This window comes from Elephas maximus, chromosome 23 (assembly GCF_024166365.1).
Source record: "Elephas maximus indicus isolate mEleMax1 chromosome 23, mEleMax1 primary haplotype, whole genome shotgun sequence".
NCBI classification, from domain to species: Eukaryota; Metazoa; Chordata; class Mammalia; order Proboscidea; family Elephantidae; genus Elephas; species Elephas maximus.
The window spans coordinates 32,064,573-32,208,751 of NC_064841.1; the positions used below are offsets into that span (position 1 = coordinate 32,064,573).

The 144,179-nt window shown below is 38.4% G+C and overlaps 1 pseudogene; it reads right to left on the reverse strand.

Moving 5' to 3' along the window:
• Window positions 1-5,997: 5,997 nt before the first annotated feature.
• LOC126066235 (EGF-like and EMI domain-containing protein 1) lies at window positions 5,998-109,099 on the reverse strand (annotated as a pseudogene).
• Window positions 109,100-144,179: the final 35,080 nt, after the last annotated feature.

Below are 144,179 nucleotides of genomic sequence, written 5' to 3' on the forward strand. Positions count from 1 at the left end.
GCTGAGTGAAATAAGTCAGCCACAAAAGGTCAAATATTATATGATCCCACTCATAGCAATATCTAGAATACACAAATATATACCCTAACCCAAAATGCATTGCTGTGGATTCCAACTCATACTGACCATCTAGGACAGAATAGAACTGCCTCATAGGGTTTCCAAGCCTTTAGTATTTACCAGAGTAGACTGCTCCATCTTTCTCCTGAGGAGTGGCTTGTGGATTCGAACTGCCAACCTTTCAGTTAGCAGCCGATCACTTAACCACTGCATCACTAGGGCTCCTTAGGCAAATGTAAAACCACAAACCCCTTGCCGTGGAATCAATTCCGACTTATAGTGAACCCATAGGACAGAGCAGAACTGCCCCATGGGGTTTCCAAGGAGCAGCTGTACATGTAAAAATATTGAAATGGCAAATGTTTTGTTATAACATATACTTACCACAAATAAAAAAAAGAAAAAAGAGAAGGGATATGGAATAGGTAGGGGGGCAGAGAGGAGACAGATTTAGGCTCACAGGCGCGCGTGTACAGCTCTGAGGGGTATGGCGAACATTCCTACTGCGAGAAATTCTGAAAGTTACCCGTTGGTCATCCTGTTTTCCTGTACCTTTTGCAAAACGTGATTGATGGCCAAAGTGGCAAAAGAGCCTGTTTTAGAAATTTTAGGGAATAGCTTTGCCTTGTAATAGAGTCCAGGAATAAAACAGCTTTGTTCTGGCTCTTTGAAAATCTATTTCCTTGAAGTGTCAAGTATCCAAAAGAACTATTAACAACCTCTCTCAATAATTAAGGTTAATGCTGACTAGAAAAAAATTTTAAAGAATTTAGAAATACTTTTCTTTCACTCACGAAAATCCAGATTCTATAATTTAAGAAGGCAAAATAAAAACTAGAACATAATCATCATGTGTTTATATTTATTATATGGTATGACTATAAAATGTTTTATGGCTTTTCATCTCTTTCTTGTTCTAATATATTCTCTGTACTCCTGTGAGCCTCCAGGCCCTACACAGAGAGCAACTTTAGTGCCTGTGACTTACTCAGATGACAAAACCACCCGTAGCGCCCTGGCTTGCACATACGGGCCCCATACACCCTGTGGCAATGACCGTTGTTGGCACAGTTACATTTCCTCTTGCATTTCTTCCCAAAAAATCCTTTTGGGCATCCTGGAGGGTGGAAGGACAAACAAAAAAATATTAACCCACATGCAAAATTTGCTATAGGGTTGTAACATGAATTAAGAAGCTTGGGAAAATGAAATGTTGGTTCCAATCTGGTTACATTGAGGCTAGAGAGATCTTCTAAAAATGATAAATATGATTCTGTATCCTCTCATTAAAATCTTTCCATGACTTTCTATTGCTATTAGGTTCATCATAGCTGCTGTTGAGTCACCACAGACGAATAGTGGTTATGCATGAGGTGCATTGGCAGGAATCGAACCTGGGTCTCCCACATGTAAGGTGAGAATTCTACCACTGAACCATCACTGCCCTCATTGTTAGGTTTTGGAATGTTCTGGAGTCAGCCGAGTTGGTTCAGACTCATAGCAACCCTATAGGACAGGGTAGAACTGACCCAAGGCTGTAATCTCTATGGAAGCTGACTGCCACATCTTTCCCTCACAGAGCGGCTGGAGAGTTCTAACTGCTGGCCTTTTGGGTAGCAGCAAAGTGCTTAACCATTGTGCCACCAGGGCTCCTTTTTACTGTTAGGTTAAAGACCCCAAATTTAACAAGACCTACAAGCCCCCACACACTCCTTCCCACTTCAGGGTCTGGCAGCGTGTGGCTTCCTCAGTCTGGAATGCTCTTCCCTCATTCTCCCCGCCTCACTTCTACTCCTTTTGTGGGCTTCTGCTTAAGTGTCACTTCTTCAAAAGTCTTTCACACAGTTTGCATCTATTCCTCCTGGTCTTACCACCAACTACCCCGTAATATTCAATTTGTAATACCTACCAATCTTTGTAATCTTCTGTCTCGATAAGACTGAAAGTACTGCAGAGAAAGACCAGGGTCTTTTTTTCTCCTTGTTTTTGTGTTATCATATCATAATGCCTGGCACAATGCCTTGAAAACAATGCACATTTTTTGAATAAATGAATAAACATTGCTCATGGAATAAGATACTGGGATGCCAGCAGGGGCCTTGCTGCACCTCAGGGAGCCAAGTAAACTTGGTTTGCATCTCCCCAGTTGTGTAATCTGTGAGAATCTGATAAACTCCCCATGATTTCTGCAAATTCCTGGGGAGCTATATCTTCATTGACTCTTCCTTCAGCTCTTGTGCCTGTACAAACTGCCTCTTCTGTGTGTGTGTCTGTGTGTCTGTGTGTATGCTTTATCAACCCATGTGAGAAACATTTCCTCTTCACTCGCCTCTGTGAAAAATTTCACACACACCACTCACAGGTATTTTGGGAATTTTTCTTCCACCATCTCTTCTCCCCTTTTCTCTCCCCGCCCCCTCCTTTTTTTCTCTGATTTTCATCCCTCTCCCCCTGGCTTGCCCAAGGGGCTCCATTCTTTCTACCTTTTACTATGCAGAGCAAATCAATCCTTCCCAGCTCCTATATCCAAACCTGCACATATGAACTCAGCTATGAAAACTAAATAATACGTGGAATTTTAAAAAAGTTTCATTATAATTACTCAGAGAAATTCTTGACACGTCAAAGTAGACATTTCCATATACACTAATAAAGGTATTTGGCCAGAAGATCTACTCAGTGCACAAACCAGCTTTCTAGACCCATGTTGAAAGTTGTTTTTTTTTTTTTTTTAATTTCCATGCTGTATTTTAAGAGCTCGTATTCTCAAAAGTATGAGTGATGAATGACTGATTGACCACTTCCATTTACTGCAGTTTGTAGGAATTTTCAAGAAAACATCTCCACCTTTGTTGTAAGGCCTAAAATTAAGAGCCAATATTATGTTCTGCACCAGCATCTGGTGGAAACCAGAAAGGACTGGAGTGTCCTAATTGCAAGGTCCCCTCCCAAGGTCCCCTATCCAAGCAACAGTCCATATCATGGGGTCAAGGCACAGTTTCTGCTTATCCCTAAAAATTGGACTCCAGTTCCTTTCCAGCTCATGGAAGTATTCAAACAAGCCAATGGTATCCTAGGGAGTTAGGGGACAATTCAACCTCTTGATATTACAAAGCCTGCCTCCCACAGCCCCTGGTTGTTCACTGTTTCAAGCTGAGACTCCCATGTGGTTTTGCATGATGTGTGGTGTCCTCCTTCCCTGAGCTGTGAGTCTATGTGACTAATAAAGTGCTCTCGATCTAATATGCCCATTCCTAATGTCTTGGGTTTGGCTATCCCCATAACGCTAGGCTGGGGCTCCCTCCATCACTGAAATGGAGTGAATCCCAAACCAAATCAAACCCATTGCCATGGAGTTGATAGGAGGTGATTAAAATTAGAGAACATTTTTCTTTTATTTCTTCTAATTAGATTGTTCTGTCTTCATTATTAAAAAAAAATAGAGAAGAAATGCAAGGAAAATATAGGCTTCAGTGTTGAGGGACAGGATTCTCTTTAAAGTGCCATGTTAGCACTTAAGAGAGCCTCAAGGTGTTCCAAAGCCAAGGAAAAATCCATCTTTTCATTTTAAGGAGGCTTGGTGATATAGTGGTTAGCCACTCGGCTGCTAACCAAAAGGTTGGTGGTAGCTGGTAACCAAAAGGTTAGAGGTTTGAATCCACCAGCTGTTCTTCGATAGAAAGACGTGGTTATCTGCTTCCATAAGACTACAGGCTTGGAAACTCTATGGGGCAGTTCTACCCTGTCCTTATAGGGTCATTGGTTCGAACTCACCAGATGCTACACTGGAGAAGGATGTGGCAGTCTGCTTCTGTAATTATATTTACAGCCTTGGAAACCCTATGGGGCAGTTCTACTCTGTCCTATAGGGTAGCTTTGAGTTGGAATCGATTTGACAGCACTGCATTTGTTTTTCTTTTGGTTTGGTGAGTCAGAATGGACTCAATGGCAATAGTATCATTTTATCAGCTAATCCATATTCAAGTTTCTGTATGAATTTTATATTGGTGATGTTTTATTCTGACTTATCTGAGACAGGTATTTTAGTTTCATTTCTCTTGCTACCATGTTAGGGTAGCATGCCTTATGGAAGAAATACTGAAGATATTTATCTACAAAACATATGATGTAAAAAAAAAATTACTTCCCAATTATAATAAAATCACATTTATTCAACCTAAATATTATATAGTTGAATGTGTCAAATTGCAGGCAAATATAGCTGGAATTCTCAATACTGAGTTGCATTCATTTGTTCAGATGGAGATTTGTACAGTGAATAAGACGTGGCCCTGGCTCTCAATGAGCTCTCTGTCTAGTGAGGGAGATAGAACAGGAACATGGCTAACTTTTAATGCAATGTAGAGAAAGAGTGACTTAAAATCCACAGAAAAGATAAATAATTGTGGGAGACAAGGAACATCACATAAAGCGTCATACAACAGGTGGCAAACCAAACCAAATCCATTGTTGCCAAGTCGATTCTGCTTACAGCAACCCTACAGGATAGGGTAGAACTGCCCCATAGAGTTTCCAAGACTGCAAGCCTTTAAGGAAGCATACTGCCACATCTTTCTCCCACAGAGTGGCTGGTGGGTTCAAACCACTGACCTTTCAGTTAGCAACTGAGTGCTTAACCACTGTGCCATGAGGACACCTTACACAATAGGTGGCAATAGACCTTAAATGACAATTGGAGTTGAGTATGTGGAAATGGGGGAAGGAGAACGGCAATCTGATGGAGAAAACAGCTTAACAAAAGGTACATAAGCTGAAAAGTACAAGGCTTTAAGCAGTAAGTGGTTTAGTTTGCTGGGAATAATAGGCTGGATCAAGAGTTGTGATTAAGATAAAAAGTGAAAAGGATTATAAGACCTGATTTTAGATGGTTGTCAGTGACTGAATAAGAAGTGTACACTTTATGTGTCAAGAAAGGGGACGTCCTTAAAGTTTTTTTTTGAGCAGGAGAGAAAAGCGATCAGAGGACTGCTTGAGGAAGTTCTCAAAACTCTAATGAGTAAAAAAAAAAAACGAGTAACCTTGGCTAAATCAGTTCACTATTTTACGACTAAGTTCTGCATCTATATCATAACAGAAAAAATATTTGTCTTCTATCTTTCCACGTGCAGGGGTTTTAAAAGAAAATCTCTTACATCATCCTCCAAGCAAATCATAAAGATGAGGACAAACCTTTTCTTAGAAAACATTTATTAAATAAATTTTAGAAGAGGGAACAAAAATAAAGACTGCCAATATATTCCGGTTTTGCTACCTGGCAGTTTTAATTCCTTAAAGTATACTTTCAACTAAAATCTGAAGGAAGAGACTTGGAGGGAGGGTATAATTTTTTAAATCTTTGATATTTTCTCTTGGAAGACTCGTATAAAACATTTTTAAAAGTGTCATTGGCTGTGCTAACACCATTTTACAAAAGAAAGAGAAAAACACACACACACACACACACAAAGAAAAACAAACAGCCAACAGCCATGCAATTCTGTTTAATTGCCCTTTGTATCACAAATTCTTTGCTTTTTTCTTTTACATTGGGAATAGCTTGAAAGGGCCTAGTGATTTATTTAAATGAAGGGATTTTTATAGGCCTAGAATATTAGAGATCTTTATTAACTTTTACATTTCATGGATAAACAAAATACAGCACATCAAGTTTCCCAGGGAACACAAAATCTCCCCCCTCTAATCTCATGTTCAGTTTAAAACCTCAGCATTTTATAGCCATTCTTTATGTACAACAAATAAATTGGTTTCACCCATATCAATTGTTTACCTTATTGAAACATTTTAGGAAGAATATGTAAAGGAGAGCTCACTCCCTGTAATTTGGTGTACCTGCGCCATTTCTCCAGGATATCACTTACTTTCGTTGCAAAGAAGGCCACCCAGCCAGCCAGGCAGGTGCACCCCCTCCTCCCTTCCTTATTTGCCTCCATTTGTGCAGTCCTCACAGCTCAAACTGCAGTCGTGTCTGAAAGTGTCATCTAAACAGACTGGAATGTGATATCATCTTAGTTGATCCATTACGGTTTTACATAATTGAAAAAAGGAAATGAAACCCCTAATTTCCCAAAGAAAATCATGACCCGGGAGCACATTTCCTAAAGTCCCAGAAAAGGACAAGAGCAAAAAGATATATTTTTAAAGGGCTTATTTTATCTGTTTCAATTGTAAAAATAACACATAGTCCCAAAAGAATATTTAAGAAAGTAAAAAGGTGAAAAGAAATTACCATTAATTCCAGAACACAAAAGTAATCAATGGGGGACCAAGATGGCTGAATAGTCAGATGCTTTCTGTCGTCCCTCTTACAACAAAGACCCGAAAAAACAAGTGAATTTGATGTATATGAAAATCTAGAGACCCTAAGCATCAAAGACTAAGCTGAAGAATTGAACCGAGTAGCAAGTGGAAGGAGAAACAGTTCAAAAACAGTGGAAACAGGAAATTACAGATGGAAAGATCGCAAGTGTCCTGTTAGCTGAATCTGCACAGCACACACAGGTTGAGGCAAACAGCAATATCCCAAGCCAAAACCCACCCCATCTGGTGAAACCAAGCAGCGGAGAATCTGCATGCACTTCCATAACCAAACAGGAGCAACACCAGAACTGAGAAAGTTAAGTGCAAACTCCCATCCTACCGTGCACACACCATAGCTCTTCCCCCATCAGAGCTCCATAGCCAAGGGGTGCTCCTTTCTCCTCAACCATTCCCTCCCGACTCTGAAACCAGCCCAGCTGCATTCAACACTGACACATCCCCTAAGCCTGGAACTCACAGCCTGGTTCTGGAGGCACCCGCTACTTCACCCAACCACTGGTATAGGGGGTCCAAGGACTTTCAATGCCCTTCACTCCTGCTGATTACCCACACCAGTGCCTTGCTGGCCAATCCAAGGTAGTACGTTCTCATTAGGACAAAATACGTAGGGCATCCACCTGAAGCCCATTTTTACCTGCAGCAGCCCAGTTAGAGTTGCAGATTGGTGGTGTTTGACACCACCACACATCCGAAGAAGGGTACTCATTCACCCACACTGGGGGCTTAAGGGCCAGTGGTACAACCCACTCCATCGAATCATCCACAATGGGGCCTGAGAATTAGTGGCAACTACCAATCCCTCCAGCCGACAACACCAGGCACCCAAGGACTGGCTGCACTGCCTCTCCCGTCTGCCCCACTATGTGCTCTAGTGGAAAAGGGCATGTCCTCCATCCGGGCACCCGGCGGCAATATGGGGGCAGCCTTGCCCCTCATATTGCTCCCCACTGTAACCAGAGAGCTGTGCCTGCTCTGAATGCCCCAATTCAGTGCTGCCCTCCCAGGACTGTAGATGATAGTCTCTGCACCACACATTCAGTGACCAATGACCTTGGTACCCATGCTCCGATGAAGTGGTAAGCAGCAGAGCACACACACAACACCCAACCCAGCAACCTGGGAGAATATGCCCTGTACCCATGGTGAGGTAACCAGCAGGGCATATTCATCACTACACCAAAAATTGCTGCCTACATCATTAGCACCCCTACAAGAACAATAAACAGACTCCCAGGCTCACACACCTGGTAGATGCTCTGACCACCTGGAGACAGGAGGTGAGAGCTTCAGTAGGGCAAGATTAATGATCAGAGTAGCACACAGGCCCAGACTACTTGGACATATCAAAACAAAAATTCAGGATTCAGTAAACAAAAATACTGTAAGTAAATATATAAATATAATAACTTATTGATGCCTTGGAGACAAAGGTCAATATCAAATCACATAAAGAAGCAGGACACGATGTCTCCAACAGCAACGAAAATTAAAGAACCAGAAAATCTCCTGGAGGAAGATAAGGCAATGGAGTTTCCTGACAAAGAATTCAAAAGACTAATATACAGAGCTCTCCAAGAGATCAAAAAGGAGATCAGGCAAAACTCAGACCAAATCAAGGAACACACAGGTAAAGCAATAGAAGAATTCAGGACAATAACACAAGAACAAAACAAAAGAACAAACAGGTTGCTAGAAACCACACAAAACAGCAACTAGAGATCCATAAGATTAACAATAAAATTTCAGAATTAGACAACTCAACAGAAGGTCATAGGAGCAGAATTGAGACAATGGAAGCCATAAATAGTGAGATTGAAGATAAATCCCTTGACACCAATTTGTTTGAGGAAAAAGCAGAAAAAAGAATGAAGAAAAATGGAGAAAGCCTAAGAATTATGTGGGATACTATTAAGAGGAAAAGCCTACGAGTGATAGGACTATCACAAAGCGGGGGAGGGTAACAGAAAATACAGTGAGAATTGTCAAAGATTTGCTGGCAGAAAACTTCCCTAATATGATGAAAGACAAAAAGATCTTTCCAAGAAGCTCAACAAACCCCACACAGTATAGACTCCAAAAGAAAGTCACCAAGACATATCATAATCATACTTGCCAAAACCAAAGACAAAGAAAGAATCCTGAGAGTGGCCAGGGATAAATGAAAAGTCACCTACAAAGAAGAACCAATTAGAATAAACCCTGATTACTCAGCAGAAATCATGCAGGCAAGAAGGCAATGGGATGACATATATAAAGCCTTAAAGGGGGAAAAAAATTGCCAGCCAAGAATTATATATCCAGCAAAATTGTCTCTCAAATACAATGGCGAAATTAGGTCATTTTCAGATAAACAGATTAAGGAAATATGTAAAAATCAGACCAAAATTACAAGAAATATTAAAGGGAGTCCTCCAGTTAAAGAAGGAACAACATCAGACAACATTTCAAGACTAGGGCACAGATCACCCAGATACCAATGCAGATAGGGAATTCACAAAAACAAAAGAAAGGGAAAAGACTGAAAACAGTGAACCAGAGACATCGATATGTAAATAACAACAATGTCAAAACAAAAAAGAGGGAATAATGGTATACTCATAGAACCTCCATATGGAGAGGAAGACTAGTTTAAACTTAGAAAAATAAACGTAAATTTCAAGGTAACCACAAAGGAAGCTAACAAATGCACTTATCAAAATAAAAAAGATAAAAGACATAAAGACTAGGAAACACAAAATCAACAATAATGAAAGAGATGCAAAGAAAATACGTAAATAAAAATAACTCAGCACACAAAATTAAGCATAACAAAGAAACCATCAACACTACACACACACAAACACAACAAAATGACAGCAGTAAACTCATACCTATCAAAAATTACACTGAATGTAAATGACCAGTAAAGAGAAAATGGCAAAATGAATTAAAAAACATGATCCATCTACAAAAGACACACCTTTGACACAGAAACATAAATTAAAATTCAAAGGATAAAAAAATATATAAACATCAAGCAAACAACAACCAAAAAAGGATTAGGAATGGCAATATTAATTTCTGATAAAAATAGGCTTCAAAGCAAAAACCACCATAAAGGATAAGGAAGGACACCACCTAATGATTAAAAAGTCAATACACCAGGAGGACATAGCCACAATAAACATAAACACACTCAATGGTAGGGTGCCAAAATACATAAACTCTAACAGCATTGAAAAGAAAATAGTTCTGCAATAATATTAGGAGACTTCAACATACCACTTTCAGTGAAGGACAGAACATCTAGAAAGAAAACAAAGATACAGAAGATCTAAATGCCACAATCAACCAACTTTACCTCATACATGTATATAGAACACTTCACCCAACGATGGCAAAGCATAAATTTTTTTCCAATGCACATGGAAAATTCTCCAGAATAGACCACATTTTAGGCCACAAAGCAAGTCTTAACAACACCCATAACACTGAAATAATACAAACCATCTTCTCTGATCATGCCATAAAAACAGAAACCGATAACAGAAACAACAAAGAAAAAAATACATAGAAATTGAACAACACCTTGCTTAAAAACTACTGGATAAGAGAACAAGTCCAGAACGGAATAAAAAAATTCATAGAATCGAAAGGGAATAAAAACATATCTTATCAAAATCAATGGAACACAGCAAAAGCAGAGCCTAGAGATCAATTTATACCTGTAAACAGAAAAAAACAGAAACATCAAAAAAGAAGGGCTAAACCCAAAACAACCCTACAACTCGAACAAACAGAAAAAGAGCAGCAAAAGAAGCCCTCAGCACCAGAAGAAAGGAAATAATAAAGATTAGAGCAGAAATAAATGAAATAGAAAACAGAAAAATAATTGAAAGAATCAACAAGACCAAAAGTTGGTTCTTTGAAAAGATTAACAGAATCCACAAATATCGGCTAAGCTGATGAAAGAAAAACAGGATAGGAAGCAAATAACCTGAATAAGAAACGAGATAGGAGGTATCACAACAGATCCAACTGAAATAAAAAGCATCATAACAGAATACTATGAAAAATCATACTCCAGCAAATTCGAAAACCTAGAGGAAATGGACAAACTTCTAGAAACACACTACCTCCCTAAATTAACACAAACTGAGATAGAAAAGCTAAACAGACCCATAAAAAAAAAATTTAAAGAGGTAATAAAAAAAAACTCCCCCTCCCCCACAAAAAAAAAGGCAGCTCTGGCCCAATGGCTTCACTGGAGAATTCTTCCAAACTTTCAGAGAAGAGCTAACACCAATACCAATACTACTAAAGGTATTTCAGAGCATGGAAAAGTAAGAAATACTCCCAAATTCATTCTATGAAGCCAGCATATCACTGATATCAAAGCCAGGAAAAGACACCACAAAAAACAAAAAACAAAAAAAACTACAGACCAACATCTCTCATGATTATAGACATAAAAATTCTCAACAAAATTCTTGTTGTTGTTGTTGTTAGGTGCCATCGAGTCGGTTCTGACTCACGTTGACCCTATGCACAACAGAATGAAACACTGCCCGGTCCTGCACCATCCTTACAATCATGGTTATGCTTGAGCTCATTGTTGCAGCCACTGTGTCAATCCACCTCGTTGAGGGTCTTCCTCTTTTCCACTGACCCTGTACTCTGCCAAGCATGATATCCTTCTCCAGGGACTGATCCCTCCTGACAACATGTCCAAAGTATGTAGGACGCAGCCTCGCCATCCTTGCCTCTAAGGAGCATTCTGGCCGCACTTCTTCCAAGACAGATTTGTTCGTTCTTTTGGCAGTCCATGGTATATTCAATATTCTTCGCCAACACCCCAATTCAAAGGTGTCAACTCTTCTTCGGTCTTCCTTATTCATTGCCCAGCTTTCACATGCATGTGATGCGATTGAAAATACCATGGCTTGGGTCAGGCCCACCTTAGTCTTCAGGGTGACATCTTTGCTCTTCAACACTTTGAAGAGGTCCTTTGCAGCAGATTTGCCCAATACAATGCATCTTTGATTTCTTGACTGCTGTTTCCATGGCTGTTGATTGTGGAGCCAAGTAAAATGAAGTCCTTGACAACTTCAATCTTTTCTCCGTTTATCATGATGTTACTCATTGGTCCAGTATTGAGGATTTTTGTTTTCTTTACATTGAGGTGCAGTCCATACTGAAGGCTGTGGTCTTTGATCTTCATTAGTAAGTGCTTCAAGTCATCTTCACTTTCAGCAAGCAAGGTTGTATCATCCGCATAACACAGATTGTTAACGAGTCTTCCTCCAATCCTGATGTCCTGTTCTTCATATAGTCCAGCTTCTTGGATTATTTGCTCAGCATACAGATTGAATAGGTATGGTGAAAGAATACAACCCCGACGCACACCTTTCCTGGCTTTAAACCAATCAGTATCCCCTTGTTCTGTCCGAACAACTGTCTCTTGATCTATGTAAAGGTTCCTCATGAGCAAAATTAAGTGTTCTGGAATTCCCATTCTTGGCAATGTTATCCATAACTTGTTATGATCCACACAGTCATGTGCCTTTGCATAGTCAATAAAACACAGGTAAACATCCTTCTGGTATTCTCTGCTTTCAGCAAGGATCCATCTGACATCAGCAGTCACATTCCTGTTTCCATGTCCTCTTCTGAAACCGGCCTGAATTCCTGGCAATTCCCTGTCAATATACTGCTGCAGCCACTTTTGAATGATCTTCAGCAAAATTTTGCTTGCATGTGATATTCATGATATTGTTCTATAATTTCCACATTTGGTTGGATCACCTTTCTTGGGAATAGGCATAAATAAGACAGACTAGGAAGAAGGACCCAGCAGTCTACTTCTGAAAAGCATTAGCTAGTGAAAACTTTATGAATAGCAGTGGAACACTGTCTGATATAGTGCTGGAAGGAGAGCCCCCCCCAGGTCGGAAGGTACTCAAAAGATGACTGGGGAAGAGCTGCCTCCTCAAAGTAGAGTCGACCTTAATGACGTGAAGGGAGTAATGCTTTCGGGACCCTCATTCGCTGATGTGACACGATGCAAAATGAGAATAAACAGCTGCAAATGTCCATAATAATAAACAGAGAGGGCTATAAAACAAAAAATAATACAAATGAGGATTGTGCTTCTTAGTTCAATCAGAAACAGGAGGCCAAATGGGTGGCTTTTGTCCACAGACAGGATGAAAAGGCAGGAAGAGACAGGAACTAGTTGAATGCACACAAGGAAACTGGGGTGGAAAGGAGGAGTATACTGTCATATTGTGGGATTGCAATTAATGTCACAAAACAATATGTGTGTAAATTTTTGTATGAGAAATTAACTTGAGCTGTAAACTTAAAAAAAAACACATGCAAGCAAAAAAAATTATTAAAAAAATACTTCACACCTCAAAAACAAGAGGACAAATAATCCAATTAAAAAAATGAAAGGATTTAAATAGGCACTTCACAAAAAAAGACACTCAGATGGCCAACAGACACATGAAGAAATGCTCAGGTTCATTAGTCATTAGAGAAATGCAAATCAAAACTACAATGAGATACCATCTCACCCCAACAATACTGGCACTAATCCAAAAACACAAAATAACAAATATTGGACAGGTTATGGGGAGACTGGAGCTCTTATGCAGCACTGGTGGGAATGTAAAATGGTACAACCACTTTGGAAAATGATATAGTGCTTCCTTAAAAAGCTAGAAATAGAAATTCCATATCATCCACCAATTCCACTCCTAGGAATATACCCTAGAGAAATAACAGCTGTCACATGAATAGACATATGCACCCCTATGTTCACTGCAGCAGTGTTCACAGTAGCAAAAAGATGGAAACGGCCTAAATGTCCATCAACAGATGAACAGATAAACAAACACACAGTGGAATACTATGCAATGTTAAAGAACAACGATGAATCCTTGAAACATATCAAAACGCGTGAATCTGGATGGCATTACGCTAAGTGAAATAAGTCAGTCACAAAAGGGCAAATACTGTATGAGACCATGATTATAAGAACTCCAGGAAAGGTTTACACACAAAAACAAACAAAGATTCTTTGATGGTTATGAGAGTGGGGAGGGGAAATCACGAACTACATAGTAAAAAATAGACAAGTGTTAACTTTGGTGAAGGGAAAGACAACAAACAACATACAGGTAGTCAGGACAATTGGACCAAAGCAAAAGCATAGAAGTTTTCTAGACACATCCAAACATTTTGAGGGACTAAGGAGTTGGGGCTGGGAGCCGGGGATCATAGGCTTGGGAGACATCGAGGTCAACTGGCATAACATAGTTCATAAAGAAAATGTTCCACATCCCACTTTGGCGAGCAGCGCCTTGGGTCTTAAAAGCTTGTGTGTGAATGGCCATCTGAGATATACCTACTGGTCTTATCCTGTTCAGAGCAAAAGAGAATGAAGAAAATCGAAGACCCAAGGAAAATATTAGCTCAAAGGATTAAAGAATCACATGAACCAGAGACTCCACCAGCCTGAGCCTGGAGGAACAAGATGGTGCCTGGCTACCACCGCCAACTGCTCTGACAGGGATCACAACAGAGTCCTGGACAGAACAGGAGAAAAATGTAGAACAGAATTCAAATTCACCAAAAGGACCAGACTTACTAGTCTGACAGAGAGACTGGAGGAACCCCAAGACTATGGGCCCAGGACACTCAGCTAGCTAACTCAGAACTGAAAGCTTCCCTGAAGCCCACTTTTCAAACAAAGATTAGACAGGCCTATAAAATGACACATGTGAGGAACATGCTTCTTCGTTCAATCAAATGGGCCAAATGGGCAAATCTTGTCCAAAGCAAGATGAGAAGGCAGGTAGGGACAGGAAATGGATGTATAGACACAGGGAACCTGGGGTGGAAAGGGAGGCTTGCTGTCACATTGTGGGGATTGCAACCAATATCACAGAACAACATGTGTATAAATTTTTGAGTGAGAAATTAACTTGAGCTGTAAACTTTCAACTGTAGCACGATAAAATAAAAAAAAGTGTTCATGACATTCTTGTACTTTTCGTTCCAATCTTTTTTATGCATAGATTTTTCTTTCAAGTAAACCTTTTGATTGAAATTTAATATACGTGCAGAAAAGTGCACAGATCTCAACTGTATACTTCAAAGTTTTTTTCCCCACAATGTAAACATCCTCATGCAAATACCACCCAGATCAAGATGTAGACTATTACCAGCATACCAGAAGCCTTGAGCTGACTTGATGCTTCTTGCATTAGCTTTACAAATTAAATGTTATCCTGATTTCTATAACTATGATTATCTTTCTTTACTTTTGGAGTTTATACAAGTGGAATTAAAAAGTATATACTCTGTTTATATTCTACATCCTAGTTTAATGAGTAGCATCTGGGGTCTTCAAGGCTTGTGAGCAGCCATCCAGGATACAACTATTGGTCTCTACTCATCTGGAGCGAAAAAGAAAGAAGGAAACCAAAGACTCGAAGAAGAGATTAGTCTACAGGACTAACTGCCTGCACAAACTGCAGCCTCATCTATCCTGAGACCACAAGATGGTGCCCGGCCACTACTACCGACCATTCTGACCAGGGATATAATACATGGAGCCAAATAGAATGGGAGAAAATTGTAGAACAAAACTCAAATTCTTTAAAAAAAAAAAAAAAAGGGCAGACTACTGGACCTGTAAAGACTAGAGGAACCCCTGAGACTATCGCCCCAAGATACCCTTTAAACTTGAAACTCAAACCACTCCTGGAGGTCACCTATCAGCCAAAAGGACAGAGTGGCTCATAAAACAAATAGTATCAGTTGTGAGTTATAGTATCAATATGAGTTCTGTGCTTCTTTAAAAAAAAAATCAGCTATAGGAAGCCAAACAGTCAACATTTACTCTAAAGCAAAGATGAGAAGACTAGGGGTGAGGAGGGAGTAGAAGGAGGCAGGGAAGCTAGATTAATGGAAGCAGAATAACCAAATGGAAATAATGAGAATGTTGACATAATGTAGAAAATATAACCAACGTCACTGAAAAATATGCATAGAAATTGTTAAACAGGAATCTAATTTGCTGTGTAAACTTTTACCAAAACCACAATAAAATATTTTTAAAAATTATGTGCTTTTTGAGGTCCAGCTTCTTTGACTTGGTATTATGTGTGTGAGACTCCTCTACATTGTGTGCACAGTAGTTTGTTCTTTTATGGCTGTGCAGTGTCTTCCATTGTATAAACAATGTACTTATCCATTTTGTTCTCGAGGGAAATTTACCTTAATCTGAATAAGGATTGACAGGATGCGTTTTAGCTATTTTCTAAGGCTTCCTCCATTTCCATTTTTGCCCCTTTCTAGGGTGGGGCACATGTCTGTCAGTTTGTCCTACTGTGGTAGCTTGTGTGTTGCTGTGATACTGGAAGCTTTGCCACCAGTATTACAAATACCAGCAGGTTCACCCTTGATGGTCAGGTTTCAGTGGAGCTTCTGGACTAAGACTAGGAAGAAGGGCATGGCAGTCTACTTCTGAAAAAATTGGCCAGTGAAAACCTTATGGATAGTGCAGAACATTGTCTGATGAGCCTCTCAGGTTGGAAGGCATTCAAAATACAACTAGGGAAGGCCTACCCCCTCAAAGTAGAGTCAACCTTAATGACACGGATGGAGTAAAGCTTTTGGCACATTCATCTGATGATGTGGCATGACTCAAAATAAGAAACAGCAGCAAACATTCATTGATAATTGGAATGTGGAATGTATTTTACTTGGATCTGCAGTCAATGCCCACGGAAGCAGCAGTCAAGAAATCAAATGATAGATTGCATTGGGCAAATCTGCTGCGAAACTGTTAAAAAGCGAAGATGTCACTTTAAGGACTAAGGTGCACCTGACCCAAGCCATGGTGTTTTCAATCGCCTCACATGCACGTGAAAGCTGGACAATGAATAAGGAAGAACAAAGAAGAATTGACATGTTTGAACTGTGGTGTTGGGGACAAATATCGAACATACTGCCAGAAGAATGAACAAATCTGTCTTGGAACATGTATAGCCAGAATGCTCATTAGAAGCAAGGATGGCTAGATTTCATCTTATATACTTTGGACATGTTATCAGGAGGGACTAGTCCCTGGAGAAGGACATCATGCTTGGTAAAGTAGAGGGTCAGTGAAAAAGAGGAAGACCTTCAATGAGATGGACTGACACAGTGGCTGCAACAATGGACTCAAGCATAATAAGGGTTGTGAGGATGGCGCATGACTGGGCAGTGTTTCCTTCTGTTGTACTTAGGGTTGCTATGAGTCAGAACCAACTGGATGGCACCTAAAAACAAAAGCAGGGTGGGGATCTCATGGTGACCCATTTGTGCAGAGTAGAACTGTTTCATAGGGTTTTCAAGGCGGTGACCTTTCAGAAGCTGATTGCCAGGATTGTCTTCCGAGGGGCTTCTGGGTAGGTTAGAAGCACCAACCTTTGATCTAGTAGTCGATCCTTAACTGTTCGCACCATAGCTGATTCCAAGGCAACTAACAACAACAACATGGGTGGGGTCATTCAGATGTTCCAAGTGAAAGTCTCTTGTGTTTACCAAGACTTCTCTACTTTGCCGAAAAATGTGCTTAGCTCTTAGCCATCTTAGCTGTTTCTTAGATTGCCTCTCTGCCTGCACAGCCCATCCATTGGCAAACGGATCCATGGGAAAAGCAGCAGAGACTGTTGTCTCATTTCCCTGGGCTTCCCTTCTCCGCACTGTAGCCGCTCATGTTGATTGTTTTGTAACTCTTCTAACTTTGAGTAGCCAAAGTATCGAGAGTTTAATTAAGAAACATTAAAGCGTCTACATTTTCCTGCAGAAGCATTTTCTTACTATTATTATGACTGACTATAGCATGAAAATGTTTTTTGCCATTCAACTGAATGCATTCTAAAGCAATCATTAAGTTCTGATATTGTTAAAATACAACAAATAGAGAACAAAAGAGCGGTTCTCTTTTACAAAGAAGAGAAAAAAAAAGCAGCAGACTGGCTGAAAACTGTTACTTTTGAGAGAGGTTATGCTAATTTATTTTGATCAGAAGTGATCCAGTGCTTGAGCTCTGTTGCTTGTATACACAAAAAACAAAAACAAACAAACAAACAAAGAAAAATGGCTCACAATTTTGAAGATTGCCCTGGTCCACTTAAACATATCGGACAATTGACTCTCCGTATTTTGGAATCTAGAAAAGATGCCGATTTTAGCGCTATTTAAGGTAAATTTTAAGTAAATATCAAAGTGGCTTATGGTTGGGAGTTGGGCTTTAATAGTTAGAAGAAGGAAAATGTCCAAATAATTCTCCCCATTATACTAATCTAAAAATATTTGTATGGACATGTGAACATCAGAAGTTTTAACAAGATGTTAGCAAAAAAGTGGGGGAAAAAGTCACTTCTTCAGAGCTTCCCATCAAATCCACCATCTTTTGTCTTTCTTCCCTTTGCACAATAAAGGAGTGGTGGTGCAGTGGTTAAAGCACTCAGTTGCTAACCAAAAATTCAACGGTTCAAACCCACCAGCTCCTCCAGGAGAGAAAGACATGGCAGTCTGCTTCTGTAAAGATTAAAAAAAAAAAAAAAAAAAAAAAAACTACAGCCTTGGAAACTCTACGGGGCAGTTCTATTCTTTCCTGTAGGGTTGCTATGAGTGGGATTCAACGCGGTGGCAATGGGTTGGCCGTAGGTATGTGCAGAAGTGAGGGTGTAAGATGTAAGGTGGCTGATGAAGTGTAAAACGGAAATGAAGCTTAGAAATATCTTTAAATGTCCTTACAAGAACCAATGTGACTTTTCTAAGAATAAAGAAAAGAAGTGAGTGTAATGAGGTAAATTCCTTTATTATCAACTTTGCGTAAAGCAGTAAGTTCTCCTTGGATATCTTTCTACTGTTCCTCCTTATCTTCTTCATCTTCATACTTGGGAGGCAGAGAGGCCACAACATAATGAAACAGCTGAGGTGGGCTCTCGAATAGAAGGCCTGGAAACCTCACAACTTCTAATTCCTCTTCTTCCTCTAGCCCATCATTGTCTAAAGCTAAGACCACACAGGACAATACCTGGGTTCAGCATGCTGGTTGAAAGAAAGAAAAACTGAGCAAGGGTTGATGAGAGAAAGTTTGAACTAGACTGCAAAGGCAAGGGGTGACCAAAAGGTAAAATTCTTTGAGAAGGCCATTTCAAAAAGTCTATTGTAAATGACGTTGAGAAGCAGCAAGCACAGAGTTGAAACTGCAGCAGAGAGAACAAAAGGAAAAGAAAGATCTCAGTCTGTGAAGATAGAAAGGGAAGGACAGGTTGAGTTAAGGAATATATGCTCTCCTTTGCTCCTGAAAGAACAAAACGAGAATCGAAGTCATTTAGAAGAGATAAAGTAAAACCCTTCACAGTGACTTACAGATGCGAGTTTTTCTGTCACTTCCAATTCTGTAGCCTTCTTCACAAGTACAGTCATATGTTCCCACAGAATTGATACACAGTTGGTCACAGACTACACTGACATCTAGACACTCGTCCACATCTAGGAAAATTGCAAAGACATTTGCTTTTAGGCACTGAGAGATAAAATAGACACAATGAACTGATGGGCATGTGCAGGCTCCTGCTGGGACCTTTGTTAACTGTGGTAGGACAATAACAACACTGCCATATAGAAAGCATAGCTTGAGTGCTAACTCAAGTGTAGCTTGCCAATTATTTTTCTTTTGCATATTCCTAATTTCACCATGTGGGTTATAGGTTAATTTCACCGTAGTTCATCTACATGGATAAGGTCTTACTAAGCCATGAGGTTTTGATGAAGAACTTAAAATTTAAATGGTCTCAGGCTGTGCGCCATTTTGCATAATGTTCATTCCCTCTTGGTTTATTCAGTATCTATAATAGCACTCTTTCCATGCATAATTCTGTACAAGGGTTGTGGGGAATATTAGAGATGGAAGAACCCTAGGTCTTGATCTCATGTGGCTTACTTACTATTATGTTCAAGTCAGAGCCCAGACTTTGGCCAATATATTCATGATACGAAAAATTCATAGATGAAGTTGAGCTTCTGAGATTTGTCTCAGATTATGGGTACCTTTTCCATTTGGAGGCGTATACACAACTGTGTACATTCACACCGTACAATCTTCTCTTGGCTCACCCTGTTTAAGAGCAGATGGTACATGAATTTCATATTTTTGGACTTCTTTTTTTCTGGCCCTGCTAATTGGACAGAATGTAGTAAATGGTAATATGCTGTACTGTGTTTAGAATATATACATTTCTTACTTGTGTTCTTTGCTGTTATCTACATGGCAAAGCTTGAGTGCTTGGCCATCGGTATACAGAAACACACCTATCACCTTCAACAGAACTTTTTTTTTAAATTGTGCTTTAAGTGAAAGTTCAAATCACTTTCTTATACAAAAATTTATACACATATCGTTATGTGACCCTAGTTGCTCTCCCTGTAATGTGACAGCACACTCCTCCCTTCTACCCTGTGTTTCCCATGTCCCTTCGATCAGCTCCTGTCCTTTTCTGTCCTCTCGTCTCATCTCTGGACAGGAGCTGCCCATTTAGTCTCATGTATCTGTGTGAGCTAAGAAGCACACTCTTCACAAGTATTACTTAATGTCTTATAACCCAGTCTAATCTTTGTCTGAAGAGTTGGCTTTCAGAAGTGGTTTTAGTTTTGGGCTAACAGAAAGTACAGGGGCATGTCCTCTGGGTTCCTTCCAGTCTCAGTCAGCACATTAAGTCTGGTCTTTTTACTCGAATTTGAGTTCTCCACCACTTTTCTCCAGTTCCTTCAGGGAATCTCTGTTGTGTTCCATGTCACAGCCATCATTGGTGGTAGCCGGGCACCATCTAGTTCTTCTGGTCTCAGGCTGATGAAGTCTCTGGTTTCTGTGGCCCTTTCTGTCCCGTGGGATTATATTTCCCTTGTGTTTTTGGTGTTCTTCATTCTTCTTTGATCCAGGTGGGTTGGGACAAATTGATGCATCTTAGATGGCCGCTTGCTAGCTTTTAAGACCCCAGACACCACTCACCAAAGCAGGATGCAGAATATTTTCTTAATAAACTTTGTTATACCAATTGACCTAGATGTCACCTGAAACCATGGTCCCCAGACCCCTGTCCCTGCTACTCTGTCCCTTGAAGTCTTTGGTTGTATTCAGGAAACTTTTTAGCTTTTGGTTTTGTCCAGTTATGCTGACTTTCCCCGTATTGTATGTTGTCCTTCTCTTCGACTAGGATAATTCTTGTCTACTATCTAGTTAATGAATACCCCTTTCTCTCCCTCCTCATCCTTATAACTATCAAAGAATGTTTTCAACTGTGTTTAAACCTTTCCTTGTATTCTTATAATAGTGGTCTCATACAATATTCGTCCTTTCGGTATTGACTAATTTCACTCAGTATAATCCCTTCCAGATTCATCCATGTTATGAGATGTTTTGAGGATTCATCATTGTTCTTTATTGTTGCGTAGTATTTCATTGTATGAATATACCATACTTTGTTTATCCATTCATCCATTGATGGGCACCTAGGTTGTTTCCATCTTTTTGCTATTGTGAACTGTGCTGCAGTGAACACGGGTGTGCATGTATCTATTCGTGTGAGGGTTCTTACTTCTTTAAGATATATTCCAAAGAGTGGGATTGCTGGATTCCATGGTAGTTCTATTTCTAGCCTTTTAAGGAAGTCTCAAATCGATTTCCAAAGTGATTGTACAATTTTACATTCCTACCAAGAGTGTATAAGTGTTCCAGTCTGTCCACAACCTGTCCAACATTTATTATTATTATTATTTTTTTGATTAATGCTAGCCTTGTTGGGGTGAGATGGTATCTCATTGTAGTTTTGATTTGCATTTCTCTAATAGCTAATGATCATGAGCATTTCCTCATGTATCTGTTAGGCACCTGAATGTCTTCTTTGCTGAAGAGACTGTTCATATCCTTTGCTCATTTTTAAATTTTTTTTATTGTGCTTTAGAAGAAGGTTTACAGAAGAAATTAGCTTCTTATTAAATAGTACACATACTGTTCTATGACGTTGGTTAACAACCTCACCACATGTCAATACTCTCCCTTCTCGACTTTGTTCCCTATTACCAGCTTTCCTGTCCCCTCCTGCTTCTAGTCCTTGCCCCTGGACTGTTGTGCCCCTTTAGTCTCATTTTGCTTTATGGGCCTGTCTAACCTTTAGCTGAAGGGTGAACCTTGGGAGTGATTTCATTACTGAGTTAAAAAGGTGTCTGGGGACCATACTCTCGGGGTTTCTCCAGTCTCTGTGAGGCCAATAAGTCTGGTTTTTTTTTTTTTGTGTGTGTGAGTTAGAATTTTGTTCTACATTTTTTCTTCAGCTCTGTCTGGAACCCTCTATTGTGATCTCTGTCAGAATAGTGGTGGTAGCTTGGCACCATCTCATACTGGACTCAGTCTATTGGGTGCCTTGGTAGATGTGGTCCATTAGTCCTTTGGACTACTCTTGGCTTTGTGTCTTCAGTTTTCTTCATTCTCCCTTGCTCTGCAAGGGGTGAGACCAGTGGAGTATCTTAGATGGCTGCATACAGGCTTTTAAGACCCCGGGTGCTATTCACCAAAGTAGAATGTAGAATACTTTCTTTATAAACTATGTTGTGCCAATTGAGCTAGATGTTCCCCAAGACCATGGTCCCCATGGCCCTCGGCCCAGCAATTCGGTCTTTCAGGGAGTTTGGATGTGTCTTTGGAGCTTCCATGACCTTGCCTTTGGCAAGTTGTGCTGGTTTCCCCTGTACTGTGTACTCTCTTACCCTTCATCAAAGTTACCACTTATCTATTGTCTTATTTAGTGTTTTCCCATCTCTACCTCTTTCCTCCCTCATTACCATCAAAGATTGTTTCTTTTTGTGCGTAAACTTTTGTGAGTTTTTACAGCAGTGATCTCATACAATATTTGTCCTTTTATGATTGACTTATTTCACCCAGCATAATGCCCTCCTTCTTTGTCCATTTTTTAATTGGGTTATTTGTACTTTCGTTATTGAGGATTTGCAATATCTTGTAGATTTTGGAGATTAGACACTAATTGGATTTGTTGTAGCCAAAAAAATTTTCCCAGTCTGTAGGTTATTTTTTTACTCTTTTGGTGAAGTCGTTGGGTGAGCATAAGTGTTTGATATTTAGGGGCTCTCAGTTATCTAGTTTCTCTTCTGAAGTTTGTGCATTGTTAGTAATATTTTATATTCTGTTTATGCCACGTATTAGGGCTCCTAGCTTTGTCCCTATTTTTTCTTCCATGATCTTTATCGTTTCAGGTTTTGTATTTAGGTCTTTGATCGATTTTGAGTTAGTTTTTGTGCATGGTATAAGGTATGGACCTTGTTTCAGTTTTTTTTTTTTTTTTTTTGCAGGTGGATATCCAGTTATGCTAGCACTATTTGTTAAACATATTGTCATTTCCCAATTAAATGACTTTTGGCCTTTGTCAAATATCTGCTGCTCACAGGTGGATGAGTTTACATCTGGATTTTCAATTCTGTTCCACTGGTCTATGCATCCGTTGTTGTACCAATACCAGGCTGTTTTGACTACTATGGCAGTATAATAGGTTCTAAAATCAGGTAGTGAGGCCTCCCACTTTGTTCTTCTTTTTCAGTAATGCCTTGCTTATCCAGAGCCTCATTCTTTTCCATATGATTTTGGTGATTTGTTTCTGCATCTCATTAAAAAAAATGGCATTGGAACTTGGGTGGGGATTGCACTGTATCTATAGATCTCTTTGGGTAGAACAGACATTTTCACAATGTTGAATCTTCCTATCCATGAGCAAGGTATGTTTTTCCAGTTATGTAGGTCTCTTTTGGTTTCTTGCAGTAATGTCTTGTAGTTTTCTTTGTAAAGGTCTTTTACGTCTCTGGTTAGATTTATCCCCAAGTATTTTATCTTTTTTCTCCGTGTGGTAGATTAGACACATGTACTTATCTTTTGCTGATTGAGTGCCACTTTTCACTTGTTCTAAAGGCTTGAGTAGACTCTTCACCGCTCAGTCTCTTCTGATGTGGAAACGTAGTTCAAGCCCCACTGCTTGTCTCACTGCACACAGCTGATCTGGCCTGCAGGGTGCCCATTCCTGCCAGGTCAGGTCTGGCAACTCCTTGCTGCTTCTGAACCATCTTTCCCTCCCCTTGCCACTCACTCAACTTTGCCTTTACTGTTTGGGGCTTCCAGATCCTCATATATAATTGATTCACTTGTTTTCTTGGGTCTTTGTTGTAAAGGGGACCACTGGAAGCATCTGGCTACTCTGCCACTCAGCCCCACCTCCAATAGAATTCTTTAACTTAAGAAAAACTATTTTTTTCCTGAGGTGTTAAAGTTTTCTTACCTAATTTGACTGTTATTGGAATAGATATCAGTCTTTTCATATTTGCTTTGATGTAAAAAAAAAAAAAAAAAACATGGTTCACGATAGTGGTAATAATGGTCCAAAGTGAAAATTTCAAGATTATACATTTCAGGCAAATTTTTTAAAAAAGTAAAACACAGCAATGATTCACATGAATATTCTTAACACTAAAAAAGAAAAGTCAATTATTCTATGCATTCAAATTTACTTATAATAGATTAAAAAATACATAAACTAGAAATTATCTGAAAGAGAGGTGAATCACTGTTAACAAATAAGTTAGAAAATTATAACATGACTCACCTCAAAACTTGCATTAGCTATGTTAATATTAGCTATGTAAAGGATTCACAGGTAGAGAATTGAACTGTGGCTCATGAGCTGGCACTTTTTTGCTACTGTTTTCTAATTAAAAAGCTCATTGAAAATGCCTTTCAGTAACCATCTTTCTAATTCCAGTCAATTCTAATTGCCATGGGTGATCCCTAGAGCAGGGTGCTATGGCCTGCCAGAATCTCTCATTTGCCTACATATATTAAATTAGCTGAAAGGGATTATAGACCAATGAATATTATAATAATAAAGCTACTTTTAATTGAGTCATTTCTCTATCAACCACTGTAGTAGGCACTTTGTGTTTATTTTATTAACTTAGTCACTAATCCTGCTATCATATTTATTTTAATGATGAGGGTCTGAGGTTCAGAGCAGTTAAATGAGCCACCCAAGTTCACATGAGAGTAAATGGTAGAGTCACATGGATGTCCAGGTCTCTTAGTGTTGAAGCCTTTCCTTTCGCCACCTTTGCCCTCTGCCTTAGGATGTGCATCCTCCACTGATTAATCCATCGCATCAGTTACTTTTTTGTGTGTGGAAACCCTGGTGGCGTAGTGGTTAAGTGCTACAGCTACTAACCAAAGGGCCGGCAGTTTGAAGCCACCAGGCACTACTTGGAAACTCTATGGGGCAGTTCTACTCTGTCCTATGGGGTCGGTGTGAGTCGGAATCGACTCAATGGCAGTGGGTGTCAGTTACTTTGTGTTAGGCCTCAGGAATCTACCTTCACATCCACAACCATCAGGCCTGACCTGAAAGCCGCCTTTACAACCACGCTTTTTTTTTTTTTAATATAGCCTCCTAAATAGTTGATGCAGAGCTGGGCACAGCAGGCTTCTCCACTCTGACATTCATCAAGATCTGAAGGGAAAAAAGGCGTTTTTGTTTTAGAAAACACTGTGATTTCATCAACTTAAAAAAGCACCAACATGCTTCAGTTTGAAATTAAAACTATTTAATAATCGCTTTCTATTTCTCAAGCCAAGTACTACAGGCACCGAAGAAACTATAACACAATAAGAATGAGACTCACATTTGAGCTTATGTTTTTTGCATACTTTTTCTATGTCTGTTATTTATTTGAAAAGTATGTAAATAATCTCCAAATGCATTTACAAGCACAGGAAATGAGATCTTTACTATTTTTCTAGTTCAAGTAGGAATTTGATAGAATAAACAGAGAATTTGAAGAACAAAGAAACGTTTGAGAAAGAAGAGCCAAAAAACCCCGTTTAGTGAACATTTGACAGCTGCTTGGTGAAGGCAGTCTTAGATTCCATAATGTGTTTGTTCTTCCAGAACTTCATATTAAAGAGTGTCCCCAAGGAAACAGAACTTACACGACTGGTAATAGACGTGATAACTGCAGTAATGAGAGGACTGGATAATCATTTTAAATATTATTTTGTTATACCAGAATGTTTCAAAGCAGTTGTTGATTCTTTGGACGATGATTTGACTCAGATGAATAAGGTCTCGGGGCTTTTGTTACAATCTGTAACATAAATATTCTGGAATATCCTATGAGATGAACAATTTTCTACATGGTGGTCTTTAAGGCTCCTTCAGCACTATTTTTCTAGAATTATACAATGTTGATGGTTTCTTCCTAAGACATCCCTGGGGAAAATACAAATGTACCAGAAGACATCATGTTAAAACCCCCCATCAAAAGAATAATCTATTAAGCCTGAGTTTTGAGATGATCATTTCTAACATAATTGGCCAAGGAGCAAAAATAGATAATTCTTTATCCACTGCTTTCCTTAAGCTGGAAACCTATGAATTGTGTGGTCAGAATTTTTTGGGGTCTAGTCCATTGGTTTATTCAGTTCAAACTCATTTGTTGGCTGAGCTGTTCACATGGGTGGCCTATCAGTGCTGAGTTTACAAAATCCCATTATTCCAAAACTAGACAAGCAGCCATAGATGTAAGAGGCCAGTGTCTCTTAACCTAGGAAAAGATACCAATAAAAGGAAAGGCAGACAAAGGAAAAGAAAGAAAGAAAATGGAATAAATCTATCTCGATGAGGGGTTACCATAAAGTATCTAAATGAAGATCATTTAGACACAAAACATTCCTTCTCCTGCAAAATGTTACCAGCAGTGGTACTTACAAAAATTCAGATGATATTTTCCCTTTCTTATATTACAACTTCCTTTGTCCCTTGGATTAGATAGCATAAATATAGAGGACAACAGAAACTTTGGTGTTTTTATATATATATGTATATATATACACACACACACATAATTTAGTTACATTTAATCCAAAATCTTATAATTTATGGTCTTCTTTATTTCCAAAGTTTAAAAAAGTTTTCTCAGATACCACTGGAGCTTCCAAAAATATAGGTCTCAGGACTTCATGTTCTCAACTATCAAGGAACACAATTGCATCACATAACTTGAAAAGAAGTCTCTTGGTCTGATAGTCATTTTTTGATCCATTTCAGATTCTTTCTCTATTATCATTCCTCTGTGGTTATTTCTAATTTGCCCCATTGATGCCATCCTCAGTGTAGCTAGCACTCATCTGAAACCTCACCTTTCCTACATCTCTAAATGCTCTGTCACTTCAACTTTTACATTGCCTGTTCCCTAAATCTCTTAATGATTTTTCAGATCTTATTTGGTGAGATCTTTGCTTCCTATTTCTTCCATTGAATTTTTCTGCTCTTTGAAGATCATATCTTTCCTAAATATGCCAAATTTTGCAACATTGCAGAAAAATTCACTTACACATAAAAATTTAGTCCTATTCAAAAGTAGAGTGCCATTTGTAGCCAGGGAAGCCGATCAAACATCAGCGAAGCATAAAAACTAAGCCTATCTCCAAGAAAGAACTTGATCTTCTGTTTCTGTCCCCCTGATGTAGTCATTGAATAATGTTTTAAAGGGTAGAAATCACAAATATTTTGTAATAACTGTCCAAGGGTAAATTTATTGAACTTACCGCTGGTCAGAACTTACATTTTGTATAACTACCTTTCAAAATGTGTTAACACATCTGTAGGTGTTTAAATCCTAAAATGGGTTTGAGCTGTGATTTCCAAAGAATTATATTTTCTGAAGTTTCCTTTTAGAATATACTACCTCCATACCAAAGTTGAACGTGCCTGTAATGAGTTCTTACCTTTGGTCAAGAATGATTGGCCATTTGCAGATTGGATGGCTTATTTTTACACTTCTTTGTATAGTCTCATATTAAAAAAAAAAAAAAATTAAATCTGAAATGAGCTAAAAAGAAAGTTCTTTAATTTCCTTCATGCATGAATATTTTTACAAAACATCTGTGGCCTTAATCAGTTCTTGGCCAAATAAGCAAAGTATGTATGCCCTAAATTAATCAGTGCATTTACTCTAGTGAATATTTGATTTTTAGATTTTTTTCTTTTTTTTAGAAATGGATGATATTTATTGTTGGAAAATGAAATAAACTTTAGCCATGAACAATATAACCTCATGTTAGACTGCTGAGATCTCATGAATATGTAATTCTCTAAATTTTGACCCTGGTAGATGCTATATTTTTCTAGCTGTAAATAGAACTGTACTGAATTGTACTTTAGAAAGAATAAGGAAAGAGATCAAATTGTAAGTTGCAAAGAAGAGATTTCACAAAATTCCAGCTTCCCTAAGGAAGACAGACAGACAGAGCCAAAGGAAGAAGGGAAGAAGAAGGGAAGGAGGAAGGGAGGGAAGGAGGAAGGGAGGAAAGAAAGAAGCAAGGAAGGGAGGAAGAAAGAAAGGGTGAGAGGGAGGGAGGAAGGGAAAGAAAGAAAGGCCTGTAATTTTTCTACAGATTTAAAAGTTATCAAGGTAGGAAAAATATAAACATGTTTTTCATTATACAAAAAAAAGCAAGGAAAGCAATTAGCTGAAATAAGTCAACTATTACAGACTCTGAGAGCAATTCATATAAGCATTGATGTTGTTTCGACTTAAATGTCTTAAACGGTTTACCAGAATATGGCAAAATTCCTTAATGTTTACTGTGTCATCATATTGCCAAAAAAAAAAAAAAAAGCCCAAACACTCACACCATTGAAACTGACCTCGTTTCATGATACTCCAAGTTGTCTGTACCATGAAATCGTCAAAAGATTTTTTATGTACCTACATTCTAATTTTTAAGAGAGGGGACATGAAACATCATGAAAGAAAATAAGCAAATATGGTATCATAATTCCAAAATTATGGCAAACCACTGGTTTAGGGGCTTGGAAGTGCTCTCAGAAGCCAAGTAAATAGTAACATAGTTCAGTGCTCACTATCTCCTTTTATAGTAGGTATTCTTTTTTTCTCAGGAGTTCCAGATTAAATGTCCCATGATTAAACCTTATCATTGTCCCAAATGATATAGCTCCTGATAATATGCTGGAAAAGCTATACATTAAAAATGGGTTTGAGCTGTGATTTCCAAAAAAATGATACTTTTAAAAGTTTTCTTTTGGAATATACTACCTGTCATACTGAAGTTGAACATGAATCCAAATCATTAACCAGTTGAAAACCAATGCATGTAATTTAATTTCTGCTGACGGTAAAGTGGGTTGCATGGTAGCAATTGTTTGAGTCACAAATTACATGTGATGGTTAGATAGCCTTTAGAATATTTTCCTGAAACAAATCAATTAAGTCCATATATTTTGTTAAAATGTTTTCTATCTCCTTTAACTTCAATGACATCTCCTGCCAAGTTATTCTTTTATACATACCTAGTAGACATTTTTTTTAGTAGACAGATATATTCAATCTATTTTTCTTTACAGTTTGAGAGATGTGGCTCACATTACAACAATAAGCATTAAAGAGGAAGGGCTAAATGAATCCAGAGAAACCTCTGAATGGTGGTGGCATTTATCATACATTACCTATGCATGTTTTCTTATCTGAATCTAGCTGGTGTCCATGGTTACAGGAACAAAGAGGCCCACCAATTGTGTGTTCACAGTGATGGGAACAACCACCATTGTTCTTTTCACAGCTATTGACAATTTCCAATTCAATCCCTTTCCAAAACAAGCAAAAGAGGGTTATTAGCATAACAATAGAGAAATCTGTGTATATTTCAACAATGGGTACACACTCTCTCTCTGTTGGGAAGATGACAAACTTCATCGGAAGGATATAAACACTCTATACACATAAAAGTAAAAGTTTGGGGGCAATTAAGCCTTTTAAGGAAATGCCTTTAAATATAAAAATACTAGTAAGCCTATAAATAATGTTGACTAAGTGATGCAGGGAAACCCTGGTAGTGTAGTGGTTAAGTGCTACAGCTGCTAACCAAAGGATCCGCAGTTCAAATCCGCCAGGCGCTCCTTGGAAACTATGGGGCAGTTCTACTCTGTCCTATAGGGTCTCTATGAATCGGAATAGACTCAACAGCACTGGGTTTTTTTGTTTTTTTTTCAGGTGATACAGGAAGGTAATGATGAGTTCATCAGCGGCTATTAAATGCTTATTCTAAAGGACACTTGCCATTTCAGGGTATAAAAATATATGTAATAAACCACTGCTCAGAAAACAAATACATTGTTTGTCAGCTGACATTTCTGTTCTCAAACTAATGACATGTTAATCTGTGCTCTTTAGGGGCTATTAGTGCATAAAAATACTGTTAAAAATAGCCTTGGATCGATAAAGAACAGTGACGAATCTCTGAAACATTTCATAACATGGAGGAATCTGGAAGGCATTATGCTGAGCGAAATGAGTCAGTTGCAAAAGGACAAATATTGTATAAGACCACTATTATAAGATCTTGAGAAATAGAAAAAACGGAAAAGAACACATACTTTTGTGGTTACAAAGGGGGGAGGGAGGGAGGGAGGGAGGGAGGGAGGGAGGGAGAGGGCTTTTTATTGATCAATCTGTAGATGGGAACTGCTTTGGGTGAAGGGAAAGACAACACTCAAAACAAGGAAGGTCAGCCTAATTGGACAGGATTAAAAGTAAAGAGGTTTCCGAGATAAAATGAAAGCTTCAAAGGATAGCGAAGCAGGGGCTGGGGTCTGGGGAACTTGGTTTGAGAGACTTCTAAATCAATGGGCAAAACAATGCTATTATGAAAACACTCTGCATCCCACTTTGAATTGTGGCACCTGGGGTCCTAAATGCCAACAAGCAGCCATCTAAAATACATTAATTGGTCTCAACCCACCGGGAGCAAAGGCAAAGGAAGAACACCAAGGTCACACGACAACTAAGAACCCAAGAGACAGAAAGGGCCACTTGAACCAGAGACCTACAATATCCTGAGACCAGAAGAACTAGTTGGTGCCCGGCCACAATCGATGTCTGCCCTGTCAGGGAACACAACAGACAACTCCTGAGGGAGCAGGAGACCAACGGGATGCAGACCCCAAATTCTCATTAAAAGACCACACCTAATGGTATGATTGCGACTAGAGGAATCCCAGAGACAATGCTCCCCAGAACTTCTGATGGCACAGGACAGGAACCATCCCCGAAGACAAATCATCAGGCATGAAAAGGACTGGTCAGTGGGGGGGAGAGAGATACTGATGAAGAGTGAGCTAATTAAATCAGGTGGACACGGGAGAGTGTGTTGGCAACTCTTGACTGGAGGGGGGATGGGAAGATAGAGAGAGAGGGAAGAAGGTAAAATTGGCACGAAACGAGAGACTGTAAGGGCTGACTCAATAGGGAGAGAGCAAGTGGGAGAAGGGAGTAAGATGTATATAAACCTACATGTGACAGACTGGAATGGTAAATGTTCACTTGAAGCTTAATAAAAATTAAAAAAAAAAAATAGCCTTGGAAAAAAATGTGAACACAAAATTTATGAATTGGCTGATCATATGTAACTGGTGCTGTGTTGGTGTGCTAATCAGTTGTGATGTATGTGAGAGTCACTTATTACATAGGCATACTATTACTTTGAAAACCAATTTGCTAATCCTGGTAAAAAAAAAAAAATTTTTTTTTTTGGTACATACTACTAATTTGGGCATATGGATGGGCATCAGCCTGAGCATATGGATGCTATTCGTCCTGATCACACAGGCATTATAATTACACAAGTTCTAAGTGAAGAAATGAGAAATAAAGGGACATTTTTGAATCTGTGTTAAATAAAGAATTTAGATACTTCTATTTTCTCCACTGGAGTCTATGGTTCTTCAGTTGTCTTGCTTGGACACATGCCTTCTTACTGAGAGTGTCTACATTGGCTCATTTCCTTCCATACCTAACCCCTGAATCTTTTAAAAGCAGATAGATGGGAAAGAAAAGGGGTATTTGGAATTGTAAATTTTTTTTTTCGAAGATACATATCTTCACTCTGACTGCCTAGGTATCTGTTACAGTGCCAGAAATCATCCACCCTCACCCCCAGCTCTCAGCCTAATCTACTGCTGTGTCTTTGCCCTCAGCCTGCTGTGCCATCAGCATTACCCAGCTCAGAACATATGCTCAAAAGTAGATTTTGAATAAATGAATAAACAAACCAGGGGTGATGCTAATCAATGTATTATTGAAAATAGGAACTTCTTTGGGTTTAGAAACTGCTAGTTTAGCACTGAGCAAAATTAGAAAGCTAAAGGAAAGATTGAAATAATGAAGGAACTGATATTTTTCATGATATGCTCCTTCAAAAAAAAAACCAAACCCAGTGCCATCGAGTCGATTCCATCTCATAGTGACCCTATAGGACAGAGTTGAACTGCCCCATAGAGTGTCCAAGGAGCACCTGGTGGATTTGAACTGCTGACCTTTATGGTTAGCAGCCGTAGCACTTAGCGACTACACCTTACTTAGGAAGACATATTTCAAATTATGGCTGTGGTGGTGGATGTGTGTGTGTGTGTGTGTGTGTGCCTTTACAACACAGGACTAGGAATTTTTTTCTTCTTATCTTTGCTTGTCATTGTCATTCTTCTAATGAGGTATTTGAGAGTATTTATGAATCGTAGTTGGTATCTTAGAATTCATTGAGTCAACCCTAGTCATTTTCTAGAGAGAAAAGTGGGCTCGATTGAGATGGCATCGCTTCTCTACAATTACTCTTGGCACTGTTGAGATTCAAAGCCACATCACATCTCCCAGGTCAGTGTGTTTTTTCTGCTATATAATGTTAATTCCCTAGACTGCTTTCATATACTTGACATTCAGACTGTCACTCATTTTAAAATTTATGTTCGAATGATACCAGCACAATTAAATGAAATTATAATAGTACCTTTATTTTGAATGCCTATATTATGCAAGATATCTTACATACTTGTTAATCTAATTATTACAAACTAAGTTAAAAATAACATTAAGATTTTGGTTTAACAGATTAGAAAAAAATAAGGTTCAGAAAGGATAAAAGACTTGCTCGTGATAACAGAGCTAGTAAGAGGCAGCGGAAAAATTAAAAGCCATATCTGTCCAAATCCACGCACTCTCTTACGTTACAGGCCAAGATATTTCATAGGTTTGTTTCTAAAGAGGGTACCATGTTGTTTATTTTGTTTCATTTAATACATATTGTGACACAGCAGGATTCTGTTTAATTATTTATATAAGAAGTTGAAGCCACAGTTTGAATTTTCTAGTTGAGATGTTTTTCCTATATAATATGTATAAAGAGAAAATAATTTGACTAGCAATATAACCTATTTCGTTTTTCCTAAGGAAGGCTGTGTGATATAGTAAAAAGAACACAAAATTTAAAGTCAGAAGGCCTGATACATTAGGGCTGTGTGATCTCCAGTAAATTATTTCACATTTCTCTTTCTCGGTTTTTTTTCCATTGTTAGCGTAGGAATTGAGTTACATCAAGATTTGCAAACTGGTGGCATGCATATCTGTGAATTTGACTCTCAAGGTGTTTTAAATATTGAAAGATTTTTTTCATAAAATCCTGAATTTCCACCTGTTCTTCAAAATGAAAGTTCTTCTATCTTTAAGGACAAACACACAGACATAAACAACAACAAAAAGAAACCCACTGCTGGCTAGTTGATTCTGACTCACAGTGACCCCATAGGATTCCCAAGACTGTAAATTTCTATGGAAGCAGACTGCCACGTCTCTCTCCTGCAGAGCCTCTGGTGGCTCCGAATCACTGACCTTTTGGTTAGCAGTCAATTGCTTTAACCACTGCACCATCAAAACTAAAAAAACAAATCTGTTGCTGTCCGGTAGATTCCAAGTCATAGCGGCCTTATAGGACAGAGTAGAACTGCCCCATAGGGTTTCCAAGGAGCAGCTGGTAGATTCAAACCACTGACCTTTTGGTTAGCAGCTGTAGCTATTAGCCACTGTACCACCAGGGCCCCTCAAAAGTTCTCAGCAGCGACCAGGAAGGGACAACAACATCAAGCAAACATCAAACAACAAGGCGTCAAAATAAAAACCAATAACCCATGTCACAGCTATCCAAAAACCAGTCTGGTAGTTTTTTATAAATTTAAATATACACTTACTATACGACTCTGCAATCCCAACCCTAGGTATTTATTAAAGAGAAATAAAAACTTAAGTTGAAACAAAAACCTGTATGTAAAAGTTTTTAGCTCTTCTCTTCATAATTGCCCAAAACTGGGAACAACCTGAATGTTCTTTAACGAGTAAATAATAAACCAAGTGTGGTATATCCGTACAGTGGAATAAAAAATCAAAGACAAAAATAAAAATTACTGTCAAGTCAATTCTGACTCATGACTACCCCAAGTGTTTCAGATTAGAACTGCACTCTGTAGGGTTTCCAATGGCTGTGATCTTTCAGATGTCGATTGCCAGGCCTCTCTTCTGAGGTGCCACTGGGTGGATTTGAACTGCTAGCCTTTTGGCTATAGCCAAGTGCTTAACTGTTTGCACCAACCAGGGACTCCACAGTGAAATACGACTCATCAGAAAATGGAACTAGTGATAAAAGCAACAACTCAGATGAGTTTCAAAGGTATTATGCTTAATGAAAGGCTACACACTGTACAATTCCATTTCTACGACTTTCTTGAAAAAACAAAACTCCAGAACTGAACAGCTCAATAATTTCCAAAGGTAGGGGTTTTGGTGAGAACCAGAAAATAGCAAAGGGAGTTTTCAGGGGTTGGATCTCTTCTGAATTTTGGTTATAATGGTGGCTACATAAATCAACACATCGGTTTAAACTGATAGAATTATACACCAGAAAAGTCAATTTTACTGTCTATTAACTTAAAAAATAAAATTAAAAGAAAAAATAACTGTCCCTAAATTCCACAGCACTCTCAACTACTGCCACGTTGTTTGATTCTCAGCAACACTTGACACTTGACCTCTCCCTCTTCAACCTTTTCTTCTTTTGCCTTCCAGGAAATCACATTGTCTAGGTTTTCCTCAAACCTTACTGGATACATCTTTTCAGTCTTCTTTCCTGCTTCTCTGTAGTATTCTAGTTGTGAATTGTTGAAGTCCTCAGTGTCAATCATCTGCCCACTCCTCTAACTACCTTGCTGCACAGGTCATTCCACTCCTGCTCGTGGCTTAAATACTTGCATCTGCTTGCTGATGAGCTGCTAGTTCCAACTCCAACATCTCTAGAAACTTCCCAACTTTTCCATATAACTCTCTGCTTGTGATCCCTCCTGTATTGGTGTTAGAGTTTTGACCCCTGCTTTAAATTATATTTAAGGAACTGAAAACTGTAATAAATTTTCCAATACTAATAATTTTTTAGGGAAAAATTAACAAAGGTGCACATTTGAATAATTTTGTATAGGTTTTGTCCTTTTCATATTGCTATTTTCCTGTGATATTGTATCACAGCAATTCTATGATTGGTGGTAGTACTTTAATTTAAATATAAATGATGCTATTGTAACCCCATTTAAAAATGTATGGGTTTAAAACAAGTGCATACTCACACCTGTGACAGCCCATCAGAAGTAAGCCAACCAAGATGTGCGACTTTGATTCAGATAATAGCTTTTCACTGTCATCCTTAAAAAAATATCGGTGATTCCTGTAGTTTTTCATAGGTAGCAAATAATCATTATTTACCTGATAGATAAAATATACATGAAATATTTGTGGAACTTAAGTTCAAGTACACATCATAGTGCCTGGTATTCTTGGGGGAGTCTTTTTTTTTTTATAGCTAGAGTTTTTCTCATCTCCGATCCCAAAATTGTGATAGCTAACTCATAGCACACAGGGAGGTTTCAGTGGCTAATACCATCAAGTGTTTAGACAGCCTCTGAGAAGAAATTATATAAACGTAAAAGAATTCTTTCCTAGGAAGAATGTAAAACAAATATCATCTTGAAATGTACACAGTATATGAAAAACACACAATTCATTGTTAAACATTACAATGCTCTGAAAAGATCTATTCCACCACCAGGTGTTGAAACAACTCAAAGTACCAGTTTTTCACCAAGAAAGGTTTATATATCAGTTACTAATATTGAGTCTGGTAAGGACTGCAGAAAGAACTTAGCCAAATATTCACATAAATATAAAAATACACTTCCACCAAATGTATTCAACTCCAGGGCAAATTGCTTTTCCAAGTAAATTCTACAGAAAGCCTGTACTTAATAACTCATTAGCAATAACAGTCCCCTTTTTCATGGTAAGTGAGAGTGCACCAATCAGACTGCAGGTTTTATTTCATACATTTGTCAAATGTGCTCATCCACTAAACCTCTGGCCGCATTAAAGAGCCAAAATATTATTAAGAAAGAAAAGCGACTCTACATTTCTTTATGTCTGAAGGGACTCCTCAGGGCATTCAGAGAAAAGACTGACTTCAGAAGAAGTTATATCCTAATTACTAGTTAATTCTTCTCTCTTATCTAGTTTGCTCTTTAAAAGGCAAACATCACCATAGCAAAACGTCACTGTCTGTAAGCAGTAAAAATATACCAATAGATCTAAAGTCTACACTGGCAAACCAGTCATTAAAGAAATGTAGAATTTCATTGAGGGGAGGACAATGAAGAATTTAGTAACTTTTTTTTTTTTTTTTAAGAATATCTCTTTATGAGGCAACTCAGGTAAGAACACTATTTTATTTACCATCACCTTTATTCTTCTTCCTTGATTAAGACTAATAATAAATACATAATGTATATAAAAATAGGGTGAAGCTGAAACGATACTATATTTGGAGCCAAAAGACCCTGGTTCAAGCCCTGGGTTGGTCATTTTCTAACTTTATGTCATTGGATTTTAAGCTTCAGCACTGGATAGGTGGTGTTGCCATTTACTAAGATGTGAAGAACTGGGAAGAGCATCTTTGGAATTAAGACCAGAAACCATAGTTCTGTTTTGGACCCATCAAGCTTGTAATGCCTATCAGTCACACAAGTAGAGATGTTGAGTAGATAGGTTGACCTATTAACGTGTAGTTAAAGGAAGGAGTAAAAATAGAGATATATCTGACATTGAGAGAGAGGGGCCAGAGATGGAGAGGAGAAACAAGGGAGGGTGGTAACATGGAAGAGAAGATAGTGTTTCAACAAGAATGGAGGTAGTGAACTGTGTTGAAAGCTGCTGAGAATTCAAGTAGGATAAGACTAGAGATGTTGCCATTCAATCTGTTAACATGGAGGTCATGGATCACCAGTGCATGGGTAGAGATAGAAACCTGATTTTTGTGGTCTAATAAAAGAGTCCAAGGTGAGAAAGACAAGACATTGGTGATAGTGATAAAAAATATATTGGGGGAGAGTGGTGTGGGCTCATGTGAGGGTGCTTTAAAGACAGGAATACTGTACAATATCTTTAAAGACTGGAGATATTAACAAGGGATATTAACAAGGGATATGTTCATTTATATAACTGAGTCTAGGTGAGGAAGTAACCAAGGTTAGAAAACATGGTTCGTAATGTTTGAAGGAAATGGGTAGCAGGATGAGTCAGTGAAAGAGAATGCAAAGTGGGAGAGAGCTTCTTAAAGGGGCACCATGGATGGAAATGGAAGAGGGCAAAGGACCCATGCCGAAGGTACTCATTAGAGCATCCAGTAGGTGTCAGGCGTGGTGTTACAATCTAGACCTGCTTCGTGTACTGATGATTTCTTTATTCCTCCTAGCTTCCTTTCCTTGAGTTTTATGTTGGGGCTATTGTGGTCTGTAAATGTTACATGGCCAAGGTGGTGAAGGAAGGCCAACTCTTCACAAGAAGAGCAGTGGGGCTAAACAAGCCCTGAGCCAGGAGACCTGAGACTTATTCCTTGCCTTCTACATGGCAGGTCATTACACAAATAATTTTCTATTGACTTTGGACCCCCATTTTCTATCTATAAAGCAAGGTGGGTGAACTTCTAAGCCCTCTCACCCCCACCAAGGCAGAAACCATTCTTAGGAGCCTCTGTTTTGGAAGATATCCAGTGTTGTGCTATTGTTTAATTCTTGCAAAATGCCACACATTACCTGGATTACGATTGTCACCACTTACTGTAACTCTATTTTCCATCAGCTCCCAGCTCAAAGCCAGGGTGGCAGGCACAGGTGAATGATCCCACAGTGTTCACACAGCGATGGCCGCAGGGAGCAAGCTTCTCAGCACACTCATTTATATCTGCAGAAAGAGATACACGTTCTCTATATATAAGCGCTAATTAAGACTTCACGTATGCAAATTAGAAAAAAGAACCAGAGCTTTCCGCCACAGTCAGTGTAACAGTAGAGCACCACACGGCCTCCAACTTCTTTGTGTGAAAGAGGCATTTGCAAATAAATCAGCTGCTTATGGCATTAACTCTACAGTGTTGGTCTTGGGATCCCAAACACTTAGCAGCTAAGCTCATAACCACTGTGCCACCAAGACTCCTATTCATTAGAACCTTCCAATAACTATTAGCTGAAAGAAAGAGAAAACAAAACAAACAGACAAAAAATAACCCTGTCTATTTTTTTTATCCCTTAATAATACAGGTAGACATCATTGTAATTTTTCTTTAGGAACATATATCATATTCTTAAACCAAAAATTGCACATCCCTGATTTACTGTAGCCAATACATGTGGCCAGGGGCAAGGTATGTTTTGTGCCTTCATATGCGATGTACGTATGACTGTCACAGGACTGTGCCATTCAAACACTGGCTCCCTCTTTCTCCTTACACCAATAGCCATTTCTAATCAGCATGACTTCAGGGTTGTGGCCAAGCTAATCCCTGGTTACTTCCTTTAAATTGGTAGGTTTTACCACCTTTTCTCCAATTAGCACTTTCTCTTTGTACTGTCCTGTATGCCATCATATCAGGGCACATAACACAAATATTTAGTCTTTTAATGTGTTGGTAAAACCCTAAGCAGGCAACAAATTTGGGGATAGGCTTTCTTGAAAATAAAATTTTAAATAAAAATTTGAAGATACTATACATATTTTGTGTGTGTGTGTGTGTGTGTGTGTGTGTATATATATATACACACCCCCAAGCAAACCCGCTGCCTTTGAGTAGGTTCTGACTCATAGCAACCCTATAGAACAGGGTAGAACTGCCCCACAGGATTTCCAAGGAGTGGCTGATGGATTCAAACTGCTGATTTTTGGTTAACAGCCAAGCTCTTAACCACTGAGTCACCAGGGCCCTATATATATATATATATATATATATATATATATATATATGTGTGTGTGTGTGTATGTATGTATACATATATATGTGTATGCATGTGTATATAGAGAGACTATACACATACGTGTGTGTATATATATTTACTCTTTATATATAGATGTATATATATAAGTCGATATACGAAGTTTATATACAAACCAAACAAAACCAACAACACACAGTTTTCAAGCCAATTCCAACTCATGGTGACCCCATGTGTTACAGAGTAGAACTGCTCCATAGGGTTTTCTTGGCTGTAATCTTTATGGACGCAGATCACCAGGACTTTCACGGCACTGCTGGGTGGGTTTGAACCTTTAGTAGTTGAGTACAAACCCAGTGAGATATATATATATGTATATATGTATATATGTATGTATGTATGTATGTATGTATGTATGTATGTATGTATGTATGTATATATGTATATATGTATATATGTATATATGTATATATGTATATATGTATATATGTATATATGTATATATGTATATATGTATATATGTATATATGTATATATGTATATATGTATATATGTATATATGTATATATGTATATATGTATATATGTATATATGTATATATGTATATATGTATATATGTATATATGTATATATGTATATATGTATATATGTATATATGTATATATGTATATATAAACATATAAGCAGAAACAGGGGAGTAAAGCATTTCTGGTCTCTGTCAGAAAAGTATGTTAACACAATTTCATGGAAAATCTTATCTTAGTTTCGGTTTAGAGATAAAAAATAAGTGAACACTAATTTTTATGTCTAATTCTCTTGCAAATTCTCAAAATGTTTATCAGTCCCATAAGCCAGGAAACATTTTAGTATTTTTATAATTAATCTAAATAAACTGCTTCTCATTTCATGAAAATGTCATGATAAAAATGAAAGATTCTGTGATTTCTCAAAAGTTATTAAAACAAAAACTGTCCCACAGGACAGACTTCATTTATCAGTCCTGGTCATGGAATAATTTATCACTTTCATCTTTGAGTTGAAGTGTGTCTGTTTTGCTATTTCTAGGAAACAGAAATGTGTAACCTTGTATTTATAGAGTTTCTTTTTTTATTTTAACTATTCTTAACTTCTGAGAAAGCTCATTTGCACACACTTTGCTTTTCAAAGGTTATCTCCACCTTCTGTAGCCTATAATAAAAAAACTCCCTGCGTAGGTATGGGAGGTTTTGAAATATTAATTCTGGAATTCACTTCAGAATGAGAAACAGAAAACAAAGAGCATAAATTCTGAAACTATACCAGGCCATTTTTTTTTTTTTAAATTGTAACTAAGAATTTCACTGAGGTTTTATAGCATCATAAAAATACCTTTCAGAATCATCAAATAAAGAATTTAAAGCATAAATGAAAACACCTTTCCGCCTACCTGTTCTGTTTGAAACTGAATGATCACAAAATTTCAAACAATTACACAAATAAGCCATCACCTTCAGTTTCCTACCTCCACAGGCCTTTTTGTCTTCAGACAACTGGTACCCCGGGTGGCAGGCACACTTGGCCACGCTGCTCTCACTTTGACAGATGTGGGCACATCCATTCCCACCTGCGCAAGGGTCCATCTCTGAAAGCAATTAAGCAGTGATAGTTAACAATTCATTCACTTTAGAAAGATACCCAGATTGAAAAAGTGGAGAAAGAATAGTAAAGAGGAAACTAGGGCTATTAAGTATCTTGCATAAAGATGGTAAGGACTCGGAAAGTCCTTATCCCTTTCAGAAGGAGCTAATTCAACAAAAGCTCTCCCATTTTGAGATGTGGACTCCAAAATCTGAACAAATTTAATGTGGATCAAGGCCAAAGAAGAATTAATTTAATTTCACTCTTCCCAAAAGTATCTGCTGCCCTTGGCAAACAAAGTTAGAGAAAGAGTCGAATGGGAACCCCTCCATACAACTTTGCATTTTTCTCCTTCTCTCCCCACTGTTTCTATTCCTTTAAGTTGCAGGATCCAGTCCCACTGTGAGGAGAAGGCAGGCTGGAGCTACCACACCCTGGGAGAGCCCTAGCTACAGTTGTCTCAGGAATGGTAATTAAAAAAAACCAAACCCTTTGCCATTGAGTCGATTCCAACTCACGGCGACCCCATAGAACAGAGTAGAACTACCCCATAGAGTTTCCAAGGAGCGCCTGATAGATTCGAACTGCTAATCTTTTGATTAAAAGCTGTAGCTCTTAACCACTACACTACCAGTGTTTCCAGGGGTGCTAATAAAGAAGTTTAAATTCCTTTGGAGTCAAGTCAGTTGGCCTCCTCCCCTTCATGGTCCTGTCTTAATGAGTTTTATTCATAGTCTCTGGGTCTGGTGTAATTGGAAGTTATACATCTTATCAAGCATATCTCCACACAGGGCTTATTTGTTTTTTATCATGAAACAGTTAAGTTTTTGTCAAGAGCTTTTTCTGCATCTATTCAGATGATTATGTGATTTTTGTCATTTATTCTATTGATATGATATACTACATTGATTGCTTTTCATATGTTGAACCAGTCTTGTATTCTTGGGATAAATCCCATTTTGAAAATAGTATATAATCTATTTTCTATGTTGGTGGATTTGTTTTCCTAGTATTTTGTTGAAGATTTTTACAGCTATATTCATAAGAGATACTGGTCTGTTGTTTTCTTTCTAATGATATCTTTGTCTAGTTTTGGTATTAGGACCTCAAAGAATGAGCTGGGAAGTGTTTTCTGCTATTTTTGGAAGTGTCTGTGGATAATTAGGAGCCCTGGTGGCACAGTGGTTAAGCGCACGGCTGCTAACTGAAAGATTAGCTGTTCAAACCCACCAGCTACTCTGCAGGAGAATGATGTGGCAGTGTGCTTCTGTAAAGATTTATTGCCTTGGAAGCCCTATGGGGCAGTTCTACTCTGTCCTACAGGGTTGTTATGAGTTGGAATCGACTCATTGGCAGTGCATTTCGTTTGGTTTGGTGGATAATTGGTATTAATTCTTTTGTAAATGTTTATTACAATTCGCTATCAAAGCCACCTGGGCCTGGTTTTTTCCATTGTAGGAAGTTCTTAAATTAAAAATCTAATCTCTTTACTTGCTATATATCTATCCAGATTTTCTATTTCTTCTCAAGTCAGTTTCAATAGTTTGTGTCATTTTAGTAATTTTTCCATTTTATCTAAGTTATATAAGTTGTTAGTGTATAGCTGTTCATAACACTCACTTATTCTCCTTTTTATTTCTGTATGGTCAATAGTGATACCTCCTCTTTCAATACTGATTTTAGTAATTTGAGTTTTCTTTCTTTTTTCTTGGGCAGTCTAGCTAAAGATTTGTCAATGTAATTGATCTTTTTCAAAGAACCACCTTCTGGTTTTGTTGATTTTCTCTATTGTTATTTTATTCCTTACTTCATTGATTTCCATTCTAATCTTTACTATTATCTTTCTTCTGCCTAATTTAATTTAATTTTTCTCTTGTTTCTCCTGTGTTTTAAGGTAGAAAATTAGGTAACTGATTTAGGATATTTCTTCTTTGTACTTAGAGGGTGTGTAGCTATACAGTTCCCTCTAAGCACTGCTTTAGCTACATTCTAGAAGTCCTGGTGTGTTGTGTCCTCATTTTCATTAATATGAAAGTGTTTTGTAATTTCCCTCACGATTTTTTATTTGGCTAACTGGTTTTTTAGGGAGGTGGTCCTTGCTTTTTCAAATAAGAGTATATCTTGGAGATCTTTTCATTGTTAACATAGATTATTATTTATCTTTTTTATACCTTCATTATATTGCATTATATCAACATACCATTATTAATTTAAACAACTGCATTTTAGTGAAATTTGGGTTGTTTCCAATCTTTTGCTATTACAAACGATAGTGCAAGGGGTGAACTTAATTTATGTGATTTTATAGAGGTGGAAATATACATAAGGTTTGGTCACTAAGTCAAAGGTCAGAAGGCATACCTGTTTGTAATTACAGGTTTGTAATTTAGAAAGATATTGCCAAATTGTGGTCATTGTGATTATATATACAAGTCGTCCCTGACTTAATGACATGTTCAAGTTATGATGAAACACTTAATGACTACATTTTTTGTACATTTTATTGTTAGTACTATATACAGTGGTGCAACATGTAATTTGCTGATGTTATCATTCTCATGCCAACCCCCAAAGACAGATAAAGATGGGATTATAAAGATAGTAATAACAAAAGGCAATAATAATAGAAACTTTAAAAAAAAAAAAAAGAGGTATTTCACTTACTTCAGAACCAATATACAAAGGATTATTGGAACTGAAGCCTGTCATAAGTTGGAGACTACCTGTATTTACCTTACAAGCAGCAAAGTATGACAGTATTTGTTTTTTCCAGGTTGGCCAGCAGAATCTGTTATTAAATTTTTGAATTTTTGCAAGTTTGATGGATAGAAAAATAACTCAGGGTACTTTGAACTTATAAAGTTATATTTGAGTGAGGGAGAAAATCGTATAGATCTAAAAGTCATTTTCATTTCTTATGCTGTGTCTGTTGGTGGCTTTTGCCTTTTATTGGTTCCATTATCTATTTCTCAGATATTTTGTTGTATTAAAGCTTTATGAAACGTGTTACTATTTGGTCATCCTAACACTTTCCATACTTTTCTTACCTTTCTTGTGTTGCTTCTGCATGATTAAACCCTTTTAGCAATTCTTACATGAAGGGCTGCTGATTCTATGTGCCTATTAACTTCACAGAAAATAAATTTTGCTGAACCTTTTGGTTTTGTTTGTTTTCTTTGTCCTGTTTGTACATTCTCTCAGAAGAGAAAAGGAAAAATGATGATCTACACAGTCATGCTCATACCAGTAACTTAATTCTTTTAATTCATATTCTCTATCATCAGCCGTCAAGATAATGGGATAGGTAAGTTCTTATTTAATCTCTGAAAAAGTGAAAGGCCAGTCCAACCGATTACAAAGTAGATGACACTTATCTTTAATATATTTTTCTAAATGATTGTCTACCTTTAGAAGCTTCATCTGTAAATTTACCTCAAGCTTCTATTGTTTTTAATGTCTTCTTGATGCCCAAGTCCCCAGCTATGAGGGGTTACCCTTTCCGAAACCAGCCAGATATAATTCTGCTACAGCAAGCTCCAAACCAAACCCGTTGCCGTCAAGTCCATTCCAACTCATAGAGACCCTATAGGGCAGAGGAGAACTGCCCCATAGGGTTTCCAAGGAGTGGATGGTGAATTTAAATTGCTGACCTTTTGGTTAGCAGCTGTAGCTCTTAACCACTGTGCTACCAGGGACCCAGAGCAAGCTCTAGTTCTGTTAAAATCCTCTTCTGCTATTGTGGCTGATGGTAATTGTGAGCTTAACCCACATGGAAGGGGCATGGAAGAGCTAAAAGTGAAACTTCCACAATAAAACATTTGATTGGAAACTGGCAGCTTTTATTTTTAGCTAAAGGATATAGGAGGGCATTTGAAAGTGGCATGTGGGACATGTGCTACTTCCAAATATTTTCGGTCAAGATTCTGATGCTTCTTTTAGATGGAAATAAACAGCAGCACTCTTTACATAATGCCACTTACATGGGGCATATTCAAATGTGGCTTGTGACCCTGAAAGAGTAATAGTGACTGGACTTACCTCACTCCATAAACAACAGGAACACAAGATAAAAATACAAGAAACAACTATTTGCAGACTTTGGACAATAGGCAGTATAGGAATGGGATCCCTGAGTGAAAGGAAATAAAGTGAGCCAAACTATTGCCCTAGGTTTATGCTGCAAGAAATTTCTGGATTACAGCACAAGAAAGAGAAATGAAAACAGAGCTCAGTGATCTCACTAAGTTGAGGAGACAGAGATCAGAATTCATGAAAATCGTCACAGCTACAATTTGTATGAGTAAAGTGCTAAAAATGCAGGGGTCACACACAAAAATAACCCTAAATATCTGCATAAGTGTCCCCTTGAGCCACTGGCTAAATATTATTCTAGGTATGCATAGGCTGAATCTGCATGAGGTCAGACAGAAAAACAACACCTAGAGAAAGAAGAATTATAGGGAAACTGAAGTCAGACAATTGCCAAAGCACACACAGGGCCAGGAATCCATCAGTTCTCAGCAGTCAGAGTGGAGAAATGTCATTGAAGACACGAAATATTCAGTAAGGATCTCAGAGGGGCCATGCCTCGTTAGTAGGGCTAACTAACCCCAGAGTACAACCTACTCTAGATTCACCCTAAAAAGATTTTAAAAAAAGACTTGAAAGGGTAAAATTCATACAAAAGTAGTTTGCTTTCCAGAAAAACAGAATATTCTTTACAGGAGGACAGCTAAAGCTAATATTCAACAACGTAAACTTCACACTGTCTGGTATTCCAGTAATAATAATAATTAGAAAAAAGACTAAACGTGAGAAGTAGTAAGAAAATATGACCCATAATCAGGAGAAAATCATTCAATAAAAACAAACCCAGAAATAACAGAGATGATGGAATTAGCAGATAAACACATTAAAACAGTGCTTATATAAATTTTTGGTTTATATAAATAAACCCAATATGCTTAATGATAAAGAAAAGCATGAATTTAATGAAGAGAAGAATGGAAGATATAAAAAAATTACCAAAGGCAGCATTTAAAAGAGAAGAATACAATACAGGATCTGAAATGAAAAGTTCACTAAATGGGATTAATAGCAGATTAGGTGATCAGAAAATTCTTGAACTTAAGTTATTACTATAAACTATTCACAATAAAGCACAGACAGAAAATAAATGTCTAAAGAATAAGGACTAGCATCTAGAATACATGAAAAACTCTTAAAAATTAACATTAAAAAAAACCGCAAATCCAAATAGAAATGGGCAAAAAACATGAAAAGATCTTTCACCAAGGGAGATAAACAGATAGAAACTGAGCACATTAGAAAATGTTCAGCATGAATAGCATCAGGGAAATGCAAATTAAAACCACACTGAGATATCACTACACAATGATTACAATAGCAAAAAAAAAAAAAGACACCAAATGATACTATACATTCAGTTCTTATATTTTGCTACTTTACATTTTAAAAGATCAATAACAAGACACACTCTATATCTTTGAACAGATCACAATTCCTGAAGGAAGGGATTTGACTTATGCACCTAGATATTCCCATCTGTCTAGAATCTATACGCAAGGTGCTGGATAAACTATGGTTTGAAAGAAAGAGGGTGTAGTAATCATAAATCCTGGTTTCAGATATTGGTTCTGGAAGTTGCTAGAAAAATCAAGTACTACCTTGATCAACACTCAATAGATGCACTGTAGTAGACTATAGAGGCATAGCAGTCAATAGGAATATATCTATGCTCTCGTGGATTATTCATATGAGTAAACCAACGAACATAATAATCACAAATTATGGTGAGTGCTGTGAAGAAATAGAGCATGATGTGTGAGATAGTAGCTGAGAGAATTTCGACCAGAGGTCTTGAGACCCTGAGGTAAAAAAGGGTTAGCATGTTCAAAGAACAAGAAGGAAACCTCTTCAGCTGTACGTGTCAGACCTTGTGGCCCATGGTAAGGATTTTGGAATTTATTCCAAGTTCAAGAGTAAGCCATTGAAGATTTTAAATAGAGAAATGGTAGGGGCTAAAGCAAAAAGTCCCAGGTCTCCTGACTCTTGGCTGAAGAGTCCTTTTCCCTTTTTCTAGAGGTTATTAAAATACAGTGCTACGGCTGCTAACCAAGTGGTTGGTAGTTCGAATCCTCCAGGCGCTCCTTGGAAACTCTATCGGGCAGTTCTACTCTGCCCTATAGGGTCGGTATGAGTCGAAATCGACTTGACGGCAGTGGGTTTGGTTTTGGTTTGATGCATTTTATAAAGAAAATGTTTCATTTCAAAATGGTAGCCCTGAAGCTGTGTAAGATAAAAACCTTTCATTGACTTTGCATTCTTAAATCCTCAATATCTTGCACATTTATGCACAATAAAGAAATTTCAACTTCAAAAGAATTTGCTGTTTTTTTTTTTTTCAAACTTCCTACATAACTTGGAGGATGTAAATAAGAAGGTAATCTGGATGGATGAATTGGCATGAATTCCACTGTATATGTTAGTTTAATAGCAGTTTAAAATAATACATGCAATTTATCTTGAATAGTTCAAACCCTGGCTGGAAATCATTAAGGATGAGATTATTTGTCACAATTTTGGAATATGCTTAAGTGAAAAAAATTCATTTTTATTTTATGTATACCCATTACAGTCTAAAACCTTATTTAGGCTTTTGACAAATATGATAAGAAATATAAAATCTAAAAAAATTAGAGCTTGGCTATGAGTACAATAAAACAAAACCAAACCCATTGCCATCAAGTTGATTCTGACCCATAGTGACCCTATAGGACAGAGTAGAGCTGCCCTGTAGAGTTTCCAAGGAGCACCTGGTGGATTTGAACTGCCAACCTTTTGGTTAGCAGCCATAGCACTTAACCACTATGCCGCCACGGTTTCCAATGTTTATCTCAAAGGAATCTTTGACATATACTTCTACTTTCCAAAGGATATATTGCACAGAGAGCTAGGGAGATATTCTTGAGTTGTTTATAAAATTAGATATACATCTACTTTGCAAACTATATTAGTCAATTTACACCTCTGAATTTTTAAGAAAAACCTCTTTTAAAATCTGTGCAAATGTACACCGAAGCAGTGAATGTTATTTTATTATAATAAGTGACATAAATTTCAAGCTTATACCTAGAATGTTTTCCCCCTGAGAGATTCCCTATTATATTTTCTCAGGCGTTCCAGTGGCCAGTCTATTGAAATCAAAGACGCAAGGTTCAGAGATGCTATGGAAAGCATCTGACTACTTCTGCTCTCAACATGGCTGCCTTCTAACACACTCAATAGCGTTTTCACAAAATCAGTTTCTCCATGCACATCCTCATAAGCCCCGGAGTATCTCTGATGTTTATTCACTAGTCAGAGTTCCTTGATTTCACTTCTCCCTAGGTCCTCACTTTTTTATCTTTAAAGATGCTCTGAAGCCAGCGATTCTACTCAAAATGTTGAGATAGTCATGTTTAACAAAGCACCCATGTGGCTAAACAACGCACACCTTTATCTGTGAGGATAAGGTGGCATTTTACCAGGGAACATATTTAGGTTCCAAGGAATCTGGTCCTTCAGGACAATACTTGGATATATACCACAAAAAAAAAAAAAAAAAAAACCCAGTGCTGTCGAGTTGATTCTGACTCATAATGACCCTGTAGGACAGAGTAGAACTGCCCCATGGGGTTTCCAAGGAACGCCTGGCGGATTTGAACTGCTGACCCTTTGGTTAGCAGCTGTAGCACTTAACCTTTTTCCACTAAAAATAGCAACTCCTAAAATCCCAATATATGACTTAATTTCTGATATTTGAAATATACTGAACTTTGTCTCTGTCTCTGTGCAGTAATTGTATAATGTAGGGGAAGTCTGGGCCCTTGGCATTTCTTTTCTCTGGATGAAGGCTAATTCCTCTTTTAAAACTCCTCTTCTCTTAAAAGCCTTCCCCAGTTTAGGTGCTACTCATTATTGTTCCCTCAATAAAAAGACTATGCAAGTCCTTACCACTGTGCTGCTACACTCTCCATTTATACGTCTATCTCTCCCACCAGATCACGAGCTTCTTGAGGGCAGGCACCTTCGATTTTTGTATCAAAGAATTCCTCAGTTCCAACCCCAGTGTCTAGCACAAATAGGGACTTGAAAATATCTCTTGCATGAAGAAAATGAATGACAAAGCGACACGTGAGAGGATGGCAAGTCAGGTATACCGATTTTCTGCCCAGTGAAATACCAAATGACTATCCCCAAGCCTGAAAAAAAGAATTCCTCAAAGCAAAAATGAGATGAAACAATCATTTGGTGCATGTTCTTTAAAAAGTGACAGAAAACACCCCAAACCTTTAGATTTTCCTTTTAAGTTTTACTCATTACTAGTATTATTCATTTCATACACTCACGGTATCTGTTGAAGTCCCTCAGAGAGTCAAGACTTTATTTATAGCACACCATTATGGCTCCCTTTTATCTAGTCCTAGATAAAATGCAAAAAATCTATTTAGTTCATGGGGAGACCTGCAGCTGCTGTTGGAGTTTCTACATGCTTAATGAACTGCGTGTTCACTTTAAAGGCTAATCCAAACCAACTAGTGTTAGAGCCATTATGAAGCTTACAAGGGCTCTCAGACATGAAATGATGTCTAAGAATCTAACCGAGTTTCATAATTGACAGCATTTTGGTTTATGGGACAGTATTCATCAAAGTACAATTTAAGACTTGGTGTTGACTGAACGGAGAAACTAACCACATCTTCCTAGGCTGCTATAGTTTAATCTAGCTGTAAATTTGGCAGTTCCTGGGTTGCAAATTGTGGACACTATTGCTTAACATTCATGTCTGGTTCACATCCCAGCAGTGGCAGTTCAGTCTACAATCATGTTTCCTAAGTGTGGTCCAGCACAGCTGGAGAGCCAATTTCCAGCACAATTGCAGCCAGCCCTGATAAGAGGTCTACTAGTCAAATACCACATTCTCCTAGGCACTAGGAGATTATCTGCTTTGTGAAGCATTAATAGAAGCAGTGAGAAAACCAATAGACAGGAAAGAAAACTTTTTTTTTAATTGGTTATGCATAGTATAAAAAGAAGATGCTATTTCTCAGAATTGCTATAATAATCATTGTCTAGAATATTCATGTTGACATTTAATATGTTAAGCTTTCAAAATAGGATAGAAGAAAGATCAAATTGACATGGATTTGTAGCCTGACTCTGACATGACCACTAGTTCTTGTGACCTTGGGAAAACTATGTGACTTCTCAGAGCCTTAAGTTCCTTATCTGTAAAATGAGGATAATAACAGCTACTTAACTGGAATATCAAATGAAATAATGTATGTAAAACAACTACTACCGTGTCTAGAATATTGTAGGCACTCAATAATGTATTATATTAATGTAAGTACAGTAAAGAGAGAGTAATTAAAATGAGCAAAAAAATAATGATCTAATACCAGAATGAGAAATTTTAAAGTTAAAACTATTGGTAATAATGCAAGTGTAGTGACATGACAATCTGGAGTGTGGTCAGCTAAACCTGAGTAGAGCTGATGAAATACTAATAATAAACAAATCTTAATTAGGGAGTTAAAAAAATCAAGACATATATTAAAGTCAGCAAAGGTTTACTAAGTACTTACTATGTGCAAGGCACTGGGAGAAAAAGAGAAAGGAGACATGCCCAATGCCCTCAAGGAGTTTACACTATGTGGGGAGATGAACAAGTATGGGAAGAGATGTAGAAGGAGATCAAGTATTAGAAGAGGACCAGAGCAAAGAATAGGGTCTCAAAATCCAAAGGAAGAGATTTTCAGGGAGAAAGATAAGGGCAAAGTGGATCCACTGCTGAGGTGTCTAGAGTCAACGAAAAGGCATTATTATTTCAGGCACTTCACATACTGGTCTAATACATCATTCAAGTAAGATAAGGAAAAGTATTCATTGGATGGTACCAGGAAACAAGAAGATGAATGTGGAAGGGAGAATAACTCTGACCCATGTTCAGAAATCTTTAATAACAACGATTATTATTATAATTGCAGATAATTTACAGTGCTGAATATTTCCCAAGCACTGTTCTAATTACATGCATTTACTCATGTAATCTTTTTCGTAATTCAATAAGGTAGATACAGTTTTTATCTCCACTTTACAGGCAAAGAAATTAAGGTAGACAGAGATTAAAGAATAATAACCTTTCTTCAGGTTTCAAAGATAAAAAGTGAAAAATAGTGAGATTTGTGAAAAAAGAGGGATTCAAACTAGGGTTGTCTAGCTTCAAAGCCTATTTCTTAACTCTTTCACTATATTGGAGGAGGCGAGACCTGGATTCTCTCGTGATAGTTATAAAGATGGAGCTTTCTTTTTAATGGTGCAGGAGCCTGCTGGAGTACGGTTTGCAACTTAGTGTTACTAGATTTTTCCAGGAAAGTCAAATTTTCAAGTATTTTTAAAAACATTCCAGGTCTTTTATTTCAATTTTTGGCTAAAGTGCAAAAAGTTCAGATTATTTCCAAAGTAGCTGAATATCTGCCATCAGTTATTCCCGTGTATAAAAAGCGTTTTCTGACATGCTAATATGGAAAACAGACGCACTAGGAAACTCTATTAAAGCAATCAGATATAATTTCTTGGTGTATTTGCAAAGGTACAATAGGTCATCAAAGACCATTTGACCTAAATCTTCCAGTAGGTCATTTACTCAGCTTCTACATGATCTCTGTAATTATCAAGGGATTCTCAGGCCAACATTTTGTTAATTCAAACTTTGCAAAAAATAGGAAACACAGGACAGTTTCCAGGTCTGCAGTACTTCGTTGTCAAGCCCACACTGAGAGCCTATTAGGGATGCAAAGCACCTTTCTAAGTATCAATTTTTGTCTTAAAGCACTTTCTAAAATTTATATCTTAAGGATTTTTTAAAATTAGAATTCATATAAATGATCTTGCAGACCTCCAAAATATTTCGTAATTTCAAGGTAAGAATGGGGTTATTAGGTTTGTTTCCCACATGATACACTGTGATGAAGTGATTTTCTGGAAATCAAAAACAGGATTTGAGTTTACTGTTCTCTTATATTCTTCCATTTTTCAGTCTGTGTGTGTCTGACTGGGCTGCCTTTAGATTTAAGCTTACATAAAAATTCGGTGCCATAAATTGTGCAAATAACTCTTGGACTCTGCAGTTTTAATCATTGGAATTTCTCTTGAGGGAATTATCATGTGTGGAAGCAAAGAATTATCTATAAGGCTACTCATCATAATTTTGTTTTAAATAATGAAAAAGTATAAACTTAAATATCTAACAATAGGAAACTAGTATGGTGCATCAGAAAAACAACGGCATGCTATGCATTAGAGGGGCTGCTTGAAAAATCTTGGGTTCCAGAGTTAAAATCCTTGGATTCATATCCTGGTTTTGCCACTTCCATGATAAGAAATCTTGGGCCAGTTACCAATTTGTCCTCAGTTTCCTCTTTTGTAAAATAGGGATGGTAACACTACCTACCTTATATGGCTACTATGAAATTTAAGTGAAACAATGTATGTAAATTTACTGTATAGTGGTGACTGGCACTTGAGACAATTCTAGGTAAATATAAGCAATAATTATAATGCAACTATAAAAATCACATAGAAGATTAGATAAAGACATTACAAAAAGTTTTCAAAATATTTTTAAAAAGAAGGTTGTTAAATAGGCATAAAAGAAAACCATTGCCAGGGAGTCGTTTCTGACTCATAGCAACCCTATAGGACAGAGTAGAACTGCCCATAGAGTTCCCAAGGAGTGCCTGGTGGATTCGAACTGCTGACCTTTTGGTTAGCAGCCATAGCTATTAACTACCACACCACCACGGTTTCCAAAATATAGTATAATCCTATTTATGCAAATAAAATGCTCAAAAAGATATAATCAGTATGTTAACAATTGTTACTTCTGTGAGGTGGCTTTATGGGTAGTTTTTAATTTTTTTGTTTTGTTTTATTGTTGAATCTATTTTTTCCAACTTTTTTTTCAATGAACACGTATTGCTTTTATAATATAAAGTATAAAGCCATAAAAATAAAATAAATTGCATGGCATATATTGATCTATTACAAAGTTAAAAGGACTTCAGTAGAAGTTGCTGCTATCAGTATGTCAATAGTTCCTGAAGCAAGAGATGCTAATGACACCACAAAAGGCCACAGGGAGAGTGAAGAGGTGTGGAGGGGGACTCGGTGTAATCAATATAAAGTAATAGAATTTGAAGTTGATGACATTAGGGCCAAAAAGTCAATGGCTGCTGAAAACACAAAAGGTGTAATTTCGACATTAAGACCGCTATCACTGAAGTAGGGGATTTTTTTTTTTTAATAATTTTTATTGAGCTTTAAGTGAACGTTTACAAATCAAGTCAGTCTGTCACACATAAGCTTATATACACCTTACTCCATACTCCCACTTACTCTCCCCCTAATGAGTCAGCCCTTCCAGTCTCTCCTTCCGTGACAATTTTGCCAGTTTTTTTTTTTTTAAACCCTCCTACCCTCCCATCTCCCCTCCAGACAGGAGATGCCAACACAGTCTCAAGTGTCCACCTGATACAAGTAGCTCACTTTTCATCAGCATCTCTCTCCTACCTATGGTCCAGTCCCTTCCATGACTGATGAGTTATCTTCGGGAATGGTTCCTGTCCTGGGCCAAAAGAAGGTTTGGGGACCATGACCGCTGGGATTCTTCTAGTCTCAGTCAGACCATTAAGACTGGTCTTTTTATGAGAATTTGGGGTCTGCATCCCACTGTTCTCCTGCTCCCTCAGGGGTTCTCTGTTGTGTTCCCTGTCAGGGCAGTCATCGGTTGTGGCAGGTCTTAGGATGATGTAAGTCTCTGGTTCATGTGGCCCTTTCTGTCTCTTGGGCTAATAGTTATCTTGTGATCTTGGTGTTCTTCATTCTCCTTTGATCCAGGTGGGTTGAGACCAATTGATGCATCTTAGATGGCCGCTTGTTAGCATTTAAGACCCCAGATGCCAAACTTCAAAGTGGGATGCAGAATGTTTTCATAATAGAATTATTTTGCCAATTGACTTAGAAGTCCCCTTAAGCCATAGTCCCCAAACCCCACCCTTGCTCTCCTGACCTTCAAAGCATTCAGTTTATCCTGAAAACTTCTTTGCTTTTGGTCCAGTCCAGTTGAGCTGACCTTCCCTGTATTGAGTGTTGTCCTTCCCTTCACCTAAAGTAGTTCTTATCTACTAACTAATCAGTTAAAAAACCCTCTCCCACCCTCCCTCCCTCTCCCCTCTCGTAACCACAAAAAAGTATGTGTTCTTCTGAGTTTATTCTGTTTCTCAAGATCTTATAATAGTGGTCTTATACAATATTTGTCCTTTTGCATCTGACTAATTTCACTCAGCATAATGCCTTCCAGGTTCCTCCATGTTATGAAATGTTTCACAGATTCCTCACTGTTCTTTATCGATGCGTAGTATTCCATTGTGTGAATGTACCATAATTTATTTAACCATTCATCTATTGATGGACACCTTGGTTGCTTCCAGCTTTTTGCTATTGTAAACAGGGCTGCAATAAACATGGGTGTGCATATATCTGTTTGTATGAAGGCTCTTATTTCTCTAGGGTGTATTCCGAGGAGTGGGATTTCTGGGTTGTATGGTAGTTCTATTTCTAACTTTTTAAGAAAATGCCAGATAGATTTCCAAAGTGGTTGTACCATTTTACATTCCCACCAGCAGTGTATAAGAGTTCCAGTCTCTCCGCAGCCTCTCCAACATTTATTATTTTGTGTTTTTTGGATTAATGCCAGCCTTGTTGGAGTGAGATGGAAACTCATCGTAGTTTTAATTTGCATTTCTCTAATGGCTAATGATTGAGAGCATTTTCTCATGTATCTATTAGCTGCCTGAATATCTTCTTTAGTGAAGTGTGTGTTCATATCCTTTGCCCACTTCTTGAATGGGTTGTTTGTCTTTTTGTGGTTGAGTTTTAACAGAATCATATAGATTTTAGAGATCAGGCGCTGGTCGGAAATGTCATAGCTGAAAATTCTTTCCCAATCTGTAGGTGGTCTTTTTACTCTTTTGGTGAAGTCTTTAGATAAGCATAGGTGTTTGATTTTTAGGAGCTCCCAGTTATCTGGTTTTTCTTCGTCATTTTTGGTAATGTTTTGTATTCTGTTTATGCCTTGTATTAGGGCTCCTAAAGTTGTCTCTATTTTTTCTTCCATGATCTTTATTGTTTTAGTCTTTATGTTTAGGTCTTTGATCCACTTGGACTCAGTTTTTGTGCATGGTGTGAGGTATGGGTCCTGTTTCATTTTTTTGCAAATGGATATCCAGTTATGCCAGCATCATTTGTTAAAAAGACTATCTTTTCCCCAATTAACTGACACTGGGCCTTTGTAAATATCAGCTGCTCATATGTGGATGGATTTATATCTGGGTTCTCAATTCTGTTCCATTGGTCTATGTGCCTGTTGTTGTACCAGTACCAGGCTGTTTTGACTACTGTGGCTGTATAATAGATTCTGAAATCAGGTAGAGTCAGGCCTCCCACTTTCTTCTTCTTTTTCAGTAATGCTTTGCTTATCCGAGGCTTCTTTCCCTTCCATATGAAGCTGGTGATTTGTTTCTCCAACACATTAAAAAATGTCATTGGAATTTGGATCGGAAGTGCATTGTTTGTATAGATGCATTTTGGTAGAATAGACATTTTTACTATGTTAAGTTTTCTTATCCATGAGCAAGGTATGTTTTTCCACTTAAGTAGGTCCTTTTTAGTTTCTTGCACTAGTACTTTGTAGTTTTCTTTGTATAGGTCTTTTACATCTCTGGTAAGATTTATTCCTAAGTATTTTATCTTCTCGGGGGCTACCGTGAATGGTATTGATTTGGTGATTTCCTCTTCCATGTTCTTTTTGTTGATGTAGAGGAATCCAAGTGATTTTTGTATGTTTATCTTATAACCTGAGACTCTGCCAAACTCTTCTATTAGTTTCAGTAGTTTTCTGGAGGATTCCTTAGGGTTTTCTGTGTATAAGATCATGTCATCTGCAAATACAGATAATTTTACTTCCTCCTTGCCAATCCGGATGCCCTTTATTTCTTTGTCTAGCCTAATTGCTCTGGCTAGGACCTCTAGCACAATGTTGAGTAAGAGCGGTGATAAAGGGCATCCTTGTCTGGTTCCCACTCTCAAGGGAAATGCTTTCAGGCTCTCTCCATTTAAAAAAAAAAAAAAAATTTTTTTTTTTTTGATTATGTTGAGGAATTTCCCTTCAATTCCTATTTTGCTGAGAGTTTTTATCATGAGTGGGTGTTGGACTTTGTCAAATGCCTTTTCTGCATCAATTGATAAGATCATGTGGTTTTTGTCTTTTATTTATATGGTGGATTACATTAATGGTTTTTCTAATATTAAACCAGCCTTGCATACCTGGTATAAATCCCTCTTGGTCACGGTAGATTATTTTTTTGATATGTTGTTGAATTCTACTGGCTAGAATTTTGTTGAGGATTTTTGCATCTATGTTCATGAGGGATATAGGTCTGTAATTTTCTTTTTTTGTGGTGTCTTTACCTGGTTTTGGTATCAGGGATATGGTGGCTTCATAGGATGAGTTAGGCAGTATTCCGTCATTTTCCATGCTTTGAAATACCTTTAGTAGTAGTGGTGTTAACTCTTCTCTGAAAGTTTGGTAGAACTCTGCAGTGAAGTCGTCCCGGCCAGGGCTTTTTTTTGTTTTGGGAGTTTTTTGATTACCGTTTCAATCTCTTTTTTTGTTATGGGTCTATTTAGTTGTTCTATTTCTGATTGTGTTAGTTTAGGTAGGTAGTGTTTTTCTAGGAATTCCTCCATTTCTTCCAGGTTTGCAAATTTGTTAGAGTACAATTTTTCGTAATAATCTGATATGGTTCTTTTAATTTCAGTTGGGTCTGTTGTGATATGGCTCATCTCATTTCTTATTCAGGTTATTTGTTTCCTTTCCTGTATTTCTTTAGTCAGTCTGGCCGATAGTTTATCAATTTTGTTAATTTTTTCAAAGAACCAGCTTTTGGCTTTGTTAATTCTTTCAATTGTTTTTCTGTTCTCTAATTCATTTAGTTCAGCTCTAATTTTTATTATTTGCTTTCTTCTGGTGCCTGATGGATTCTTTTGTTGCTCGCTTTCTGTTTGTTCAAGTTGTAGGGACAGTTCTCTGATTTTGGCTCTTTCTTCTTTACGTATGTGTGCATTTATCGATATGAATTGACCTCTGAGCACTGCTTTTGCTGTGTCCCAGAGGTTTTGATAGGAAGTGTTTTCATTCTCGTTGCATTCTATGAATTTCTTTATTCCCTCCTTAATGTCTTCTATAACCCAGTCTTTTTTGAGCAGGGTATTGTTTAGCTTCGAAGTATTTGATTTCTTTTCTCTGATTTTTCAGTTATTGATTTCCACTTTTATGGCCTTGTGGTCTGAGAAGATGCTTTGTAATATTTTGATGTTTTTAGCACCCCGGAATATAGACAAAGTTACTTATCTTGGTTGGGATGACTGTTTTATCTGAGATTCCTGAGGGGCGCATCGTCAACTGTGTGCGCTGGCTGGGTAGAGATTGCCCCCAAGGGTCAGGCCCGCATCCCGTGCTTGCGCTGTCTCAGAAGCCGTGGTTAGTTCCTCCGCTCCCAGTCCAAAGCCCAGTGCCAAGGTTCCCCGGCAGGGACGCCGCACTCCCGACTCCAAAACCAGTCGCTGCCTCCTGGTGACTTCTCCTGTCAGCCGTGTCGCTGCGCTGCCTGCGTGCACCAGCTGGGCTTCCCCTGAGGTCAGTTCAGGGGGTTAGGGCTGCGCCCCATGATTGTGCTGTCTCAGGATGCCGTGCTCAGCTCCCCTGCGCCCAGTCCAAAGCCCGGCACCAAGGTTTCCTGACTGGGACGCTGGTTCCAGGCTCCGAAAACAGTCGCCGCTTCCCCATAGTTGTTCATTCTCAGTCTCTGTCACTCAGGTCAACTCTTTAAATCTGTGTTTGTTGGTCAGGGTTCGTAGATTGTCATGTATGTGATCGATTCACTTGCTTTTCCGAGTCTTTGTTGCAAGAGGGATCCAAGGTAGCATCTACCTAGTCAGCCATCTTGGCCCCTGGTCTTCGATAAGTGTTTTTAATGATCTGGAAATATGATGAATTCACTTTGAGTTACGTATATAAGGCTCTGGTTAAATTCGTTAACTTCTTTATGCTTTCTTTGAGGTTCTTTTTACCTTAAGTTCAATTTTAGAGGTCATTTCAGGGTCTGAGCAGGCCTGCTCCAAGGTAGGACACAATGCTGGAAGGAGCTACGAGATAATTCTAGATAACATCAGAGATAAAGTCCTGTAGATCTGGGACTGATTGCTTAGTAAGACACCTTGTTTTACATTTGTAGACCCGTTTAGGTGGTGGCTATAATTCATATCTATCTCCTCCAGTGGGCTGTTTGGTCTTACTGCTATTCTTCCAGTGTTTATCACAGTTTGTGGCCCAGAGTAGACATTCACTATAAATCCTGAATAAATGAATAAATCAATGTATGAATGAAGTTAAATAAGTCTTTAGTCTCTTTGAAACTCATTTTCTTCCGCTGGTAAATTTTGGATTTAGCACTGGATTACTGAGTTTCAAATCTTCTAAGGTCACAGTAACCCTGTTTATAAATGAAATCTTACATAAATGCCTGATATACTAAATATTAAAAATGGGGTTTCTCTCATTAAATAGTGTATGAAAAACCTGGAACATCTCCACACACATATCCTACACACACACACACACACACACACACACACACACACACACACTATCTTCCTTGAGTTGCCTTCTTCAACCTCTTGAACCTGATTAACTCCCTGACAGCATTTAATTTGGAAACTACTTAACTAGACAATCTCTAATATTCTTTCTATGTATGATTCTGGGTCTCTCCAAAAAGGTGACCCAGATGTTCTCCTTTCCACTCCTCAACCCCTCATCTAATTAACAAGACCTTGCATTCTAACTTTTGCAAAATTCAGTTCATTATCACATTTCTCTTACACCTTAGGTTGTAACACAAGCTATACAAGCATGATGCTGATAATTTGTCTGGCACTTGGTGGAGATGTCCTTGTGCTTGCTCTTCTACCTTGCCTGCCTTTTCCTGTTTAACTTGTTATGGGCCCTACCCCCTCTTCTCATCTTTAACTTAGCATTTCAGTAACCTTTGTTTCCTTATCAACTTTCTTGTCATCACAGTGGTGTTAGTATAATTCCTGAATCTCAATTGGGAAACCCTGAAATTCTCTTATGTCTTTAATCTCTCACCAAGTCCTCTAATTTCTTCCTCAGCTTCTGTAATTACTTCATATCAGCTATAACTCTTCCTGTTGACATCTTTGCTGAGATTATTGCAACAAATTTCTTAATCACCAATCAAGCTGATTTTCCTAAAACACTAACTTCATTATGTCACTTCCATACTGACAACAGATCTAGATGCTCTTATTTTTCTCCTACGTTAAGTCTAAACTCAACCTGAATTCTAAGACTTGCTAACCTTTGGTTCTTTTGCTCTCCCTATCAAACCTTTACTTTCACAAATTAAAATTTGAAAAATGTAAAATTGATGACCAAAACTGACAATCCCCCACGTTGGTGGATATAAAAGAACAAGCCCTCTTCTACCATATTTTTACACAAATAATGTGCACATTATACGTTTTCTGCCAACCTCGCAAGCCCCTCATGCATTATTTTCCTAGGTGCACTACTTGCCTTATATGTGTGGACATGTAAATTAATAGACCTTTCCATTATTTATGGACTGGTCAAATAAATTACAGCAAGCTGTACATGTAGCACTATTTGTTGTTGTTGTCAGGGGCCGTCGAGTGGGTTCCGATTCATAGTGACCCTATGCACAACAGAATAAAACACTGCCGGGTCCTGCGCCATCCTTACAATTGTTATGCTTGAGCTCTTTGTTGCAGCCACTGTGTCAATCCACATCTTTGAGAGTCTTCCTCTTTTCCGCTGACCCTGTATTCTGCCAAGCATGATGTCCTTCTCCAGGGACTGATCCCTCCTGACAACATTTCCAAAGTACGTAAGATGCAGTCTCGCCATCCTTGCTTCTAAAGAGCATTCTGGTTGCACTTCTTCTAAGACAGATTTGTTCGTTGTTTCGGCAGTCCATGGTATATTCAATAGTCTTTGCCAACACCACAATTCAAAGGCGTCAATTCTTCGGTCTTCCTTATTCATTGTCCAGTTTTCACATACATATGATGTGATTGAAAATACCATGGCTTGGGTCAAGCTCACCTTAGTCTTCAAGGTGACATCTTTGCTCTTCAACACTTTAAAGAGGTCCTCTGCAGCAGATTTACCCAATGCAATGTGTCTTTTGATTTCTTTACTGCTGTTTCCGTGGCTGTTGATTGTGGATCCAAGTAAAATGAAATCCTTGACAACTTCAATCTTTTCTTCTTTTATCATGATGTTGCTCATTGGTCCATTTATGAGGATTTTTCTTTTCTTTATGATGAGGTGCAATCCATACTGAAGGCTGTGGTCTTTGATCTTCGTTAGTAAGTGCTTCAAGTCATCTTCACTTTCAGCAAGCAAGGTTGTGTCATCTGCATAACACAGGTTGTTAATGAGTCTTCCTCCAATCCTGATACCCTGTTCTTCTTCATATAGTCCAGCTTCTCGGATTATTTGCTCAGCATACAGATTGAATAGGTATGGCGAAAGAATACAACCCTGACGCACACCTTTCCTGACTTTAAACCAATCAGTATTCCCTTGTTCTATCTGAACAACTGCCTCTTGATCTATGTAAAGGTTCCTCATGAGCACAATTAAGTGTTCTGGATTTCCCATTCTCCGCAATGTTATCCATAATTTGTCATGATCCACACAGTCAACTGCCTTTGCATGGTCAATAAAACACAGGTAAACATCCTTCTGGTATTCTCTGCTTTCAGCCAGGATCCATCTGACATCAGCAATGATATCCCTGGTTCCACATCCTCTTCTGAAACCGGCCTGAATTTCTGACAGTTCCCTGTCGATATACTGCTGCAGCCACTTTTGAATGATCTTCAGCAAAATTTTGCTTACGTGTGATATTAATGATATTGTTCTATAATTTCCACATTTGATTGGATCACCTTTCTTGCGAACAGGCATAAATATGGATCTCTTCCAGTCAGTTGGCCAGGAAGCTGTCTACCATATTTCTTGGCATAGATAAGTAAGCACCTCAAGCGTTGCATCTGTTTTTTTGAAACATCTCAGTTGATATTCCATCAATTCCTGGAGCCCTGTTTTTCGCCAATGCCTTCAGAGAAGCTTGGACTTCTTCCTTCAGTACCATTGGTCCCTGATCATATGCCACCTCTTGAAATGGTTGAACATCGACTAATTCTTTTTGGTATAATGACCTGTGTATTCCTTTCATCTTCTTTTGATGCTTCCTGCATCGTTTAATATTTTCCCCCATAGAATCCTTGACTATTGCAACTCAAGGCTTGAGTTTTTTCCTCAGTTCTTTCAGCTTGAGAAATGCCGAGTGTGTTCTTCCCGTTTGGTTTTCCATCTCCAGCTCTTTGCACATGTCTTTATAGTACTTTACTTTGTCTTCTTGAGTCACCTTTTGAAATCTTCTGTTCAGTTCTTTTACTTCATCAATTCTTCCTTTTGCTTTAGTTGCTTGACGATCGAGAGCAAGTTTCAGAGTCTCCTGTAACATCCATCTTGGCCTTTTATTTCTTTCCTGTCTTTTCAATGACCTCTTGCTTTCTTCATGTATGATGTTCTTGATGTCATTCTACAACTCGTCTGGTCTTTGGTCACTAGTGTACAATGCGCCAAATCTATTCTTCAGATGATCTCTAAATTTAGGGGAGTTGTGCTCAAGGTCATATTTTGGCTCTTGTGGACTTGCTCTTATTTTCTTCAGTTTCAGCTTGAACTTGCCTATGAGCAATTGATGGTCTCTTCCACAGTCGGCCCCTGGCCTTGTTCTGACTGATGATATTGAGCTTTTCCATCATCTCTTTCCTCAGATGTAGCCAATTTGATTTCTGTGTGTTCCATTTGGTGAGGTCCACGTGTATAGTCACCGTTTATGTTGGTGAAAGAAGGTATTTGCAACGAAGAAGTCGTTGGTCTTGCAAAATTTTATCATTCGATCTCTGGTATTGTTTCTATCACCAAGGCCATATTTTCCAACTACTGATCCTTCTTCTTTGTTTCCAACTTTCGCATTCCAATCTCCAGTAATTATCAATGCATCTTGATTACATATTCGATCAATTTCAGACTGCAGCAGCTGATAAAAATCTTCTGTTTCTTCATCTTTGGCCCTAGTGGTTTGTGCATAAATTTGAATAATAGTTGTATTAACTGGTCTTCCTTGTAGGTGTATAGATATTATCCTGTCACTGACAGTGTTGTACTTCATGATAGATCTTGAAACTTTTTTTTCTGACGATGAATGCAACACCATTCCTCTTCAAGTTGTCATTCCCAGCATAGTAGACTATATGATTGTCTGATTCAAAATGGCCAATACCAGTCCATTTCAGCTCACTAACGCCTAGGATATCGATGTTTATGCGTTCCATTTCATTTTTGATGATTTCCAATTTTCCTAGATTCATACTTTGTACGTTCCAGGTTCTGATTATTAATGAATGTTTCCAGCTGTTTCTTCTCATTTTGAGTCATGCTACATCAGTGAATGAAGGTCCCGAAAACTTTACTCCATCCATGTCATTAAGGTCGACTCTCCTTTGAGGAGGCAGCTCTTCCCCAGTCATCTTTTGAGTGCCTTCCAACCTGGGGGGCTCATCTTCCAGCACTGTATCAGACAATGTTCCACTGCTATTTATAAGGTTTTCACTGGCTAATGCTTTTCAGAAGTAGACTGCTGGGTCCTTCTTCCTAGTCTGTCTTAGTCTGGAAGCTCAGCTGAAACCTGTCCTCCATGGGTGACCATGCTGGTATCTGAATACTGGTGACATAGCTTCTAGCATCACAGCAACACACAAGCCCCCACAGTACAACAAACTGACAGGCACTATATAGACATAAAATGTTAAGAGAAAATTTTATACATATTAAGTAAAAAACCAACAGTAAATTTAAAAAGTTTTATAGAATTTCATTTTTAAAATGTACATCTGAATCTATATATTTTTAGGTATGTTGTGGTAAAAGTCTGGAAATATATACAACAAATATTTGTAGTTTTTATCTTGGAATAGAGAGGGGTTTCACATATTTGAAACCTATTATTTAAGCTTTCTGTATTTCAAAATTCATTGTCATGAATATGAAGTATTTTAGAGTAAAAAAAGTTCTATTTGGTAGAAAAACATGAAGGAAAACATATCATTACACAAAAGAACACACTTCAGAATAGCAATTAAAGGCTTCCACCAACAATGCAAAATGCAAATAAAAATTAGAGAAACTATATTACCATTTATGAACCTTTTAGGGTTGATATATTACCGTATATCAACAATATATAAGCCCTTTGCCATCAAGTCAATTTCAACCGATAACAACTCTATAGGAAAGAGAGCTGCCCAGTAGGGTTTCCAAGGCTGTAATCTTTCAGAAGCCGGCTGCCACATCTTTCTCCCACGGAACCACTAGTGGGTTCAAACCACCAACCTTTCAGTTAGCACCCAAGGGCTTAACCAATGAACTACCAGGGCTGCTTACCACAAAAACCAAAAAACTACACCTGCTACCATTGAGTCGATTCCAACTCATAGCAGCCCTATAGGACAGAGTAGAACTGCCCCATGGGGTTTCCAAGGAGTGGCTGATAGATTTAAACTGCTGACCTTTTGGTTAGCAGCTAAGGTCCTAACCACTGTGCCACCAGGGCTCCTACCACAATATATAATATACCAAAACCCAAACCAAAACAAAACCAAACCCATTGCCATTGAATCAATTCTGACTCGTGACAACCCCATGTGTTACAGGATGGAACTGCTCTGTTGTGTTTTCTTGGCAGTTATCTTTATGGAGGCAGATTGGCAGGGTCTTCTTCTGTAGTGCCACCAAGTGGGTTTGAAGTGCAACCTTTAGGTTAGTAGTCAAACACAAACCATTTGCATCACCAGGGCTGCCTATAATATGTAAAAAGGGCCTATACATCAACAAAAGGCACATACCCAGGGAAAAATGAGGAGAGCTCATAAATATGCAATATAAAACAAAATTTATTTCAATGGCCAAGAAATACATAATCAAAAATTTCACCTCATCAATACAAAAGATGAAAGGCAAAGAAGAACTGTAATCAGATACCTTTAGGCCTATCAAGCTGGTAAAGCTGAGGAGAAATAGATACTCTTATATTTCTGATAGAATTAAATATGGCTTCACATTATGGATTGAATTTGTTTCCCAAAAAGATATACTGAAGTCTTAAACCCTGCACCAGTGAATGTGATCTTGTGTGGGCGTTTGTTCTTTACAGAGGTATCAGTTAAATTAATCAAGTCATACCAGAGTAGGGTGAGTCCTAATCCTAATCCCTTCTGAGTGACCTCTTAGAAAAGGGCAGATATGGAAATAGAGTCACACATAGGAGAAAAATAGCATGTAAGGATCTGTCTTTGGCAAAGAAAAGCCAAGTGTTGACAGCAGCCATCAGAAACTAGGAGAGTCACGGAATAATTTCCCTCTCAAAGCCCCCAGAAGGAATCAACCTGGCTGAGAAGCTGATTTGGATTTGTAGCCTCCACAACTGTGAAAAAATAAATTTCTGTTCTTCAGGGCCACCCACTTTGTGGTATTTTTTAAGGGCTGCCCAAGGAAACTAAGACACTTCATGACTGCGCTTTGGCTACGTATCAAAAGCCCTATAGTATTTGACCCACTTATTACATTTTTGAGAATTTATCCAAAGGAAATAATTAAGAATGTGTATAAAAAAAGAGTAAAAAAATCCTATTATCTGATAATGAGAAACTTACTAAGGACATTTTGCTATATCTACTCAGTGGAATATTATGTGATTAGTAGAAATTACGTGGTAGAATTATCTTAACTGACATTGAAATGCATTCATAAGCTATTAAGTAAGAAAAAAATATATTAGGTTATTAGGTTACAAACTCACACAAACAATATGATTCCAGAATAGCTAAAAAGAAAGAAAGAAAACAAAATCAAAGGAAAACATATAGAACTTTTCTGAAGAACACATAATATAAATATGTGACATTAAAGGTTGAAGTTTATTTTTTCTTTTTCACCCATTAGTATTTTCTAGTTCATCTTCAACAAACACTTATCATTTTCTTAACAAAGAAAAAGGCAAAACAATGGTAGGAACATGAGATAGAGTTGGAAATATTTACTATAAGTAAGAGATGAGTAAATGAATTCACGACAGAAGTTATTTGAGAAGTGTTTATGGATAGTAAGTTTGTGTGTTTGTATGTATGTGTATAGGAGGTGTGGGGGTATAAGCTGGGTCTTGAAGGCAAAACAAACAAAAAAAACCTTGATATCTAGAGAAAAGAGAAGCACGCTTTCCGTTTATGCTTTATTCTGCACCTCCAGTAATGAACAGATGAAATTTCCATTTCATAAAAAACTAGAATTACCTTGCTAGTAAAGTGGTCACATTCAAACATATCCCCCTAAAGCAGGCATTTATGAGTGCGGATTGTAGGCCAGTTGGTGGGATTTTTACCCTCAAGTCTTTAACTCTGATACCAAATGGCTCAACATCTGTAATGTTAATTTCTCTTATTTTTATTTAACCTTGATTTTTACTGCACAGCTTTTATGCTGCCATATTGTGTGGTAGAAATCACTGCTGGTCTGTAAGACTTTTTTTAATCACGTTTTTGTTGCTTTTCTCTCCACTGCCTTGGGCAGTGACACATTGGTAGCAGAATCAAGTTCTGCGTCTACAAGCACTGAAATATTTCTCTGGCTGACACAATGATTTTTTGTGGGTGGTTTTGGGGAAAAATTTAGGTAAAACATGATTCATCCAGAGGGTTGACCATTTTCTAAAGTCAAATTGCACAATTCCATTAAAAATAAAACAAATCTGTGTGATTGAATCAATGAAATCTCAATCATCTGGCTTCATATAGCAACAAAGTGATGTTCCTAACAGCCTTTTACAGAAAAATATGTGTAACAACAGCCGCAAACAGTACTTTGAAATAAAGTAATGAAATCATGCTGAGATGGTCTGAGCTAGAAGCTAGAAAATGGCCCCACTTCCCATGACCTACTTCTAGGAATAGAAGTGCTGCTACCAAACTTCAGTTTACAGCAAAACTAGCCTTTTAACTAAGTTTATAATTAACACCTTTCTAGTGGCAGAAAAATCACCGACTTGCCCACTGCCAAACAAAGAGGAGGTGATCCATAAATGTTTGTTGAACAAACAAAGAAAATCTCTCTCAGACTTTGTCGGGGATAAGATGAATGTAAACAGAGAATCTGCTTATGTCAGCACAGGACTTAGTTAAGCAGAGTAATTGCTAATGTCAGTAAGGGTTGAAAGGCCACTTTCCTTTTAGGAATATTGGAATTTCCTACTAAGTGTACCAGGATACCAGAGAGAACCTGTGCCCCTGATTTTGTTCCAAGAGTCAGAAACCGACAGTGGTGGGAAGTTGGGGCAGACTATAATACATTACGTCTCAGTCCCCCACCCCTACATAATTCTAAAAGCAAGAAACCCTAACGTGAGAACGGTTTTCTTCCTGCCGCATCTTTCCAAAACAGCCAGTCTTCACTTGGTTGTTGATGCAAACTAAACTTTATAGGTGATGGACACTAGTCACCACAAGACTGTGACCTTGTCCTTTGGTGATATAAATTCAGACCCCCTTAGGCTGGTGCTCAGGGAGATGATCTCTACTGCTTTCCATTGGTTACACTGAATGGCTACAGCAGAATAACCCATAACCCCAAAACTTACACAGTTGCTCAGATAAAATGTGAATAATTTCAATGACAAAGGACACAGTTTGTGAACTGTGTTAGAAAAGCTAGGTTATTTTTTTCTTTCGGTATATAACTGGGGTCTTTGTCTTGCCCCATCACCTTGCAGTGTTACACTAAATCCCAATTACCCTTGTGTCATTTTGCTCAGGAAAGGAAATTCTGGATTGCATGAAAACCTGTCCTTCTTTTGCATAACTGCAAGTGGCCTGAGAAAGATCTCTCATCAAGGAACTTCTTCACTATGTAGACCAGAGAAGTTCCCACATTTGATGGTGAGCAGGCATGGGGATGGAAGAGCAGTGACACAGAAGTAGGGCCCTAAGGAGATTAGCAAGGAGGACTTTGTTGCCAGATTGGAGATATGCTGACTAGGAGAGTAGAAGGGGAGAAAAGGTTGGAAAGTCAGGAAAAAGAAAACACCCAAAAGTAGCATTTGGGAGAAGAAAGCTGTGATCATCTAGGAATGAGCCCTTCCAGAAATTCTGTGCAGAGGAACTTAACCAAAACAATCTGATTGGAAGGGGGTACGTACAGTCTTGAAGCTACATTTTCATAGCAAGCACACTTACTTTATATTGCGATTATATGTTAGAGATTAATAAGAATATCAAAATTTTAAAGAATGATTTTATTTGCATTTTACTTAAGACAGAAAAAATGTTTTGCCCATACTAAAGAATATACTTATCATTTTGGGGGTACCATTGGGAATTGCATGGAGATTATGGGAGAAAAGCTAAAGTCCCCCTTTCCTTTTTGACATTTTTACCGACATGTTGAGGTTGTCATACCAGGACTTTTCAGTGAATTTTAATTAATTAAATAAAAAGAAAAGAGAGAAAATATATATTTTTATTCTAGCTATCAAAAAACCAAACCCAGTGCTGTCGGGTTGATTGTGACTCATAGTGACCCTGTAGGACAGAGTAGAACTGCCCCATAGAGTTTCCAAGGAGTGCCTGGAAGGTTGGAACTGCTGACCCGTTGGTTAGCAACCATACCACTTAACCACTACGCCACCAGGGTTTCCAATAACTATACTTTTTTTCCCCCCCATTTAGTCTGTGGACCATTTCTTCTTGATGTACAATAACAAAATACACAGTGGACCAACTCCTTGGAATAAATCCTAGAGAAAAAAAGAGCTTTTACACAAACAGATATATGCACTCCCAAGTTTATTGCAGCACTGTTTACAATAGCAAAAAGATGGAAGCAACCAAGGTGCCCATAAACAGGTGAATGGATAAATAAATTACGGTATATTCACACGATGGGATACTACACATCGATAAAGAAGAGTGAGGAATCTGTGAAACATTTCATAACATGGAGGAATCTGGAAGGCATTATGCTGAGTGAAATTAGTCAGTTGCAAAAGGACAAATATTGTATAAGACCACTATTATAAGAACTTGAGAAATAGCTTAAACTGAGAAGAAAACATTCTTTTGTGGTTACAAGAGGGGGGAGGGAGGGGGGTGGGAGAGGGGCATTCACTGAATAGATAGTGGATAGAAACTACTTTAGGTGAAGGGAAAAACAGCACACAATACAGGGGAGGTCAGCACAGTTGGACTAAACCAAAAGCAAAGAGGTTTCCTGAATAAACTGAATGCTTCAAAGGCCAGCATAGCAGTGGCAGGGGTCTGGGGACCATGGTTTCAGGGGACATCTAAGTCAATTGGCATAATAAAATCTATTGAGAAAACATTCTGCATCCCACTTTGAAGAGTGGCGTCTGGTGTCTTAAACGCTAGCAAGCAGCCATCTAAGATGCATCAATTGGTCTCAACCCACCTGGATCAAAGGAGAATGAAGAACACCAGGGACACAACGTGATTGCAAGCCCAAGAAATAGAAAGGGCCACATGAGCCAGAGACTACATCATCCGGAGACAAGAAGAACTAGGTGGTGCCCAGCTACAACTGATGACTGCCCTGACAGGGAACACAACAGGGAACCCCTGAGGGAGCAGGAGAGCAGTGGGATGCCGACCCCAAATTCTCATAAAAAGACCAGGCTTAATGGCCTGACTGAGACTAGAAGGACCCCAGTGGTCATGGCCCCCAAACCTTCTGTTGGCCCAGGACAGGAACCATTCCTGAAGCCAACTCTTCAGACATGGATTGGACTGGACTGGACAATGGGTTGGAGAGGGATGCTGGTGAGGAGTGAGCTTCTTGGATCAGGTGGACATTTGAGACTATTTTGGCTTCTCCTGCCTGGAGGGGAGATGAGAGGGTGGAGGGGGTTAGAAGCTGGAGAAACGGACAGAAAAAGAAAGAGTGGAGGGAGAAAGCAGACTGTCTCATTCGGGGGGAGAGTAATTAGGAGTGTGTAGCAAGGAGTATATGGGTTTTTGTGTGAGAGACTGACTTGATTTTTAAACTTTCACTTAAAGCACAACAAAAATTATATAAAAAAAAATACACAGTGGATAACAAAAACCCTCACCCATCTCAGTTTGTGCATTTAAGCATTTCCCAGAAATCTTTGTTTGGAATTTCTTATAAACTCAATGGGATACTTAACATCGCCTTAAATTTTTGAATTTAGCCACAAGCTCATCCCCATGAACCATGATGTTATAGCTGGCTGCCCTCCATTGAAAGCTAGTGGATGTGAACCAAGAGCCACGTATGGTTTCAGACCCCAAAAGGCAATAGCTGTTTATGGAAAGCAATGTGTGAAGTAGATTGTAGGGAAAAAAAATAAATACTATTGTTTCAGTGGTACATTGTGCTAAAAAAGTTTTATGGCTCTCAATAGGTTGTTCCTTTGTAGCAGGTAACATGTGCTTACTCTGACTTCTTTTCACAGTGTTTGCCATCTCATTTCAGCTGGTGGTGTGGAAGGCATCAGTGCCTGTCCTGTTCATCAGTGATCTGAATATATTCCAGCTCATAGTCCCCATTGTTAACGAAGCAAGAGCTGACAGCTTGGATGCTGGAAGAAGGCAAGAAACAAAATAAAACAGATGTCAAAAAATCCTGTGCTTGTTTGGGCATAACTAACATGCTGAGGAATCAATTGCTAAAGGAAATATATTTCTATTTGTTACCTATTCCTGAGGGTCTTTGACTAATAGATTTTGATGTCATTCCCTTCCCCAAACAAAACCATCATGTATATATTATTCACAAACTCAAGACAAACCAAATAATCATTATCTACAACATACTTATTCTAACAAGATGCATTTCTTCATTAATGACGCTGCTTCTCGTTTGGAGAACAATATTCTTTCAATGAGTCAGAGTGATGAGTGGTAAATTTCTAGCTGCTGCTACAATTCATAGCACATACGTGTCCACTATAGATACGAGAGGAAACCTTGGTGGTGTAGTGGTTAAGAGCTACGGCTGCTAACCAAAAGGTCAGCAGTTCAAATCTACCAGGGGCTCCTTGGAAACCCTATGGGGTAGTTCTACTCTACTCGGTCCTACAGGGTCGCTATGAATTGGAATCAACTCTATAGCAGCAGGTCTTATAGATATGAAAAGGCACTCTAAAAAGGGCCTTTAGACTGCTTTATTGCAAATGACATTTTTAATGATAAACAAAGTTTTAATTTTATTTTATCTTCACCTAGCTTGTATTAGAGTGTCCTGAAAGAGTAGTCGTTTAACAAATTCTGCTAAATGATTACCCAAGGACAGGGCAGGTAAAAAACTATGTTGGGGATTGAGGATGAGTGAAAAGTAATCAAATCTCTAAAACCAATTTTGAATTAATTAGAGAAGATAACAGAGAACTACTCAAAGAAATAAATTATCATTCTTTGGAGGGTCAGCCTCTCAAGCACATGTTGTTTTCTCTTCCCCTGAGCATCACCTGGCTAATTCTTATGCTTCCTTTGAGTCTCAGCTCAAAAAAATATCACCTTAAAGAAACCGGAACTGATATTGTCTCAAGCCAGCTTTTATCTACATTAAATCTGTGAGCTGCATGGGGAGAAGAATTATGCTCTTTTCCCCCACTCTGACACCCCACTGCCCACCACAGTGTATGGGCTGGGCCCACTTATGACTTGACTTCACGGGTGTGCTAGATGGTTTTTGAATAAAAACCAAAACCAGATGGTTTTTGGATAAAAACCAAAACCGCTGCCATCCAGTTGATTCTGACTCATAGCGACCCTATAGAGCAGAATAGAACTGCCCCATAGGGCTTCCAAGGAGCATCTGGTGGGTTCCAACTGCCGACCTTTTGGTGAGCCGTCATAGCTCTTAACCAGTACACCACCTGGGTATGCGTGTATGCACCTTTTAATCTTTCAGGGGTTCCTGTAAAATGAATAAAAAACAAACAAATTAAAGCAATGATTATCTAGCTTTTTCATTCTATGAGTTCTAAAAATTTTCAACCATGTGTCGAGCTCTTCAAATTTAGTTTCTATAACTCCCTTGAATTTTAATCCAGACTAAATATTGAAGTCTTATGAATGGCATTACACTAGAAAAAAAAGAAAAGAGAGAGGGAAATACATGTCTACATGTTGTTGCAGTATATTTCAACTTGACAGAATTTTTTATGTGAAAATTTTAACAATCTTTAATTCTGGGTAGTGGTGGTGATGATTTTTTTACTTTTCCTTCTTTTTTTCCAGCTGATGTATTATAAATTCTCATATATATATTGCTTTTATATACAGGAGAAAATAATTTCAATATAATGACAGTACAATCTAAATTGGTAAACTGTGACAACATATTTGCAAGAAGGATGATGAAGGATTGTTAGGCTTGCTTTAAAAAGCAACATACATAATGTTTAAAAAGATTTGATCAATTTTTAAAAATTGGGCATAAAGTACCTCAGCAATAAATTCATAAGAGGAAATACAAATGGCGAATATATTTTTAGAGTCTGAAATTAATGAAAGAAGTAAAAAGATCCACATGGTTTTACTTATCAAATTAGCAAAGATTGAAAAGGACAATAAAATTTGATGCCAGAAAGGCTAAGACAGACAGTAGTAAATAGGGGTGATGGATCAATGAATTGCATTAAACTTTTGGAAAGTATTTGCCAAGCTGTGTCAAGAATTTAAGAAGTACCATTCTGTTTAACTTTCACTTTAACCCTTGAAATCTTGCTAAGAAAACAATAAAATATCTAGATGACAATTTATGTAAATTAATGTCGACATTATTTAAAAAAAAAAGCCCTTAGAAGAGAAAAAGAGAACCCAAGACATGCATGTTTATATATAGAAACATGTGAAAAAGTATTTTGCCATCATTAAAGTGAGTTTTACAAGTAGTTTTAGCTTAATATGTATTAAGACGTTTATGTGTATGTGTGTGTAAGTGTGTGGTGTGATGTATAATAAAAAGTAGCATGGCCTCAGTTATGCTGAGACATAACATAGACAAAAGACTGGAATGAAATAAACTCAAATGTTAACAATAGTTGCCTCAGAAGTGATGGGATTATGGGTACTTTATTATTTTCTTATTTATATTTTTGGTACTCTAAAATTTTTTTTTTACCCTAAGAATATAATACTTGGCGGGGGGGGGGGGGACAATAAAAAAATATAAGATCTCTAAAGAAACTTTCATTAAGTGTGTATTATTAAAGTAAGGAAGGCATTATATAGTAATTAGCTCAATAGAATATTAATCACAGTACCTGGATTTTAATCCTTGCTCTGTCAGTTTCTAGCAGTGTGACTTTGGTCTCTCTTACTTACTGATTATGTGATAATGGGGGATTTGTTTAATTCCTCTGAGCTTCAGTTTTTACATCTGTAAAAAAGATTATAATGAATATTTCACAAGATTGTTGGAGGGATTAAATAACATTAATAGGGAAAGCACCAAGCAACGCGTGCCTGACACTCTCCAGGTGTTCCATCAATGTTTGTTGAAGGTAAAACAGTTGGGTGGTTCCACTATTGGAAATCACTTTTTTTTTTTAAGTGTAGAAATAGCCGTACTTCACAGTTCTGGGTCATAATCTTCTACCCAGACAAAAGAATATCCTGTACATATCTGAGCCTCTGGGTGCTAACCAACTCAACAGAAGCAATGACAGTGGGAACGTTACTTCTGCCTTTGAATCCTTTTTCTCTTTTGTGTTTTATTTTATCCTTTATTTTCTTTTAGCCTCTTTGTTGTTGCTGTTTGTTTGCTTGATTTGGGGGATGATGGCTCAGCCAGAATTATTTCTCCAGGATTTGTTTTTTTCTTTGTATATGCATTAATTAATGTTGAACTTTACTTCATTCTGCATTTGAAGTGATAATAATTCTATGCATTGTATTCATATATGAAACTATTTTTCTTCAAAGAGGAGGAACTTTTTTTTTTTTTTTAAAGAGGGACACCTGTATTCATTTTTGGAGAATGATGGACATTTTAGACATGGTAGTTCCAAAGAACTGCAAAGCAGAAATTAATCCCACTGCCTGTGGAGTTCTGAGGATGAGCAGGGCAGCAGATCTCATTTAAAATCCTCCTTTGCCATCTATTAAGAAGTGAGCATGGCAGAGCTGGCCATGGGGGAGGCTTTTTGATTCTCAATTCCTCTGAACATTGTCAGTGTTTAATCAATAGCTAGTCCGGGCATCATTAAACATGTGCTCTCAGTTCAAGTTCTTCTGATCAGGATGGTTGAGGGAATAGCTCAGTTTTGCTGTAAAGGTTAACCTACTTAAAAGAGATACAATTTAAAACTATATTGCATTAAATGAGAATTGTTTTAATGGGCCACATGGAATATCAATTATTCTTGATCTCATAATTTTTGCTTCCAATATAGGATATATCCCAGTGAATTTGAGATCCTGCACTTATTAATTTATGCTTGCTACAAGGGGAAGGATTAGCAAATACGTCAGTTACTTGAAAGAAGAAGCCTGTTCTTCCATATCTTAAATCGTGTACTCTGATGAGTCCATACAAGGTAAAACTCCTTGTACTGTGGGCTTAATCAACTGTGTAACAAAGGCAAGACAGTCTATGTCGACACTCAGAATAGGGCTGCAGAAGCCTACCACACATTTTTTTTCTTTCTTTCTAGTTTTAATCTATTGCTCTGATATGTATGTGATATGGCATTTAGAGGTTTTTCACTCGTCTTGTGGAAATACTAGGAGACAAAAAAGTGTAGCTCTTACACCACGGGGTCTCATAAAAGTTATAATGAGAAATTAGCAAGGTTATTAACTCATTTTCTTTGGGAAATAAAATTACATTGAAATTAGACTGTTTTCAAACTTAAAGAATTATAAAAGTGTGAATAGTAGGATTCAGGGCATTTTCCCTAGAGAAAAGAGGACTAATTCATCAACTCAGTATAAAAATAATTGGAATTTTCCCCCTTGAGTCTCGAAATCTTGAACATTTTTTTTTCCAACATACAGTATAGGAAATGTTAGAGATAGAAAATCAATCAAACCATTCCACTGCAATTACTAAAAGTTTGAGTCATATACTACATTCACCCCTAAAGTAAATGAAGATGGGCATTGAGGTTACAGTACAGCAGGAGAGGCAAAGGCACTCTCCCTGCCATTGGCTTATAGTCTATGTATCTCATTTGGTGGGGACCAGCACTACAAAGGCATCTAGTAAATTTGAAACCCTTACAGCATAAAACTTCCTAATCAAAATTTAAGCAATGTCAAACAAGGGTAGGCCTTAGGACCTCTTTCTTTTTGCTTTATTACACATCATTGGGTTAGTATTCAATACAGCAACATTTTAGAGCTTGATGTGAATCCCCATGAACTTAGAATGCACATCCACATGATTATATTGACTTTACTAAAACTGATTTTAAAACTTTGCGAAAAGTTAAGCTATAAAATTTTATGTGGACTATGTAATACTATTTTTTTTATAAAATAAAATGGATATGGCAGAGTATGCACAGAAAAAAAAAAGACTGCAGCTTTCTGGCATCCGATTTCTTGGATTACTAATTTAGTCCCAAGTGCCAGGATAGCTCCCGTTTCAGTCTTAATGCAATAGTTTCAATCTCCCTGATTCTACACATGCCAATCCTTCTTCCACACAGCACTGAGATATTAGTCTCTCAAATTTTAATGGTATCTTTTCCTTCTTTATAAAAGTCTTAACGATAAAATCAAAACACCTTACCTTTGCCTAGACAAGAGATTTTTTAGAACGGCGGGATTCCATTGGTCAGCTATGCCCCAAATTCAAATCTCACAGGTGGGGACATTAGTCTGTGTGACTTTAGTCAAGTTGCTTAAACTTTCTAAGTCTCATTTTTTCACATTGGTAGAATAGTGATAATGATAGGGTTTTATGAGGTTTACATGAAACAGTGCATATAAAGCACTTAGCCTGTGCCCTGACAGATAACAAGCCCTCCATAAACACTAGCCATTGTTATCATTTAACAGCAGGCCCACGTTCACACAGATAAAAAGTGCAAAGCTGGGATTCTAACTTCGAGCTTCTTGGTACCAAGGCTTATGATCCTTCTCTATGCACTCTGTGTATGAGATGCCTTAAGGGAGATTTGGAAGGATGCTGGCTCCTTTTCAGTTCACAGTCAAATCCTCTAACATGGGCCTGTAGTGCAGAATTTTTGTATTGTCAATTGAAGTCAGAGCCATAAGTTTAGACACCAGACACTGGGGAGGCAAGGTTGACATTCTGTTGTGAAAGCTTAAGAGTCTGACTTGTATTCCTGCCCAGACAGAAGGCCAACCCCCTGCAGCTCAGACAGAACCAGTGGGGATATCTACAGAATGAGCCAAATTTTCATTTTCCAAGAGGGAACACAGAGAATCTTCTTAAGCTCCCAAATTTAGGATGAAATAAGACTCTGAATTACCATACTACATAGCCTGGAAGACAGCAGTTTAGCAAAGATTACACAGCAGGTATACTGAACTGTCTACCTGCCTTCCCTTGCCCCTTTGAAAAGTATAAAACCCACTTCAGTACGATTCCCCGCAGTGCTTATCAATTTAAGAGCTCTAATCTGAGGAGCTGTAAACCCAAACCTGTGATTCAAAAGGTACAATATTAATCTCTGTGAACCTCAGTTTCAGGGTCTTAAAATGATGATAATAATTTCTCCCTCTTAAGGTTGTTGAAAGAATTAGAGGTAATATTTTTAAAGTAATAGGAACTATTGTTACTATGGGACACAGCCAAAATTACTCGCAAGAAGCCCTGGTAGTACAGTGGTTAAGCACATTGCAATTACGTAGATTCTACCATTTGAACCTTTGGATTAATTCAAGTGTCAGGAGGCAGAGCACTTGGACGTTGCTTTACTCAGTCTCCCAATGCCACATCACCCAGAGGAATGAGCCCTGGGGAGTCCTGTCTTTCCTTCCATGCTCACACCCCGACACTAGCAAGCCTGCAGTGGCAGGGCACACAAGATCTTGATTATTGTGTCAACGGTTATATCCTCATTTTATAACTACTAAATAGATATTCTTTGAAAAGTTTTCTGTATTAAAATTCAAAATCCGTTTTCTGCCTATCCCTTTATCTTTGGCTCAAATTTTAACCCTAACTTGGGCCAACCCTCGTGTTGGCCACCTCTGCCTAATTCTCAAAATATGTATGTATCTATGACGATTGGGTATTCAGCCTGAGCTTTTGAATGGTGACCTCAACCCACTCTCAGGTTTTGTGTCTTACACCTTGCCCTTATCCTCTGATTGGAAATGACTCTCCAGACTCTCACCATTGCCTTGCCCTCAACTCTTATCATTAACTACATGTATCCTGTATTTGAAGTCCTGGTGGCACAGTGTTTAAGTGCTTGGCTTCTAACCGAAAGGTTGGCAGTTCAAATCCACCAGCCACTGCCTGGAAACCCTATGGGGCAGTTCTACTGTCCCCTATAGGCTCGTTATGAGTCTGAATTGACTCGACAGCAATGGGTTTTTTTTTTTTTTTTTGGTTTTTGGGCTATCTTTATGAAGTGGCTGCTCAGCACCAGACTCTAGGCTTTGCAGGGAAGTGGCTGCTCAGCATCAGACTCTAGGCTCTGCAGGGCTCTAGGCAGTCCTTCTACTCTTGTAGCATGGAGGTCAGTCTTTGTTCTCCTGACATGCTCTGTCTCCCTACTGCCCTAGGATTTCAAAGGGGATCAATACGCAAACAACTCAATTGAATGACAGGTTCATACCTTTGGTGCACCTGAGGTTTAAGATATAGTCCATGGTGTCACTCATTCGTTTTTACAGGGATCCAGGTGATAAATCTAGTCCTGACACTTTTTAGATTGTATGACGTTTATATTCCATCTACTTTCAAAGTTGATTTGAGGCAGTAGACAATATAAAATACATATGTAATAGAACGACGAAAGCAAAGGTTGTGTTGTTGTTGCTACGTGCCGTACGTAGTGTGGTTCCAACTCATGGCAACCCTGTGTACAACAGAACAAAACTCTGCCTGGTCCTGCACCATCATCACAAAAGCAAAGGTTAACGGGGGAAAAAAGTATACAAATAACCATCACAGCAAAACAAGAGCCATGTGATGAAGTGGGGATGAGATAGCTAAATTAAGAATATACATTAAGTAGAGTCCTTGTAGTTAAGCCTTAAACTTAGTGCTGGGTTTCCTAGGAGCCAAAGCCTTGCATTGTATTAATTCTCTTTATCTAATAAAGAGAAACAGAATATGAGAGAAAATGTTCCTACTGCTAAACGGAATATAATTTACTGCAAGAATATTTACATTTTGAACAGTGAATGAATACAGAGTCGTTTAATGAAATCAGCTCTCTATTTCAGCCACATGCTGAGTCAGGAGCAAAGAGGGCAGAGCTGAGAGTTAATGTTAAAGTTTCTAGTGGGAGCAAAATTCAGGGAACCTCTTAGCTGATGGTTTGCTTTCTCTGCAAAACAAACAATACATATTCGGTAATAGATGATGAAATAATTTAATTTCCGCAAAAATGTCTCTATGATTGTTGTCAGAAAATGCAAACTCTGAAATCATGTGGTTCTTTTCTTGTCACCAGCTAGGAAACTATACTGAGATACTAAATTTAGATTTAACTTTTCTACTCATATTTGGTGTTTGCAAGTACTTATTCTTTCTGCTTCTTTTAGATGTAGGCAGTGCTATTTTATATTTAATGTCTTTTTGCACTTTGTACCCTGTAAAAATGCATAAGCTGCCTAAAGCTTTCTACTTTTGGAACTAGGGAGATATAAATCTCTAACCCAGCGATAAGTAAGAGTGGGAGTATTTCACCATATAGTCAAAATAAAGTTGTGAATATTGCTCTAATACTCCAAAACATTATTAAAAATGTAAACAAACAAAAAGAGGTTGTTGAAAGAATCTATGAATGAATGTTTACTAAAAACCTACCAACAAAGATGTTCAATGATAACCAACTGATCATCAAAGCAAGTTAATGCCTGTAGTGTTGGACTCTCCCTAATGTTATTTAGTCCTATGGCCGATGGCCAACTGTAGGGTATGGAGCTAATATTAATAATGGGAGCTAATATTAATTGAGTGCTTTTTCTGCATCAGGCACTGCACTAAAGATTTTATCTGCACCGTCACTATTTCCTCACTACCCCCTCCATATGGAGACACTGAGTCACTGAACAGTTAAGTGACTAGCAGAAAGTCACTTAGTTTGTGTGTGGGGTAGCTATGTCATAAAGTTAACATTGTTATCCAAAAGTAGGGACAGAATTTCCTTCCATGGTATGCAGTTCTAGGGTGATCATTATTTTTTTCACAATCTTAAAAACTATGCAGTATTTTCAAAACTGAACATTTTACAGCTAAGCCCTCGTATTTCCAGTTACACCAATGCAGAAGCTCCCATTCTCAGTATCCTTGTCAAGTGAATGAGTGCTCTATTGTGGCAAAATAATGTTGGCGTAGTAACTTAATAATAGTAAATTACTGATCAAAGCTACCATTTATTGGACATCAGCTACTTGCCAGGCACTGCTTAATATCTTCACCTTTAAGTTCAACCTATGCAACGGGTATTTTGTAATCCATATGGAATGATTTAGAAAATATAAGAAGACAAAAATTATTTATAGCTTAATATTGAAGTTTCATTATTTGACACATACAGATTATGAAATGTAACTTTGAAAAATGTTTTACAAATGGAATGAGGTAAAAGTCCTACAACTTATTCTGAGGACCTGTGAATATACTTTCCACATACAGAGAAAAAAGAAAAGGAAACTACTATGTTTGAAGACTTCTGCGGTAGTGTTTCATCATTTCGTTTTGTTTTGTTTTAACCTCAGGTACAGAAGATGGAGTTGATCATATTCCTCAGTTCAAGGAAAATTCTTATTAGTCCCTGGTCCTTGGAAGGGCCTCTCTTATTTTATTTGTTCATTTTTAGCCCCAAAGCCTACTCACAATCTCCCCTACTCTCCATGGGCAACCATTCTAGTGTGTTAAATATATTCTTTTTTATAAGGTGTGTATTCTTAAGCAACGTATAATATTGATTTTTGTGAATTATTTTCCTGGTTTATTAGACACAGATATGGATATAGAGATGGTTCAGACTGTGAAGATCAGAGAGACTAAGTAGCTGGGCCAAGATCACACATCCCACACAGCCAGAATTCAAACCTCAGTCTGTCTCTATCTAAAATTGTCAGTCTTACCTTTCCAAGTCTGAAAACTGTAAAAAAAAAAAAAAAAGATTTCTAAATGCATTCCTGTATCCCAAGTAGTTGGAAACAGTTATTAAATTGGGTTTATATCCAATACCCTGGATAAAAATTTGAAAAGTTCATGATTTTTCCCAAGGCCACAGAATTGGGGATGAGGAGGGCAGACGGGAAATGTTCCTTTAAATTAAACTTTTGGGAATTAAATTTGTCACCTTTCACACAAAAGTGCTTAAGAGTACAAGGGTGATGAATTTGATAATGACTGAGAGATGCCATCAACCTGACAAACTAAACAATTTTTTTAACCTGACATAGCCCTATTTAAGACATCAGCTGTCATCTGAAATGAATTCTGTTTCTAATTTGTCTTCATAAATAATGCAACTAATTGAAAGTTAGTTACAATGAAAGTCTTTAACCTCTTTCATCTCCAATTTGAGAGCAGTCTCTGCATTCCCTAGACAGAATCTTCTACTCCTCTTATCAAATAAAGTTTAGACATCACTGATCAGAACACTGAGAGCAAAAACAAAAGAATCCATTGTATGAAGACCACTGCAACTGATGTTTTTCTCAATCTTTTTTTTCTTCTTCTTCTTAATTTAGCATTATTTTAAAATGTGGAACTTGTAAAATTCTGATATAAGGAAATTGATTCAAGTTCAAAGTTTTACCTAGAATATCTTTAATTTAATCAAGGTTATAGGTTGTACATATACCCTCTTCTTGCAACCCAACTTCTGTGTTATAATTAAAGTACCACCTCTGACTCCACCATGTCACAGCTTAATGACATAAAAAATCTCTGAATCGTAGCTTCCTGGGAATCTTTCCTTTTTTTTCCTCCTTTAGCAATAATAAAAAGAGACCCTTGGACAAAAACAGATCCTGATGATTCCATAAAACTAGAAATGAAGAATTCTTATATTTGAGACTAAAATAAATAGTTACTTATCTGAGGTTTCTCTACGTAAACATCAGTTATTCCATTTGTTTGTTTAATGCAGATGTTAATAAACCTATGTGCTCAAGGTATGAGAGGTAAGAAAACTATGCAAGCATTAGAACTTTAAATCATTTAACTATTTCACCCCTCCAAGAAGTCCAATTTCTATGCTGTGGCTGCTAACCAAATGGTTGGCAGTTCGAACCCACCAGGCACTCCTTGGAAACTCTATGGGACGGTTCTACTCTTTCCTGTAGGGTTGCTGTAAGTCAGAATTGATTCGACAGCAGTGGGTTTTGGTTTTTTTGGCATATCACGGGAAAGACATGCTTATGAATGGAGATTTGAAATGAGCATGTTTCACAAAGTTGTTATTAAAAAGAGAAATTCGGGAAAGATTCTGTGAGGTATATCAAATTATACTTAAAACTTTACATATGAGTTACGTAAAATGTAAATTACACAGTTAAATACTGAAAATTTGGGTAATTATTTTGGTGTCTAGAATCCATTATAAACAAGCTGTTATAAAACATCCACCTGTAACAGACGTTTGATCTATACTACCATTACTCACTTTTTAGTAATATCTACTAAAGCCTGCGTCTCAACAATGAGATCTCCATTTAAAAGCTATCAAAGGATAATAAGTTTTATAATAGAATATATTGGCAAAGGTCCAAAAGTAGAAATACTTTTTGAGTTTGAGTTTTTCCTCAACAAGTATACCCATCTGGGTGAAGTCCTAATCTTTTATAACATTCTGTTATAAAATAATAATGGAAACAGTATTTAATTAATAGTTACAATGTGCCAGGTAATATTCTATTTTACATGTATTGACTTATATGTAAAAATAGAAGAACAAAATGGAGAAAAAAACATCGAAGAGGTAAATAAAGGAGTACAGGATAAGAGAAGAAGATTCAAACTCAGAACTTTGGTAACCAGAAAGGAAGTCGAGGGCGGCAAGGGTTGAAGTGGAAACTGATTAGCAGTGAAGTCAAGGGGAAGATCTAGAAAAATTGGGAGCTGACAGTGTCAAAACCAAACCAAAACCAAACCCACTGCCACTGAGTCCATTCCAACTCACAGTGACCCTATAGGACTGAGGAGAACTGCCCCATAGAGTTTCCAAGGAGCACCTAGTGGATTCAAACTATCGACCTTTTGATTAGCAGCCTTAGCTCTTAACCACTACGCCACCAGGGTTTCCAACAGTGTCAAAGGTCATCAAAAACAGAAAAGACTCCTCTTAGAGTTGACAATTAGGTCATCAGTGACTTTCACATGACCTGAAGCCTAATTGCATACATATAAGATTAGTGGCTCAGTGGTTTAGCACTTGGCTGCTAACCAAAAGGTCAGTGGTTCAAAACCACCAACAGTTCCTTTGGAGAAAGATGTGGCAGTCTGCTTCTGTAAAGATTTCAGCCTTAAAAACCTGATGGGGCAGTACTATGTCCTATAAGGCTGCTATGAGTCAGAATTCGACTCGATGGCAATGGGTTTGGTGAGTTTGCTTTAAGACTATATACTATGATGTGCCATTAAGGCAACACAAATAAAATTACATGGCATTACAGAGAAAAGAGAGAATGCCTTTAGCATTAGTAACTACAGAAAGTCTAACAGGCCAGGTGGCATTTAACATGGAAGTTGGTAAATAAAGTTTTGATATATGGAGACTTGGGGATGAGAGATATTCTAAATTAAGAGTAAAACAAGGTGTGGAAGTGGAAAAGGGTATCACTTATTTGGAGAATTCATAAGTCAGATATTGCTGGAGCATAATGAAGAAATGTAAAAGAGATTTGATAAAGTTTTACTTGTAGGTTAATGGTATAAGGTAGGTTTCTTTTATCAACAGTTACTATGGAAATACATCTTTTTAACCCTCAGCTTTATTGACTAAAATACAAAGCAAGACTCATTTAGCAGTACTTTTATGTTATCTCTTAGTTAATTTTTTACGTTTATCAGAGATTCCTTGAAAGCATTAGATCAGGAGTGAGAATAGCCAGGTTTTTCTGAAAACTAAGCTTTTCTTTTTCACTCTGAAAAAGAGAGTTACTTGATCGCTTTGGCTCTCAGACTTTTTTAATCTATAAAATGGGAGATTGGTCTAGATTATTCCTCTAATTCCTTCTATGTATGATTCTATAATTTGTGAAACAGTATTTTCACAAAAGCACCAAAAAAAGTATAATTTTTTTCAATAAAAATATATGTTACTCAATTTTATTAAACTGGATCATAAAATCCTCACACTATAATTTTATGCTTGGGCTTTCTAAAGTCTGAATTCATTAAACATTTTTCAAATAAAATCAGAGCTCTATAAAATGGTTACTCCACATTATACAATGGAGATTTTAAACTTACAAGCTAATGGCTGGTTTGTAATGAATTGGTAATATTTGAAACTCTATAAAATTATAACAAAAATATTTTAAGGCCACTTTGCCCAATTTCTACATTTTACACATTAGAACACTGGGGTTCAGAGGGAATAAGTCGCTTGCTGAAGGTTATACACCAAATTGGATTTCAGTGTGCCATTCTGTCTAGTCCACATCAATAAGATTTAATTGGCAAATTAATATAAACATAAACATTTCTGCTTTTCTGGTGGTTGCTAAAATTTAGTTTCCATTTTCTTCAGCTACTGGTTTCCAAATAAAAGAAAACTTAAGATGTATAAACTGCTTGATGTCATCTGTGTTAGTGAACAACACCAATAGCACAGGCATATCAGATATGATAAGAAGCCCACTTTTGTCTGCTTCTCATCCTTCCACCAGCCAGGTGAGGGTAGCTTCACTTTCTGTGACTCTCCTTACACATGGGGACATCCCAAACTGATGTTGTCTTTCAGGAGTGGTGTCAGTACCATGAGATCCTTCTATGTATACACATTTTTTAAAAGATGTTATTATAAGAGACCAATGAAGTAACATGTTTTGGAAAGTCATAGTCTCCTTTAAAAAAAAAAAAAACCCACTGCTGTGGAGTCGATTCCAGTTCACAGTGACCCTCTAGGATAGAGTAGAGCTGCCCCACAGGGTTTTCAAGACTGTAAATCTTCACAGAAGTAGACTGTCACATCTTTCTCCCACAGAGCAGCTAGCTAGTGGGTTTGAAACACTGACCTTTTGGTTAAGAACCCAGTGCTTTAACCACTGTGCCACCATGGCTCCTCTAGTCTTCTCTAGGTAGGTGATAAAAATTATTATTGCTTGCTCCCAGAAAAATGACATGCATACCCAAAATTTAGACAAATTCAGGAACTCACAGTGAGGTCCACTGAGGTCAAGATTCCTATTTTAATGGTACCATGTTGTATCAGCAGTCGGAACAACTTTTTGGTGCACGAAGAGTCCTGGGTAAACTCATACATTCTGCCACCTGGATCATGGTAAATTCCTGTCAACAAAAATCTCCCACTAAGCATCCACAACCATTCTTAGTCCCCTTCTCAGTAAAATTCCAAAGGGAAAGTGACGGAATTCAATCTTCCTGCTTAAAAAAAATCATCTGATCTTTTCTATCATATAACCCTAAATACAGACCAATGTGAAATTAAGTTCTCTACCGTAGATTCTTTCAAAACAAGCAAAGAAGCAGCTTTTGACCCCAACCTAATCTTTTAAAAATAATTAAATATATAATTAAATAAATACAATTAAGAAAATAAAGGATAGAAAATAAATTAATTAGATAATAGATAAATGAAACAAAGTACTTAAATTCTTGCGCTCATTTTAACAAGACTGCTTTAGTTGTAAGCTGTGTCAAGTGAGATTCTTAAGACCATTCTTTGACACCAAAACTTCAGTGTATGCATATGAAGTAGACATAAAAATTTTAACTAAGGTCAAGTGTTGGGCATTTAGTCTAGTAGCTTCTGAGAGTGACATCCAAGGGGATTAAAGACTTGAAAATGGTTGTAGTCATGAAATCCACATTTCCATTAGCTTATTTCGCTCCTCATGTATCTAGAAGTCAATTGAGTTTTACATTATGTTGAAATTCTGCTAAGGAGAAAATCCGCATACGAAGTTGTAAATAAGCTATTACCACAGTGTCCATATATTTGTTAAATAGGAATCAACTTTTAAGGAATAGAAATAGAAAGGTAAATTGTTATATCCTTATCCAACTCCACTTTTGACCTGATGCCACTGAAAATAAGTAAATAAATTGGAAAGCGCAGGGGTGATTGTAGTGAGGAATAAGGGAGAAGCTTAATAATTTTACCAAGAAATAGCTAATACCTGCAACAGTTTAGGAAATTAACTAATTATACCTATAATCAGAATCAACTTGATGGCAATGGGTTTGGTTTTTTGGTTTATAGAAACAATTTAATTGGCTACAACAGGATTTATTTTGCCTTATTACAACAACCAGAAATCATAGACTTAGCAAAAATACTATTATATCTGATAGAAAAATTCATCAGCTCAACATTCACTGATAAATACCTCCTCTGCACGTATCAGTAATCTTGCCGGTTCTAAATATTTTGTGAATGTAAGAAGTTATAGTGTCAGTTTAAGATGTTACCAGCTGAAGATCTTACAGACTGGGGATGGGAATAGGAAAAAAATTCTTGTTGCTAAAGCTAGCAACTCCGAAAAAAGAAGGGGATATTTGATTAAACAAATCTGCATGTGCTGCTGCCCTGCACTTAATCACACAGATACAGATTTAGACATGCTTGCTGTAGATACAATCATTATGTCATTGAGTTCCCTGGATCCTAGCATATGACTTCTATTTGTACCTTCACTTAACTTTGAAAAGTTTTCTCTTTGCTTTCAGGAATTCTGTTTTTTCCTACCCAAAGCAGACCTCTGACCAGGACATCCTTACCTGTTTGCTGTGGCCTTCTCTCATTTCCTATAAGAGGTGTTAAGAAAAAGAAAGAGGAGCATATATTATGAAATTGACTGATTTCTATTCCAAGTTTTATAATTACAAAATAATTGCAAAATACTAATAATTTTATGTGAGTGGACTAGTTAATGAGCACTATATAAATCAAGAGGAATCACTAGGTGGCAGAAACAACTAAGCACTTGATGACTATAAGGAAGGTAGGTACTTCAAACCCACCCAGAGGTGCATCAGAAGACAGGTCTGGCAATCTACTACTGAAAGGTCACAGCCATGAAAACCTTATGGAGCAGTTCCACTCTGCACACATGGGGTTGCCACGACTCAAAATCTACTCAGCGGCAACTGCCAACAACGGGAACATATAAATCAAGCCAATAATTATTGCACTGTACAAAGTGCTCTCAGTTAATACTATAAATATTTGTAAAAGGGACCTGGAGAAATTGGATGAATCTTTATGCCATCTGAGGATCACTGCTCAATGAAAGAAACACTTTCTTTTATGTAAAGAGCCTGTTAAAATAACAATGAACATTTAAAAATCATACAGAGAGCATAGTATTTTAAGTATTTCAGGTTTATCTCTATTTTTTTCTGTTTATAAAAGTAGTACATTTTAGGAAATTTATAAAATTCAGAAATATACAAAAAATAAGATTAAAAATAACAATCCTGCCATCCAATAAAAACGGATATATGAGAACCGTTCAATGCACAATAAATGTATAGTACTCTCAGATTTAATGTTTGTAGTTTTGACTAAGCTTGAGCAACTCTAAGGTCCTTGGCATATACTCTGTTATACCTTTGCTGAGACTTGAATTTTAATCATGAACCTGGTTCTGAGTCCAGGTCTGAGTCCGGTCTGAAGTGAGTGAACATCCTAGCTAATGATTGTAACGGCCAAGCATCCTTACTTCACTGTGGTTCTGTGCTCTCCTTGTTATATATAAGCAGCAACTTGAAACTTTGTACGTCACTTCATATGGCAGAAATGATATGCTATAGAAACGTTCACACATTTGGGGATTCACGTTTTGCTTGTAACTGTTAATTTCTGTATTTTCTTCTCCATCTTGCCTTTATAGAATTTATTCTTTTAATAGAAAAATGTATGTATATATATATATTTTTCATTCTAAGCTATAGAATTGTACATGAAAACTGTCAGCTTCTATAGATATTTTTACAGTAGAAAAACCTTTCTTTCCTACCCCTACATGGGCAGGTCGATTTTCATTGAAAACGGCTTCAAGCTGGTTCTAATATTTACTCACTTATGCAGGTGCGTTCATCAGCATGGAGTCTGTATCCCGTATCACATTCACAGTGGAAGGTGCCCAAAGCGTTAATACAGCGCTGCTGGCAGCCTCCGTTCACCACCGCACATTCATCGACATCTAAAGGGGGAAGACAGATGGCCAGGATTACAATGTCATTCCAATGTCAGCTTCGGAGAAATGGCACAATATTTCTTTGATACACAGTATGTGTTATATTGTACAAAGGCACCATCTCTGTTGCCACAAATCTTTGCTTGTTTGATCCACTTTGCTCCACAGTGCAAACACGAAAATGTAGATAGAAACTTTATTGAACTTTTTTAAAGCCCAGCGAGGATGAGTGTAGGAATTGTCTTACAATTTCCTATTCGTCAGATACAGGTTAATTAGACAGATCCAAGATATAGATGTTTCCTTGGGGAAGGAAAATTGGAGGGAAGAATTACAATGAATGACACTATCTGGAGCAGCACACACTCTTAGATAACTTAGATAAACACCTATTATTGGTCTGACCCTGCTGGATAAAGCAAATAATAAAGTTAAGACCTTGAATCTCTTTCTCAGGTACACGGTAAATATCAGGGCAGAGAGAGATAAATTCAAATAAAACCATGGCTTGGTGTTCTTAAAAATACACCAATACTTTTACCCATTTCAGCTTCTTTTTCACCTGGGGTGCCATTTTCTGTAATACTGACCACGTTTATATTAGTTGTTGTTGTTAGGTGCCGTCGAGTTGGTTCCGACTCATACCGACCCTATGCACAATAGAAAGAAACACTGCCGGTCCTGCGCCATCCTTACAATCATTGTTATGCTTGAGCTCATTGTTGCAGCCACTGTGGCAATCCACCTCATTGAGGGTCTTCCTCTTTTCCTCTGACCCTGTACTTTGCCAAGCACGACTTCCTTCTCCTGGGACTGATCCCTCCTGACACATGTCCAAAGTGTGTAAGATGCAGTCTCACCATCCTTGCTTGTCAGGGAAGCAAGGATGGTGTTTATATTAGAGGCAATTTTAACTAAAAAAAAAAAAAAAGGAACTAGATCAAGACTTACAGTCACCTATATCTTAGGATCAGTCAAAGTCACATTAAATGAAGGTAATATTCATCTGCCTTTGGGAAAGAAAATTCAAATCATCTCTGAGAACGTATACTTGCTTGTACTCTATGTAATCGTTACTTATGCACCTAAAATCAAAAAAGAAGATATCCACAAACTTAGACATGGTAGGATTTTCAGGTGGCCAGCAGATGAAAAGCTTCTAAATTTTCTTCTTTGGGGATTTTTACTCTAAATCTAAGTCTTTTGGTAGGTTCCAAAGGAATAATCATCTTTATGTAGAGTGGTTAAGATTTAGCTTGGGAAAGCAGATTCTCATGGAGAGAAAGTTCCTGAATTCCCTTGTCCCCAATTCCAGATATTCCGACAAGGAATGTTGAGTGTGAATATTCTTCACTAAAATAGAAATTACTGTACTAGAACATTAGCTTTATACTTTTTTTTTTTTAATATACTAAGTGGGGTTAATTCCACAAGGAAAGAATCTTATGCAAGTAGACATCGGAATTGAGAAGGAATACTATTTCATAGAACCTTTTTATGTTAAAGTCCTATGATCTATAACGAATTTTTTATATTTTAGTAAAGAGTAGAGGATTTGATCTGAGGAAAGCAAATAGTTTTCTTTTACTTGGCATTGATTTTTGTGAAAAGGAAAAAAAATATATGTGTACATACATATGTGTGTGTGTGTGTTTCTATAAATATAAATAAAAATGTCAGTTTGTCGTACTGTGGTGGCTTGTGTGTTGCTATGATACTGGAAGCTTTGCCACCAGTATTTCAAGTACCAGCAGGGTCACCCTTGGTGGACAGGTTTCAACTGAGCTTCCAGACTAATACAGACTAGGAAGAAGGACCTGGTAGTCTACTTCTGAAGAAACTGGCCACTGAAAACCTTATGAATAACAGTGGAACATTGTCTGACATAGTGCTGGAAGATGAGCCCCTCAGGCTGGAAGGCACTCAAAATATGACTGGGGCAGAGCTGCCTCCTCAAAGTAAAGTTGACCTTAGTGACGTGGATGCAGTCAAGCTTCTGAGACTCATTTGCTGAGGTGACACAACTCAAAATGAGACGAGACAGCTACAAACATCCATTAATAATGGGAATGTGGAATGTACAAAGAATGATTGTAGGAAAATTGGAAGTCATGAAAAATGAAATGAAATGTGTAAACATCAATATTTTAGGCATTAATGAGCTAAAATGGACTGGCATTGGCCATTTTGAATCAGACAATCATATAGTCTACTATGGAAAGAATGACAAATTGAAGAGGAATGGTATCACGTTCATCAACAAAAAAGAACATTTCCAGATCTATCCTGAAGTATAACACTGTCAGGGATAGGGTAATATTCATATGCCTACAGGAAGACCAGTTAATACAACTATTATTAAAATTTATGCACCAACTCCTAAGGCCAAAGATGAAGAAATTGAAGACTTTTATCAACTTCTGCTATAGGCTTGCTATGAGTTGGAATTGACTCGATGGCAATGGGTTTGGTTTTTGGCTTGGTAGTCTGAAATTGATCAAACATTCCATCAAGATGCATTGATAATTACCAGCAATTGAAATGCAAAAGTTGGAAACAAAGAGGAAGGATTGGTGGTTGGAAAATATGGCCTTGGTGATAGAAATGATGCCAGATATTGCATGACAGAATTTTGCAAGACCAATGACTTCTTCATTGAAAATACCTTTTTTTTTTTTTTTTACCAACACAAACCACGACTATACATGTGGACCTTGCCAGATGGAGCACACAGGTATCAAATCGGCTACATTTGTGGAAGAAGGCAATGTAAAGCTCAATATCACCAGTCAGAACAAGGCCAGGGGCCGACTGTGGAACAGATCATCAATTACTCACGTGCAACTTCAAACTGAAGCTGAAGAAAATTAGAACAAGTCCACAAGAGCCAAAGTATGACCTTGACTATATCCCACCTGAATTTAGAGACCATCTCAAGAACAGATTTGACACATTGAACATTAACGATCAAAGACTAGATGAGTTGTGGAATGACACCAAGGACATCATATATGAAGAAAGCAAGAGGTCATTAAAATGACAAGAAAGAAAGAAAAGACCAAAATGGATGTCAGAAGAGACTCTGAAAGTTGACCTTGAACCTAGAGTAGATAAAGCAAAAGGAAGAAAAGATGAAGTAAAAGAGCTGAAGAGAAGATTTCAAAAGGTGGCTCAAGAAGACAAAGTAAACTATTATAATGAAATGTGCAAAGACCTGGAGTAAGAAAACCAAAAGGGAAGAACACGCTAGACATTTCTCAAGCTGAAAGAACTGAAGAAAAAATTGAAGCTTCAAGTTTCAACACTGAAGGATTCCTCAGGGAAAATATTATACAATGTAGGAAGAATTAAAAAAAACAGATGGAAGGAATACACAGAGTCACTATACTAGAAAGAAGTGGTTGATATTCAATCATTTCTGAACAAACAAATCTGTCTTGGAAGAAGTGCAGCCAGGATGCTCCTTTGAAGCAAGGATGCTGAGACTATGTCTAACATGCTTTGGACATATTAACGGGAGGGATCAATCCCTGGAGACGGACATCAAGCTTTATAAAGTAGTGGGTCAGCAAAAAAAGAGGAAGACCCTCAATGAGATAGATTGACACAGTGGCTGCAACAATTGGCTGAAGAATAGCGACAATTATGGGGATGGCACAGGACTGGGCAGTGTTTTGTTCGGTTGTGTGTACGGTTGCTATGAGTTAGAACGTATTTGACTGCGCCTAACAACAATGATAACATTATTTCACTATATTTTACACAGTTTAGTATTTTCCTTCTAAAATTAGATACCCTGGAGTAATTTCTGATATTTTAAAGAAATATTTTAGAGATAAGAACGACTCACTTTTCAAAGCAGAATTTTTTTTTATTATTAAATATTGAGGCTATGCTAACCAAATCTCTAGGTCTTTTTCTTATAAATGAATGTCCAACCAAATTTCTCCACTTGTTACTTGTACTTTATGCATGATTTTAATATTTAATGGCTGAATTTTTTTAACTTTCTGTCTTTAGCTTATTATGCCTTGGGAAGGAGACATAATTTTGGATTTTATTTCTGTCAACGCCTGAATTACCTATCCTTCCCACGTCTGTTTTTTAGACATACAAATAATGCTCTTACTCCCCGAGAGTAATGTGTTTTAGATGATAAATGACTTTGCCATCATAAAGAATTATTATAATATACCAGAGACATGTATTTAAACACATTGAAAAATATCTTGACGACACACTGATAAACATGATTAACTCTGAGATGGCATATAACCAGTCTAGATGTCTTTCTTCTGAGATGGGAAGAAAGGTATATGGATTGGGTAGAATACAGGGTATGTGGAGGTGTTGTCCGTATCTATACTGTTTTATTTTTTTATAAGGAAAAGTCATCTAGGTATTACTTTTATATAAAAAATAATAATAAAGAAACATAATATGACCAGATTCCTCCATCCCAATCACCAAGCTTCAGTAATTTCCCGGCAAAAGAAACAAAGGTAACTTGAAAAAAAAAAATCACTGGATTCATTCCAAAGATAAGGGTAAAGTCCAATTTTGAAAGTGAGCCTTCTTTCAGCATGTTTTATTGTGTTCATATTCTTAATCTGTGTCAAAATTATATTTAACATACAATAATATATTAGAAACAAACACACACACAAACAAGCAAAAGGAAACAAAACTTCCTCTGTACTTTCAGTTAGAAAGTTTTGATAAAAATGTCTCAGTGTTGAAACTTATTAGCCAATCATTTTGCCTCTGTGAATCAGTTTCCTCATTACTGAATTGTGTATGTAGAAATTGTCGTATTGGTGTATATTCTGTTGAGTATATTTTCAAGAACAAAAACAAAAAAAAATTATTTTTAAAAATGGAGATAATAACAACTGTAACATATACTTAATGGGGATATGATAAGGATTAGAAAAGACCAAAATTTATGTCTAAAGAGACTCTGAAACTTCCTCTTGGAAGTAGAATAGCTACAGTGAATGGAAGAAATAATGTGTAAAAACATGGAGTTAGAAAACCAAAAGGGAAGCACTCACTCAGCACTTTTCAAGCTGAAAGAACAAAAGAAAAATTTCAAGCCTTGAGTTGCAATATTGAAGGATCCTATGGGCAAAAAATTGAACGATGCAGGGAGCATCAAAAGAAGATGGAAAGAATACACAGAGTCACCATACCAAAAAAAAAAAAAAAAAAAAAGCCAATGTTCAAGCATTTCAGGAGGTAGCATATGTTCAAGAACTGATGGTACTGAAGGAAGAAGCCCAAGCTGCACCAAAGGCATTGGCAAAAAACAAGGCTCCTGGAATTGACGGATGGATGCAGTGCTGGAAATGCTCACTTGTCTAACGCTAAGAAATTTGGAAGACAGCTACCTGGCCAATCAACTGGAAGAGATCCATACCTGTGCCCATTCCAAAGAAAGGTGATCCAAAGGAAGGCAGAAATCATTGAATGAAGAAGGCATTGATATCGCACACAAGCAAAATTTTGCTGAAGATAATTAAAAACCAGTTGCAGCAGTACATGGACATGGAACTGCCAGAAATTCAAGCTGTATAGAGAAGAGGATGTGGAAAGACGGGAATCATTGCTGATGTCAGAAGGTCCTGGCTGAAAGCAGAGAATACCAAAAAAATGCCTACCGGGGTTTTATTAACTAAGCAAATGCATTCGACTGTGTGGATCATAACAAATTACAGATAACATTGCCAAGAATGGAAATTCCAGAACACTTAACTGTGCTCATGTAGAACCCGTACATAGACCAAGAAGAAGTCGTTTGAACAGAAAAAGGGGATACTGCATGCTTTAAAATCAGAAAAGGTGTGTGTCAGGGTTTTATCCACTTAATCAATCTGTATGCTGAGCAAATAATCTGAGAAACTGGACTATACGAAGAAGGATTTAGCATTAGGATTGGAGGAAGACTCATTAACAACCTGTCATATGCAGATGACACAACTTTGCTTGTTGAAAGTGGACTTGAAGCACTTATTGGTGAAGATCAAAGACATAGCCTTCAGTGTGGATTATACCTCAACATAGAGAAAACAAAAATCTTCACAACTGGACCAATAAGCAACATCATGATAAACTGAGAAAAGATTGAAATTTTCAAGGATTCTTATTTCACTTGGATCCACAATCAACGTCCATGGGAACAGCAGTCAAGTAATCAAACGATATATTGCATGGGCAGATCTTCTGCAAAAGACCTCTTTAATGTGTTGAAATGCAAAGATGTCACTTTTAGGACTAAGGTGCACATGAACCAAGCCATGGTGTTTTCAGTCACCTCATATGCATATGGAACCAGAACAATGAATAAGGAAGACTGAAGAAGAATTGACCCCTTTGAATTATGGTGTTGGTGAAGAATACTGAATATACATGAACTGCCAGAAGAATGAACAAATGTGTCTTGGAAGAAGTATAGCTGGGATGCCCCTTAGAAGCAAGAATAGTGAGGCTTCATCTTATGTTCTTTTTTATATTTTATCACAAGGGACCAGTCCCTGGAAAAGGACATCATGTTTGGTAAAGTAGAGGGTCAGGGAAAAATAGGAAGACTCTCAACAAGATGTTTGCAATGATGGGCTCGAACATAGCAATGGTTGTGAGGATGGTGCAGTATGGACAGTGTTTAGTTTGTTGTACATAGGGTTACCATGAGCTGGAACCAACTCGATGGCACCAAACAATAACAAATATATGGGTTAAGTGGGGGTAATACATAAAGAAGTGTTTTTGTATATTGAAATAAGTAGTGATATTACTGTTTAAAACAATATATCACATCAACAAAATACAGAGGGTAACCTCTAACTCACAATATTGTAAAAAATAAATAGGAGGTCGTTATGTAAAATTATCTGATGCACTGGCAGGCCATTATAGGCTTTCAACAAATACTTTAGAAAATCCCAAAGTCGGTGTTCTTTCTTTAATTTAACCGCCCTACGTAAATAAAAAGACAAAACCAAACCCGACTCATAGCGACCCAATAGGACAGAGTACAACTGCCCCATAGGGTTTCCAAGGAGTGCCTGGTAGATTTGAACTGCCAGCCTTTTGGTTAGCAGCCATAGCATTTAACCACTATGCCACTACAGTTTCCACATAAATAAAAGCTCTGATCTGTTTTTTTCTTTCCTATTCATGCATAAGATTCTGGTGTAGGTTACTCAACCTTGAGACCTCACGGCCATTGGGTCAAATCTGACTCATGGTAACCCATTGGGAGAGAGTAGAACTTCCCTATAGGATTTCCAAGGTTGTAATCTTTATGGGGGAGCTTGGTGGCACAGTAGCTAAAGTGCTCAGCTGCTAACAAAAAGATCGGCTGTTTGAACCCACCAGCATCTCCAAAGTAGAAAGATGTGGTAGTCAGTCACCTTGCCTAAGATGAGATGTGGAAATTTAGCAACAGGAATTTTTATTCCACTAAATAGTGGAGCTAACAATGTAAGCTTATAAAGGGAGAATACATAGTAGAACAATAAACAAGATGAGAATTCAGGGGATGGAAAAGCCATTTAGGCAAAGGTAATAAGGGAATGTTTGAGTTTACAATTGAGAGTTGTATGTGTGGAGAAGAGTCTTGGTAATCCAAAAGGGCAGTGATTTGAATGTGCCTGGTATCTGGGATTTGGCATTTATATCTGTCAGGCTGGAGAATAAGGTTGGCAAAAGGAAGCTAAGTTGAAACACAAACCTAAAATCTCCTTTTAATGAATTTAGACAGTAAAGCCTTCCTTCTCTTGATTTACAACACAGTACACTTCTGGGCAGGTTGGGACATAATAGACTGTGTTCACACAGTAGCAAAGCAAACTTATTAAAAGTTAAAAAAAAATCAATCATTTATGGAGTGGTACAAATACTAGGTAATTAGTTTGACTTCTTTTTTCTCTTTTGTTCTCTCAAAATAAACTGAATTTACTGATTGGGCATTGTGTAACCGATATTTCTCAAACCTGGCATCATGTTAGCATCACTTGCTGACCATTTAAAAATGTCCATGCCAGGGCCCCACCTTTAGAGATTGATTTAATTGGTCTGGGGTGAGGCTTTGGAATCATAACATTTTACAAGCACTCTAAGTGATTCTAATGTATACTCAGGGTTGAGAATCACCAGGGTAGTTGGTGCTTTAATTACCAAGAACCAAACCAAACCCAGTGCAGTTGAGTCGATTCCGACTCATAGAGACCCTATAGGACAGAGTAAAACTGCCCCTTAGAGTTTCCAAGGAGTGCCTGGCGGATTCAAACTACTGACCCTTTGGTTAGCCGCCCTAGCACTTAACTACTATGCCACCAGGGTTTCCTTAATTACCTGGGATCTTGTTAAAGTGTAGATGCTGATTCAGCACAGCTAGGGGCCAAGATTCCACATTTCTAACTGGCTCCAAGGTAATCCTGATGCTTTGGTCCTGTGGATCACATTCTGAGTAGCAGAAGTGAGATAGTTCTCTGTTCAACCATAAATGCCACATGGAGCATAAGTGGCAAGATTTAACTGAGCTTCCCAATTGTTTGATCAAATTAGACCAATTCAGTACAGAGGCTAAATTAATATTCTGCCCAAAATATTTTTTAAATTCATAAATAATGAACAACTTAGAATAAATTTATGAAATATTTTAAACTTTATTAAAAAAATTTTAAAAAATAAACCACCAATATTTCTGGTAATATTCACTCCAAAATAATAGTTGTTGTTGTTGTTGTTGTTGTTGTTAGCTGCCTTTGAATCACCCTCAACTCATGGCGACCCCACGCACAATAGAATGAAACGTTATCCAGTCCTGTGCCATCCTCATGATCTATTGTGGATTGGCCTATTGTGATCTATAGGGTTTTCACTGGCTGATATTTGGAAATAGATCTCCAGGCCTTTCCTCCTAGTCCATCTTAGTCTAGAAGCTCGGCTGAAGCCCGTTCAGCATTGTAGCAACACCGAAGCCTCCGCTGACAGTCGAGTGATGGATGCACTGAGGTGCATTGGTGGGGAAGGGAATCCGGGTCTCCTGCATGGAGGGTGAGAATTCTACGGCTGAACCACCACTACCCTCAAAATAATAGTTAATAAATAATTTTAAGGCAATTTTAGAATGATCTGTCATGAGAAATGGCTTGCTTCTGTAAAACATGAAAGAAACTTTACTTCTTTTCTAATGTAATATGTCTGATATAGGATGAAACTCAGTTAAACTTCCATGATATTAGGCACTCATGCTGAAGCTGTCACAAGTAATTTTCTTTTCTATCAAGATTTGGCCCAACAGAGTTAAAAACCAGAAATGTCAATATTACATTAAAGTGTTATTTTCAAGTATACTTTGTGTGAAGAAACTATTTCTCCAAAAATTCTCTCAGTTATATCTTTATGTTAGATGCTTACAAAAAGCCCTGACCTTAGAATTGGAGCCACAGGACCCTGGTGGGAATAATGATAAAGTGATTAGATTTTTTCAACATTATCGCTGTGATATGAACCAAGGAATTTATGATTTTTCACACTATAAAAGAATATCAAACAGAATCAAGTAGGTCTGCTATTTTTCCTCCTAATGTCCTTTCTTTAAATATTTCTTCTGTGTTTATCCCCAAGACTATTTCCCCAGATGATCACAAAATATAATAGCTTAAAAGAATCTACATTATTATCAAATACATTTTGTACATAAAAGCTCCCTGAGACAACAATAGTCCACTTTTGTTTCCAAACAACAAACATTATTTATATTATTTTTTCTTAGATTGTGTGACCATGTGCCTGCGAACCAGAGTAAGGCAAATTCTTCTTCTTGCTTTTTAATGTACTGTTCTCAGAAACCTCTTTGTCTGAAAATAAGTGTTCCTGGGGTGCTTTAGTTTGGAGATTGCAGTGTTAGGTTTGGAGGAGGTTTTGAAGAGTGTGGCGAAGATCCTACTAGATTTTTCCTTTGTTGATATATTTTCACTCTGTTTTGCTATAGTGGTAGTTACTCTGTGTATCTAAACTGCCAGCCTTTTGCTTGTAATTCTGATATGCCTGAGAGCCTGCGAGCTCCTAAAGGGCAAAAAAAAAGGGCAAAGATCCTGTTAAATTAAGTATTTTCTGCCATAGAGTAAAACCAAAACCAAACTCGTTGCTGTCAAGTCGATTCCAGCTCATGGCGACCCCATGTGTTACAGAGCAGAACTGCTCCATAGGGTTTACTTGGTTTTTTAATCTTTATGGAAGCAGATCTTTCTTCCAGGGCACTGCTGGGTGAGTTTGAACCACCAACCTTTAATTTAGTAGACAAGCACGAATTATTTGTGTCCCCCAGGCACCTTTGGCATAGAATAGACACTCCGTAAAGGTTCTATGAATGAATGAATGGTTTGATGATGATTCACAGCCTTCAGTCTGCATACCTACCCGTACTCATCTAAGGGGGAGGGGCCTCCGAATTGGGCTCTTTGGCTTCACTTACCCTATCTTTATCATCGGCAGTAAATTACTGACATTCGTTTTTGATGATTCAGAAGTAGATTTGAAAATCTAGGGTACAAAATATTATCTAACTTTGTTAATAAATGAATTTGAACTGTGTTTGTAGTGAATATTCACTGACTGCCTGCTTGGGATTCATCCATTTCTCTTTTTCTCATACTAAGTAACCCCCAAGTGTTACTTCAGAGAATTTTGTCCCTTTCATTTTAGAGAAGCCTTGTAGGTTATGTGGGATTGATGAACACTGCCCTTCCCCCAACTCCGGGGTGGACCCTACTTGATATAATTTCACCTCCATTTGCCACAGTGATTGTCTCAGATAATCTCTGCTTTAGAGTATGGCTTACTGCTGAATTAATAAATTAGTTCAGATGTGATCTAATCAGCATGAAGCTCACCATAAACCATAGGGGCTGGGAAATCTGAAACACAGATGCTCTCTTGTTCTGGAAATTATAATGTGAGGTTGTGAGGCTTACCTCTGCTACAGCTATTTTGCTCCCTGGAATGAAACTACACTAAAGATAAAGCCAACAAACAGGACAGAACTGAAGGACTCACTGAGAAATGGAGTTGGAGCCCTGATTGAAAAACTATGCCTCTGGACTTCTCAATTAATTGATCCAATAACTCACCTATATTGCTGAAGCATTTTGAGTTGAATGCTTCTATTGCTCATGGCACAAAGTACAGCTCAAACACAGCATCTTCTTTTCAAAAAGCATTATTGTCCTCTAATCAACAAAATGTTTTCATCTATTAAAAGGGGCAGAAGAACAGGGCCTGCTGGGGCTGACAGACTGGAATCACCCCTCAGATGGACCAAGATAAACAGGGCTGCCCAAGATCTAGGAGCAGAGTTGCTGTCCCACTGGGCCTGGAAGGCGGGGCTGAAGCCCAGAGTGGAGGGGGTTCCAACCAGAATCTAGAGAGTGTGGTCAATACCCAGAGCCTGGAGGCTGAGGCCGTCGCCCAGATGGTCTCAGAGAACAGTAGGTTACTTTCAAATCTTGAAAGCAAATGTAATTTCTTCTCCTGGGTGCTGGACTTGCTCCAATTTCTCCTATAGGTAATGGAAATGTCGACCTTGTCCAGGTGCCACCATTTTACTGTGAAAGCGTGTTCTAGATTTCACAGGTTCACAGGTGAAGAGGGATTTTCACCCAGAATGGAATACACCTAAAGTCTCAACCCATAATTGATTTAGGAAAAAAAAAAAAAAAATTTTTTTTTTTTTTAGAAGATTCAGAAAATGGGATTTTGAACATGGAATTGATTTAAGACTTTTGGAATGATGTGATGGTGTGCATGTGTTTTGCCTGTGTGAAGAACATAAATTTTGGGGGGCCAAAGGGTGGAATGTTATGGATTGAATTGTGTCCCCCCAAAATATGTGTTGTAAATCCTAACCCCTATACCTGTGGTTACAATTCCATTTGGGAATGGGTTTTCTTTGTTATGTTAATGAGGCAGGATTAGTGTACAGTGTGTTTTGAGTTAATATCTTTTGAGATATAAAAGGAGCAGATTATGGAAGCAGAGATGAGGGAAGATAGATGTCATGCCACATGAAGGTTACCCAGGGGCAGAAGCTCAAAAGAGATAAAGACTTCCAGAGCCAATTGAAAACCTTCCCCTAGAGCCGGTGCCCTGAATTTGGACTTCCAACCTTCTAACCTGTGAGAAGATAAATTTCTGTTTGTTAAAGCTACCCATTTCTGGTATTTCTGTTATAGTACACTAGATAACTAAGACAGTGGGCTTCTCAGCAAAAACAAAACAAAAAAACCCTTAGTTCAGGAAAGAGGCAACACATTGGACTCTGATGATGGGATTTTGAAGAGAATGACAGTATTCGGAAGGAACAAAGCTCAAAAGACTTATTATTTTCTGTTAAGGGTATGAGGAGAATAAGTGCTTTCATAGAAAATGCTATTAGCTTGGTCTGTGTAGAATAAGGGTTAAAGTAAAAAAAGATTATGCTAGAGATGAGGCTGAGGCCTGATGATAGAGGTTCTTTTGCACCTTACTTAGGAGTATGGTTTACTTAATAAGCAATGATACCAGCAGGGTGGAGAACAGATTAGAGGGCTGGGAAACCAAAGGCCGAGAAGCCAATTAATGACTATTGCCAAAATGGTTAAAGATGATGAGGACCTGACCGAAGCTAGTAGCAGCAAAATAGATGTGGGCAGATATAAAAGATATTAAGGAGAGAAAATCAGTATGACCTGAGTATTAACTGGATGTGATGGAGAAGTAACAGTCAATGTCAACTGCCTTAGGCAACTATACAGATCATGGTGGCATTCACCAAAAGGGCACAAGAGGAGAAAAACACTGGATATTAGAAGTCTAGCTTAGTGTTGGACATAAATGATAAATATTAGACCTAAATGGACAAGTAAGATGAGAAATTAGAGATATCTACTAGGCAGTTGGGCAAGTGGTCTAAGATCAGGAGAAGAATATTGGCTGATTTTCCAGCCACCTTCTATATAAGTATAAAACCAAAACAAGCCTGAAATTTAGGAATCATCCTTGACACTTTCATCTCTCTCCTCATGTCCAACGCAATATCAACTTTCACTGTCATATTTATCTCCCAGTACATCTTAAATCTGTCTACTTCTTATCTCCACTGATATCACTCCAATCTAAAAGGCATGGTCGCTTGCAATAACCTACTAACTATTCCCTCCACTTCCACCATTGGGTCCTTTAATCTCTTCTCCATGTTTCACCACAGTGATAATGTAAAAACAAAAATTGATCAAGTCACCCACTCACTCACTCCTGCCATTGTTTTATATCTTTCAATAACTTGTCATTACTCTTTGGATAAGGCTGAATATCAACATGGTCTGCAGGTCCCTACAAGGTCTGGTTCCTGCCTCCTTCTGCAATCCTATCTTGTGATTCTTTGCCCCTTAAATTATGCTTTAGTGACACTAACCTTATTTAAGTTCCTTGAAGATTCTGTACTCCCTTTTATCCTCCCCTTTACCTGATTGAGCACCTATGTATCTTGTAGGTATGCACCCAAGCACCACTACCATAGATAGTGTTATCTTTATCTTTCAGTCTAGGTCAGGCTTATGTGTTATACTTTTTTAGAACTACCTTCTCTTCCTTTGGAGCCCTGGGGTGGGGGGCAGTGGTTAAGAGCTACAGTTGCTAACTAAAAAGTCAGCAGTTTGAATATACCAGCCAGCTACTCCTTGGAAACCCTATTCGGCAGTTCTACTCTGTTCTATAGGGTTGCTGTGAGGAAGAATCAGCTCGATGGAAATGGGTTTGGTTTGGGTTTTCTCTTCCTTTGGAGCAATTTACTACTCCATAAGTATAGATCCATATGTGTGGTTATTTGTTTGCTGTTTACCCCATTAATGACTAAGTTCCAAGGTAGCAGGAATCCTGTGGGTGTGTGTGCTCACAACAGTAATCTTTGGCAGATAGAAGATGTTCTATAAATATCTGTTAAATAATCAAATTAATGAAGTGCAGAGTATCGAGCCATCTATATATAAATACAGTGAAACCTGTGAGAGCTGGAACTCAATGGGATTGTTTGTTGTTCCAGGTCTCACAAGTTCTCCACTTTTGACAGTGTGCAGTTACCACTTTTCTATTGCTTTCTATTTAGTGGAAAATACTTGAGTTTTCCTTCTCTTGACAGGTCTCCACTTTACAGTTTCCAGCTTTTGCAGGTTTTACTGTAATAAGTCAAGCCCAAGAGTGGGTGATATTACCAAAAGAAGGCATGTGGAGTGAGAAGAGAAAAGAACCTAATAGAGAACCCTGAGGAATACCAATATTTATAAGGCAGGCTGAGGTACAAAGACACAAAGGTGAACAAGAAGGAGCATGCAAAGAAAAGAGACCAAGAGAGTACAGCATTATGGAAACTGAGCGGGGAGGAAGTTTCAATAAAGAAAAAGTAGTTAACAAAGAGAAGTGAAGTAGGAACTTCCAAGTGCCCACTGGATTTAGCAACAAGGATCTCACTGATGACATTAATGAGGAGAGGGATGCTAATAGCAACAACAATCCCACCTAACACTTATTGAACACTTACTATATACCATAAATTATTCTAAATTCTTTATATATATTAACATATTTAATATTCAAAACAGCCCTATGGAGTAGCTACTCTTACTACCCCTATTTACAGATGCAGAAGCTGAGAATGCAAAGCTGCTTCAGTGAAGTAAAAAAAAAAAAAAAAAGCAAGGATTAATCCCAAATTTCAGTGGATTGGGTTGAAGAAGTGGGAGATGCAGACAGAGAGGCATGGAATTAAGACATGTCTTATACTGTTTAGCATTTAAGGAGATGGGGTTGTAACTGGGCAGGAAAATGTGGCAGAGGGAGAAGGTTTTTAAGGTGGATGAGACTTGCAGAAGTTTAAATACTGATGAGAAGGAGCCAATACAGAGGGTCGGTTTAAAGATGTAAGAGAGAGAGGGGGAATGCTCAATATTGTGTTCCAAGAGAAGGTATACATTGGGAAAGACGATCCACCATGAGAATCCCTGCATATTCTATCAGGGTATGCCAAGAATTTGGGGACTTTATTACAGTCTAGAAAACCCTATGGGGCAGTTCTCCTTGGTCACATGGGGTCACCATGAGTCAAAAGTGACTCAACAGCATCTAATGATAACTACCCAAACAATTTTTTAAGGTTGTGTTTGTAGAGAGCAACCTTGAGGGATGAACTCACTTTTCCCCTGAGAAAAACAGTAGACTTGCTTCCACTTACTATAAAATGGTGAATTCCCCAAGCTTAGTGTTTCCCTCCTGTAATGCAATCCACCGTATATGCAGTCATTTATAATGGGCCCTTTTAACACTGATGCGGAATTTAGGGGAGGGGGCATGGGAAATTGACACAAACAAATGAAGCTCTGGCTACTACTTTTGCCATGAGTAATAAAGTCCTTTGTCTTTGACCCAGAAATTTCATGTTTTAGGCCAGCATTAATGAAATAGTAATGGGTTAACTTGTTAGTTTGCAAGTAGAATAAAATATCAGACCTACACAGTTTTTGTATTATACAGAATAGAAATTACATTCACAGTATGACTCCAAGGAAGGTTAAAATCTTCCATTGTAACAAGAAGTAGGGAGAAAGAAATTAAAAAAGTTGGCCAATGATCCCGTTTTCTTCCAATGAAACGTGATGACTATCAGTGGTCAAATACTTCAGGGAAGGAAAGAAAGAGAAAGACAGAGAGAGAGAGAGAGAGAAAAGAGGACGAGAGAAGTAGGAGGGGGGAAGATGAAGGGAAGGTGATGGAAGGAAAAAGAGGTGGTGAGAGGAGGGAAGGAGGAATGAAGGAAGAAAATGTTCCTATCTAATTTCCTCATAAACATGCTGATAATTGCCTTCTGGTGTGTAGACTAATGATATTCAGAAGAGTGTCTGTATCTCATCTAAAGAATCTTTTAACAGGGTGTTCCTGGTTTAAAATTGTTAAGGATAAACTTTAGATTCTATGAATTTATGGGGCATAGCTTTCTGGAAAATGTCACATAAGCAAGGTATTAAAAAAAAAAAGGTATCCATATGGGATATTAAATGGACATCATATTCCAATGGGATATTAAATGAAGCATCATAATCTAAACTTCCCCATTTCATGAGATCACGTGCAAGCATATTATTAGACACATCATCAATTGCTCTGGGTTAAAGAAAGCCTGTCAGTGCAAGATAGAAGGACCTAGGGAGCTACAGAGGACATTCCCATCTTCTCCCTGCTTCACCTATGCCTGTTGACTGCTCGAAGTCTTGAAATTACTAGTAAAGCATAATACTAGGTAAATCTGATCCATGTGCACCTGATATGACATTCAGACCCCTTGTGATAGCTCAGAGGGGAGGATGTAAAAGACTTCATGCAGGTGATAGTGAAGAACAGCAAGAAGGTGAATACTCAACCCAGGGAACCGTCTACTTTTACTACATTATTTGTTCCCTAAGAACAGATGTGGTATCTGTTTTGCTTACCACTGTGCTCCTAGCACCTAATCCTGTGTCCGGTACATAGTAGGTATACAATAAATACTTGCTGAAACATTGAAAAAAAAAAAAAAGAATAAATGAGGAATGGATAGTTGAGTTGATAGAGGAAGTGGGCTCTAAAAAGGAGACCAAGAAAGAGGATTAAGAAGGCAGAGAAGCAGGGTAGTATAGAATCCTGGTTCCTGAGAAAGAAATTCCTTTAAAAAGAGAGCAAACAACAATAATCATTTCTGCTGAAAATCAAATAAATGTGGGATTGAAAAGAATCTTATAGATTTGACAATCAAAGTTTTTAGCTACGGTGCAAAATGTAGATAGCAAGTGAGCTGTTTGGAGGTCTCTATTTCTTTAATTATTTTTTCAAACTCAGAATAACCTATTCTTTCTTCCTTATTGAAAAAAAGGGCTGCCAAGGTCATGCTTTCACAGATCTATTATATTGCTGCCTCATTCATAATATGACCCAATATCATCCCTGAAGATTACAGTGTGACAAAGTCCTGGCATACTGTGATGCAATATTGTCTTCAGAGTCTCTGTCTGAGGGAGCAGCAGGGAATGAAAATAAAGCATGAATACAGAGCTTACTATAAACATCAATTGATGGCTTTGACTAACTAATTGCTAATCAATACATTGATCCTCTCCCAATTTTCAAGGAAGAGCCAAACCCTCTGTAGGCTGACAGCTAAAGATGCTATTTTCAGCGTGGGTAAGATATTAGCCCTGGACATTGTGTTAGAAAAACAAACTTTGAACCAAACTCACAGTTCACACTCTAGGAGGATGAATAGGTGATCCTGAGAGATTTTAATCTTTTGAACAGTGACTGATCCTAATTCTCCTTCTCCCTCTGGGTCTAACATGACTCTAGCATTTAGATGGTGTTTAATAAGTGTTGTGTCGGAATCGACACAATGGCAACAGGTTTGGTTTTTTTGGTTTAAGTGAATGGTGAATGGAGACACATCTAGAGAGAGAGAAGAGGAGCCATAGGAAATGGGAGGACCAACATAGGGATGGGTGATTGGAGGTATGTAATGAAAAATGGTTGTATGACTGACAACCTGCCTGATTGAGACAACGTGTTGGTCTAGAAATTCTTTAAAGACCCTTCTGAAGGCTTTTGAATACCTATCTCTGAGGATCTGAGGATCCCTGGGTATTCTAGAGGTCATTGCTTGAAAAGTGCATCTTTTCCTGGATGTTGGGACACAGGACAGAATGCACACTGGGGTTCTATGATGAATAGGCAAATTTAAAGAAATTCTCTAGGCCCAAATCTCTTTCCTATTGATTAAAGTGAATGTGTAGCTAGCATTCTCATTGCAAGGTGGCTTGTTTTAATTAGCTTTCTCCCCTTATATTTGAGACTCAGGGATAGCATAATATCTCTAATGGAAGTGAGAGAGGGAGAAAGTAAATAGTTGGGGCACTCATAGGATAGCAGAGAGGCTAGGATTAGGATTGACATGATCTAGTAGAGCTCTAGGTCACTGGGAGGATGAGGGAGAAAGATGAGGAACCAGGAGCTGGGGATTAAGACTCAGAAAGGGATTTCAGGAATCAACCTCTCTTCCTTACCGTAATTCCCATTGGCTTCCTGTTATTAGGTGCCATTGAGATGATTTTGACTCATAGCCACCCCATGTGACATTGCAGAACTGCCCCATAGGATTTTCTAGGCTGTAATCATTACAGAAGCAGATTGCCAGGTCTTTCTCATGCAGAGCTGCTGGGTGAGTTCGCCAACCATTCAGCTGGCAGCCAAGCACTTAACTGTTGCACCACCTGCATTCTTCCTGATTGACCCTGTCTCCTTTTCATCACCTTCCTCTCCACACCATAACTAAAATAGTCAAATTTGTTAATGTGAACTGGTTCTTTTTTTTTTTTTTTTAAACAGACAGAAACCTTACAATTTATTCTTTGCATGGGAGTTTGATGGAAACTGTAATAAACAGAAGTTGATAATATGACATTGAAAGGGTCTAGTAATGATTTTATCTGCACAGAACTTTTTTCCTTCTTTCTTTTTCCTGGTCACAGAACTCTTCTCTTTTGAGCTGGGATAGAGTAGGGGCTGTTTCCACTCCTGTACCACATGACCACCACCAAACCATGGAGTGGACACAGAACCCTGGCTGAGGTAACCTGAGAACTCCATCTTCCAAATTACAGTGATGACATCAAGGAAGGGCATGTGACCCAAGCCAGATGAAGCAGAATTATACCAAGGACTTTTACTCAAGCTACTGGAAAAAAAAAATACTGTCTTTTCTGTGGAACCACAAGTTATTAAGTCAGCGAAAGCTTATATTTTCTAGCAGATGTATTTTTCAAAACAGGAATAGTCCATCTGAGAATCAAGTCAATACAGTGGAAGGAAAAAGAAAGAAATGAAAAGAGAGTCCTCTGAAGACACTGTTTGGGTTGGTTACAACTCTGCCTGAAATCTGATCACTTCTGGATTTTTCAGTTACATACACTGGGTGGGTTTAGTTTGGTTTTATACTTCAGTGAACTCTAAAAAGAAGAAAAAAAAAAACTCCCCATAAAACAATAACAACAACTTAAGCTGTTATGAGATAGATTTCTCTCAATTACAACCAAAGGAATCTAGAGGCTGTCTCAAAACGAGGCCATCACCCGAGATAGCTCAAAGAACATCTTTAGAGAAATTTATTTTCTGTTCCATATTCCTGGCATGATGGGAATATCAGCCTTTTGAGGAAATTTCTAAGTCATCATTCCTGTCTACTTTAAACATTTATGTAACATAGCTGTCTACATAGCTTTATGTAACATTTTTGGGGTCACCCAGAATGCTATGATAATAAAAATATTTCTCAGAACAGGTAAAAATTTTTATTAGTGATTCTGATATTGTATTTCAGCAACTGCATTTTGAGAAACACTGATCTAAACTTTAAAATTTAAGACAATCTATGCATAAAAATTTCCCAAATAGTTAAGAAAATAAATATTTTATTTATTTATTTAATGTACCATATGTGGTCTAAGACTCAGTGACAATATGTAAATATAAAACCATACTTGAAATTGATCTTTATTTATATTATAAAAGCTTGAGTTTGATTCATATTTTTGAGAAGATAGGTAAATTAGGTGTCATTTTTAGTGTCACCAACCCTAAATGAATGTCTTTTTCTTTCTGGGAAGATTTTTTATTAATATGCAAGGAATCACTGATTTATACAATTGCAGGTTTTGAAAGGACATTAAAAGATAAACTAGTCCAAACTACACATCGCAGGAGTTCCTTCCTCAAAATTCTTAACAAATGGCTGTTCAGAATCTGATCGAACACTTCCAATTGCGGAGAGCTAACTTTTATCCTTCTTATGTTTCCCCCTCCTCCTACTCCTTCTTCTCTTTCTCCTTTCCATTGTTAGTCTGTATTTATGTAACATAATTGCATTACAAAATATTGAGGAAGGAAAAATAAGCCAATTTATATTTTTTCCATCACAGAAAAAGTTATTTTAGGAAAAAAAATTCATAAATAAAACAATGCTAATTTATTTATTTAGCAAAATTTTTACCTTGTATTAATTTCCCTTTTCATTGCTTCTTTTAAGAGTGAACATTTCCTATTTGTTTACAAGGTATATTTATTTTCTGGTAAAACATCTTTCTGTGTTTTTCACTCATTATTTAATTATATTCCCCTATTCTTTCTCTGCACTTTTCCTTGCCTACTGTTTACCAAAACAGGTAAGATATTATCTATTATAAAGTATCACACTAAAAACAGAATTGGATCTTTCTTTTCTTTTTCTTTCTTTTTTTTGCCAACAGCTTTCAACCAAAAATCCATGAAAGATCAATTTAATTTAAAGTGCACTTCTAGACGACCCAGGATTTAAGCATTTAATTAGAAATCCATTAAAATAATTGTATTCCCTTTTAATGTAGTCACTTAACCTGTAGTTAAATGTGACTTCTATTGTAAAATAGCTCATATATAATCCGATGCTATATTGCTTAAAATTATCTCAGAAACAGTAGCACTTATAAATTAAGTTTAAATGTGCTGAATTCAAAACCCTGAAGTTACTGCTCACAAAAATTGGTGTATTTATCACATTTAAAAGTCTCAACTGGAACAATACTCCTTTTTTTTCAATTCTTTCATTAATGACAGGCCAATATACTGGAACTCCCAAAAACCCAGTGCCGTGGAGAATGTAATTTAGGGATCTTTGCCTCTCTGTTGTTAAGAATTACTTAAAAAGATTGTTTTTCCACCCAGAATTTATTTCCTAGGGAACTATTTATTGATGACTTAATACAGGGTATATATTACAATGCAAATGAATAAAATTAAGCATAAATATAAAACAGACATGTGGCCTAAGACTGGACTTTATCTCTAGACCACAGCAGTGAACCCTTTAAATATCATAAGATCTGGACTATTTCCCAATCTCTTCCCAAACTAGCATTTATTTATTACCCCATGTCTTAGACTGGGTTCTCTAGAGAAGCAAACCTAGTAAAGTGTATAAATATATAGAGATTTATATCAAAGAAATGTCTCACGGAATTGTAGAGGCTGAAATGTCCCGAGTCCGTGGGTCAGGATAGAGCCTTCTCCTGATTCACATAGCTGAAGAGGATGGTAAACCCAAGATCTAGAGGTCAAAAGCAGGCCTCTTGCTCCCAGGTTGTGAGAATCGATGAATCCCAAGATTGGCAGGCAAGATCACAGGTAAGCTGCTAGCTCAAAGACCAAGAACCAGAGGTCAGAGGAACAGGGGCCAGCTGCAGGATCTAGTGCAAGCAAAAACTCCCCAGCCTTACCAGAATATTTGCTTATATTCAATGCAGACCACACACCCAAGGAAACTTCCTTTCAACTGATTGGCTACTCACAGCAGATCCCATCTTGGGGGTGATCGCATATCAAATCTCAACAGGAAGTGATGACAACATTATAAAACTGCCAAAACACTAAGAATCATGGCCCACACAAGTTGACACACAATTTTAACCATCATAGTCCACCCCTTGTCAACTCGGCACCCATACACTTCTCCTTAAACCATACACAATCTCTGAATAAAGACACTTATAAAGTCATACTTAGGTCTAACATGATACAAAAAACACACATGCAACCAAAACACACTAGTCCTGTTTACATCTTATACTTTATAAGTGAAGAAAAAAAATATTTGATGCACACATACAAAGCAGAAATACTTATAACAATTATAGTCCTTGTTTCTGCAATTGGTCATGTGTCTGTAACTGGTATTTAGCACTCCCTTCTTCCACCACCCATTCTGTATTCCCTTTGCCCTCAGCAAGCAACTCAACTGGTCATGGTTCTTTGCCTGGTGTGATAACCCAAATCTTCATTCCAAAAGGATCTGGGCCATTAGTAGTCATGTCAGAATTGGGTTGCTATAGTTTTCCATTGGCTTTAATCACAGGGTATGGTAGTACTAAGAGACGCCCTAAGTGATCTCTTGCATTCCAGACATACTCTTCTTTACCATCATTATGTAATATCAATCTGATTTCCTCTTGATAATCAGGATCAATTACACTAGCCAGTATGATAACTCCTTTTTTTTCCTGTTAATACAGAGGCATAAGGAGCCCAAAGTGGCCAGGTGGCATTCTTAGGTTCCTGTTCAATGGAATTAGTGATGTGTTTCCAGGTGGGGGCATTTCTCCCTTTGGAACTAAGACCTCTAGACCTGTGGAGCATAAAGTCAGGGGGACAGGAAGCAAAAATTTTGTGAGTGGGTCCCTAGAGGTAATATTTCCACCTCTTGATTCCTGGACTCATGAATCTTGGCTATGGGAGAAACATCACCAAATACTGGATGCTGGTTTAGAGCATATACAGCCTCCTGGAGAACACTCCCCCAAACCTGGAAGGTACTGCCACCTAGCGGACATGGTAATTGTGTCTTTAGAAGGCCATTCCATCGTTCTATCAACCCAGCTGCTTCAGGATGATGGAGAACATGGTAAGACCAGTGACTCCATGAACATGGGCCCATTGCCTCACTTCATTTGCTGTGACGTAAGTCCCTTGATCCGAGGCAATGCTGTATGGGATACCATGACAGTGGATAATCCATGGATGGTAGTTTTGGCAGAAGCATTGAGTGCAAGGAAGGCAAATCCATACCCAGAATAAATGTCTATTCCAATAAGATCAAAATGCTGCCCTTTCCATGATGGAAGCAGTCCAATGTAATCATCTTGCCATCAGGTTGCTGGCTGATCACCTTGAGGGATGGTGCCATAATGGTGACTACCATGGCTCTGCTGTTGGCAGATTGGGCACTCTGCAGTGGCTGTCGCCATGTTGGCCTTGGTGAGTGGAAGTTCATGTTGCTGAGCCTATGCATAACCTCCATTACTACCATCATGGCCACTTTGTTCATGAGCCCATTGAACAATGACAGGAGTAGCTGGGGAAAGAGGGTGACTGGTTTCCACAGAATGTGTCATCCTATCCCATCCTGCAAGGTCTATTCACATGTGTTTTCCCCATAAATCCTTGTCTCCAATTTTCCAATCATGTTCCTTCCAATTCCTGACCATTCAGCCAAACCATTGGCCATAGCCCATGAATCAGCATAGAATCACACATCTGGCCTTTTCTCCTTTCAAGCAAAGAGAACAGTCGAGCGCACTTCTTGAAGATCTGCCCATTGGGAGGCTTTTTCTTCACCACTGTTCTTCCGGGAGGTCCCAGAAAGGGGCTGTAGTGCTGCCACTATTCACTTTCAAGGGGTGTCTGCATATCGTGCAGAATATCTATAAACCAGGCCTGAGTTTTCTCTTCTTTACTGATCATAAGGAACTCCCCATGAGGCCACAGGTACAGACTTCAGAGATAGAAGGTAATGTGACAGGAGTGAAGACCATGGACATTTGAGCCACTTCCTCATGCAACTTACTTGTGCCTTCAGGCCTTGCTTGGGCCCCATCTGGTATACACCACTTCCATTCAGTGATGGAGTGCTGTTGTGCACGTCCAACTTTATAACTCTATGGGTCAGACAACACCCAGTTCATGGTGGAGAGCTCAGGCTGCATGGTGGCTTGGTGTCCCATGGTTAAGCATTCAGTCTCTACTAAGGCCCAGTAACAAGCCAAGAGCTATTTCTTAAAAGGAGAGTAGTCAGTTATCTGCAGAGGATGGCAGGGCTTTGCTCCAAAATTCTAAGGGTCTGCACTGTGATTCACCCCTAGGGCCTGTCAGAGACTCCAAACAGCATCTCTGCCAATGACACTCTAAGTACCATTGGATCAGCTGGATCATATGGTTCAAGTGGCACGGCAGCTTGCATGGCAGCCTGAACCTGTTGCAGAGCCTTCTCTTGTTCTGGGCGCCATTCAAAACTAGCAGCTCTTCCAGTCACTTGATAAATAGGACAGAGTGGCACACCCAAATGCCAAATATGCTGTCTCCAAAATCCAAAGAGGCTCACTAGACGTTCTGCCTCCTTTTTAGTTATGGGAGCAGACAGAAGCAATAACTTATCCTTCACTTTAGAAGGAATATCTCAACATGTCCCACACCACTGGACCCCCAGAAAATTCACTGAGGTGGAAGGTGCCTGAATTTTGGGGGATTAATTTCCTCTAGCATGCAAATATTTTACCAATAAGTCCAGAGTCATTGACACTTCTTCCTTACTAGGTCCAATCAGCATAACATCATCAATGTAATGGACCAGTGTTGCTTCTTGTGGAAGGGAAAGGTGATCAAATTCCCTACAGACTAAATTATGATATAGGGCTGAAGAGTTGATGTAGCTCTGAGGTAGGCAACTGAAGGTGTATTGCTGGCCTTGCCAGCTGAAGGCAAACTCCTTCCAATGGTCCTTCAAAACAGGTGTGGAGAAAAAGACATTAGCCAGATCAATAACTGCATAACGGTACCAGGAGTTTTATTAATTTGCTCAAGCAATGAAACTACATCTGGAACAGCAGCTGCAGTTGTAGTCACCACCTGGTTGTTTTCAATAATCTACTGTCATTCTCCAGGATCATCTGGTTTTTGCACAGGCCAAGGAGGCGAGTTGAATGGGTATGTGGTAGGAATCACTATTCCTGCATCCTTCAAGTCCTTGGTAGTGGCAGTAATTTCTGCAATTACTCTTGGAATGTGATATAGCTTTTGGTTTACTATTTTCTTAGGAAGGGGCAGTTCTAACAGCTTCCACTTGGTTTTTCCTAGTATGATAGCCCTTACTCCATTTGTCAGGGATCCAACATGTGGTTCTGCCAGTTGCTGAGTATATCTATTCCAATCATGCATTCTGGAATGGGCAAAATCACTATAGTTGGGTTCAGGGACCCACTGGACCTACTGTGAGACAGATATGAGCTAAAACTCCATTAATAACCTGACCTCCATATGCCCCCACTCTGACTGGTGGGACATGTGACATTTTGAGTCTCCTGGAATTAGTGTCATTTCAGAGCCACTATCTAGTTATTTCCTGATTATTTCCTTTTCCCCAATGAATAGTCACTCTCATAAAAGGCCGTAGATCCCTTTCAGGAAGGCTGGGAGAAAGACTAATAGTAAACATTTTTGGCAGTGTGTTAGAGTCCTTCCTCAGGGGACCTGGCCTCCCCTCATTCAAGGGGTTATGGGTCTTTAAACTTGCTCAAGTCTGGGAATTGATTGAGGCATCGTGACTCTCTATTCTTGTGATTTGAGTTAGGCTGCTGTTTACTTGACCTAAAATTCAACTGCTTGTACAGATCAAGTAAATATTTAGTATATTTCCTATCTGTTTGATTCTAGGCTCACCATGACTCATAAGTCCATATGAGTCAAGCTGTTCTAATTACTGCTTTGACTCTGCTGTCCATCTCTGTAACCATGCCCACCTTGTCTTTGTTGATTGAGTGCAGCCACTTGGTTCCTACTACCACAGGGCCCAATCAGTCCCATTGCAGTTAGGTGTCTTAATTCACTTAGGGCAATTCTTATTGTCAAATCTGACTTACATAAAATAGCAATCATAGCAGTCTTCAAGGATGTTGGGGCTCCCTTTGCAAATTTGTTCCTCACAGTTGTGGTAAAAGTTGTGTCCTCTGGGCATTCCATGTGTAAGTCTGTGGGTCTAACCTGATAAATCCACTCTGGCATGCCAATTTCTCTAAGCCTTTGGATACCTTTGTCTACAGTATACGAAGGCAGGTCTGGTACTTCAACATGATTTAATGCAGGCCACTGTGTAAAGCATGCTTCAGCGACCCAACCAAATAAACTGTTAGATCCTTCCCTAACTTCTTGAGCTGAAACATTGAATGAAGGATCTGTGCTTAGTGGGCCCATATCAATAAACTTAGATTTATCCATCTTTATGTTCCTTGCACCATTATCCCACATCCTTTAATAGTCATTTCCACACATATTCCCCAGGTTTCTGTTTGTACGTGTTAGAAAAGTCAAGCAGTTCTTTCGGAGTGTAGGGTACCTCCTCCTGGGTCACACTTTGGACTTCACCCTTTGGGAATTGCTGGGACTTAAGCTAGTTGGAAGTCTAGAAGCCAAAATAGGTAATGGGGAACTGTTTTGAGAGCATTCAGCATTGTCTTGTAAAGCATCTGCTTCAGCCAATGCCCCAGGCAATGACTCAGGCAAGGGCTCTTTAGACACAACTGGGGTAATCTCATTAAATGGGAGTGGAGAGGCTAATGGTTTTACTGGGGAGGGCAGTTTAGCAGACAAACATGGAGTAATCTCTTCAGATGGGGCTGAGAAGCCTCGTTCTGTTGGCAGGAGTGATTCAATGGAATTTAGGGGCTCAGTGTCTCCAGCTTCCTGATTATCTGCCCATATTTCCCTTCCCAAGTTTCAGAATCTCATTTCTTCCTGATCGATGCCTTCACTTTAACTTCAGACACCTCTAGATTTTGGCAATTGAGCTGGTATTGTAATTCAGCCACTGTTACGTTAAGGCTCTGGGTGTGGTTTTTGGAATATCAGCTCTGTTACTACAAGAAATAAGACTTTCTTTCAAAGCACAAGTGAAAACTTTGAGGTTGTTTATGTGGCACTTGAGCTTTGGCTCTGAAGCCCTGAGCACATCTCTTTCTTTCACCAGTTTGCCTAGCAAAAGTAGGACCTACCAACCAGCTTTCTTATACTTCTCATTCTGAAAAAACTGTAGAAAGGTATCACACATGTGTTCACCCAAAGCCTTGCCTTCCACCAATATTTGATGTATTGGTGGCAATATTTTCTGGTTATTTGTTCAGCCACTTCATGCCATGGATTAGCAATGTCATCTTTACTACTGGAAGCAGAGTCATCAACATCTTTAAGACTAACTAGACTTGAGAACCAATTTAGAAAACTCATCCTTACAATTTTGTTTCTCTAGAACCACTCTTGGTACCCAATGTCTTAGGCTGGGTTCTCTAGAGAAGCAAAACCAGTAAAGTGTATATGTGTATGTATATATATATGTATGTATATATATATATATATATATATATATATAGTGAGAGAGATTTATATCAAGGGAACAGCTCACATGGTTATAAAGGCTGGAACATCCCAAGTCCATGGGTCAGGATAGAGGTTTCTCCTGATTCACATAGCCAAAGAGGCTGGTGAACCCAAGATTGGGAGGTCAGAGAGCAGGACTCTTGCTCACAGGCTGTGAAGATCAAAGAATCCCAAGATCAGCAGGCAAGACTACAGGTAAGCAGCTAGCTCAACTCCTGAGAGCCAGAGGTCAGATGAACAGAAGCCAGCTGCAGAACCCAATGTGAGCAAAACGTCCCTGAGCCTTACCAGACTGTCTCCTTATATTTGATACAGGCCACAAGCCCAAGGAAATTTCCTTCCAGCTGATTGGCTACTCAGAGCAGATCCCATCATAGGGGTGATCACATATCAGAACTCAACAGGGAAGTGATCACAACATTATACGACTATGGTTTAAAACACTGAGAATCATGGCCCAGCCAAGCTGACCCACAATCTTAACCATTACACCCCACTCCTCTTGACCTTTCGCTCTGCTTTCTTTGTGGCTCCAGACCATCATTTCACAATTCAAGTTGCTTCAGACTTCCTTTATCTCTATTCACCTAGCCATGCAGTCCTTACTAGCTCTTGGAATCAGTTCTCCCTGATTTCATCCCATGTTTACTCTGTCTTATCTGAATGATGCCCACCATTCACCAGTACCAAGGTATCCAGTAGACCAGTGGGTACTAAGCACAGGTGGGAAATTCAATATTTTAGTAAAGTTTTAACAACACTTTTTTCAGCTTTTTGAACAAGGGGTTACACATTTTCAGTTTTGTACCGGACCCTACAAACTGGATAGCTAGCCCCGTACACACCACTTTTCAAGAAGAGCTCCCCTTTGATCTTATTGTGAACTTTGACACTGGCTAGAACTTCCTTAACTTCTATTCTTTCTGCCATAAAATGCCTTTTATTTTCACTTTTCTTCCCCTTCCTCCTATGGGTTCTAAAATCAATTCTATACCATGCCATCAACCTGATTTCATCTGCATCCTTCAGGCTTTGTAACACATTATCCCTCTCATCTTCAATTTTTCCACTCTCCCTTGTTACTTTGCTTGTGTCTTCAATTCTCCAGGAAAAATAACCCCCTCCAATTTTGCTATCCCTCCAACTCTAAAAGCCAATGGTCTGACTATTACTGTCTCTGCATCTCTGCCATCCCTTTGTAGTTCTTTAGCCTTCATATCCATTATGCTGCTAAAATTGCTTGGTCAAAGGTTACCTGAGAGTTCCTAAAGGCCAAATAAATAACATTTCATGGTCCTAACACTTTATGACCTTTCTGTAGATGTCGATACTATTGACAGCCTCCAGTCTCTCAGTTTCTCTCCTACCTTCGCTTCACTGTCCTGACACTTTAATGATTCTCTCTCACTTCCTGACTACTTCTTGGATTGCAGCATTTTCTCTTCTTCATCCTGTCACTCATTAAATGCAAGTTTAATGGCATGCCCCCAGAAATTTTGCCTGAACCTGAAACATTTCATTTTACGGGCTTACAAGTAGTGTATGCTTTTGAGGGTAGAGACTGGAATTCTCCTTTGGGAAGAATGTTGCCTTTGTTCTGAACGAGATTTCTTTTGTGTGCTCTTTAATTTAAGAAGAGGTCCTTCAGGAATTTCTGAATCTGTGAGGTAGTTCAAATGCAGATACTTCAGACTGAGACCTTAAATATTTTGTTTAGGCGTGTAAATTGCATGTATTGGCAGAACTGGACCTCTGCCACTTCATCAAAAAATTAACACTTATATTAGATAATTTAATGACCTGATGTCTAAAAGTTATTTGTTGCTTGCTCTCCAAAATTTTTAGTGTGCGAACTTAATGTCTACAAATGGGAAGCAAATTTGTGATATCCAGGTCAGCTCATTTCTAGACTTATCGATCACTACTTTGCATTATGTGCTCAATGCCCTAATGAAACTCTGCCATTCATTATTGCAGAGGCTTTTCCCTAATTCTATGTGCTGGCTTATTCCAATCACTGTAGCTTCAGTGATCTCTCCGTTTTTCCACAAGCAGAAATGCTACCATCTTATAGGTCCCAGCTGCAATTCCTCCTCTTCCATGAGACTTCCTTGGTTCCTCCAACAGGAAGTGAGTTCGTTTCTGGGAAAATTCTTTCTCTTTTATGTACATTCCATCATCCATCATAGTTATTTGTAAATATTTTATATTCTCTACCGGTAGAATATGGGCTTCTTCAGGGCAGAAAACATGTGTAATTAATTTACTATTGTTAACATTTGTACTAATTAATTATAAAATATTTTGGCATTTGTTATTTCCAGTGAAGTCAGTGAAAAATATAGTATCAGCCTAATTTATCTATATATGTAAACTGAAGCTGAGGCAGATTAAGTAATTTGGCTGGTCAGACAGCTTCTTAATGGCAGATCCAGGATTCAAACCAAAGCTCTGATACTAACTCTAGTGCACCTTTCCCTTTATACTATGTTTCCTCCAGTTGTTTTTATGTCATCCCAGGGTAAATGACCCCTGGCACTTTGCACAATGTATTGGGCTTAAGAGATACCAAGAGAGGCTTCTTAATTAAATGACTGAATATAAAATTAAACATAAACGAAAGTACCCAGTAACAAGATAAATTGCTTAACATGAAAGGAATCTAACAAAACAATTCACTTCTCAAGACACAAATCTTCAGTCCAAAAGTCAGTGGTGCCAAGAATACAGCTGACCAGTGTTAGAAATAGTCCGACAAATGTCAAAGGATGAATCTAGGCTTAAGCCATGTATTTTAGAGAGTGGATCAGATTCAAAAAGAACTCAGCCAGCATCTGATGTGACAGTGTAAAGAAAACGCATTTTCCAGGTTTATCGTTTAAGAGTTTCTGACTGCAGGCAAACAAGGCATAGCTGAGGCTCCCATTGAGAATTGAACAAGGAAAGAAATACGTAGGGGTTGGAGGGCTTTAGTGAAGAAAACATGCGTTCTGGCCCCTATGCTCTTTCTCCCACTAGTGTTCTGAATGTGATTTTGTGGATTCACAAAGGCAGCACAAGTGAGAGAGATGGAAAAGTACAAGCTTGTAACATTCAAAGGGAAGCAAAAGCTGTCTGGATTGAGGCTGATAACGCTGAATTTGTCTAGGGATGGATTCTCTTAAAATTTGCACTTGATGCTCAAGAGGCTGTACCGAGAATTATCAGCTATGTGAAGGCACTCTAATTTAGCTTATGCAGCAGTTATTGCTCTGGTTGAGTGGACATTGATTCAAAATTGGAAGAATGTGCTGTAGTAGGTCAGGATTTTATAATGCATGTCTCACAACATGGGAAGTTTAACACAAAATATAAACTTCACTTAGAGGAAGATTTGAATTTGTAGGATTGCACCTGATTATGAAGAACCTGTCATTTGCTATTACGTGTTATATAATGATGTAGAGGAACTGGCCTCAGAAGAGAAGAAAGCACAGAAGGAGCTATCTCAGAGCAAATGAGCATATAGGAGGGACTGATAGGAATGTATTTTTTTTTAATGGAATACAAGATTAATTTTACAATTAACATTCTAATCTCAAGAAATGTCTAAATATGAATGTAATATTTAAACTTTTGTAAAGTAGAACCATCAAAAATGGAGAAGAAGATATACTATTTTGGTCTTTCAAAGGTCTAATAAAAGTATCCATCTTTGTAATAAAAGAAATGAATTGCAGTAAATCAAGTAAAAATATCTTCAAAGAACATTTATTCACGTGCTTTAAAATCATTCAATTAAAATGAAAAATCTACCCTCTGAAATAATATACAACAATTTTAAAAAGTTCTATTTAAATGTGCTGGCACAAAAACATGTCTACATCGTAATGCTAAGTTGGGAAAGAGAGAGAGAAAAGTTTCTGAGCAATATATTTGGTATGATACAAATGCATAGATATCAAACTGTGTATATATGTATACATATGCATATATATATACACATACATACACACCCACCCACTAAAAAACCCACTGTATATTTATATTTATGTAAATTTTTAGACTCTATGAATGTATATATACGTATACACATATATGACTGAGTTTCTGTAAATGCTTAGAAGGAGACCACTAAGCATGTACACAGAACTTATGACAGTGGTTAAGCCTAGGTAAAGGGAAGGGTAAGTACAAACGGTAGAAAGGATTACTAAAGACGGAATTTCACTCTCTCTGTATTACTTATGGACAAACCCCGGTGGCATAGTGGTTAAGTGTCACGGCTGCTAACCAAAAGGTCGGCAGTTCGAATCCACCAGGCGCTTCTTGGAAACTCTATGGGGCAGTTCTACTCTGTCCTATAGGGTCGCTATGAGTCGGAATCGACTCGAAGGCAGTGGGTTTTGGTGGTGGGTATTATTTATACATTTTATAATGAGAATGAATCACTTCTCTCTATTTTAAATTATAGGCACTGTGTGTCCAAAACTGATAACTGAAATCACCAATGACACCTGGATGCTAATCTCTATTGATAAGACAGTGAATAGATTACATATTGTATACCTATTATCATAGCTACAGCTCTGCCTTTGCTAGAGTTTTCTATAACTTCTTTAGTAACTTCAGAGGAACTCTAAGCCAGTGCTATTGTTCAGATTTCAAAATCTGAACTTAAGAAAAGAGCATCAATATTTACTACTCACAGAATTTTTAAAATGTTGGCCTAATCAGAGAACTTCTCTTTTTTCAAGTAACAATATATCCCACAGCAACTGCCTCAAATCCATGGTAGAGTAAGTCACATCTGCTCACTCAGACACATACTCGTTTGCGGGGGTGACTGCACTACTTTTATTACCCACGAATTCTACAGAAAAATAAAGGCCAGAAAAGAATCGTTAAATGTAATTCAAAACTGATTACTGTTGCTTCAGTTTGTTCTTTTACATCTGAATCACATTTAATAGTTGGCTAGCTGAACACTCCTTTAGCTATTCCACAGAAAATAATTATCCTTCCTTCTATTCTAAATCTGTTTTGCAAACCATATGGCGCACGCAGGAATTCTGTGGGGTCTAATTAAAAGTGTCCATTCAAATTAAACAAGGTTACAAGAGAAACTATATTAAGACCAACCAAATATTTTTGGAGGAATTACACACAGAAAACAATATAACAGACCCATTACCAGCTAAATCTATTTGTAATCTCCATGCTGACTTGTAATACACAAAAGCTTAGAAAGTAAAGCATATCACAGGCTGGTCTAAATGTGCAGGAAAAAAAAAAAAAAAAAAGCCTAAAATGTCAGGAAAGCAAACAGGCAGGAAACGAAAGCAATATCTGCTTGATGATTTTGTGTGTCAGAGCCTTAGCTAATGAGCTTGAGTCACACTCACTGAACATATCAAACTCTGCTTGCAATAGACTAGCATAATAGACACTGTAATGTACAACCCAGATGCCCCTTCGGGAACGAAGGATTTATAATCTCATGTGTCAGGAGCACTGCCGTTATATAGCCCTTAGCTGGCATGCTGTTGAGGAATCACCTCTGCCACAGATAGCCTGTTTATCCAAGGGCATGTCTCCTGCCTGGGACAGCCCAAATCCAGCCACTAGTTCATACAGAATATAAGAGCCCAGCCCCTTTGACCCAACTTGAGACAACTCTGAAGAGCCATCTCAATCCCGTGAGACTGGCTGAAGCTTTTTTGTGATTACATCACACCCCAATATCTACTTCTGTCCACTCCTGCTTCTCTCCCCTTCTTTCCATAGGTGTTGATCCAAAGGCACTCCCTAATAAAATCTCTGCACATAAATCCCCATCTCAGAGCCTGATTCCTGAGAACCCAGGCCGTGAATGCTGTTTACAGAAAAACCAGGCTACAAAATCAAACAGAATAATTCACAAGAAAAAAATTTCCAGAAAAATATAGCAAAATGTTAATGTCTGAATAATTTTATTGTAATATATTTTTGTAAAAAATGTTTTATTAATTAAATTAAAAAAAATCTATTGGAGGAAACTATTGAACTTCCTGTGTGAGTGAAGCTCTCATGAGATGAAAGAAAAAAGCATTTATAATAAAGAGTCAAAAGTGTGGGAAGAACTAGATGCTTATTAAATTCAAGTAAATTATCTATATTTGAAAATATATGGGGTGATCGTTAAGGTGGAGCTTGCATTCAGGAACCTGGAGAGGTATTGTCTTAGTCATCTAGTGCTGCTATAGCAGAAATGCCAGAAATGGATGGCTTTAACAAAGAGAAATTTGTTCTTTCACAGTCCAGTAAGCTAGAAGTCCAAATTCTGGGCACCAGCTCCAGGGAAAGCCTTTCTGTCTCTGTCAGCTTTAGAGGAAGGTCCTTGTCATCAGTCTCCCCTTGGTCTCGGAGCATCTCAGTTCAGGAAGCTCAGGTCCAAAGGATGTGCTTTGCTCCCGGCACTGCTTTCTTGGTAGTATGAGGTCCCCAACTCACTGCTTGCTTCCCTTTCCTTTTATCGCTTGTAAAATAAAAGGTGGTACAGGCCACACCCCAGGGAAACTCCCTTTACATTGGATAGGGCCTGTGACCTGGTAAGGGTACTATAGTTCCACCCTAATCCTCTTTAACATAAAATTACAATCATAAAATGGAGGACAATCACAGGATACTGGGAATCACGGCCTAACCAAGTTGATACACACATTTTCTGGGGGACATAATTCAATCCGTGACAGGCATTTTAACTGAAGGAGATATCACACAGCAAAAGGATGGCAAATTCTTATCCACATGATTTAAAATAGATTATTCTCAATATGTATAATTGAGAAACACTTCACATTGTGGATAATGTTGATGTGATTTTTAAAGTCATAATGCAGATAAATTTCTGGTAAAGTGAATCAATAAACAACAAATATTTTTTAATAATATCTGCATGAGATTATGTGGAAGACACAAAACAATAATACTTAGCCCCCATCATGAAGAAACTTAGAATATAGTTTATTGAAACTTCTCTAAGAAAAGTAAACTTGAAGAGAAAATTAAAAAAAAAATTAATTATGGATATATTTGTAATGGAAAATATTTTTTTGTAACCAATTGGAAAGTCATATAAGGAAAAGATGATTTTCTTCAATGTCATCTATTTAATAATTTACCTTCCAAACAGAAAGGATCATTATCCTTTTTTTTGGTTAGAATTGTTGTTTCTTTGTTTTACTACAAATGCCTGATACCTGCTTTATATAAATCACCCATTATAAAAGTTCAATTATAATTCTGATCAACTCTGAACACAATATACTAAGATTCTCTCTTTCCAATAAAAATCCTTTTAAAAAACAGTAATAACATTTGGTGTAAACATTACAGAAAAATAATACCAAAGGTTTATTTTAAAAACATGTATTTAAAAGTAAATTTCAACATTTGGTGTCATTTTTGTTCCTTCATTCAAAGTCTAAAAATAGGACTTGGCAAATTTAATTGTTCAAACATATATTTTGAGCCTAGAAAATTAGTTCAGATTACTTTTAAATACTTTTACATCAAAATATATGTCTAATATTCTGATGAATATTTTCACAGAAATTTACTGCACATTTCTTCTATTTAAATCACAAATTACCAAAATGCCATCTCAAAATATGCTGAAGCTTTCTATTATCACCCTTTAAAAGCTTTTCTTTCCATTAAGAACAATATGAATATTAAAAAGCTGTTGTTTATTTATTCACACCAAATCTATGAAGTTCAAGACTTTAAAAAAACATGTTTTTATTTCCTTTTCATTTTTTTACAGGTTTGCTATGAGTTGGAATCAACTTGAAGACAATAGGTTTTTTTTCTTTTTTCAATTAATGGGAGGAAAAAAAGGAGTAATCTAGCAATTAGTCTTAAATATATTTCAGAACATAGAAAGGGAGAAGTGAATGAGTTTGGAGTACAGTGAATACAGTTTAGCATGCTTTTCAGCACTGTGATGGTTAAGATTTTGAGTCAGCTTGGCTGGGTCGCAATTCCCAGTGCTTTGGCAATAATGTAATTATGTAGTTACCTTCTATTTTGTGATATAATGTAACCATTTCCACGATGCGATCTGATGTAATCAGCCAATCAGTTGTAAGAGGAGTTTCCCCAGAGTGTGGCGTGAATCCAATATATACGGATGTTCTGGCAAAGCTTGCTGACTTTTGCTCACTCTGGATCCTGAATCTAGCTTGTCATCATCTGACCTCCAGTTCTTGGGACTGCCTGTTGATCTTCGGATTCGTTGGCTTCTGTAGCCTGTGAGCCAACAGTCTGCCATCTGACTTGCTGATCTTGGATTCAGAAAAAACCTCCAGCCTGATGCCTGACCTACAGATTTGGGAATTGCCAGACTCTACAACAATGTAAGTCATTTCTTTGAGATAAATCTCTGTCTCCCTCTCCTCTCTCTTCCTTTTCCTCTCCCTTCCCATCTCCCCCTATGTATATATACTTCACTGATTTTGCTTTTATAGAGAACCCAGCCTACGACGTTTGGTACCAAGAGTAGGGTGTTGCTCTAACAGATACCTAACATGTGGAAGCTGTTTTGTAATTGGGTAATGGGTAGAGACTGGAAGAGTTTTCAGGTGCCTAGTAGTAAAAGCCTGGCTTTTCTTAAAGAGACTGTTGGTGGAATTATGGACATCAAAGGCAATTCTGGTGAGGGCTGAGAAGGAAGTGAGGACAGCTGTAACCCTGGAGATGGAACAGGCAGCAAAAAAGCAGTGGCAGAGAAATGGTAGCAGCAAAACCAGGAGACTGGCAGGAGAGCATGGGAGCTGACACATGGAGCAAGGAGCTGAGTGCCTCCAGGCAGGAACCTTCCTGGTGGAGTGGGGTGCCTCTGGGCACTTGTCAGCAGAGCTAGGCTTGCTGACCCATGGTGTGAGAGAGCTGAGAGCCTTCAGGCCAAGGCTTACTGGCAAAATGAAGTGATTCCAGGCACTTATCAGTCTGATAGAGGCTGGCCAGCCCAACATGCCCAAGGGGCTGTGAGACCAAGGAACTAGGAAGCAGAATCTGAAGAAACAAGGAGCACAGAAAGCAGAGCTATCTTGGTCTCAAAAGGTAGGGCCATAACCTCTGGCACCTCAAAGGGTGGAACCACAGCCTGCTGGGTTTTAAAGAGTGGGGCCACAGCCTCCTCGGTTTGAAAGAGTCAGATCTTCACCGACTTGGCTTTGGAGTGTGAGGATGGGGCTGGATTCACTGTCAAAAGCTGAGGGGGTGGGGCTGCCATGTTGAAGGGGCAGAAGAAAGGGGTCTGCTGGGGTTGAGGGGGTGGGGTTGCTACTCAAATGGATTAGGAGAATGGGGTTCCCCAAAGCCAAGGGACCTCCTACCACCAAGAAAAAAGAGGCAGGAGTGAAGTGCCAGGAGTGGAGCACCTCCTTTGGACCCAGAATCCCCACGCTGAGAAACACCTAGACCCAAGGGAAGATTGATGACAAGGACATTTCTCCAGTGCTGATAGAGAGAGGAAATCCCTCCCCTGGCACTGGTGCCCTGAATTCAGACTTCTAGCCTCCTGAACTGTGAGAGAATAAATTTCTGTTTGTTCAAGCCATCCACTAGTGACAGTTCTGTTATAGCAGCACTGGAGAACTAAGACAATCTTCTCATCCCAGCCTCTTACAATACTTTATTAAAAACCCAGACAATATCCCCAGAGATGGACATAATGACTCTTTTTACATACTCATCTCCTGAAGTATTAAGTGACAGCCAAAAGGGTTAATGTACTTTCCATCTCCCATAAAATGAAAAGGACAACTTAAATAGATAAATTCTTGAGTGGCTTCTTGCTCACTTAGATTCTCTTTCTGATGTTGTTGGCAATACGTATTATAAAACCTACTTTAAAAAAAAAACCATTGCTGTCGAGTCAATTCTGACTCGTGTGACCCCATAAGACGGTAAAATTTCCCCATGGGGTTTCCCAGGCTGTAATGTTTATGGAAGCAGACTACCACATCTTTCTCCCATGAAGCAGCTGGTGGATTCAAACTGGTGACCTTTATGGTTAGCAGCCAAGTGCTTAACCACTGTGCCACCAGGGCTCCTTAAAATCTACTTATTCATTTCAAGTATGTCACTCAATGAGCCAAATGAGAGAATAGGGAAAGAAAGACCAGGATTATAGGTTGGATGGCAGAATGAAATCTTAAAGAGTATCTCATGAGAAATCACTATCTGGAGGCCATTTACTTTCTTGCACCCTTGAGCAGCCCTTGTAGTAGTAATTGTTTTTAGGTCTGGTCAGGTTGGTTTATGACTCATAGAGCTTCCATGTGACAGAGTAGAACATCGTCCAAGAATTTTCCAGGCTGTATTTTTATGGAAACAAATCACCAGGTATTCTCCTGCAGAGCTACCGGATGGGTTCAAACTACCAACATTTTGGTTAACAGCTGTCTTAGGCTGAGTTCTCCAGAGAAGCAAAACCAAAGCCAGTGAAGCACATATACATAGAGGAGTGAGATTTATCTCAGAGAAATGGCTCGTGCGGTTGTAGAGGCTGGCAAGGCCCAAGGCTGAGGGTCAGGCGTCAGGCTGGAGGCTTCTCATGACTTATGTAGCTGCAGGGTCTGATGAATCCAAGATCAGTAGGTCATATGGTAGACCACTGGCTCACAGACTATGGAGGATGATGAATTCAAGAGTGACAAGTAAGATGGCAGGCCACTGGCTCAAGTCCCAAGAACTGGAAGTCAGATGATGATGAACCTGATGCAGGATTCAGAGCAAGAAAACAAGCTTTGCTAGAACATTCATATACACGTTAGATGTGGGCCACACCCCTGAGGAAACTCCTCTTACAACTGGTTGGCTGATTACATCAAATCACATCATGGAGAATGACTAAATTATTACATAACTGCCAAATTACATTATTACATAACTGTCAAACTACAAAACCCAAACCAAAACCCGGTGCCATCAAGTCAATTCCAACTCATAGTGACCAAACTACATCATTACAAAAATGTCAAACCGTTGAAAATCATGGCCCAGCCAAACTGACATACAACCTTAACCATCACAGTCTACCCCTTGTCAACTTGGCACCTGTACGTACCTCCTTCAACCATACACAATCTCTTAACAAAGACAATGACAAAGTCATACTTGCGCCTAACATGATACGACTAATGTGTACAAATGAAAACTCACTAGCCCTGTTTACATCTTGTCTTAGGCTGAGTTCTCTGGAGAAGCAAATCCAGTAAAGCTTATAAATATATATATATATATATAAAGATTTATATCAAGGAAATGGCTCATGTGATTGTAGAGGCTGGAAAGTCTCAAGTCCATTAATCAGGATAGAGGCTTCTCCTGAATCATGTAGCCACAGGGGCTGGCGACCCCAAGATCGGCAAGTTGGAGAGCAGGGCTCTTGGTCATAGGCTGTGAAGATTGATGAATCCCAAGACTGGCAGATAAGCTGCTAGCTAAAGTCCCAAGAACTAGAGGTCAGATGAACAAGAGGCAGCTGCAGAATCCAGAGCAGGCAAAAGCCAGAACATCCACTTATATTTGGATGCAGGCTGCACACCTAAGGAAACACCCTTTCAACTGATTGGCTACTCACAGCAGATCCCATCATGGCGGTGATCACATATAAACACTGAGAATCATGGCCCAGCCAAGTTGACACACAATCTTAACCATCACACATATTTTATAAACAAAGAAAACAAAAATTTTTGATGCACACATAAAAGGGAGAAATACGCATAATAATTACAGTCATCATTTCTGCAACTGGTCACATGGTCATAACTGGTATTTAGAACTGCCTTCTTCTACCACACATTCCATATTCCCTTTACCCTCAACAAGCACCTCAGCTGGTTGTGGTTCTTCGCCTGGTGGCGTGACCCAAACCTTCATCCCTTAAGTGTCTGGGCCATTAGTAGTCATGTTGGAATTGGATTGCTATAGTTTTCCATTGACTTTAATCGCAGGGCATGATAGTACTAAGAGATACCCTAAGGGATCTCCTGCATTCCAGACATACCCTTCTTTTCCTCCATTATTCAATATCAATCTTTTGGTAGTCAGGGTCAATCACACCAGCCAATATGGTAACTCCCTTCCTTGTCTGTTGAACCAGAGGTATGAGGAGCCCAAAGTAGCTGGGTGGCATTCTTAACTTCCAGTTCAATGGAATGAGTGTTGTGTCCCCTGGTGGGAGCATTCTTCTCTTTGGCACTAAGACCTCTAGACCTGCAGAGCATAGTGTCACAGGGATAGGAAGCTAAAATTTTGCAAGTGAGTTACTAGGGGTAATAGTGAGTGGCGCCATTCCCACCTCCACTCCTTGATTCCTGGAACTATGAATCCTGGCTATGGGAGAAACAGCAGCATATATTGGATGCTAGTTTAGAGCACATACAGTCTCCTGGAAAACATTGCCCCAACAGTGTTGCCACCTAGCTGGTGCCATAATTGTGTCTTTAGAAGCCATTCCATCATTCTGTCAAGCCAGCTGCTTCACGATGATGGGGAAAATGGTAAGACCGGTGAATTCCATGAACAAGTACCCATTTTCATACTTCATTTGCTGTGAAGTGAGTCCTTTGATCTGAGGCAATGCTGTGAGTCCACGAATGGTAGTTTTGGCAGAAGCATTGTGTGCAGGTAAGGCAAATTCGTATCTAGAGTAAATGTCTAGTCCAGTAAAGATGAAACACTGCCCTTTCCATGCTGGAAGTGGTCCAATGTAATCAACCTGCCACCAGGTTGGTGGCTGATCACCTTACAGAATGATGTCATATCGGTGACTCAGTGTTGGTCTCTCTTGCTGGCATATTTGGCATTCAGCAGTGGCTGTAACCATGTTGGGCTTGGTGAATGGAAGTCCATGTTGCAGAGCCCATGCATAGCCTCCATCTCTGCCACTATGACCACTTTGTTCATGAGCCCATTGGGTAACTAAGGGAGTGGCTAGGGGAAGAGGATGAATGGTTTTCACTTGATTGTTAAAATCCTCTTCTGCCAAGGTAATGCTTTGGTGAGCATTCACATGAAGCACAAATATCTTTACTTCTTTGGTCCATTCAGAAAGGTCTATCCACATACCTCTTCCGCACACCTCCTTGTCACTAATTTTCTAATCCAGCTCCTTCCAAGTCCCTGACCACCCAGCCAAACCATTGGCCACAGCTCATGAATCAGTATACAATTGCACATCTGGCCATTTCTCTGCCCAAGCAAAGTGAACAGCCAGGTGCACTTCTCAAAGTTCTGTGCATTCGGAGGATTTTCCTTCACCACTGTCCTTCAGGGAGGTCCCAGAAAAGGGCTGCAGTGCTGCCGCTGTCCACTTATTGTGCAGGACCATCTGTAAACCAGGCATATTGTGCAGGACCATCTGTGAACTGGGCATGAGTTTTCTCTTCTTCAGTCAACTGATCATAAGGAACTCCCCATGAGGCCATAGGTGCAAACTGGGAGATGGACAAGAGTGGAGACAATGGAACTTACAGGTACCTTCAGGTTCTGTTTGAGCCTGATCTCATAAATACTACGTTCATTTAATGACAGAGAGCTGCTGTGCACATCTGACTTTATGACCCTGTAGGTCAGACAACATCCAGATCACGATGGGCAGCTCAGGTCGTATGGTGACCTGGTAGCCCATTGTTAAGCATTCAGTCTCTACCAAGATCCAGTAGCAGGCCAAAAGCTGTTTCTCAAAAGAAGAGTTGTTATCTTCAGAGGATGGCAGGGCTTTTCTTCAAAAATCCTGAAGGTCTGCAGAGTGATTTAGCATTAGGAGCCTGCCAAGGACTCCAGACAGCATCTCTATCTGCCACTGACACTTTGAGCACCATTGGATCAGCTGGGTCATATGGCCAAGTAGCAGAGCAGCTTGCACAACAGCCTTCACCTGTGGCAGGGCCTTCTCTTGTTCTGGGCCCCAGTCAAAACTAGCAGCTTTTCAAATCACTTGATAAATAGGCCAGAGCAGCACACTCAAGTGAGGGATACCTTGTCTCTAAAATCCAAAGAAAATCCAAAAAGGCCTATCAGATGCTTTATCTCCTTTTTAGTTCTAGAAGGGGTCAGATATAACTAACTTATCTTTGCTTTAGAAAGACTATCTCAACATGCCCCATACCACTGGACTCCTAGGAAATTACTATGAAGTGGAAGGCAACTGGATTTTTGTTTGATTAATTTCCCACCCTCTAACATAAAAACATTTTACCAATAAGTCCAGAGTCATTGACACTTCTTCCTTACTAGGTCCAATCAGCACAATGTCATCAATATAATGATGAAGTGTGATATCTTGTGGAAGAGAAAGGCAATCAAATTCCCTAAGGACTAAATTATGACGTAGGGCTGGAGAGTTGATATAATCCTGATGTAGGACAGTGAAGGTTTACTGCTGGCCTTATCAGCTGTAGGCAAACGGCTTCTGGTGTTCCTTCAAAACTGGAATTGAGAAAATGCCATTAGCTAGCTCTATAGCTGCATGCCAGGTACCAGGAGATATATTAATTTATTCAAGCAATGAAACCACATCTGAAACAGCAGCTACAATTGGAGTCACCATCTGGTTAAGTTTACGGTAACCCACTGTCATTCTCCAAGATCTATCTGTTTTTTGCACAGGCCAAATAGGCAAGTTGAATGGGGATGCAGTGGGAATCAAGTCCTTGATGGTGGCAGTGATCTCTGCAATCCCTCCAGGAGTGCAGTATTGCTTTTAGTTTATTATTTTCCTAGGTAGGAGCAGTTCAAATGGATTTCAATGGGTTTTTCCTACCATAATAGCCCTTATTTGACTTGTTAGAAATCCAATGTGGAAGTTCTATTACTTGCTAATGTATCTATTCCAATAAGCATTCTGGAACTGGGAAAATCATTACAGATGAGTTTGGAGACCCACTGGACCCATTGTGAGACAAACTTGAGCTAAGGCTTCATTAACAACCTGACCTCCAAATGCCTCTACTTTGACTAGTGATCCACAGTGACATTTTGGGTCTCCTGGAATTAGTGCCGGTTCAGAGCCAGTATCCAGTAATCTCCAAAAATATTATTTCCCTTTCCTCAATGAATAGTCACTCTTGCAAGAGGCCATAGATCCCTTTGGGAAGGGCCGGGAGAAAGATTAACAGTATACATTTCTGGCAGCATAGTGGGATCCTTCCTCAAGACAACTCAGCCTCCCCTTAATTCAAGAGGTTGTAGGTCTGTAAACCGGCTCCAGTCTGGGAATTGATTGAGGGGCTGTGACTATTTTGTTGATTTGAGTTCACTTGACCTAGTCTTCTGCTTGTAGAAATAAAGTAATTATTTAGTAGATTTCCCATCTATTTCACCCTGAGGGACATCATGACTAAGTAGCCAAAGCCGTAAGTCCATGTGAGTCACGTTATTCTGATTACCGCTTTGACTCCGCTATCCATTATGGTAAACACACCCACCTTGTATTTGTGGATTGAGTGCTACCACTTGGCCTCTACCACCACGGGGTCCAATCAGCCTCATTGTAGTTTAAACTCACTGCTATTGAGTCTATTCCAACTCTTATTGACTCTATAAGACAGAGTAGAACTGCCCCATTGGGTTTCTAAGGAGCAGCTGGCGGATTCCAACTGTCGACCTTTTGATTAGCTGCTGAATGCTTAACCACTGTGACACTAGGGCTCCCCATTTTAGTTAGGTGTCTTAATTCACTTACAGCAGTTCTCACTGTTAAATCTCACATAAAATAGTGTTCATAACAGACTTCAAGGATGCTAGGGCTCCCTTCACAAATATGTGGTAAAAGGTGTATCCTGTGGGCACTACCTGTGTGGGTCTATGGGTCTAACCTGATAAATCCACTCTAACACTCCAATTTTCCTAAGCCTTTGGGTACCTTTTTCTACAGTATACCAAGTCAGGTCTGGTAATTCAAGTTGATTGAGTGTAGGCCACCACATAATCCATGTTTCAGTGAGCCAACCAAATAAACTCTTAGGTCTTTTCCTAACCTCTTGAGCTGAAACACTGAATGAAGAATCAGAACTTAGTGGGCCCATATCAATAAACTCAGAATGATTCAACTTTATGTTCCTTGCACCACTATCCCACACCCTTAATAGGCATTCCCACACGTATTCCCCAGGTTTCTGTGTATATTAGAAAAGTCAAGCAGTTCTCTTGGCGTATAGGAAATTTGGGGCTCACAGGGACTTAAGTGTAATTATAGTAGTAGAAGCAAAAATAGGCCATAGAGGTGTGTTCTGGGAACATTCAGTAATGTCTTGTAAAGCATCTACTTCAGGCAATGCCCCAGACAATGCCCCAGGTGCTTCCTCAGGCAATAGCTCAGAAAAAGACCCTTCTGGCACAGCTAGGTTAATCTAATAAAATGGGAGTGGAAGGGATAATGGTTTTACTGGAGAGGGTGGCTTAGCAGACAAAGACGGATTTCTTCAGCATTCTCTTCAGAAGGGAGTAAGGGGGCTGGTTATCTTGCCAGGAATGAATCAATGGAATTCAGGGCTCAGTATCCCCAGCTTCCTGATTCTCTTCTCATATGTCCCCATACCAAGTTTCAGGGTCCCATTTCTTCCCAATCAATGCCCTTACTTTAACTTCAGGCACTATTCGAGGTTGGGAATTCAACTGACATTGTAATTCAGCCACTCTTACAATAAGCCTCTGTGTCTGGTTTTCAGCAATATCAGCTCTGTTACTATAGAAATAAAGCTTTCTTTCAGGGCAAAAGTGGCAACTTTGAGGTCTTTTATGTGGCAATTGAGGTGTGATTCTGAAGCTCTGTGCTCACATCTTTCTTTCACTACTTTGTCTAGTGAAAGTAGGACCAACAAGCCAGCTTCCCTATATTTCTCATCCTGACAAAACTGTAGAAAGGTATCAAACATGTGAGCACTCAGAGCCTCACTTCTCACCAATACTTGATCTATTTGGTGGTTATATTTTGTGTATTAATATTGCCACCTCATGCCGTGGATTAGGAGCACTCTCTTTACCACTGGAGGCAGAATCATTAGTGCCTTTAAGACTAGTCAGATTTGAGAACAAATTTAGAAAACCCATTCTTACAATTTTATTTCTCTAGAACAACTCTCAGTACCAAAAGTCTTAGTCTGGGTTCTCTACAGAAGCAAAACCAAAGCCAGCGAAGTGTGTGTGTGTACACATACACACATATATGTATAGAGAGAGAGAGAGAGAGAGAGAGGTTTATCTCAAGGGAATGGCTCACATGGCAAGTCCCAAGTCTGTGGGTCAGGCATCAGGCTGGAAGCTTCTCCTGACTTTTGCAGCTGCAGCGGCTGATAAACTCAAGATTGACAGGTCAGATTGCAGGTCACTGGCTCAAGTCCCAAGTCCTGGGGGTCAGATGATAACGAGCTGGATGCGGGATTCAGAGCAAGCAAGCAAGCTTTGCCAGAATGTCCATATAAATATTGGATGAAGGCCATAGCCCTGAGGAAACTCCCCTTACAACTGACTGGCTGATCACATCAGATCACATCATAGAGGATGACTACATCATTATATAAATTCCAGATTACATCATTACATAACTGCGTAACTGCATCATTACATAACTGCCAATCATGGCCAGCCAAGTTGAGGTACAACCTTAATCCTCACAACAGTCAAATGCTTAACAATTGTGACACCAGAGCAGCCCCTATGTGATGTCATTTTTGTTAATAAAATGAAAAATATGAATAATCTGATACAGCCCGTAAGTGAAAATCAAAAATTCCCTTAACACATGTGTTATTCCATCTGTCAGTTTGTCCTACTGTGGTAGCTTGGTTGTTACTATGATACTGGAAGCTATAACATTAGTATTTCAAATACCAGCAGGGTCACCCATGGTAGTCAGGTTTCAGTGGAGCTTTCAGAACCAGAAACACCAGGAAGAAAGGCCTGGCTATATACTTCCAAAAATTAGCCAGTCTTATGGATCGCAATAGGATATTGCCAAATGTAGTGCTGGAAGATAAGCCCCTAGGTTGGAAAGCACTATACAATAGCCAAAACAATGAACTGAAACATACCAATAATCACGAAGTTTAGGCAGGACTGAGCAACTCATAAAGTCACCATGAGTCAGAGACAATTCAATGGCAACTAACAATATCCCTGTAAAGTGTAACACGGAGCCCCTTCCCTGCCCCCAAAAAATAGAAATCAAAATTTTAAAAACTACAGCCTACTTGATCTTTTTAGTCTAAGGAAATAGGCCCATACCAAACCCAAACCGAGTGCCGTCGAGTCAATTCCAAATCTTAGCGACCCTACAGGACGGAGTAGAACTGCCCCATAGAGTTTCCAAGGAGCACCTGGCGGATTCGAACTGCTGACCCTTTGGTTAGCAGCCTTAGCACTTAAACACTACACCATCAGGGTTTCCTATTCAACCTCACTTCATGCATAAACATTTAAATATATTTTATGATTATAAAAGTAATATGTTGTCATTGTTGAAAATGCGGATACTACAGGAAACAATTTTTAAAAAGGAAATTAAATATCCCATGTAGCCACTATTTGGAGAAAGTCTATGTTAACATTTTCATATATTTCTAGTCATCACATATTTGATCTGTATCTGTATTTCTATCTTTATGAATGTCTATCCTAGTCTTTATATCTCTGTCTACAATAACCTACTTCTATTTCTGCTTTATTTAATTTTCCATCTCTCTGTACAGGCAGACAGCTTTCTACCAGAGAGTGCGTGGACCCAAGCCATCCTTCCATTTTCTCACCTATTCCTTCAAAGGACCTGTGCAAAAAATGTTTCTCCCTCTCTTGTATTTCTTTTCAGGAATAAAAAAAAGCAAAGGTCCCATCTCGTGCCAATCGTCTTATGTATCTCAACTTGGGAAAGCCCCATCACCAGGTAATTAGAGTTTCTCAAGCTGGTTTCAACCCTGTTTGAGGCTCAAATTATATCTGCTACATTTTCTTAGTATACAGTTCAGATCACACTGTGTGATCTGTTTCTGCTTTTTTCTCACGGAATAGTGTATCATAAACATTTTCTCATGTTGTAAATAAAATTTTCTAAATGATTGCTTAAAATTCCAATGTATTGTTTACACTTTTAATTCTAACTCCATAGCTTAATAAAAGCAGAAGATAGAAAGCAGGGAGACTGCTGCTGACTTGTATCGCTAAGAAATGACACCAAGTGAGAAGGAAGGAGAGGCTGAAAAAGCTACAAAAAACAGACACAATACTTCTAAAAACACAGAGTTGTGTCACATTGTCTTAAAAGGATAAAATATAATAACACATGCATGTAAGTAAAGTTTGTGAATATTATTTTTCACTGCCATTGAGTCATTTTCAACTCATGTGACCCCACACGTGCAAAGTAGAACTGCTTCATAGGGTTTTCAAGGCTGAAACCTTTCAGAAGCAGATCTCCAGGCCTTACTTCTGAGGCACCTCTGGGTGGGCTTGAACCACTAACCTTTCAGTTAGTAGTCCAGCACTTAAACATTTGTGCCATCTAGAGGCAGGCAAAGTTAAATCAAACTCGAATATTGCTTAAGGAGCCAAGGTGGTGTGTTTTACATTTGTAATAGGTTTGTATTTTATTCTACACCACAAGAGGTAGTAAGTGTCAGTTTTTACTTTTATTTGCTAAACCAAATATAATCTGCACTGAGTTCCATCTGACAGGAAATTCTTTCACAGTACTTTGGAGAAAGAGACTCCTCGAACCCAGGGCAACCTAAGCCCTGGGAAAAGGCGATTTGGTCCTCAGTGCACGACAGTCACATATGGGCAGATTTCTCAATGTCCCACTGCAGGCAGTATCCCTGCTGCCTCAGTAACAGCTTGGAAATGGGATGGGAAACTTTTGCAAAATGGGGACTTTCACGCCTAGAGGCCAGCTCCTCTGTGCCTCTGACACAGCCCTGGGCATTCTGCAGTGGTGGGCCATGATCCTATTCTCATGAGACCCACCAGCATGTCCATCTTTTCCCCAAGTCCTCCCCGCCCAAACTCTCCCCCACTTCCTCCTTAGGTGGTTTCTGCCTCATCTTTTTTTTTGTATTTTACTGAAATTTCTCCATATTCTGTTGTTGCTGTTATCTGCTGTTGAGTTGGCTTCTGACTCATGGCAACTCCAGGCACAATGAAATGAAACGTTGCGTGATCCTGCACTATCACCATAATTGGTTGTTGATTGGACTGTTGGAATCCATAGGGTTTTCAATAGCTGATTCTTGGAAGCAGAAGGCCAGGCCTTTATGCCTAGTCAGCCTTAGTCTGGAAGCTTTGCTACGAACTGTTCAGCATCAAATCAGCATGCAAGTCTCCACTGTCAGACGAGTAATAGCTGCACATAAGGTACACTGGACAGGAATCGAACCTGAATCTGTAGCATGGAAAGCAAGAATTCTCCCACTAACCAATGCCACCCTCCACACTCTAGAGTCCAGTAAAATTCCCTTCAGATTGTCTAGTCTTTCAAAACCTACAACATGCAACCACTTTATGAGGCAAATGGACCCCAAATTCTGGGAAGTGGGTACCTACATGTAAGTGGGGGAGAGCAGGCGAGAGACAAAATCTGCTTTTCAGGTTCCTAGGACCATGGCAACAAGAAATGCATTATTGAGGCAGGGCCAGGATGGCAGAGTAGTCAGATACTTCCAGTGAACCCTCTTAGAACAAGGACCTGAAAAAAACAAGTGAAACAATTACATTTATGACAAGCTGGAAGCCCTGAATATCAAAGGCAAAGTTAGAAAACGGGCTGAGTGGCATGAGGAGGGAGAGGAGTTGCCGGACCTGAATTGCTGGGATTCCTTGGGCACCATTCCCAGGAGTGGCTGTGGCGGGTTGGTAGTAGCATTTGGCAGCAGTTTCGTCAAGGAGAAACAGCCAGCTGCATAGCATAGTCACACCTCCAGGACCAGAGAAGAATGGAGCTCTTGGCAAAAGCTAAGTACTTGCCCCAGCCCTGAAGCTGGCTTCAGTGGTTGTCAATTTCCTTGGGCCTGAGATAAGTCCTGTTGCACATCCTGAGCCATTCTCCCATTCTTGGAAAAGGAATAAATACACAATTGGGGAAAAGACAATCTGCCAGCTCCAGTAACCTGGGGAGCTCAAGACAGAAGCAGCTCCTGTCCAGGCATAAACAGTCCATGGGCTTTGAATACCTTTCCCACCTGCATGGACCTGTGTGGGCCTATTTCAGGAGAACAGGCCCTGCTGGCAGACTGCAACTGTTTCAGCTGTGCAGTGGAGAGGTGGGTGTTTGATGTTGGACACTGCTTTGCCTGTTCAATAGGTTCCTCACCTACCCACATCAGGGGCCTAAGGACTGGTGGCTCCACTCAGGTCACCCAGCTACCTGCAACAGGGTTCCAAGGGTAACTGGTACCTCCCAGTCCTTACAACCAAAAACATTGGGTTCCCAAGGTCCATCTTCAGAACCCACCCACCTGTGTGCTCTACGGAACAGGGACACTATTTCCTCACACTAAGGGGATGGTTGTCAGCCCCCTGCCTTGTTCAGAGCATGGCCCTCTTCTGCATCCAGATACTATTGCTTATGCCAATCATCCCTGTACCTCTAAGAGTACAGGACAGAGCCTGTACCACACACTTGATGACCAACTACCTGGACACCTGAGCCGAATCCATACAAGAAAACTGAATGAACTCCTAGGCTCACATACCTGGTAACAGCTCTAGCCATCTGGTGAAAGGACATTACAGCTTCAAAGGCAAAAATAATCAAGCTAGCTCACTTGAGCAATCTAATTGGACATATCAACACAAAACAAAGCAAGAAGCTAGGGTATAGCAAGCAAATATAAAAATAAACTAATACAATAACTTACAGATGGCACAGAGACAACATCAATATCAAATCACATAAAGAATAAGACCACAGTTGCTTCAACAAGCTCTCAGACAAAGAATCAAGGGATCTCCTGGATAAAGGTGCCTTCCTGGAATTACCAGAGGCAAAGTACAAATGATTAATATACAGAACTCTTCAAGATATCAGGAAGGAGCTCAGGTAATATGCAGAACAAGCCAAGGAACACACAGATGAAGCAGTTAAAGAAATAAAAAAGGTTATTCAAGAACATAAGGAAAAATTTAATAAGATGCAAGAGTTCATAGAGAGAGAGCAATCAGAAATTCACAGGTTAACAATAAAATTACAGAATTAGACAACTCAGTAGACAGAGTAGCAGAATCGAGCAAGTGGAAGGCAGAACTGGGGAGATTGAAGATAAAGCACTTGGCACCAATATATTTGAAGAAAAATCAGATAAAAGAATTAAAAAAAATGAAGAAAGCCTAAGAATCATGGGGGACTCTATCAAGAGAAATAACCTACCAGTGACTGGAGTACCAGAACGGGAAGGGATAATAGAAAATACAGAGAGAATTGCTAAGATTTGTTGGCAGAAAAGTTCCCTGATATTGTGAAAGATGAGAAGATACTATCCAAGATGCTCACTGAACTCCATGTAAGGTAGATCTTAAAAGAAAGTCACCAAGACATATTATCATCAAATTTGCCAAAACCATAGCTAAAGAAAATTTTAAAAGCAGCTAGGTATAAACAAAAAGTTACCTACAAAGGAGAGTCAATAAGAATAAGCTCGGACTACTCAGCAGAAACCATTCAGGCAAGAAGGCAGTGGGATGACTTGTGTAAGGCATTAAAGGAAAAAAATTTTCAGTCAAGAATCATATCCAGCAAAACTGTCTCTCAAATATGAAGGCTTAATTAGAACATTTCCAGATAAACAGAAGTGTAGGAAATTAATAAAAAACAAACCAAAACTACAAGAAATACTAAAGGGAGTTCTCTGGTTAGAAAACCGATAATATCAGGTATCAACCCAAGACTAGAACACTGGACAGAGCAATCAGATGTCAATCCAGATAAAGAAATCACACACACACACAAAAAAAAGCTCAAAACAGGAAACAGTGATTTCATTATGTAAAAGAAAACAACATTAAAACAATAAAGAGGGATTAAGAAGTGTAGTCATAGACATTTCATATGGAGAGGAAGACACAGTGATATAAAAAAATAAAAGTTAGGTTTAAAAGTAGAAAAATAGGGGTAAATATTAAGGTAACCAAAAAGGAGACTAACAATGCTACTCATCAAAATAAAATACAAGAAAAAAATAAAGACTCAGCAGAAACAAAATCAAATACAACGAATAAGAGGAAAAGACAATATATAAAGATAAACTACTCAGCACAAAAAACTAAGTGGGAAAAAGAAACTGTCAATGACATAGAAAAAAACATCAAAATGATAGCACTAAACTCATACCTATCCATAATTATGCTGAATGTAAATGGATTAAATGCACCAATAAAGAGACAGAGAGTGGCAGAATGGATTAAAAAACACAATCTGTCTATATGCTGACTACAAGAGACCCACCTAAGATTTAGACATACAAACAAACTAAAACTCAAAGCATGGAAAAAAATATATCAAGCAAATAACAATCAAAAAAGAGCAGGAGTGGCAATATTAATTTTTGACAAAATAGACTTTAAAGTTAAACCCACCACAAAGGATAAGGAAGAATACTATATATCCAGGAGGATATAACCATATTAAATATTTATGCACCCAATGACAGGTCTGCAAGATACATAAAACAAACTCTAACAGTATAGAAATGTGAGATAGACAGCTCTACAATTATAGTAGGAGACTTGAACACACCACTTTTGGTGAAATACAGGATATCCAGTAAGAACCTCAATAAAGACACGGAAGATCTAAATGCCACAATCAACCAACTTGACCTCATAGACATATACAGAGCACTCCACCCAACAGCAGAAAAGTATTCCTTCTTTTCCAAAGCACATGGAACATTCTCTAGAATAGACCACATATTAGGTCATAAAGCAAGACTTTTAGCAGAATCCAAAACATCGAAATACTACAAAGCATCTTCTCTGACCATAAGGCCATAAAAGTAGAAATCAATAACAGATAAAGCAGGGAAAAGAAATCAAATATTTGGAAACTGAACAACATCCTGCTAAAAAACGACTGTTTTTTTTTTTTTTTTTTTTTTTTATAGAAGACATCAAGGATGGAATAAAGAAATTTGTAGAATCCAATGAGAATGAAAATGCTTCCTATCAGACCTTTGGGACAAAGTGAAAGCAGTGTTCAAAGGTCAATTTATATCAATAAATGTATACATACAAAAAGAAGAAAGGGCCAAAATCGAAGAATTATCCCTACAACTTGAACGAATAGGAAGAGAGAAACAAAAGAAACCCTCAGGCACAAGAAGAAAACAAATAATAAAAATTACAGCAGAATTAAATGAAATAGAGAACAGAGAAAAAAATTGAAAGAGTTAATAAAATCAAAAGCTGGCTCTTTGAAAAAATTAACAAAGTTGATAAACCATTGGCCAAACTCACAAAAGAAAAACAGGAGAAGAAGCAAATAACCCAAATAAGAAATGAGATGGGTGATATCAAACAGACCCGACTATAATTAAAAGAATCATATCAGATTACTATGAAAAATTGTACTCAAACAAATTTGAAAACCTGGAAGAAATGGACGAATTTCCAGAAACACACTACCTACGTAATACAACACAAACAGAGGTAGAACAACTAAATAAACCCATAACAAAAGAAGAGTTCTAAAAGGTAATCAAAAAACTCCCAACAAAAAAAAGCACTGGCCCGGATGGCTTTACTGCAGAGTTCTACCAAACTTTCAGGGAAGAGTTAACACCACTACTACTAAAGGTGTTTCAGAGCATAGAAGAGGATGGAATACTCCCAAACTCATTCTATGAAGCCAGCTTATCCCTGATACCAAAACCAGGTAAGGACACCATAAGAAAAGAAGCTTATCGACTTATATCCCTCACAAACTTAGATGCAAAAATCCTCAACAAAATTCTAGCCAATAGAATTCAACAACATATCAAAAAAATAATTCACCATGACCAAGTGGGATTCATACCAGGTATGCAGGGATGGTTCAAGATTAGAAAAACAATTAATGTAATCCACCACATAAATAAAACAAAAGACAAGAATCAGATGATTTTATCAATTGATGCAGAAAAGGCATTTGACAAAGTTCAATACCCATTCATGATAAAAAAAAAAAAAACTCTCAGGAAAATAGGAATAGAAGGAAAATTCCTCAACATTTACACAAAGCCAGCAGCCAACATCATCCTAAATGAAGAGAGTTTAAAGCATTCCCCTTGAGATGGGCAACCAGACAAGGATTCCCTTTATCACCACTCTTATTCAACATTGTGCTGGAGGTCCTAGCCAGAGCAATTAGTCTAGATAAAGAAATAAAGGGCATCCAGATTGGTAAGGAAGAAGTAAAAGTGTCTCTATTTGCAGATGACATGATCTTATACACAGAAAACCCTAAGGAGTCCTCCAGAAAACTACTGAAAGTAATAGAAGAGGTCAGCACAGCATAAGGATACAAGGTAAACATACGAAAATCAGTTGGATTCCTCTACACCAACAAAAAGAACACTGAAGAGGAAATTATCAAATCAATTGCATTTACAGTAGCCTCCAAGAAGATAAAACACTTATTAATAAATCTAACCAGAGATGTAAAAGACCTATACAAAGAAAACTGCAAGACACTACTGTAAGAAACAAAAAGAGACTTACATAAGTGGAAAAACATACCTTGCTCAAGGATAGGAAGACTTAACATTGTAAAAATATCTATTCTACCAAAATCCATATATAGATGGAACGCAATTTTGATCCAAATTCCAATGACATTTTTTAATGAGATGGATAAACAAATCACTAACTTAATATGGAAGGGAAAGAGGCCCTGGATAAGTAAAGCATTACTGAAAAAGAAAAACAAAGTGGGAAGCCTCACTCTTCCTGATTTTAGAATCTATTATACTGCCACAACAGTCAAAACTTCCTGGTACTGGTACAAGAACAGATACATAGACCAATGGAACAGAATTGAGAATCCAGACATAAATCCATCCCCATAGGAGCAGCTGATGTTTGACAAAGGACCAAAGTCTTTTACATGGGGGAAAAGACAGTCTCTTTAACAAACGGTGCTGGGATAACTGGGTATCCATTTGCAAAAAAAAAATGAAACAAGACCCATACCTCATGCCATGCACGAAAACAAACTCAAAATGGATCAGAGGCCTAAATATAAAATCTAAGACATAAAGATCACGGAAGAAAAAATAGGGACAACGTTAGGAGCCCTAATACATGGCATAAACAGTATACAAAACATTACCAATAATGCAGAAGAGAAACTAGATAACTGGGAGCTCCTAAAAATCTTTTTACCAAAAGAGTAAAAAGATTACCTATAAAAAAAAAAGAAACTTTTTTGATTGGAAAAAAGTTTTTAGTTATGACATTTCTGACCAGCACCTGATCTCTAAAATCTGCATAATACTGTAAAAACTGAACTACAAAAGACAAATAACCCAGTTAAAAAATGGGCGAAGTATATGAACAGACACTTCACTAAGGAAGACATTCAGGTAGCTAACAGATACATGAGGAAATGCTCAGGATCACTAGCCATTAGAGAAATGCAAATCAAAACTACAATGTGATCCATCTCACACCAACGAGGCTGGCGTTAATCCAAAAAGCACAGAATAATAAATGTTGGAGAGGTTGTGGAGACACTAGAACAGTTCTGCACTGCTGGTGGGAATGTAAAATGGTACAACCACTTTGGAAATCGACTTGGCGCTTCCTTAAAAAGCTAGAAATAGAACTACCATACAATCCAGCAATCCCGCTCCTTTGAATATATCCTGGAGAAATAAGAGCCTTGACACGAACAGATATATGCACACCCATGTTCATTGTAGCATTGTTTACAATAGCAAAAAGATGGAAGCAACCAAGGTGCCCATCAATGGATGAATGGATAAATCTATTAGGGTATATTCACACAATGGAATACTACGCATCAATAAAGAACAATGATGAATGCATGAGTGAAATTTGTCAATTGCAAAAGGACAAATATTGTATGAGATCAGTATTATAAGAACTTAAGAAACAGTTTAAACAGACAAGAAAATATTCTTAGATGGTTACGAGAGCAGAGAGGGAGGAAGGGAGGGGGTTTTTCACTGATTAGATAGTAGATAAAAACTATTTTAGGTGAAGGGAAAGAGAACACACAATACAGGCAAGGGCAGTAGAACTGGACTAAACCAAAAGCAAAGAAGTTTCCTGAATAAACTGAGTGCTTCGAAGGCCAGCATAGCAGGGGCTGGGGTTCGGGTCATGGTTTCAGGGGACATCTAAGTCAATTGGCATAAAAAAATTTATTAAGAAAACATTCTGCATCCCACTTTGAAGAGTGGTGTCTGGGGTCTTAAACGCTAGCAAGTGCCCATCTAAGATGCATTAATTGGTCCCAACCCACCTGGATCAAAGCAGAATGAAGAACACCAAAGACACAGGGTAATTATAAACCCAAGAGGGAGAAAGGGCCACTTAAACCAGACTACATCAGCCTGAGACCAGAAGAACTAGATGGTGCCCGGCTGCCACTGATGACTGCTCTGACAGGGAACAGGACAGAGAACCCCTGAGAGAGCAGGAGAGCAGTGGGATGCAGACCCCAAATTCTTGCAAAAAGACCAGACTTAAAGGTCTCATTGAGACTAGAAGGACCTCAGAGACTATGGTCCCCAGACTTTCTGTTAGCCCAAGATGGGAACCATTCCCAAAGCCAATTCTTCAGATAGGGATTGGACTGGACTATGGGATAAAAAATGATACTGGTGAAGATTGAGCATCTTGGATCAAGTAGACACATGAGACTACGTGGGCAGCTCCTGTCTGGAGAAGAGATGAGAGGGCAGAGGGGGTCAGAAGCTGGCTGAATGGACAGGAAAACAGACAGCGGAGGGAAGGAGTGTGTTGTCTCATTAAAGGAAGAGCACCTAGGAGTATACAGCAAGGCGTGTATAGGTTTTTGTATGAGAGGCTGACTTGGCTTGTAAACTTTCACATAAAGCACAAAAAAAAAAAAAAAAAGAGATGCATTACTGTCACAATATATTATTCTACTTTCCATAATTTTAATTTAGAAAGGTTTGCATCAAATTAAAAAGATTTTGTAGGTAAACATACCTCTAGAAAGCTTGGTTATTCTAAATTGCTAATTCTGGAGCTATCAAGATTGTCTTGGAATCGCTGTAGAATTTTTATAAACAAAGGTACATTAACTGATCGCTTTATCCAAAGTACATCCCAATCGCTCAGAATAGAATTCGAAGGCCACAAATAGTTAACCTGCCTAATGTTCCTTAAGTCACTTAGCACGCTGTCAAAGATTTAAGGAAAGATTCCTAAAGGAATTGTTTACTGTATGTTTAGGCAAATGACGTGTGCTATCTACATTTGTTTACCAGCCGTACCCTCCTCCTAGTTATTTGCATAAGTGGGCTTTGCCAGTTTATTTTTTACAGGTTGTTGTAAAAAAATTAGCATGGCATGCTTACAAAAATGCCTTGCAGGGAGAGGGCTTGTTTGGCAAACAAAGGTAGAAGGAGAGTGTTATTTGTGTAAAAATAGGGTACACGGGAAATTTTGGTTAGATCAGGTCTGTTTTTATAAACCCAGACAAAAAAGTGTTAATAAATCTATTCTAGTTTTGTGCTATGTTTTAAAACACTTTCAAATACAGCCCATTTTGTTACAAGTGTTCCTAGAATGAGAATCAGCTGATAAAAAAAAAAAAAAAGACATTGGTAAATAAGGGCATTAGATCAATCTACTGCATTGGTTCCTACTTGAATTTCTCCAGCATATTAGTGTTTTGCCCAAACAACTAAAATAAATAAATAAATTAACCCACTGCCGATTCATACACAGGGTGACCTCATGTGTGTACAGAGTAGAATGGCTCCACAGGGTTATCTTGCTGTAAATCTTCAGTGGAGTAAGTTTGAACTGCCAACTCTTAGGTGAGTCGTTGAGCAGAAACCACCTGTGCCACGAAATGAACAAACTGAACAAACACAGCAAGCGGGGAGGGCTGTGGTGCTGTGTGGAATTCTCATTCACTCCATATTCACCTTAACTCAGGCTGGCCACATGCTCACCCTTGGAAGCACATACATCCTCTGCACTGGTGTACTTTGACCCTGTTTCCTAGCTCAGAAGCCTCAACCCTTCCTCATTCCTTTTTCATCAAGCTGCCTTTTCACTCATTTTTTTTAGAAATTTAATTTTTCTTTTAAACTGCAGTGATAATTTTATTAGTATAGTTGTTTTACATAGCACGTAGTACTCTGGTTATAAAGTGACATGTGTTTTGAGTGTACTGCCTTTATTATTTTTAGAAATTTGCATGATTTTGAGGACACTGAGGTTCTTTAGGAACTCAAATCTCAAGTTACAGTAGAAATGCCTGTACACTGTTTTTTTTTTTTAATTCTCTTAATAAATTCAGCAGTTAAGTAGGGCTGTTATTATTTCCTGCATTTTACAGATAAAGAAGCAGAGTCTCAGAGAGTTATATGATTCATCTGTCAACATGTAGCAAGTAAATGGCAGAAAGGAGACTCAGTCCAGGTCTGCTGATTCCTATTCTATTGCTCTTGACATGGAACCAGACTCAAAATCTGTAATACTTTAATACTCATCTTATTAATTATATACTGCTTATCTGTTTTACACGTTCATGATTTCTCTGCTTGGCTACTCTTCTCTGTGACTCTCTGAATATAGTAGAAGCTCTCTCCTCTCCATTATCCCCCAACGCCCCGCCCCGCCCCCAATAAAAACGGGATGAGTCAGGTACACTGCTGAAGGCTTGAGGTCTTAAGAAGGATGCTCCAATTCACAAGTGAAAACCCTACCACTGCACACTGATCCTAGTGTTTCAGAAACCTGATGCCTGCTGTTTGCTGGAAAGGAATTACAGCTCTTCCTGCCTGTCATGGATTATGTCCTCCCCAAAATGTGTGTATCAACTTGCTTAGGCCATGATTCCCAGTATCCTGTGGTTGTCCTCCATTTTGTTATTGTAATTTTATGTTAAAAGGATTAGGGTGGGATTGTAAAGCCACCCTTACTCAGGTCACCTCCCTGATCCAACATAAAGGGAGTTTCCCTAGGGCGTGGCCAGTACCACCTTTTGCGTCCTTAAGAGATAAAAGGAAAGAGAAGCAAGCAGAGAGTTGAGGACCTCATACCACTAAGAAAGCAGCACCAGGAGCAGAGAGTCTCCTTTGGACACCGGGTCCCTGTGCCTGAGAAGCTCCTCGACCAGGGCAAGATTGAGGACAAGGACCTTCCTCCAGAGCTGATAGACAAAGCCTTCCCTGGGAGCCAGTGCCCTGAATTTGTACTTTTAGCCTATTGTACGGTGAGGAAATAAATTTCTCTTTGTTAAAGCCATCCACTTGTGATATTTCTGTTACAGCAGCACTAGATGACCAAGACAGTACCCAAGAGAAGAGAAGAGAAGTGAAGAGAGAAGAGGAGAGAGAGGGGAGGGGAGGAGAGGAGAGAAAACAAACCCGGTTAAAATGGGCTTGAGAGCAATCAGATCATCCTTCATCCTTAATAGAGCTACAAAGAATGAAACACTGCAGACTAATCCAAAATGACACAATGCTCATTCATTAAATACCTTCCATGTACCAGGACAATACTCATTCATTAAACACCTTCCATGTATCAGGCACATTTTCAAGCAATGAAATCCAAAAACACACAAGATACAACCCCTGTCCTCTAGCACAAAGCAGAAAAGAACCTCATGAGAAGCTCTATTAGAAAGGAATATTTCTAGCGGAGGTTCTCATAACTTAATCCCAAAAAACCAAA